The sequence below is a fragment of the Scyliorhinus canicula genome, chromosome 8 (assembly GCF_902713615.1).
Source record: "Scyliorhinus canicula chromosome 8, sScyCan1.1, whole genome shotgun sequence".
NCBI lineage: Eukaryota > Metazoa > Chordata > Chondrichthyes > Carcharhiniformes > Scyliorhinidae > Scyliorhinus > Scyliorhinus canicula.
Genome location: NC_052153.1, coordinates 81,560,268 through 81,687,385, shown reverse-complemented (window position 1 = coordinate 81,687,385; position 127,118 = coordinate 81,560,268). Strand labels below are relative to the sequence as shown.

At 46.0% G+C, this 127,118-nt stretch overlaps 1 protein-coding gene across 6 annotated transcripts; it reads right to left on the bottom strand.

Annotated features, from left to right (window-relative positions):
* Nucleotides 1–8,808: 8,808 nt before the first annotated feature.
* Nucleotides 8,809–123,333, bottom strand: LOC119970352 (terminal uridylyltransferase 7-like). Of its 6 annotated transcripts, XM_038804822.1 has the most exons (30): nucleotides 123,176–123,333; nucleotides 96,005–96,535; nucleotides 86,792–86,946; nucleotides 81,186–81,302; nucleotides 72,609–72,786; nucleotides 66,642–66,730; nucleotides 64,793–64,844; nucleotides 62,222–62,291; nucleotides 59,568–59,694; nucleotides 53,374–53,493; nucleotides 52,864–52,983; nucleotides 52,595–52,775; nucleotides 43,758–45,016; nucleotides 43,085–43,235; nucleotides 40,114–40,200; nucleotides 39,509–39,612; nucleotides 31,957–32,014; nucleotides 27,608–27,711; nucleotides 27,207–27,296; nucleotides 25,148–25,261; nucleotides 24,713–24,790; nucleotides 24,359–24,536; nucleotides 21,196–21,243; nucleotides 21,017–21,108; nucleotides 17,209–17,324; nucleotides 13,762–14,123; nucleotides 13,429–13,499; nucleotides 12,973–13,015; nucleotides 11,422–11,430; nucleotides 8,809–9,967 (listed from the first exon to the last, which is right to left on the bottom strand). In XM_038804822.1, exons 2-29 carry the CDS (start codon nucleotides 96,510–96,512, stop codon nucleotides 11,426–11,428), a joined length of 4,677 nt encoding a protein of 1,558 aa, XP_038660750.1. In that variant the 5' UTR covers nucleotides 96,513–96,535; nucleotides 123,176–123,333; the 3' UTR covers nucleotides 8,809–9,967; nucleotides 11,422–11,425. The 6 variants fall into 6 exon arrangements, 4 of the variants coding, with proteins under 4 accessions (XP_038660750.1, XP_038660747.1, XP_038660749.1 ...); XM_038804819.1 differs by lacking the exon at nucleotides 11,422–11,430; XM_038804821.1 differs by lacking the exon at nucleotides 11,422–11,430 and having other exon boundaries at nucleotides 13,762–14,120.
* Nucleotides 123,334–127,118: the final 3,785 nt, after the last annotated feature.

The window sequence follows — 127,118 nt, the reverse complement described above, 5'->3', positions numbered from 1 at the left end:
TCTTAATCACTGATATTAACCCCAATCCCACCCCAATCCAATTTGCCCTAACCCCGAAGGAGATATGCTGAATTTGCGCAGGACACTAGTTGGGGTATTGTGTACAGTTCTGTGTGCCCCATTATAGGAAGGATATGAACACAATGGAGCCAGTGCAGAAGATATTTACAAGCATGGTTCCAGGGATGTGAGACTTTAGTTATGAGGATAGATTGGAGAGGTTGGAATCCTTGAAGAGAAGAAAGCTAAGAGGAGATTTGATCGAGATGTTCAAAATCATGAGGGGTCTGGACAGAGTCGATAAGGAGAAACTTCCCACTTTCAAAAGGATCAAGAACAAGAGGGCTCATATTTAAAGTAATTTGCAGAAGAAGCAAATGCGATGCAAGGACAAACTAGGAGCCCATCAAACCTCCTCTGCCATTCAATACGATCATGGCTGATGGGACACTTCAATGCCTTTTACACACTATCTCCATAACCCTTTCCGTTATTGTTAATCAGGAATTTATCAATTTTTGCTTTAAACATACTCAATGACTGAGCTTCCATGGCCCTCAATGGAGGATAATTCCAAAGATTCACAACCCTCTGTGTCAATAGATTTCTCCTAAGTGGCATCCCCCTTATTTTGAAATTGTGCCCCCTCGTTATAGGCTCCCCAAATCTTACAATTTACCTGCATCTACTTTGTCTATTCCTTTTAAGTATTTTGTACGTTTCATTGAAATCCTCTCTCATTTTTCAAAACTCTAGAGATAACAGGCACAGTTTGCCCAATCTCTCTTCATAAGACAGTTCCGCCATCCCCAAACAAGTCTGGTGAACCTTCATTGCACTCACTCTATGGCAATAATATCCTTTCTGAGGTAAGGGGACTAAAACTGCACAAAGTACTTCAGGTGCAGTCTTACCAAGCTTCTATACGATTGAAGCAAGAACTCACTATTTCTGTAGACAAATCCTCTTGTGATAAAGGCCAACATTCTATTAGCCTTCCTAAAAGTTTGCTGAGCAGAGGAGTGTGCCCCCGGTCGAGGGCTAGCTGTACTCTGTTTCCGCACCCGTGGTTGACAGATCGAAAATCCAGTAGTTCCCCTTGGGGGATGAGGGGCGACTTGGTGTCGGGCACAAAGGAGTCTATCGCCTCACTACAGATGGACTCAAAATCATCCCCTGTACCCCCCACCGAGCAGCTGTCCTCCTCCGGCCTTCTGAGACTGAGTCCCTTGCCACATTGAGTGTGATGGATGGCATGGACCCACCAACTAGCCCTGGGTCTGCCTCGTTCACATCCCCCAGATGGGCGACAGGGTTCATTGTGGGCTCCTCTTGGGGAACTGGTAGAGAGGGAGGTGGTGGCTCAGACCTCCGTTCCTCTTGCGATGCCAGGCCATCAGACGGATCCGGGAAAAGCTTCAGAATGGAGATGGAAGTGCCTGGCATCAGAGATTGGGGCAGAGAGGGGGAGTCCTCCACGCCACCACTGCCCAATTGCCCTGAGGTCAGGGAGCTGCCGCAGCCCTCTGGCTGAGTCATTGGGGGCTATGCTCGCACCCGGCCAAGAGGCATCCGGCTCCCTGGGGGTGGGGGGGGGGGGGGGGGGGGGGGCGGCAGCTGCGACAGCTCAGGGGTGTTTTCAGTTTTCTTGTGGGAGTCAAGGGTCGGGGCACCAACCTCTGGGGGGAGGGGATCGTGATGTTTTACTTCCCCCCCCCTTCCAAGGAGTAGCACCGCTTACTTAGGGGTGACTTAGGCAGAGGAACCCTCCATCCTCACCTCCCCCTGCCCCCCTTTCCCTCAAAAATCTGCCCCAGGCAACGCGGTTCTGCTGATCTATCCACTGGCTCGGACTTGTGCTCATCACTTATTTTCACAAGTAGGGAATTAGCTAATAGGGAATTACGTAGATTCCAACCAGAATGGGGAGATCTCGCCTTGTACATTCTGGGACGTGTTGAAGGCAGTGATCAGAGGAGAATTAATATCGTACAGGGGCGACTTCCGGTTGCGGCTATGCGGAGCTAAGCCGCACGTTCGGCAGCTCCCGCTATTTAAGGATTTTTGGGCCGATTTGAGGGCCCCAAACGGCGCTGTTTCGACGAATCCCGGTGGGGGAAGGTGTCTAGAGGAGCATTCCCCATAATTTATGGTGCTCACCTGGAGTGGGGCAAAGGAAAAAGCTGCAGCAGCTCCCAAGAAAAGCGGGGGAAGAAGGACAAAATGGCAGCCGGCGGAACACCCGAGGACTGGTGGAAGTGGGCGCAGGAGCAGCAGGCCTCTCTTCTGCGCTGTTTTGCGGAGCTGAAGGCTGAGCTGCTGGACTCCCTGAATGCGACTACCAACAAGCTGCTTGGGACCCAGGCGGCCCAGGAGGCTTCCATTCAGGAGTTGCAGCAGCAAGCCGCTGAGAGGGAGGAGGCGGCCGCGGACCTCGTGGGGAAAGTGGAGTTGCACGAAGCACTTCACAAAAAGTGGCAAGACCGCTTGGAGGAGCTGGACGTTCGCACGAGGCGAAAGAACTTGAGGATCCTGGGCCTGGCGGAGGGGCTGGAGGGGTCGGATCTCCTGGCGTATGCGACCACGATGTTGAGCTCGTTGATGGGGGCGGGGTCCTTCCATTTGCCCCTGGAGCTCGAGGGAGCTCACAGAGTGCTGGCCAGGAGGCCTAAGGCAAATGAGCCCCCGAGGGCGGTGCTGTTCCATCGATTCAGCGACCGGGAGTGTGCGCTGCGCTGGGCCAAGAAAGAGAGGAGCAGCAAGTGGGAGAACTCGGTCGTGAGAATCTACCAGGACTGGAGTGCGGAGGTGGCAAAGCGGCGGGCCGGGTTCAACTGGACGAAGGCGGTGCTGCATGCCAAGCAGGTCAGATTTGGAATGCAGCAGCCTGCGCGCCTGTGGGTGACATACAAGGACCGGCACCACTACTTCGAGTCCCCGGAGGAGGCGTGGGCCTTTGTACAGGCGGTGAAGCTGGACTCGAACTAGGGCCTGGGGACACACTATGGCCGTTGCTGTTTTCGCTGTTGCTGTTCTTTAACTTTGACATGTGCGTTTTTTATGCTGGTTTTCTTTTTGCTCTGTTTCCGGGTGGGTCTGTTTGTTGGGTATGGGTGTGGGGTATGTGGGGGTTTGTATTTTATATGTTCTCTTCTGTACGGGGCTTGGGTGAAACTGGATTTTGGGGAGCTGCGTCAGAAGGGTGGGGTGTGGCAGTGTGAAAGCGCGGGCTTTCCTCTGGTTTCCCGCGCCGCGGGGCAGGGGGGGCGGAGCAGGCGTGGCCTCTACTGGTTTTCTTTCCCGCGCTGAAGCGGTGCCAAGGAGGTGTGGCAAGAGGGGGATGACCCCTTGCCGGGAGGAGATAGGTTTTGGCGGGAGCTGCCGGGGTCAGCAGAAGTCAGCTGACTCACGGAAGTACCATGGAGGGTGCGTCGCGGCTAGGAGGGGTCCTAGCCTTGGAGGGGGGGGGGGGGGGGTGGGGGGGATACCGGGTTGCTGCTGGAATGGTCAGGAAGGAGCTGGTGTGGGCCGGGGGGGGGGGGGGGGGGGGGTAGAGGAGAGGCACTATCGCCATGGGGAACGGGTCGGGCGGGGCGAGCAGTCGACAAGCTATGGCTAGCCGGCGGGGGAGGGGGGCCGGTTGCCCTCTGATCCGGCTGATTACCTGGAACGTGAGGGGGCTGAATAGGCCGGTTAAGAGAACTAGGGTATTTTCTCATCTGAAGGGGTTGAAGGCGGACGTGGCTATGCTCCAGGAGACCCACCTGAAGGTGGCGGACCAGGTTCGTCTGAGGAAAGGGTGGGTGGGGCAGGTTTTTCACTCAGGATTGGACGCGAAGAACCGAGGGGTGGCGATTCTGGTGGGGAAGAGTGTGGCATTCGAGGCGGCTGAGGTGGTGTCAGACAAGTAGGGCAGATATATTATGGTGAAGGGTAGGCTGCAGGGAGAGAAGGTGGTGCTGGTTAATGTATATGCCCCGAATTGGGATGATGCTGGCTTCATGAGGCGCTTGTTGGGCCGCATTCCGGACCTGGAGGCAGGGGGCCTGATCATGGGGGGAGACTTTAACACAGTGCTGGATCCCCCACTGGACCGGTCCAGTTCAAGGACGGGTAGGAGACCGGCGGCGGCCAAAGTACTGAGGGGATTCATGGACCAGATGGGAGGGGTGGATCCCTGGAGGTTTGGGAGACCGAGAGCGCAGGAGTATTCCTTTTTCTCCCATGTCCATAAGGTTTATTCACAAATAGATTTTTTCGTCCTGAGCAGGGGATTGATCCCGAGGGTGCAGGATGCCGAGTATTCGGCCATAGCGATTTCAGACCATGCTCCGCACTGGGTTGATCTGGAGATGGGGGAGGTGCGGGACCAGTGCCCGCTCTGGCGCCTGGATGTGGGGATGCTGGCTGATGAGGTGGTGTGTAGGAGGGTCCGGAGAAGTATTGAGGGGTATCTTGATACCAATGACACAGGGGGAGGTCCGGGTGGGGATGGTCTGGGAGGCTCTGAAAGCAGTGATCCAGGGGGAGCTGATCTCCATCCGGGCCCATAGGGAAAGGGGGGAGAGGGAGAGACTGGTGGCGGAGCTCCTGGATGTGGACAGGAGATACGCGGAGGCACCGGAGGAGGGGTTGCTGGGGGAACGGCGTAGTTTTCAGGCCAAATTTGACTTGTTGACCACCAGAAAGGCGGAGACACAGTGGAGGAGGGCGCAGGGCGCGGTATAGGAGTATGGGAGAAGGCGAGCAGGATGTTGGCGCATCAGCTCCGTAGGCGAGATGCTGCTAGGGAAATTGGTGGAGTGACGGATGGGAATGTAGTGCAGAAGGGGACAGAAGTAAATGGGGTCTTTAGGGACTTCTACGAGGAACTGTACCGGTCGGAACCTCCGATGGGGAGAGGGGGGATGGAGAGCTTCATGAACATGCTATGTTTCCCCAAGGGTTCAAGAGGAGCTGGTAGAGGGGCTGGGGGTGCCGATAGAGTTGGAGGAGCTAGTCAGGGGGATTGGACAAATGCAGGCAGGTAAGGCCCCGGGGCCGGGCGGGTTCCCGGTGGAATTTTATAAAAAGTATGCAATCTGGTGGGCCCCCTGTTGGTGCGAGCCTTCAATGAGGCATGGGAGGGGGGGCTTTGCCCCCGACGATGTCGCGGGCACTGATCTCTCTGATCCTAAAGCGGGATAAGGACCCCTTGCAGTGTGGATCATACAGGCCTATCTCGCCCCTCAATGTTGACGCTAAGTTGCTGGTGAAGATCCTGGCAACCAGGATAGAGGATTGTGTGCCAGGAGTGATACACGAGGATCAGACAGGATTTGTCAAGGGACGGCAGCTCAACACGAATGTGCGGAGACTGCTAAACGTTATCACGATGCCGGCAGTGGAGGGGGAGGCGGAGATAATGGTGGCGCTGGACGCAGAGAAAGCGTTTGATAGAGTTGAGTGGGGGTACCTATGGGAGGTGCTGGAGCGGTTTGGATTTGGGGAGGGATTCATCAAATGGGTGAGGCTGATCTACGCGGCTCCGATGGCGAGTGTAGTTACAAATGGAAGGAGATCAGAGTACTTTTGGCTCTACCGTGGGACCAGGCAGGGGTGCCCCCTGTCCCCCTTGCTCTTTGCACTGGCGATTGAACCTCTGGCTATGGCGTTGAGGGAGTCAGGGAGATGGAGGGGTCTGGTGCGGGGTGGGGAGGAACATCGGGTATCGCTGTATGTGGACGACCTGCTGTTGTATGTGGCGGACCCAGAAGGGGGAATGCCGGGGGTGATGGAGCTGTTAGCGGAATCTGGGGGCTTCTCGGGCTAAAAGTTAAATTTAGGCAAGAGCGAGGTATTTGTAGTACACCCGGGGGACCAGGAGGAGGGAATTGGGAGGCTCCCGTTTAAGAGGGCAGTGAAGAGTTTCAGATATCTGGGGGTGCAGGTGGCCAGGAGTTGGGGGACTCTCCCTAAGCTTAATTTTACCAGGCTGGTGGAGCAGATGGAGGAGGAATTTAAAAGGTGGGACATGTGCCGCTATCGTTGGCGGGTAGAGTGCAGTCCGTCGAAATGACGGTTCTCCCGAGGTTCTTGTTCCTCTTCCAGTGTTTGCCCATCTTTATCCCTAGGGCCTCTTTTGGAAGGATGACCAGCAGCATCATGAGCTTTGTTTGGGCGCATGGGACCCCGAGGGTGAAGAGGGTCTTCTTGGAGCGGGGTAGATATGGGGGGGGCTGGCGTTACCCAATCTCTCGGGGTACTACTGGGCAGCCAATGTGTCGATGGTGTGCAAGTGGGTGATGGAGGGGGAGGGGGCAGCATGGAAACGGATGGAGAGGGCGTTCTGTGGAGTTACAAGCCTGGGGGCCCTAGTAACGGCGCCGTGGCCGCTCCCTCCTACGAGGTTTACGAGTCCGGTGGTGGCGGCTACCCTCAAGATTTGGGGGCAGTGGAGGCGACATAGGGGAGAAGTGGGGGGCTCGATGGAGGCTCCGTTAAGGGGGAACCATAGGTTCGTCCCGGGGAACATTGATGGGGGATTTCAGAGTTGGCACAGAGCGGGCATCAGACAGCTGAGGGACCTGTTTATTGATGGGAGGTTTGCGAGCCTGGGGGAGTTGGAGGAGAAATTTGGGCTCCCCCGGGAAACATGTTCAGGTATCTGCAGGTAAAGGCATTTGCTAGACGGCAGGTGGAGGGATTCCCTTCGCTTCCCACGAGGGGGGTGAGTGACAGGGTGCTTTCGGGGGTCTGGGTCGGAGAGGGGAAGATATCTGATATCTACAAGGTTATGCAGGAGGTGGAGGAGGCGTCAGTAGAGGAGCTGAAATCTAAGTGGGAGGGGCAACTGGGGGAACAGATCGAAGACGGGACATGGGCTGATGCCCTGGAGAGGGTTAATTCTTCCTCCTCGTGTGCGCGGCTTAGCCTCACCGAATTCAAGGTGCTGCACCGGGCCCACATGACTGGGACGAGGATGAGTAGGTTCTTTGGGGGTGAAGACAGGTGTGTCAGGTGCTCGGGGAGTCCAGCGAACCATGCCCATATGTTCTGGGCATGCCCGGCACTGGAGGAGTTCTGGAAGGGGGTGGCGAGGACGGTGTTGAGGGTGGTAGGATCCAGGGTCAAGCCAGGCTGGGGACTTGCGATTTTTGGGGTTGGGGTGGAGCCGGGAGTGCAGGAGGCGAAAGAGGCCGGTGTTCTGGCCTTTGCGTCCCTAATAGCCCGGCGAAGGATTTTGCTACAATGGAAGGATGCGAGGCCCCCAAGCGTGGAGACCTGGATCAATGACATGGCGGGTTTTATTAAGCTAGAGAAGGTCAAATTCGCCCTGAGAGGATCGGTACAAGGGTTCTTTAGGCGGTGGCAACCTTTCCTCAACTTTCTGGCTCAACGATAGGGTACTGGGACAGTAGCAGCAGCAACCCGGGGAGGAGGGGGGGAAGGGGGAGGGAAAAGGGGGGGGGTAGACGATGACTATGTTTGTTCTTTTAATTTTAATTTATTTTTAAGTTCTTTTGTTGGGGTGGGGGGGGGGGGGGGGGGGGGGGTGGGGTGGGGGGGATATGATACATGCGTTGAGGCGGTCTGGGAGGTGTTACAGTTGTTATGGGTTATTTTGTTGCATTTCATTGTTTGTTGTTATATTTTATATTTTCTGTAAAAAATTCCAATAAAAATTATTTAAAAAAAAAAAAAATATCGTACAGGGGCGACAAGGTTAAGGTTGGCAGAGCTGAAAGGCAGAGGCTGTTAGACTTAAATTTTGGAGTTGGATCAGCCGTACACCACGGCCCTTACGGCAAAGAGAAAGAGGCTATAAATGATGTTTTGAGCATGAATCGACAGAGAATACGGTGAGCCAGCTTCGCCGTTCACGAGGGACATTTTATGAGCACGGGGATCAAGCCAGTCGATTATTGTCTCACCAATCGAGATAGCAGGCAGCAACACGGGAAATAGCTCAGGTTAAAGATCGTGGGGGGGGGGGGGGGGGGGGGGAAGCTGGTTACTGTCCCGGATAAGAGTAATGGAGCTTTTGAGGATTTTTATTGCGGGCTATACAAGTCTGAACCGCCAGAGGATGGCTCGGAGATGGGAGTGATACTTTGGGCAGATTGGACTTCCCAGTGGTAGAAAGGGTGAAGAGGGAGGGACACTTTTGGGGTTGGAGGAAGTTAGACTGTGTTGGTTCCATGAAAGCGGGGAAAGCACAGGGGCTGGATGGTTTTCTGGCCGAAATGTACGAACAATTTGTGGCCTTGTTGCCGCCACACATACTGGGAATGTTCAACGACTCTCTGCTGAGAGCCACGCTGAAGTAGGCCTCAATTTCTCTAATCCCGAAAAAGATCCCCTTGAGTGTGGGTCTTATGGGCCTATTTCACTTTTAAATACTGGCGCAAAAATACTAGCTGAGGTTCTGGCAAAATGTGTGGAGGGGTGCCTGCCAGAATTGATTTCTGAGGACCAGGCAGGATTTGTCAGGGGCCGACCGTTGTCATCCAACATCAGTAGGCTTTTGAATGTGGTCATGTCGCCCTCATGTATTATAGACTAATTACGCTTTCAGAAATTTTGGTCTCTTGCTTTTTAAGAGCGTTTCTAAATTTGATAAAAACAAATTGTATAGACATTAGATTGAAATACTTCATTCACAATCTTTAGAAAATTTGGTTATAATATTTTAACTAGGTAATACTCATTTCAGTACAAGTTGTTTATAATTATAGGTTAGATACTTAAATGTTTATGACAAATAAAAAGTGATTATACAATTCAAAATTGCCAGACTTCACCTTTTTTGCATAATTAGAAACTCAGTAACTTTTTCTATGAATTTTATTTGTGTTGCCACGAGACTTTACATACAGTAGTTGAGAGATTTTGAATGTATATTTACCACATATGTACAAACACAAGGTATCTGTCAACTTTTTTTTTTACAAGCATCATTGTTTTAAACAGTGGGCAACTTGAGTAGCAAATCCTCAAAAACATACATTTATTCAAAAGCAACGTAACACAATCATACAGTATCAAGCATATTCAAGATTCCCTTCTCCTGATGTGTGACTTCTGTGGATTACATAAAACATGTTTCTCAGTTGTATTTATTTTTCAAAACCAACATTTTAAAATATCACTGGTACAATAATTCAATTCATTAACATTTTGGATGTAATTTGCAGTTCAAGGCAAATTAATGGAAAATTCAAGATACGAATGTCAATAAATAGAATCCATCCACTTAGCTTTGCCAAATCACCAATGTCTAAGATTGATTTTATTGTTTAGAAACAATGATACATTTCTTCTATTGTTCACATCCACAGTAATTAAATAACTTTTGAATCACTGTTGTGATATTTCCTGTGACAAGTTTTTCTACAAACTTTCCCTCCCGATAAATACACAAGAATGGCACTGTGAAATAAAACAAAATAAAATTCTGGAAATTGAACAGAAATGTTTAATTGCTTTAAAGCAATTTAATTGCTTTAAAATAATTTAACAGTTAAGGTGTCACCTTCTGATCTATTTCATTTGCATAATAATAAGGAAAATTATCAAGTTATAATTTGGTTCACAGGGAAAAAAAATGCCAGATTGGCCAAAAAATTAAAATAAGGCTTGAAATTTACGCTTGATATCACAACACAAGAAACATTTCAAACAAAGAATGTGATCTAATTAAAAACATTACTAATTTAACTCAATAAGAACAGGGATCCAACCCACTGTGGCGACATTTCGATATAACATAAAATCACTCTATTCTTTCAAGAACAAGCATAAAACATTTACTGGATTGCCTTAATTGTGTCAAAACTGCAGAGGATTTGCACAAAGGTGATAATTTACAAACATCAAACTGAAATGCAAATGTTTTCAGCCTCCTTTGAAATTCATTCTGGTTGGGTCCTTTTATGTGGAGAGCTTCCCAGAGTTGAAGAACTTGTTGAGAATTTACTGGTAAGGCCTGTAAACAGATTTATTTTAACGAACTGTGAGACTTTAAATAAACCATTAAAACGTACTAATGAATATTACATTACAATGATTACTCAATTATGCGGAAAATCTAGTGGAGTGCTGTCTTTAAATACAGCCCCCAGCATCTATGAAATGGTGAGGGAAAAAGATTTAAAAAATTAACTTTCTACTCAAAATAACTTGGGTGAGCTGCTGGCTGGAAGGAATAATTTCATACATACAATTTAGATAGATAGATAGAACAGTACAGCACAGAACAGGCCCTTCGGCCCTCGATGTTGTGCCGAGCAATGATCACCCTACTCAAACCCACGTATCCACTCTATACCCGTAACCCAACAACCCCCCCCATACCTTACTTTTAGCACACTATGGGCAATTTAGCATGGCCAATCCACCTAACCCGCACATCTTTGGACTCTGGGATGAAACCGGAGTACCCGGAGGAAACCCACGCACACACGGGGAGGACGTGCAGACTCCGCACAGACAGTGACCCAGCCGGGAACTGAACCTGGGACCCTGGAGCTGTGAAGCATTTATGCTAACCACCATGCTATTTACAATGCAGGAGGCCGCCATTCGGCCCATCGAGCCTGCACTGGCCCTTGGAAACAGCACCCTACTTAAGCCCATGCCTGCACCTTATCCCCGTAACCCCACCTAACCTTTTTGAACACTAAGGACAATTTAGCATGGTTGTCGGAGAGTGGCCCCATTTGAGTGGAGTTCCAGCACAAGGAGAATCAAAGTCTAGTTCTGCCGAACTGGAGAAGCTGGCACAGAAATCGACCATGTCAAACGTTGTTGAGGAGGATGAGAAGGAATAACATACTACAACTACAGTCACATAGGAAGGAATGTCTAACTTTGGTGAGGGTCATTTGATCATACGGCAGGAATGGAAACCTTATTGGAAAGGTTCAAACAAAGAGATGCAGAAAAAATGGATACGAATTTGTGAAGCAACAATACATTTAAGAACTTTGGAGAAGAAACTGATGTTAAAGTGGGACAGAACTTTCCCAGAGTGGAGGAGTTGATTCCTGCTTTAAAATGAGGAGGGGAAAGATGACAATAGTTTTGATGAGGGGCCGGGTCATTGCAAGAGAAGAGAGAGCAACTTCCAATATCAGATAGTCTGGGCGATTGGTAAAGAACTTGGCATCGGTTTGATTGGAATGGAGTCGAGGGAGAAGGATATGTGTCTCGGGGTGAGATGAGCTTGGAGGTATTGTAGTTAGATGGGAGAAAAATAGAGGCTGGGATGTGGGTTCATGTCAATGGCAAGGGTAGCTTGATGGGAGGTTTTGGTCCCTGGACAAAAAGGGTGGGAGAACATAAGAAATAGGAGCAAGTGTAGGCCTTTTCGCCCATCAAGCCTGCTCCCCTAATAAGATCATGGCTGATGTGATTGTGACTTAAATTCCACTTTCCTACCTTTTCATCCTGGTATATTTGGAAGTTTTGAAAGAGATGATAGCAATAACAATATATATATAAATAAAATATATTAAATTTTTTATTGGAAACATTTTCATTTCTAACAATATAATATAATACAGATGTTACAAATTACAATATAAAAAGGAACACAATCAACAGTTAAGAACACAACCAAACCTAACCCCCCAACAATAAACTACCCCCCCCACAAAAAAACAAGTGACTATGATTAACTCTTTAAAAAAGGAAATGAATGGCTGCAATCTCAGGTGGAACCCCTCTACCGACTCCTGATGCTATACTTGACCTTCTCCATATGTAAAAATTCCATGAGGTCACCCAACCAGGCCAAGGCACTGGGCAGAGTACGGGGTCTCCAGCCAAGCACAAAGGGGCTATTAACGAGGCAAAGGTGAGGATATCCAACTTCGCCCCCGTCTGCAGCACTGGAGAGTCCGATACCCCAAAAATGGCCACCAACAGACAAAGCTCCAGTTCGACATTAAGAATCACTTACATGGTGTTTTAGAAACAGACACATAACTTGGTACACGACACATAACATAGGAACATGATTAACTGGCCACCGAGAACACCGCACACTCCTGTATTTTATGATGTATGTATACGCTGAGTTATGTTAAATATCAAGGTTTATCCTTTAGACATTAACATTAGGGGGAGATGGTGGCGTAGTGGTCAGGTCACACGACGAGTAATCCAGAGGCCCAAGTTAATGCTTAAGGGACACGGGTACAAATCCCACCACGGCAATTGGGGAATTTATTTTTTTCTAAAATAAATTTAGAGTACCCAATTATTTTTTTTCTAATTAAGGGGCAATTTAGTGTGGGCAATCCAACCAACTCTGCACATCTTTGGGCTGTGGGGTGAAACCCACGCAGATACGGGGAGAAGGTGCAAACTCCACACAGTAACCCGGGGCTGGAATAGAACCCGGGTCCTCAGCGCCGTAGGCAGAAGTGCTAATCACTGGGCTCCAGTGCTGCCCTCAATTGGGGAATTTATATAAAGAACAATACAGCGCAGGAACAGGTCCTTCGGCCCTCCAATCCTGCGCCGACCATGGTGCCCGCCTAAACTAAAACCGTATGCACTTACGGAGTCCGTATCCTTCCATTCCCACCCTATTCATATCTTTGTCCAGATGCCCCTTAAATACTGCTATCGTACCTGCTCCCCCCACCTCTCAGACAGCACGTTCCATATATTTACCAATAATTATATAATCAATAATTCTAATTAGTTTGAAATTGAAAGATGGCCATAAAATAATCATTGATTTTCATAAAATTCCATCTTGTCACTAATGTCCTTTGGGGAAAGAAATTTGCCACCTGTACCCATTCTGGTCTACATGCGACTCCAGACACACAGCAATGTGGTTGACTCTTAACATAAATAGCCAAGCAAGCCATTCCTTCTCAAGGGCATTAGAGATGGGTAATAAATGCTGGCCGTGCCATCAATGTGCACATCCTATGAAAGAATAAAATTAATAATAAAAGATTAAAGTTTCCAAACCTGGTTGGGAATTTAAGAGTCCCTTTTGTTTTCTCTTCTCCTTCTGCGATGAAGAGAAAAATGTATGAATTAACAGGCAACTAAATTAAGCTCAAGCATAGCTCCTCTTTCCTCCCCTCATCCTCCAAAATCCCTTTTTGCTGTGTTTGAGAAGTTCACAATGTTGAACACCCAACTATTCAATATCAGATATCTGACACTAAAGGTTGTCAATACAAATTTCTAAAATAAAAGCTGGATAGACTCAGAAGGTTTGGCAGCATCTGTCAAGAGAGAAACAAAGTTAATGTTGAGTCTATATGACTATTCTATAGAACTGAAGAGGGATAGTTCTGTATGCTGAGATTATCCAGCATTTTTTGTTTTCAATTTAGATTTTGAGCATCCGTAGTATTTTGCTTTTGTTACTATAATGCAAATTTTAGTCTGTTACACATCATTTATTCTCTTCCTTACCACATTTACTTTGGCGTACTCATTTCCAATACTGGGTGCTGAGGATGCAGAAAATTCAGCACTAATTATACCTGAAGCAAAGCAGAAAAAAACAAAACTCATCAGGTATACATTAGGTACAAAATAAATTCTGGAAATGGCATTATAATTAAAAGTAGGTCTTCAATATAAATTTTCCTTGCAGATGAATTACTACTCAAAACAAAGAAAATATTCCCCTGAATTTTACTGCATCTTTGGACAGATGTTACGAAACAACAACGTAAGACAATCAATTAGAATTATGCCCCTAATTACCAACAGCTTAATTCAAAAACACTAACCAATCACTACCTTTATGACGAGGACATTCCTTCCTGATGTGACCTTCCTTCCCACAAATAAAGCAACATTTATCTTTGTCCTCCTGCTTCCTCCTTTGTTCTGGATATTGTCTGGAAGTTCTGTCCCTGAGAATTTCATTTGCTGCTCGGTCTTCCTTAGATTTCCTTGGTAGTCGAATTTCGGGGTATGCCTCTCCTTCTTTTACTGGAATATCCATGAAATTTAGTGCAAGCAGCTTTGGCAGGTCCTTGTTTGGGAATTCTTTGTCTTCAGGTTTTCTTTTTGTTTTGATTTCAAAGGGTCTTTGAAATTTATCATTGAACCCCGATTTGGATCTAATATCATCAAGATTTTGTCGTCTTGCTTTGCTGCTAACAAATGTTTTGAAAAGAGTTGTTAGGAAAAAAATGACTTGTAACTGTTGAATTGAATGTATTCAGAGCAAGAGATTTAGTAGTATTGGGTCAGATATTCAATGGGTTTGCTCAAGACAAACTCCTTTGTGGGCAAACACCACTAGCAACATTTATATCTCAATAACCTATGATGGTTGGCCAGGGTGACAGGATGGGACAAGTGTATGGAGATTGTTATAGAGTGTTATTATTGTGCACGTTCTTATTTAAATCCAATGCTGAAGTAACATAAGTGCTGTCATATCTTAGTTGTTGTTACCTGTGCTTTTTCTTATTTAACTGATGTTAATTATGATAGGAGCCAAATATAATACCATTAAGTTTCAATTTGCTTCTGTCCAATTCTGGTCACCATAATTTAAGAGATGTCAAGTCACTGAAGAGGGTATAGAGGTGATTTACTAGAATGATACTCGGGAGAGAAACTGGAGTTTTATGAAGAGACCAGAGAAGCTGCGATTGTTCTTTTCAGAGATAGATTTCGGGAGAGTTGACAGATGTGTTCAAAATTTTGAAGGGTTTTGATAGAATTAGGGGGTCCCCTATTTACATAGGTCCCTGTGGGTCTGGCCGGGGGGGGGGGGGGGGGGGTGGGTGCAGGTCTCCTCTGTATTTGGGGTGGGGGGGGGGGGAACACCCAGACAATCCAGGGGTTGGGAGCTATGCAGTGAGGGGGCAAGGGAGGATTTGGGATTGGAGAGGATGGGCTCGGATGGTCGCTACCATTGTGGCCCAGGGGTGGTGGACCTCCAAGAGTGCGATTGCACCGCACTTACCTCTCTTTGAGTGGTCAATCTGTGCCAACATTGGGGTTTCACCACTTGGGTCACTGCACCGTGAAGGGAAATGAATGAATCAAAGCTGCAGATGGTTTGTAGAAGCTGTCAATCACAGACCACAACCAGCAAGCTATGAATGGCTTGCAGCCACTGGATCTGTGGGAACCAGATGCAGGTCACAGCTATTCTCTTTCAAGGAATGGACACATGGAGCTTCAAGGTAAGTGTTACAGCTGTAATTATTCTCACTGAACCGGTATGCATGCTCTCAAGCTTCCAGGGTTTCCCTTCTTTTGTGTGTGTGTGGGGGGTGGGGGGGGGGAGTCTCTTTGGTCACAGGGTCCCTATGGGGGTGTTCCCCTATTACAAGGTTCCATGTGGGGTGTTTCCCTACTACACAGGTCCTTGGGGGGGGGGGGGGGGGGGGGGGCTTGGATGGTCTCTACCAGCGTGGCCCTGGCATGGTGGACCTCGTGGAGGGACAAGGCATAACTCCTTTGGAGGATTACCCTATTGGCCCATTGCGAGGTCCACCACGGCCACGCAGGTAGAGACCACAAGGGATCAGTGCCCATGTGATTCCCGGCTGCGGGGGCAGGAGAATCGCGGAGGGCCAGAACATAAGGTGCCGGACCTGCGGAATGGATTCAAATGGGTCAATAAGACACATATGCATTAATTTACATGCTCCCGCCGGCGTGTAGCGTGGACCTCGATTCTGGGGGTCAGAGCTTTCCATTTGGGTCGGTGCCTGGCATCGATGCCGATTTTCCCCCAATGCCCGATTCTGCATCCCACTGGAGAATGCAATCCGGGTGTCCCGGGACAGAGAATCTCGCCCACTGTACCTCCTGATGTCAATGTGAAGGTATCTTTGCACATGCATACATTTGTGCATGTGCATCACCTTGTGTCTGCCCATGCATGCAGTTTTCCCTGTCTTTTAAGTATATGATTTAGCATGCGTGTCTCTAGTTGTAATCAGAAGCCAGACTTTAAAAAAAAAAAATAGATTTAGAGTACCCAATTCATTTTTTCCAATTAAGGGTCAATTTAGCATGGCCAATCCACCTAGCCTGCACATCTTTTGGGTTGTGGGGGCGAAACCCATGCAAACACGGGGAGAATGTGCAAACTCCACACGGACAGTGACCCAGAGCCGGGATCGAACCTGGGACCTCAGCGCCGTGAGGCTACAGGGCTAACCCACTGAGCCACCATGCTGCCCCCAGCCAGACTTGATCAATATTTAGGGATTAATCAATTACAGCATCTCAAAATGTATAAAATATGCCATCAAATAGCAGGAAGTGGGTTTATTACCAGCCTGCATAAGTAACAGTTATGACAGTTAATTGAGAAAAATAATAGGAAATGATTTCTAGCTTAATGAGGATTAAGAAGAGAATACAATAATATTGTGAAGAGGAGGGCAGAGATAGATTTTAAGAGGACACAAACAGCTGGTGGAATGGAAGACATTGGCAGATAAAATTTAATGCAGAATAATGGGAAGTGATATATTTTGGTAGGGAGAACAAGGAAAGGCAATATTGAATACTTAGTTTAAAATCATCATCAGAAAAATTGAGAATTAAAAAAAAAATTCAAGATGGTCGTTCAAAGCTAAAATACCCATTAGAATTACATAGAATTTACAGTGCAGAAGGAGGCCATTCGGCCCATCGAGTCTGCACCGGCTCTTGGAAAGAGCACCCTACCCCCTACCCAAGGTCAACACCTCCACCCTATCCCCATAACTCAGTAACCCCACCAACACTAAGGGCAATTTTGGACACTAAGGGCAATTTATCATGGCTAATCCACCTAACCCGCACATTTTTGGACTGTGGGAGGAAACCGGAGCAAACCCACGCGCACACGGGGAGGGTGTGCAGACTCCGCACAGACAGTGACCCAAGCCGGAATCGAACCTGGGACCCTGGAGCTGTGAAGCGATTGTGCTAATTATTGATAGTAGAAGAATTAAAATGGAAAGTTAATAATTATTTCATGTTATGATATGGGGAAAAACCAGGGAATATGACTAAGTTCCAGCAAAGGCACAATAGGACAAGTGACCCCCCCCCCCCCCCCGGCCTTATTTGCTGCCAAATTCTTACATTTATAAATATACGATAAACCAGAAGTTCTAAAAATGAGCTAATGAGAGGATTCTGAAAAAAAAGTACTTTGTAAACCTATGTGCAAATAAATAATTTCTATTATAGAGGAAGCAAGATGTTTTGTCTGTTACTCACCCTCTCCGCATCGGGCAATCTTTCATAAAATGACCGATTTTCCCACAAATTCTACAGCACCTGTCATTTGGAGCCAACTGCCCCTCAGTCAGGATTTCTGGATCAAAGAAATACTCCTTCAATTAAGAAAAAAACAAAAGTTAAATACAATAACAGTTATTGCACCTGCAAAACTGGCAGTATTTTTGGTTACACTTTCTTGTTCAATCCAAGATGAATTATTATAATAATTATTATAATTTTACACAATGAACTGAAAATTATCCTGTTATCATGCTGTCTGGCATTACTGATGCATCAGACAGGTTTTTCTGTGCCAAAAATACTTCCTATCAACAATGTTCTATAAAGCCTGTGCACGACTTGAATAGTACACCCACATCTGGGAAGACGCCTAACTATTCTCTTGCAATGTTCAAGTGATACAATATGAAAAAAAGGTTTTGTCCAATAGGTGATTCTTTGTTGACCCATGCTTTTTATTCTGTCACTTGTTTAATATTGGTGACGCTGGTCAAAGTCATGAATGCAGGAGAGTTGAGCCAAACCTGCCCAACTTGAACAAGAGCAGAAAATCCCGGCCAAGGTCTTAAAAATAATTTGTGATCTGGTATGTAATAAAATGGAAAAATGTAACTTGTTAAAGGACAGTCAGTTTGGACTTAGCTAACCTGTGACGTTTCTCCTGAAATTTATTGCACTTCCTTTATCCACATAACAACATATTCTCAATTTTGCAAAGGTTTTAGCTATTACTAAGGTGGAACTTTATCCACGGTATAATGTCATGTCATTAGAGCTTAGTACTGGTTTCAGAAGTGGGAACAGAAAAAAAGCACAAACGGGGCATTTCAAGCTACAAAGAATTTATGAGCAGGGTTCAATTGAAGGGATGATTTTACTGTTATTAATATCAATGGTCCAAATTTTGTGGTGGTAACAATGACACAACAGTCAGCATTCGCCATCACTATAGCTGACAATAAATGTCTGGAGTATCTTGGGTCTCTTGTCGAGGACTGCCGTCTATGCTGCTCTCCTCATCGCTCATCATGGCGGAGGGGGGTGCTCACGGCAGAGGTCCGGCAGCATGGCAGCATAGTGGATACCACTGTTGCTTCACAGCGCCGGGGTCCCAGTTTCGATTCCCGGCTTGGGTCACTGTGTGTGCGGAGTCTGCACATTCTCCCAGTGTCTGAGTGGGTTTCCTCTGGGTGTTCCGGTTTCCTCCCACAAGTCCCGAAGGATATGCTGTTGGGTGAATTGGACATTCTGAATTCTCTCTCTGTGCACCCAAACAGGCGCTGGAATGTGGCGACTCGGGGCTTTTCACAGTAACTTCATTGCAGTGTTAATGTAAGTCCACTTGCACCAATAAAGATTATTATTAATTCTTGTTGCTTTTATGTTAATTTAATTTCCACCTTAATCCTAAATGTGTACATCAGAATCTGCATTTCTCCCTGTAAAAATATTAAAACGTAAGGAGATAATAATTTTACAAAACTTCCGGGTTTGCTGTCTATGAACTCCAATAGGATTGCTTATCTTGCTCAATGACATCATTATAACTGAACACATGGAGACACCATTGACTTGGCAATGGATTCAAATTAATGTTGATGAAAATGAGATTTACACCACAGAGTGCTGGATATTTTAGGGCAGCTTCGTTCGAGGTCTGTGATGAGTTCCATTATTTCTTGGAAAGTCTGGGCTTACGCCTGCAGCCACAGCTTCACCTTTGTCATCTTCGTATTCCTGTACTGAACAGCTTGTAGCACTGGAATAATCTCAAAATGATTATTCTAGAAGCCCTACTCTTTAATCAGTCTAATTTTACAGGATTGTAATCCTATTCCATTCATGTTCCCTTATGGACCATTTTCTTTGATTATTCTTTTGTTTTGACAAAATATTTGCAGCTGCACTATAACATTAATTAACCTGACATCGGAGATAAAACACACCATTTGGAACTCTCAGTTGAGACTAGAAAAATGCCAGTTTCTTCTAATAACGATGGTATCCCCATATTTCTTGGCCGGGATTCTCTGATCCCACGGCCAAGTTCTGCCGCCGGCATCAAAAGCGGGGCGAGGCACTCCGGCGGCAGTGGGCCGCCAGGCCCAGGTATGCATCCCATTCTATGGGGCTAGGACGTCGCCGGAGTGGTGTCCGCTGCTCGGGAGCCGGTGGGCCACAGCCGCATGAGTCCGCGCGGGTTCCCGTCTCCGCGTTGGTCCCCGGGCAATATGGCGGAGTCCTACAGGGGCCTAGCGCGGAGGAACATAGGCCCCCCCACAGAACTAGCCCACCCACCGATCGGTAGGCCCCGATCGCGGGCCAGGCCACCGTGGAGGCCCCCCCCCCCCCGGAGTCGGATCCCCCGCCACCCCACCAGGACTGCCCCCGCAACCAGAACTCCGAGATCCCGCCGGGTGGGACCATATGTAAACTACGCCAGCGGCCCGTCGAGTTCTGGAGAATCGCCGGGGGGGGGGGCGCTTTCAACAGCCCCCGACTTGCGCGGCGTGATCCCATGGGCGCCTGGGAATCAGCGGACTGGGGCACAATTCTCTGACCCAGCTCGGGGTTGGAGAATCCCGGCCCTTGGGTTTTCACAGTTCATTCCCGATCTCTTTGGAAATCACTTGCTATACAGCACTATGGTTTTCTCATGGTTGCCTTCCTCACAGTGGTCATGACCACAGGTATTTCGTACCATACACCTATTTGTCATAGTTATTTCTACATTGCCTCTCATCTCCTCTTTCTACATGATCACCATTTGCATGGTGGCAATTTCCAGGAATTTTTAAGCCACCAGTAAGTGATGGGGCAATGAGAAACCTTGGGCGTGGTTCTCCACTGGCGTGATTCCCCATTTTGCTAGCGCCAGGGGGTTTCCCGATGGCGTGGGCTGCCCCACAATGGGTAGCCCCATGGATCATCCGGCGCAATGGAGAATGCCGGCGGTGGGCCGGAGCAGAAATGTGGCGTGGTGGGGCAGAGAATCCAGCCCTTTAAACATCAGTGAAAATAGTAAAGGACAGTTCTGGCATGCATGCTCATCATGGGTACACAAAGTCTCCAGCATTGTGCAGAGACTGCTTAATTTGTTCCCACATATAGAACTAAACAGTTTTCTCTGAAAAGTTTGTGAGAATTAAACACAATGACTTAAATGATTTCTGTACCTCAAGTCTCTTGCTAAGGTTTAACGCATGTTGGCAGCACAGTGGTTAGCACTGCTGCCTCACAGCGCCAGGGACCTCGGTGCGATTCTGGCCTTGGATGACTATCTGTGTGGAGTTTGCATGTTTTCCCCATTACTACGTCGGTTTCCTCCAGATGCTCCAGTTTCCCTCCACAGTCCAAAGATGTGCAGGTTCAGTGGGTAAGCTATGATCAATCCGCAGGGTAATGGGGATAGGGCGGAGGAGTGGGCCTAGGTGGAGCGCTCTTTCAGGGTTGGTGCAGATTCGATGGGCTGAATGTCTCCTCTGGACAGCAGGGATTCTATGTTCTTTCTGAGGCTAAATTCTATACACTCTTGGCCTTTTACACATTACCGGTCTCTCACTGCTCAAATCGTGAAAGGACTGGTGGCAAACAGATGACACTAATTAAAAGTTTACGTGAGAAATAATTATGGAGGCGGAATGTTTTCTTTAAATGTCTAAAGGGTTTGCCTATGCCAGATGAAGATGTCACAGTCAAGTAAATTATTTCAATGTAACAAGCATAATTGATGTTGAGAATGTCATGTAGATATGTGAATTTCCAGACAAAATACACAACATACCATAATTGTGGGATATTGCATTGGGATGAATTTAATTGGAGTTCCAAAAACCTTTCTCCCATTGATGAAAGCTTTCATGATAAAATTTGTCACTGGAAAAACAAAGAGCAATCATCTATATATTAGACCAACATACCTTATGCTGAAAACTATTTAATAGGAGACAAAATGCAACTTACTCTTTCGGGACAATCCAGCTCCAAGGTTATGATTGAGGTCAAATGGATCTATTTAAACAAATTTTTTGATTACATCTTGAGAAAACTACTTTTTGTTTATACATAAAATAATAGAGATTTAAAAATTCCATGTGCATCTGGCAATGACAAAAGATGGTCAAAAAAGAAATGACACAATCAAAAGTAGTCGCCACCATGAGATCATGTAAAGACTACGCAGCCTGTCCATCCAGGTGTAGTGCAACACGTGTACTTTTACCCTACTGCCAGGCCATGCAATATTCTGAGAGGCAGAAGCTAAAAAAGAATATAGGCCAATTTGGGAAATAATTCTGAAAAATATCTCTCCAATCCCCGCAATTCCATGATACTGCCATGTCCAATTTATTAATCACTGTTGGTCCACTTGGTTCCTGAACTCAAAAGTTCCCTTCTACTTAAAATCCGGATCCCTTTTAAAAGCCTATAGTGAGTGAATACTCACTGCACATTCTAGCAATCTATTCGCGAGGTCAATTAATATCTGAAAAAGTACTTTCCAATATCTAATCTAACTTTTTATTAATCCTAGGCCTCACCACACCTTTTAGACATCATCTGAAAGCCTAAATTTATGCAACTAAGTAAGCTCCAGTTTCCCCAGGTCCGGCGTCAATTTGGAGCTCTCCTTTAGATTTTCTCTTGGGTATCGACATCCACTCCATTTGAGAGCAATATTGCACACAGTATTCACGACATAGCCATAAAGTGTCTGTTAAACACCAAGTACTGTATTTCAGTGTCTTTAATAAACATCCCAACATCAAATTCATCCGCTCTGCAATTGTGCAACACTGGCCAAAACCAGTCAAAAAATTATGTTGAAAGAATAAGCTGCAGACAGTCAAAACAAGACACTTTTGAGGGAAAGGTAGTGCACGTGGAAAAGCACAAGGCATTTAAAGATCATAGTTCATGAAACATTGCAAGTCTCTCTCCTATTCCACCATCTTCAGAGTGTAACCCCACATATCTGCACTATGGAACAGCGGCGCAGAGGACCCGGTTTTGAATCCCGGCCCTGGGTCACTGTCCGTGTGAAGTTGTACATTCTCCCTGTGTCTGTGTGGGTTTCCCCCCCACAACCCAAAAGATGTACAGGTTAGGTGGATTGGCCATGCTAAATTGCCCCTTAATTGGTAAAAAATTAATAATTTAAAAAAAACTATCTGCATTGGTAGCTTGCCTAATTGACTCTAATCTTATATCATGGTCACTGTCAGTCCATGTGTTCCACCACATGAAAGCCTAGTACCATTGCCAGATGACTGCTAAAAAAACTCAAGTCTAGTAACTAATTATTTTCCTAGTATGCTTGCTTAAATGCTGCATGATATAAGACCATAAGACATAGGAGAAGAGTTACTCGGCCCATCGAGTCTGCTCCGCCATTCAATCATGGCTGATATTTTCTCATCCCCATTCTCCTGCCTTCTCCCCATAACGCCGATCCCCTTATTAATCAAGAACCTATCTCTGTCAAGTAGGCTTCAATGATGCTACTGTGAAACGCCCCTAGTCGCCCCATTCCGGCGCCTGTTCGGGGAGGCCGGTACAGGAATTGCGCTGCTGGCCTTGTTCTGCATTACAAGCCAGCTATTTAGCCCACTGTGCTAAACCAGCCCCATGACACTCCGTGATTTGGCCTCCACAGCCTTCTGCGGCAAAGAGTTCCACAGATTCACCACCGTCTGGCTGAAGAAATTCCTCCTCATCTGTTTTAAAGGATCGTCCCTTTAGTCTGAGGTGGTGTCCTCTGGTTCTAATTTTTCCTACCAGTGGAAACATCCTCTCGCAGTCCAATCTATCCAGGCCTCGCAGTATCCTGTAAGTTTCAATAACATCCCCCCATAATCCTTCTAAACTACAACGATCCAGAATCCTCAACCGTTCCTTATACGACAAGTATATGATTGATGAGTGCAGTATTTTAGATATATTGGATTACAAAATGTCAATTTAAGGTTTAAAAACCTGGGTTAGCGTGTGTTTGACTACAGTGGTCATATTTTTTAAATAATCTTGTTTTGCAAGACCAGAAAGCTTTTAGGAGCCAGAAATGAAATTGACAATAGTAAAAACCGAGGCTAATGCACTGCTTTTTGACTAGGGGGAGCCTGGGGTGTTCATTTGAATCCTGCTTGGGGAGATGTGTCATTGCTGGGCGGATTGAAGGCATTTATTAAGGTATTCAGACATTTTGAGAAAGATTCTCAAAATGTTGAGTTGAGTTCCGATCTGGCTACCCTTTAGACCTCAAGAAGAGTATTTTGCTCTCAAAGTAGGATAGTTAAAAAAGATTAATAGCATTGAAAGCAGTGCACACTTCTTTGAGAACAATGGGGGAATCTGAAACAAATCAGTTGAAACAGCTTTTTGAAGACATTCAGCCAGAGTCTGCAGGGATTCTAACAAGAGCCAAATCTGTTCTGTAAAGCAAGCATTACTCTGTGCCATTGGGATGTAGGATGGATTGAAAGCTGTATGCATTTTTTCTTTCTTGTTTAATTGGGAATAGAGATAGAAATTAAAGGTATTGTATTTGCTGTATTGAGTAATATTGTTTAAGGGGTAATTGTAAGCTATTTTGGGGTGTAATGTTAAAGAGTTTAATATTGTGGTAATACTAAAGGTTTGCTTTAAAATACTAAATCCCCATTTCTTTGTGCAATCACTCCTGGAGCAAAGTATTTGGAATGTGGCGACTAGGGGCTTTTCACAGTAACTTCATTGACGTCTACTTGTGACAATAAGCGAATATTATTATGTATTATTTCCGCGCTGTTTTATAAAATAAACAAAAATATTGGGGTTTCGGTCCAGTATCCTAGCCACCGTTTGGGTCTGGTCTGGGATCTTAATAATGAGAAAACCAATTAATAATATCCACAACTATTGGCACTGCCCCCTCAACAATTTTCTATCCATGATCAATTGGGTAATTAAAATCCCAATTACACGTGCACTACTTAATTCTGTAGACCCGAGGGTAAGGACATTTATTGTGCTCCTCATTGCTCTTAGACATAGACTCACATGTTTAGAAAACACAATTGCACGGTTTTAAAAAATATTTTAAAATTCGATCATGTAAGTGACACAAAATCATTTTTACAAGACTTACCTTCTATAACAATATATTTAGAAGTCCACTGCTTCTTGAAGGTTGTGAGTAGAGCCTTTCTCCGGATGCTGATAACATGTTCTTTGAAATCAAACTCCTCTGTGTAGAACCTGAGAAGCCCCAGCCACAACTCTCCAACAGACTCTTTATTTTTTCCATAGTCTGGCCATTTGCTTTTCTACAATACATTTTCAAAGGACTGCATTAGTTTTCAGGCAAACAATGGTTTATTTGAGGATGAACTGAGGCTGAACTCGCCAAAAAATGAAGTTATTCTGGAATAAAAAAACGATTGAAGTGAAGGAACTAAAGTTGCTTGGTTTAAAAATAACCTCGCTGTTTAAGTGAACTTACCAATTCATCCAATTTATCAAAGTAATAGACATTCCAACCATCAATGAACAATTCTGGCTTTTTTGTTGCATCGTATATCTGAAAGTCAGTGAATGTTAAATTGTGATAATTCTGGAAAACAAACTTAATTCTCATACAAACCACGAAGTAATTATAAACTGAGTGGTTAGTCTTTATGAATAGTGAATTTGGTAAATCTTTTATCCAATGTAGAAAATATAAACTGTATATATTATCTCCATTTTCAACACTCTGGAATAAACCCAGAGATTTGTGCAGTTTCCTATATAAATCCTAATTTTAAAAATAATAGTAGATATTGAAAACATTGAAATATTACTGACACTTTTCTTTCAAAAAACAATTTCCTATTTAAGAGTATGAAGTTTATCAAGAATGTATTTTGGATGAGGATCTTGGTTAGTTCTTGCGTACCTCTTGAAGGACAGGAATTACCGGTGGTTTCCTTTGCTGTAGGAAGTAAAGTGCCATTAGGGTATATGCATATGATGAAAGGCTGCCTCTGGATGCATCTCCAATATCGCACACCTGTTGAAATACATGAAATGTATGAAATACATTTCTAGTATCTGATATGTGCGGTTTGTTGACTCCAAAAAAAGACTTCAAGACAAAATTTAGTCAAGCATGATAGCTCTGAGATCTTGATCCATTCCGATCTACATCCCCAAGGCCTTTTTCAAAGCGCTGGACAAACTCATCATGGCGTTCGTATGGGGGGGTAAAAATGCTAGGATCCCAAAGAAGGTCTTACAAAAAACAAAAACCAGGGGAGGGTTAGCCCTCCCGAATCTACAACTCTACCACTGGGCAGCAACAGCCGAGCGAGTAAGGGGATGGATCCAGGAGCCAGAAGCTGAGTGGGTGCGTGCGGAGGAGGCCTCCTGCATGGGAACCTCCCTCCGGGCCCTCGCCACGGCAGCACTCCCATCCCCACCCAAAAAACACTCCAGCAGCCCAGTGGTGACAGCCACCCTCCAATCCTGGAACCAACTGCGGCAGCAACTTGGCCTGACCAAAATGTCGAACAGGGCTCCCATCTGCAACAACCATAGGTTCAAACCAGCACTGACCGACGCCACCTTCAAAAGGTGGAGGCAGGACGGGGGGACACTGACAGTCAGGGACCTGTACACGGACGACAGGATCGCAACACTGGACGAACTGACAGAGAAATTTCAGCTAGCTGGGGGGAACGAGCTACGGTACCTGCAGCTCAAAAACTTCCTACGAAAGGAGACAAGGACGTACCCACAACCGCCACGACAGACACTACTGGAAGACCTACTGGACGCAAGTATCCTAGAGAAAGGGAACTGTAGTGACATGTATGACCGACTGGTAGATAGGGACGACACCGTACTGGACGCAACAAGGAGGAAATGGGAGGACGACCTGGGGATGGAGATCGGGTGGGGACTCTGGAGCGAAGCACTGCATAGGGTCAACTCCACCTCCACGTGCGCAAGGCTCAGCCTGACGCAACTAAAAGTGGTACATAGAGCCCACTTAACAAGAACCCGTATGAGTAGGTTCTTCCCGGAGGTGGAAGACAGATGTGAACGGTGCCAAAGAGGCCCGGCCAACCACGCCCACATGTTCTGGTCCTGCCCCAGACTCGTGGAGTACTGGACAGCCTTCTTCGAGGTAATGTCCAAAGTGGTGGGAGTGAGGGTGGAGCCATGCCCGATAGTGGCGGTCTTCGGGGTTTCAGAACAGCCAGATCTATTCCTGGGGAGGAGGGCGGATGCCCTTGCCTTTGCCTCCCTGATCGCCCGCCGTAGAATCCTGTTTGGCTGGCGGTCAGCAGCACCGCCCAGAGCTGCGGACTGGCTGTCCGACCTCTCGGAATCTCTCCAAATGGAGAAAATCAAATTTGCCATCCGAGGGTCGGACGACGGCTTCCACAGAACGTGGGAGCCATTCATGCGACTGTTCCGGGACCTATTTGTGGCCAATGTACAAGAGGAAGAATAGTCGGGGGAAGGTAGCGGGAGGGGGGGGGGGGGGCTACAGGTTCGTTACGGGGGTTCGATGGCTAGCTAAGGCCCAAAACCAAGCTAAATAAACATGTTGAGGGGGGGGGGGGGGGGGGGGGGGGGCGCAGTTACTACTACGAAGATGCTTACCTGTAAATATGTGTGTTAATTTTTGCGTGTTTGTTTTTGTTTGTTTTTTTTCTCTCTCTTAACAATTTGTAATTTGTTCAATATAAAATACGAAAACTGAATAAAAACATTTATAAAAAAAAAAGCTCTGAGATCTTGTTCCAAAATTGTCCCAAAGCTCGAACTGCCATGTTTTAACTCAATATTGTATTAAAACAGAGATTTGGACCATGATTAAATGAACACATTAAGCCTTCAAAGCCTACATATAATGGCTATGACAAACAGTCTCAACATTGAATATCTAAAAGCGTACATGAAACATTTTAACAAATTCTGATATACAAGAACAAAAGTAAAGTTACCTTGGCAAAAACCTTCATTGTATATCCTAAGTATTTCACTCTGGGGTCAATTGCTGCATAAGAGGCCAACAGTCCAGTGTTGTGGAAGGCCTGCAGAAAGAACATAGATTTTGCTTTGTTTAATCCAATCCACCAAATTACGATCAAATAAAAATATACACTCATATTTACGTAGAAGCAATTATGCAAAGTTGGTTTGTCTTTAAAAGTACCCAAATACAATGGTGAAATTAGTCAAAATCAAAATTCAGCCCATCATTTTCATTGCCATTGGTTAATAACAAAGATCAGATGCACAAAAAAACCACAATTGGCCATGAAACAAAAAACTAATTTTTTTAAGAGGTCTATTGAATAGTATTTATCAATATTACATCTAATTAAAATGTTGTGTTTCTTACCAGAGTGTTATATAAACTAATGTCTCCCTCAAGGCCACTTCTTATGTGGAAAAATTTTACGATTGGTACTTTTGCTGTTGTAATGGGCAGAATGCTCTTTAAGCCTAGGAGATTACAATTTTAAAACAGCAAACAGGAAATTGTCATTCATAATAAAAAAAGACAGATAATTACAAATACTCAAAATATGAAAGAAAATCATACAGCAACATGGAAAAATGCAGCAAGTTAGTCAGTATGTGGAGGGAACAGACAAGTTAATATTTTTGGAAAGGACCTTCACTCGCTCATTTGGCAACTAATGCAATCGGTGGCCGGAGGTGGTTTGGGGGTGAGAAGGCAGTATTGGAAGCAGAAGAATAGGTTGGGTTGGGATTTTAAAAATATACATTTAACGTATCCAATTATTTTTTCCAATTAAGGGGTAATTTAGCATGGCCAATCCACTACCCTGCACATTTTTGGGTAGTGGGGGTGAGACCCACATAAAAATGGGGAGAATGTGCAAACTCCACATGGACAGTGACACAGGGCCGGGATTGAACCCAGGTCCTTGGTGCCGTGAGACTTCATTCACCTAAGGAAGGAGCAGTGCTCCGAAAGCTAGTGATTCGAAACAAACCAGTTGGACTTTAACTTGGAGTTGTAATAGGGCAGCACGGTGGTGCAGTGGCTAGCACAGCCGCCTCACGGCACTGAGGTCCCAGGTTCGATCCCAGCCCTGGGTCACTGTCCGTGTGGAGTTTGCACATTCTCCCCGTGTTTGCGTGGGTTTCGCCCCCACAACCCAAAGATGTGCAGGGTAGGTGGATTGGCCATGCTAAATTACCCCTTAATTGGAAAAATGAATTGGGTACTCTAAATTTATTTTTAAAAACTTGGTGTTGTAAGACTTCTTACTAAATTCTTAATGTAAGAGCTTGAGGGCAATATAACATTTGAGGGAAAGCAATGGAATTAAAGTTTATCTTGGAGCCAGTACAAGGTTAGGAGTTGTTGGAACGTCATTGTTAGATTAAGGAACCATCACAGAATTGAGATGATGGTCCAAAGTCTGGAGGAGCAGAGCAAAGACCAGTCAGCAAATGAGTGGATATGGATCCAGAAGAGAGTGCAAGAGAGCAGTTGATCTGGAAGCCTGCCCCAGACGAATGGAAAGCAGTTTGAACTAAGCGACCAGCAAAGTGAAGCTCAGGAATCCTGGAGCAGGTTCTATCTGAGAACTCAATAGCGGAACAAAGCACAATCTTTGGGCCTGGGCAATAATATAATAGTCGTGGGGAAAGAAGTGGCATTCAGCCCGAGAAAGCTTACGGGGGATCTGATGTCCTCTAAGTTGCTATGAGGCAGGAAGAGCAGCAAAGGCCGAATAATTTGTCCTGTTAGGTGACTATGTTAGTTAACAGGGAATCGCAATGTCAAGAATTCGAGTTGATAGCTGATGTAGTGAACCACTAGGTGTGCGAAGATCCCGGAAAGGGCTGTAAGGCACAAGATGAAATATATTTGATTCATATCACAGAATATATCATAGAATTTGCAGTGCAGGAGGCTATTCGACCCATCGAGTCTACACCGGCCCCTGAAGGAGCACTTTACCTCCACCCTATCCCGGTAACCAGCAACCCCACCTAACGTTTGATCATTACGGGGCAATTTAGTGAGACCAATCCACCTAATCTGCACCTCTTTGGACTGCGGGAGAAAACCAGAGCACCCGGAGGAAATACACACAGACACGGAAAGTGCAGACTACGCACAGACAGTGACCCAAGCCGGAAATCAAACCCGGGTCCCTGGCTCTGTGAAGCAATAGTGCTAACTACTGTGCTACCGTGCCAACCCAAGTACAGATGCAAGGGGAAGCAGCAATAGCCCGAGTGAGTGGAGCCACTAAAGATACTATTCCAATTGTGGAGTGAGTGGAGCAACATGTTCATTTTAAAATGAAAATGCCTGTCTTTTGTATTAAGGCAGCATTTGACTGAATGTGGTGAGCCTGAGCAAAATTGAAGTCAACGATAATTTGTAGGAAAACTCTCCAATGGTTGGAGTCACATCCAACACAGAAGGTAGTTGTGCTTGTTGAAAGCCAATCACCTCAGCCTTTGGTTATCACATGCAAGTGACTCAGGTCTTGGACCCAACCACCTTCTGCTGCCTCATCAATGACTTTTCCATAAGGTCAGTAGTGGGGATGTTCACTGACGATTATACAACATTCAGTTCCATTCTCAACTTTCCAGGTAATGAAGCTTGCTGTGCAGCAAAGACCGAAAACAGCATTCAGGCTTGGGCTTTAAAGTTGCAAATAAACATTTGTGCTACGGAGGTGCCAGACATTGACCAGCTTTCAAGAGTCTAATCACATCCCCATGACATTCAATGGTATTAGCATCAGAGAATCCTCCACCATTAACATCCCAGGGCTACCCATTGACCAGAAACTGCAAGAGCTGATCAGAGGCTGGGAATTCTGTGATGAGTAACTCATTTCCTGACTCCACAAAGTCTGCCCATCATCTATAAGGCACAATTAATGTTCACACTTGCCTGGATAAATGCAACTTCAGCAAGACTCAAGAAGCTTGACACCAACAATGAAGAAACATCTTGCTTGTTTGGCAGCCTATGGTAGCAGTGTGTACCATTTATAAGATGCACTGCAGCAACTCAACAAGGGTCTTTTAACAGCACCGTTGAAACCTGAAACCTCTCATCACCAAAAAGGACAAGGGCAGCAGGTGCATGTGAATACCGTCATCAACTGCAAGTTCTCGTCAAAGGCACACATCTTGACTTGGAAACATCAATGTTCCTTCCATATAACTGGGTCAAATCCTGGAAGGCCCTCTCTAACATGACTGTGGCTGTACCTACTCCAGAGGGACTGCAGCAATTCTAGATGGTAATTCATCATTCGCATCTAAAAACAATTAGAATTGTTGGAGTTTCCTTCTGTTGTAACTTTGTGCACATCCAAGTGGTTTTGGGAGGGCAAGGGACCACACAATGTCCACAATTTGAGGTCTTCTTTGGCTACTGGACACTAATTGTATTATTAATGATATGTTTTATTTAACCGGAGGTTAGCCCAATGCCACTTTATTTTCCTACTCTAAACTAACAGATTAGGGTTAATGTACTTTTGGGGTCAGAATGAAGGTCGTTTCGCTTTCCAGATGGCTGTGCTATATTTGAACTTGAGTACTTGGTCCTGTTAGGGAAACAAAGGTAGCTTTGAGGGATTTATATTTTCATTGATAAACATTAAAAATAAGGTATGGTTTTAAGTGGGCTCAATGTAAAGTTTCTGTACAAGGAAGGGTAAAACCTATAGTTAGAGTCATGCTGGACAAAGGTGTTTGTATGTGTAGGGGTTGTTTCAGTTCCAACTGTGCTTCTATTGTGCTTAGAGAGGGTTATGGTGTAAAGAGTAAATAGAGGCTGGCAGAAGTAGCACTGGTTGTTTAGGAACTGGGGGGGCTTTTAAGGTCAAAAGATTTTTAAGTTTTAGTTTTTAGTTGAATCTGTTTGTAGTTGGAGACAGGATACCGTGGAGTGAACATCTCTCAAATCTGCCAGGAGAAGCTGGACAAGACAAGGGAGCTGCAAAGTGGCAGACTTCCCAAAGAACTGGATACAATCCAGATAACTAGTGAATTGCGACAGAAACACTGTCATAAGACTGAAGTTAAGAGAACAGGGACCAAGGTTTTGTTCAGAGGAGAATTCAGGGAAAAAGCAGACAAAATGGTGTGAGTGAAAGTGACAGCTGCAGTAATCAGAGCTAAGTTGGAAAAGCAGACTTCAAAAGGCAAATCAAAAGTTTAATGCCATTATAATAGTCTGGGAGTTGAGAGTTAAAGCAATTGGGTGTGCACAACAGTCAAGACAAAGAAATCTTGAAGGGGGAGTTATAAAACCAAGATACTGTAGTTAATGTTAAAAGTGGAGCGGAAGCATTGTTTGGAAGAGTAATTTGTAAAACCTGGACTGGATTTCGGATTGCAAGCCAATGATGGAAAGCATTGCTGTGAAAGAAGATTTGAGTGTTTTTTGGGAATGGAGTTTGGAAACTCTCATGTGACAATCGCCTGGGGAGACTTTGAAGAGTAATCAACAGACATTCACTTGGGTTCAGAGTGGAGTGTATCTGACCACATCCAATCTGTGAGCTTAAAGGGACATTGTGTTCCATTCTGGAATCTTCCAGTCCAGTTATGATATCAACTGGCATCATAACAGTCCTGAAAGATTTTTCAGCACTGACCTCTTTCACCTCAATGAGTAAAGTATCCTTTCTGAAAACAGGAATGTTAATTGCCATTAACTGAGCTGTGCAGTACCTGGATGTTTTCTGAGCACTCTTGCCAAATCCTCAATAATCTTGATGCAGTTTAATCCCTGCAACAGGTGTAAAGAAAAATGTGTTAATTTTGTTTACTTTCCATCCATTCCTGCTGTTTCTCAAATATTAGCAGGCTGGTAGAAAGGATTGATAGATTTTCAACCCAGTGCCATTTAGGGATCACCTGGAGTCACATAATGGGTGTAAAATATAATGTTCAATAAACAATAATCCTTAAGAATGGCAGGGACTTACATCTGCCTTTAATGCAAATTACTCGTCTAGTTAAGGAATAGGCCATGCCATGCTGGTTGCATGATACTAGAGCTCTGTGAAAAATATCCTTCATCCTTTCTTTCCATCCGTACGCTTATAATGGATATATGTTTTCTATCTCCTTTGATCTGATCATGATGAAAATGAATAGTGCCACTTCTGGGAGGTGACTGTGTGGATTAAGTCTTAATAGGAAGGGTTAGAATGTAGAAAGGAAATTCTATGTTCGTTCATTTTGTGGCATATGTTGTCTCCACTCTTTTCAGGAGATAGACATCTTGGTGTAATTATGAAAGGTTTGTAGGTATAAACCTACAGGGCTTCACATTTGGTGGATAACCCCCGAGGAGCTTTGGGTGTTTAAAAAAAATATTTTGGGATGAAAGAATCATGAATTAGTTTGTGTACGGGTACAGACAAGTCTCATGTCTGAGAAAAATACTTTGTAATGTGTCATTGGTGCTTCCTGCATGTTTGGAGATGGGGAAGTATGTTTTGATGCTCATTCGAGCGGGCTGGGAAAATTCTTGGCTAATAAGCCATTTTCTTTGTTTCAATATCCTATGCTCTCTTTGGCTGAATAAGCAATAGCAGTTGCTACTTTGAAACTCTTCTCCAGGAAGGTATGGGGGATACACCAACCTATTACAAGAAAAAAGATTCTGGGCTATATCTCTGTTTGCGAGACTATGTGCTGACTGGTGCATGGGAACAGTGGCATTTTTACGCCCAAAAAAAAGTGCAAAACCTCCACCGATCCTCTGTCTGGTGGGGGGCTAGCAGGCACGCAGCATAGAGCCCCCGGCTCTAGCTGTGGATATGGCCGGAGAACTGCCAGGTCTGTGACCGCACATGCACAGAGTGGCGGCCTGCAGCGGCCACACCATGCAACATGGCGCTGGCTGCGGACCCGGCCTGCCAAATAGTGTCCCCCTTTGGCCAGGCTCGCCACCCCCGGTTCACCCCCACCAGTCCCCCCCCCCCCCCCCCAACCACCACCACCACCAGACTGTGGCGGCGCTAGACTCAGTCCACAGCGCCACGTCGGGTTCCTGGACAAAAATAGCACACACGTCCCATGCTGTCGGGAACTCGTACCATCGCAGGCGGAGCATTAGGGGAGGGCCTCAGGTAATGGCCCGAGGCCATCTCGACGGCGTAGCCGTTTTGGAGGCAGCAGAGCTTCGCAAAAGCGGCACTGTCTCGATTTCGACGCCAACGGGATTCACCGGCCATCGCGATTTCGGTATCAGAGACCGGAGAATCAGGCCCTCTGTCTTTCCTAAAAATGGAGAAAGTTTGACATATCGTTTTTTGCAGGAAACTCATTTAAATGACAAGGAGCACCAAAAATTGAAACAGGACTTGGTAGGGCAGGTAATTTTTGCCTCATTCTTAACTAGGAGGGTTGCGATTTTAATGGAAGTTCAGGGGGGTATGTAATTGTTAAGGGGGTGCAGCATGGGGAATGTATTTAGAAAATGAATGTCACCGCCCTCCAAATTAATCTCCTTATTTTGTGACTAAAGTCTTTTTTAAAAACATGTTAGAGGTCCCAATTACTTTTTTCCAATTAAGGAGCAATTTTGCGTGGCCAATCCACCTAACGTGCACATCTTTTTTAGGTTGTGGGGGTGAGATCCACGCAAACATGGGGAGAATGTGCAAACTCCACAGGGACAGTGATGCAGAGCCAGGATCGAACATGGGTCCTCAGCACCGTGATGCAGCAGTGCTAACCACTGTGCAATCGTGCCATCCTTGTTACTAAAGACTTTATGCATTTTGCTGAATTAGCTTCAATAAATTCCGACTTCAACTGCCATGTTAATCCTTTGATAGACAAACTTCCCATAACTAAGGACCCTCCCACTCAACAAGCAATGGCATTAGCATTGGTATGTGAGGATATGGGATGTTTGGAGAACATTGCACCCCAAAAGACTTCACCTACTTCTCCACTCTGTCCCACGCCCCCCAAAGATATTAGAATAGATTATTTTTTCATGCCCAAAACAATATTACACTCAGTGGCCTCCGAAAGGTAGTTTCCGATCATGTTTTGGTCTTCTTGGAATTTTTATTCATGGAGATTTATCCTCAGTCTAGATCTCGGAGATTTAATGCATATAGATCGTGGAGATTTAATGCATATAGATCGTGGAGATTTAATGCATATAGATCGTGGAGATTTAAGGCATACAGATCATGGAGATTTAATGTATATCTATTCCAGAATCATAACTTTGTCTCATACTTCAAGGACGAATTTGATCTCTTCGATTCAGTGAATTCTCTCTCTGAAGTAAGCCCTTCAATCCTGTGGGAAACCTACAAGACCTTTTGGTCATTTTATAAATGGCCAGCAAAAAGCATAAAATGCTGAACGACAGCACCAGCTTGAAATAAAATTGGCCGATCCAGAGATGGAATATAGGGGATATCGTAGCCATTCAATGCTGAAAGAGATTAATGCAATCTGAACTTCACTGGACTCCTTGCTGATTCAATGTACTGAGAGGAGTATAAAGGTTTCCAAACAAAGGTTTTGAGTTTGTAAATAAACCGAGCACAGGTTGAACATCCCTTATCTGAAATTGCGAACAATTCCCAAATCTGCACTTTTTTTGAGCGCTGATGTGACATCATGAATGGGAAGTGTCCAGTTCCCAACGCGCACCATACATGCGCAGTTCCTAATGTGCACCACAGATGCTCAGTTCCTAATGTTCCATATATGCGCAGTTCCCAACGTGCGACGCACATGCGTAGTTCCCAATGTTCCGCACACGCTCACCTGCCCAGTATATTCAGAAATTCCAAAATCTGATAACACTTGGCCCGAAGCATTTTGGATAAGGGAATTTCAAACTGTAGGTATTTGGCATTCCTTACTATGAAGTTGGACATTAGGGCAATTTCCTCTGTGCTAGATTCCAAGAGTAATGGGATGATTAAGACAGAGGATATTAACAGGGCATTTGAAAGCTTCTATGCCAAATTCTATAAATCAGGGGGATGCCCTCATATGTATGGAACATTTGTTTTCTTCCTTTAAACTCCCAACAATTTCTGAGGACCAACAGTCGACCTTAAATGGTCCCATTCCTCAGGAGATAGTGGTATTGTCTTGAGGGATCTTCAGTCTGGTAAGACTCCAGGACCTGATGATTCTGGGAGTGAATTTTAGAAGAAATTTAAAGCATGCTAATAGGTCCTGTGGTTGGCATATATAATCGTGCATTTGAAGCAGGTCTGCTGCCTCAGTCGCCTAGAGAAGCAAATGTTTCCTTAATTTTGTAGACAGGCAAGGATCCTGGGAATGTGACCATTTAAGGTCGACTAAAGGCTAATTATACTGTTCAATGTAGATTTGAAACTGTCATCTAAAATTATTATTATTCATTAATTATTATTCAGGTCTTCCAAAAGCAGGTGAGTCAGTTTAGTGACCACATTAGTTGCAAATAAAGCTTTTGACCGGGTGGAGTGGAATGATTTATTCTACAAGTTGCAGAACCATAGACTAGAAGGGACGTTTGTTAAGTGGATACAGGTGCTTCATAAAAAACCTTGGGCGGCAGCTCTTACTAACAGTTATATATCTGATAAGGCAGGGCTGCCCGTTATTGTTTTAAATAGCTATGGAGTCGCTAGCAGAGACAATTGGACAGAATCCTTCAGTGATTGGGTTGTCTAGTGGTAGGATGCAACGTCAGATCACGTTATACGTGGATAATGTGTTGCTATTTGTGTCTAAGCCGGACGTCTGTTGTTCCTGCTATCATTGATATTATGGGTAAACTTGGCTACTTCTTGGGCTATAAAATTAATTTTGCAGAACCTTTGACTGGGAGGGAAGCAGCTGCCTCTAGGAAGGTTTAGGGGGAGGCCTCCCCACCTCGCTCCCTTTCCCTTTAGATGGTCTCCCTCGGGGTTTATTTACTTGGCTATGTGTATTGCCCCTTCATTTGGCAGCTATTTAAGGCAACTCCCCCCCCCCCCCCCCCCCCCCCCCCACTCGCTTCTATAAAATAGGAGCTACATCTTTGATCCCCCTTACCGATATGGTGTATGGCTAGGATAGCACTGAGCAAGAGGAATGTGTTGCCTAGGTTATTATACCCTTGCAGATGCTAATGATTTTGATTTCTGCTAAGGTCTTAAAAGGAAATTAATGGGGTGGTTTAGCTGCTTTATATGAAAGAAAAAGAGACCTTGCTTAAAATTGGCCAAATTGTAGCTTCCTAGTTCCCAATATTAAGATGGACCAATTAGCCTCACATCTCAGATTTATATGAGAATGGGCAAGAGTGGATCACACCTCCATTTGGCTTGATATTGAAGCTGGCCAGTCTGAATATTCCTCACAAGCTCTGTTGTTTCTTAGAGATTCTAGGACTGTGCCAAACAAGTGTGAGAATCCAATGATCATCAACACTCTGAGCGTAGAGGATGGTCCACAAGTTGGAAGGTAGATCTAATTTCACATCTGACTTTGCCACATTTTCATGCTTTCTCCCCCACTCCCGCAGGCCAGCCCACACCAGTCCACCCTTCATATCCATCTGCCAGAACACCAAGATAGGTTGTAACAATGCTAACCGATGTTTAATATTTACAGATAGGTCCCTAGCTCCGATAACTAAACTGTGCCCTGCACCTGTGCCAACTGGTGACTAACTTTCTGGCCTTATAGGCCCTAACACTATGTCTGGGTGGTTCTCCAGATGGTACAGCAAGAGTGGAGGCGGCCTGCTGTGATATCTGCCCTGTGACCTGTGATATCTGCCCTGCGACCTGTGTCCCAGTTGGCGGGTGTCTTCTGGAGCGACCAGGCCTGGATGCGCCCTGCTGCTGCTCAGGTGTTCCAGGTGGATTGGTGCCGCTGGTTCCGCCTGCTGCCCACCTGATGCACCAGGGGGGGGGGGAAGAGAGCGAGAGAGTCCGAGGCGCTGCGGTGTTCCGACACTTCCCCTGTGGGAATCACTGGCACCGGCCCTATCACCTCCTCCTCCCTCAGGGTGCCTGATGGCCCCTGGGCCACTCCATGGGACAAGGGTGTGAGCGCACCGATCCCCTGAGGCTTCCACACTACATGGCGCTGTTGGTCCTGCTCTGGCCTTGACCACGGACTTTCCCAGCCATGGCCTGCTGTGACTGGGCCAAGCTCAGGAGCGTCGCTGCAATGTCCAGGTCCCTGTGAAACGACAACCCTGTCCTGGGCCTCAGTCAGTGCCTGCACAAAATGCCCCAGGCCTTGGACATGCTGATCCACAGCCAAAACCGTTGCCCTGAATGCCTCTCTGCGCATGTCACCGCCACAGGGACCCCTGCAATAGGAAGACCCTCACAGGAACCCCTGTGACAGGGAGATCGCCCCCAGGGACCCCTGTAAAAGGGAGATCGCCTCCAGGGTCCCCCGTGATTGGGAGACTCTCTCATGGGGACCCATATAAAAGGGAGACCCTGCAACAAGGACCCCTGAAATAGGGAACAATCCTACAGGGATCCCTGTGATAGGGGCCCCTGTAATAGAAATCTCCATAATAGGGAGACCCCCACAGGGACTCCTGTAATACAGAGACCCCACTGGGACCCCTGTAAAAGGGAGACCCCCCGCACAGGGACCCCAAGGAAGAATTCCTAAGGACCTCCTCACCAAAGGGATCCACAGCAGAGACCCCTGTAAAAGGGTGAACCCCCCCCCCCCCTCATAAGGACCCCAGTCATAGCAAGGCTCCCCCTGCTGGGACCCCTGACTAAAGGGGTCCCCCACAGGGACCCCTGTAATAGAGGAACACCCCCCTTACAGAAACTCCCTATAGTAGGGGGACCCCTGTAGTAGGGAGACCCACGCCCAGGACCCCTGTGATAGGGAGATCCCCCCTCCTACAGGGCTACCCTGACCAAAGGGATCCCCACAGGGATCCCCGCAATAGGGGGACCCCACACAGGGACCAGTGTAAAATTACACGCTTGTGATTGTGATGTACTTAGTGCTTGGAATGCACGTACCTCTCTTTTACAAACATTGGGGTTTCATCACTCAGGCAACTGATCCATGAAGGGAGATGAATGAATAAAGCTGCTGATGGAAAGCAGAAGCTGTCAATCACAGACCACTACTAAAAAGCTATGAATGGCTTGAAGCCACTGGATCTATTACAGGGTTTCCATTGGGGGTCCCAGCAGGGCATCCCCCTATTACAGGGGTCCCAATGGAAGGTCCCCCTATCACAGGGCTCCCAGTGGGGGGTCCCCATATCACGGGGGTCCCCCTATCACAGGGGCCTACGCCCAGCTGATTTCCAGCTAAAGGGATTGGAAAATCACTGGAGGCGAGAGCATTTGGCGCCCAGTCTGCTATATAGATGCAAGTCAGCATGGACCTCGTTCCCGCCGCCAGCAGGGGGTTGGAACATCATGTTAGGATCGGCGCCTTGCACCAATCCCGATTTACCCCCGTTTCTCCATCCCATCGGGGAGTGCATTCCGGGCATCCCGGGAAGGAGAATCCCGTCTATAGACTTTAAGGATTTGTTTTTAAATACAGAATTTTAAAATTATGACGAAATTTGATATTCCGCAAACATACGATTCACTTTTCAGGGTTCCCAGTAAGGCACTTTCACAGTAATTATCATACACTATTGAAATTCTAGTTACACCTCATTCATCAAAGTGCAACAGTTTCCAGGTTTTCTTTTAAACAGCGAGACGAGGAACAGGAGTAGGCCATTCAGCCTGCTCTACCATTTAATACAATCATGGCTGTTAGAATTGAAATGCGCATCATTTCAGGACTGCAAGAGGGATAGCAGTCTGTGGGAACCTCACCAACAGCAACTTCTAGATTCAGCATTATTCTGTGCTTGTCCAAATTCCTAAAGTTGCTGTCAGTTTCAGTGTATTAAGATACTGAATACTGACAACAGCAAAGTTCCCCGCGAAGGCACATTGCTGAAAATGATTATTCCAGGTATCAGGAGTCAATTTTGAGGAAAGATTGAAAAAAAAAGAGATCCAGATCTCTTTGAGAAAAAGGAACATTCAGAAATATGTCTTGAAGTTTTCAAAATTATGCAGGAAATTGGATACGGTTAAATTTGAAGAGTGGGTGGAGTTAAACATTATGGTTAATTAGATGGAACTTTTTATGCAGGCATTCCACGTCCAGTATGTATACATTTGCATAGTAGTAAAGTAATTTTTTTAACTTATCCAAATACGATTAGAAGAAAACTACTAAAAGCCAGAATTACTGAACATACCTCTGCTGTTTCCTGATCTTCAAACGTCATACAGATATCAAGATCACTTTGTCTAAAGCCAAACCCATTCTTCGAGGACCCAAACAAGCAGAGTTTTGCTTTCGCTGTAAAATAATAAACTGCACTGAATTTTACAAATAGTGTTTCTTCAACTGAAAAACAACACAAGGAATTCTAACTTTCTCCTATATGCAGTTCATCATGGTTAGAATGAAACTACTAGCTTGTGTTATGAAAAAAAACTTTGGGAATATGCTACATATTAGTAGTAAAATAAATTGAGCAAATCTGAGTGTGGATTGTAATAGATTTCTTCCAACAGTGAAACAAGTGTATTAAAATTATAATTTCTCCACAATACTTCGTCAAGATTACTTAGCTAAGGATTTTGTTTGTAAGCAAACTCATCAAGCGGGATTTTCCGTTCCCTGCCGCTAAGACTGGGAATCCCGAGCGGGCAGAGAATTTCGTGTTGGGCCATTGTTTGCTATTTTCAGTAATGGTGTGTAGCAAGATCAACTGAAAAAATCAAATTGATTAAGCTGTCTTTATTATATGCACATTTAGCAAATTAATAACCGAAGATATACAAATATTATTCATACCATCAAGATCTCTCCTGATAAATGCCTCCAATCTTATCAATATATGTTCACGTGCTTGAACTTCCAGAAGATCTGGGGCAAAGTCACCTGGGTTGGAAAGGTAAGATGTTTAGTTTCCACAATTTATTTGATGTTCTGACAGAATCTTTGAGCTTCCACGGTCAACATTTGACCACACACCTTCCACCCCACTTTCTGTAAGTTTTCTATTTTATTCTTCCAGTTTTTCCAACACTGTTGGAACTGTTCTGATGATGCCACCTTTCATACCAGTGCTTCTGATTTTCAATCGCTTTTCCACAACAGAGGATTCCTCTCCACCATAGAAAACAGGGCTCGACTGCATCAATCTCATTCCCTGCATTTCTGTTCTACATTTTCCCCTTCCCTCCCAGAGCCGTGAGTTGTCCTCATCGATTATCAGAATCAACTGATCATTCCTTCACCATTGTCATCCCCTCCACGATCAAACACAATTCTACTCTTCTTTTAGCAATCCAAATGGACAGTTTCATAATATATAGGTGCACGAGAAGTCCTATTATTTCCTCTATGCATCAGTCACACCTAACACCACCTTGCTGTGCAAATGAAGGAGATGCAATACTTTCCCTTTTAACTCCTCCCTTCCTAACATCCAGGACCACAGATACTCCTTCCAGTGGAAACAATGATTTACTTCTGCTTCTCAGTGTGGTTTTCGAACCAGAAGATCCACAATTTGGACATGATCTTCTCAGTCTAGCAGCTGCAACTGAAATGCAACGAACAGAGAGCACCATATACTGCCTTTGTCAATTTTACTAAGACCATCGACCATGTGAGCAGAGGTAGTCTAATTAAGTTACTGGAGAAAATTGGCTACCCTTCAAAGTTGCTCAATGTGATCATCTCTTTCCATGGAAGCATGATGGCTAAGGTCAGCGATGATAGGGTAACATCGGAACCCTTTGAGATCCGTAGTGAGGTCAAACAGGGTTGCATTCCGGCACCAGCCCTTTTTGGCGTATTGTTCGCTATGCTATTGTCATTGGCCTTCAGTTCATCTACTTGGATATCTACTCAGATATGGGAACTGATGAAAAATTGTTCAGCATTGTCACTGTGGGGCGGCATGTAGCACAGTGGTTAGCACTGGGACTGCGGCGCTGAGGACCCAGGCTCGAATCCCGGCCCTGGGTTACTGTCCGTGTGGAGTCTGCACATTCTCCCCATGTCTGTGTGGGTTTGAACCCCCACAACCCAAAGGTGTGCAGGTTAGGTGGATTGGCCATGCTAAATTGCCCCTTAATTGAAAATAAAATAATTGGGGACTCAATTTATAAAAAAGAAAGAAAATAAAAAGTATTGGCACTGTGGGATCAAAGGCAGAAATGTTTGACGTTATCGAGTTTGACCATCAGCATCAGGAAAACAAATATCATGGTCCAGGACGTTGCCATGCCTCCATCTATCAGTATTGTGATGCTGGAGGTCATTGAAAGCTTCACACATCTAGTCTCCACAATCATCAGCAATCTTGTACTTGGATGTTGAAATTATGATGATCCTGGACCAGACTACTGGGTGTTTTGGAGCGATCCAAATAGGAAACAATGGGCGGGATTCTCCAATAATGGGGCTATGCCCATGAAAAAACATGCGCAAATCATTCTGGACTTACTTGGAGTAAGTCCAGGATAATTCTGTGATTTGCAGGGGGCTGGCAGGGCCCCGGAGTGCTCCTCGCAGCTCCGGCTGCCAATACGGGGCCCTACACTTCCGGTCGGGGGCTGCGAATGTGCACGGCGGTGGCCTCTGTTGGCTGCCCCGCCCCGCGCAACATCGCCGACCCACACCAAGGAGATAGGCCCCCCCTCCAGATCGCGCGCCCGTGGATCGGTGGCTCCCGATTGGAACCCTGGGTGCCTTGAAGCCCCCGCACCCCCCGATGAATGATCCCCCCACCAAGGTTGCCGCGGACTGAGTCTGCAACCGCCATGCCGAGTGCCCGCCAGGTGGAACCATGAGAGAACTACGTCGGCGGGAATTCGGCCAGCTGTAATTGGAGAATTGCTGCAAGAGCTTCTTTCAATGGCCCCCGACTGGCGGCGTGTGACCACGCGCCCCCGATTGGAGGCAAAACATTCTGCTTCATATCATCTTGCCAAACAAAATAAAGATGTGTGAATTAGAATATAGAGATAAAATTCGATGATTTTTTAATCCATATAATTAACAATATGATGATACAGCACTACGCTAATAACCTATTATTGGTGTTTATTTTATTCATTTACGGAATGTGGGCTTCGCTGGTTAGGCCTGCATTTATTGCCCATCCCTAGTTGCCTTTCAGAGGTTGGCGGTGAGTTCCCTTCTTGAATCATTGCCATCCTTGCGGTGTAGGTACACCCGCTGCGCTGTTAGGGAGGGAGTACCAGGATGTTGCCCCAGCGACAGTGAAGGAGCGGTGATATATTTCCAAGTCAGGGTGGTGAGTGACAGAGTGGAACCGCCAGCTGGTGGGGTTCCCAGGTATCTGCTGCTCTTGTCCTTCTAGATGGCAGTGGTCGTTGGTTTGGAAGATGATGGGCGCGATTCTCCGCACCCCATGCCGGGTGGGAGAATCGTGGGAGGGCTGGGCGAATCACCCCCCGCGATTCCCCCCCCCCCCCCAAAATGGCGTGTTGCGTTAAGGCCCGGCACGTGGAATTCACGTGCCGGTGTTCCTAGCCCCCCGGGAGGGGTGAGGGGGCAGAGAGAGAGAGAGAGAATAGGGGGCGAGGTGCGGCCTCTGACGCCGGAGTGAAACACTCCGGGTTTCACTCCGGCATCGGCTGTTTGTCTCCCTTTGGGAGAATTGCGCCCAATGTTCTGGTTTAAACCAGAGAAAAACACCTAATTTCTTATGAAAACTTAAGATTCCTCATTCTTTTAAGTATTAAATATGTTGTTTAAAAAAAAAACATAAAACAAGGCATGTACTTACACAAACACTGAGGAGAAACTTTATCCAGGACACTCAGAAACCTTGGAGTCAATTGTGGCAATGGATCAAGGTCAACTTTTTTGAAATCCTCTGGACAATCAGGCTTTAAGTGTCCTTCTCGCTTACACAAGCTGCATACTATTATGGAAGCCTATTTTAGAGAGACGGTGATAGTAATTCTTTTCCAGAAAAATTAATGCAATCAAAGCAGTTGCTGAATGCAGTAACCTTAGCAAAATCGTGAAAGTTTATGCAAATATTTTTTTCTGTACTTTAACCATTCTGAACAACAGACTCAAAATATTCAAGCAACTAATCAAAACGCAGCACCAGTTTATACGATAAGACGTAGGAACAGAAATAAGCCACTCAGCCCATCAAGTCTGCTCTGCCATTCAATGAGATCATGGTTGATCAACTCCACTTTCCTACCTTATCCCAATCATCCTTGATTTCCTACTGATTAAAAATTTGTCTATCTCAGCCTCGAACATACTTAATGACCCAACCTCTACAGCTCTCTGTGGTAAAGAATTCCACAGATTTACCACCCCCAAAGAAGAAATTCCCCCTCATCTCTGTCTTAAATGGACGACCTCTTATTCTGAGATTATGCCCTCTGGTCCTAGGCTCTCTCACAAGAGAATAAAATGTTTTTGAAGGTGGGTATTACCTTGCCCCTTGTAAAAACAGCTTTACTGAACATATAAAACATGTCATCACTGCTCTGCGATTCATTTCCATGTAAAGCCGTTCCAATTTCCACAAGAAGAGTTTCCTTATTTATTTTGTGTTTCTGCTTCGTAGCTATTTCATTTGCAGTAGTACATCTGACTGGCTGAGGTGGTACATCATTTCCACACTTTATTGGTGTATGTCCCTTCCAGTTCAGAAATTCATGATCAATTACTCCATCTTCGTCAGACTGATTAGCATCTTCACTAGACTCAGTGTATACATGCTCAATTTCGTCTTCAGCTGTAAGACCATCCAGATGAACCCATGAAGTGAATTTCAGTTCCACCTCATCATCATCATCATCCTCTTCCTCCCCCTCTTCATTCCTGCTTAATGTCCCTCTGTGATGCTGCATTGGCTTTTTAGAGAAATTATGTAATTCATCGGCACTGGAGTTTTCTTTAGCTTCATTATTCAGTTTTGTTCCCTCATGTTTTGCTTCCAGTAGGCTGGAGTCTTCCGCACCAAAACCATCACTTTCCAGGTTCCAAGGACTCAGAAAACACTCAGAATTTGAAAGGTTTTTGGAATGAAAGTGATCTCTGTAACAATTTGTATGCTTCACATCCATTTCTTCATCACTAGAGGTCTCATTATCTGCTTCTGTAGATTGTTCGAAATTTCGTATCCCATCAGTAACAGTTGAATTGCCTTTCTGCTCTCCAGATATATCAAACAGTTCTTCATCATTTCCACTCTCTAAAAGTTCATCACTGTGTTTATCTTCACCTTCTGGTTGATTTAGATCATCCTCATGAACATTATCTCCAGTAATTCTCATTTTTTGTAAATCAGATATCAGCTCTTCCTCTGTATAGCTCTCGCTCCCACACTCTTGTGCTATTTGTAGGTTTCTACAGGAATCTTCAGAAGGCTGATTTTCACCATCTTTACATATAGCATTATCATGCAACTGTGGGCATTTTCCATTGGAGCTCTCTGCTGAGATGGCAGATGCCATACTACTTAGCGGTGTCTTCGAGGGGTGAAGTTCAAGCAATTTCTGTTGATCTGCCACAACATTAGATGCCCCTTTAGAATTAATTTTTGCATTGTCTATTTTCTTGAACTTTGATGACTTGTATTTGGGCAGTGCGAAATACATGTAAGTTGCTCTTAAACAATGAATGATATAGTCATATACCATTTGGCTATTGAGTGTTCGTGCAACATTTCTCTTTACAGAGTATGGATCTGGAGGAAAACAAATACACGATTAATGATGGTCGGTAACTACATTTCACAGCCAACACCTTATTTATTCAATTCTCTAGTTTGTTCACAAGTCAATTTCACGGGCATTTGAGTATTTTAGAGCAAGAGTATATCTAGGACTACCAAGATTACATTTTGCGGCACCTGAAATAATAAAAAGCAGCAAATCATGTAAGAGACCTTTTTGCATATTAACAATGTAGAACGATAAGCAAATAGGCTAGGAGCTCTTGTTCAAGTTATGAATTATTACATTTCAGAGAAAAATGTGAAACTCGATAATTTTCACTAGGTCAAAATATTTAACCCTGGACAGATCAAACATTTCAACCACTTTCTTTGCAAGAGATTGGTCAGTATCCATACATATTCTTAGTTCCCAAACGTTTTATTCTATTTGTACACTATAAGAAGTCTCACAACACCAGGTTAAAGTCCAACAGGTTTGTTTTGAATCACCAGCTTTCGGAGCACAGCTCCTTCCTCAGGTGAAAGCTAGTGATTCGAAACAAACCAGTTGGACTTTAACCTGGTGTTGTAAGACTTCTTACTGTGCTCACCCTAGGCCAACGCCAGCATCTCCACATCATTCTATTTGAAGTTGTCTTTTATGCTCGTTAGTGTAAATGCAAGACTACATTCATAAGAACAGAAGGCTTTCTTTCCTTATCGCACATTTTAAGTAGTTTATCAAACCTTTGAACCCACTCTCAAATTATGTAGGGACAGACAAATTATAAAGAAGGTGATGATGAAAAATTAATAAGACAATGACTGTTATAAGCAATGTCAACCAAAGATGGATAGGCAGCTCCATTATTTTTAAAGTATTGTGTCAACATGCTCCAACTTGGACAATTAAGAGAAAGCCCAGCCATCTCCCAAAAGGCTCAATGGAACCACTACCGTCAAGTTCCCCAAAATCAAATCTGAAAATTCACGCTGTAATCTGATCTTAAATGGATCAACCATATAAACAACTAGGCTATAAAAGCAAGGCGGAGGTTTGTTACAAACATCAGCAATACAATAGTATATTTTCCACTATCCAGGATGAATATAGCCACTACAATGTTCATGAAGCTGGAGCTATCTAATTTAGTCAATGTAGTCAATGTCCTTACTGCTGGAAGCGAGATCCCACTGTCACAGGAAAATACAGATGCCAAGCCAAAGGAGGAGTTATTAGGAATGGTGACCAAAAGTTCCATCAAGAGGTATATATCAAGGAACATCTCAAAATTAAGTGAGAAGGATAGAGGTGTAGGAATTCAGGGTGAAATTCAAGATGGTAGGATCTAGATGACTGAAGGCATGGCCACTGATGGTGAGGCAAAAAGGTGGAAGAAATGTATAAAGTCAGAGTTAAACAACTGGGGAACATTTAAACACCAGAATGAACATTTTAAATGTGTTGTTTGAGGACCAATAAGGGCAGGAGTGATGGGTGATAATTACTTGGTAGAAGAAAGGCAGCAGTGTTTTGGATGAACTGGTTTCTGTGGAAAGTGGTGTCTGGCAGGCTGGGCGAAGAGAATATTTGAATTGTCGAGTTTGAAGTGAATAAAACACAAATGTGCGTTTGTCTAGCAAATACGCTAAAATAGTCACACGAGTGGGTGCTGTTGTGGAGGTAAAATAGGCAATCTTTATGATGGACTGGATATGGGTTCAGAAGTTCAGCTTGGGGTTGAATATGAAGTCAAAGTTATGAATAGTTTGGTACAACCCAAGAGAGAAGGAATTCAATAGTCAAGGAAAGGAGTTTGCGATGGGGACCAAAGACAATGGGGTGAATTCTCCATTTAGGAGACTATGGGCAGGATTCTCTGTTGGTTGACGCCGAAATCCCGAAACGTGATTGGGAAGCGAATAAGTTCCAATGCCAAAATTGCAGTGGGCGGCGATTCAACGCCAAATTGCAATTCTCCATCACCTCGACAGCGGCATCAATGCGGTCCGGAATGCATGTACAGTAAACACCATTTGCATATCATTCGTGGTCCTGACTCGGTAATCTCTGGGACCTCCGCAATCCTGCGCCTCAAATGATGGGCCGAGTTCCCGACAGCGCGGTTCACTTATGCTTTTAAAAATTGTGAAACTGGCGTCATGGCTGCTGAGGGAGGCAGAGGGCATACTGAAAATATCCAACATCACCATAGTTTTCTGCTGACAGTTGTGCCGCTGGCCGGGGAACTAACGGTGGTTGGCCAGGAGGTGGGCTGTGGGGTCAGGGTGAACGGGCATGGAGCACCATTGCCGCTTCTGGAAAGCAGCCATGCAGTGCGCTTTGCCGACAGCCCACTGTGAACTTAGGGCCATGGGCCATATAGGTGCCCCCTGGCCATCTCCTTTGGCCCCAGTCAAACCATCAGCTGTATGGGCACACTCCAGCACAACCAGTGCCGTCTTGTTAGCTGGGATGAGCGTGTGTAGGGATTGTAACGTGTATATGGGGCTGCAGCTTGTCAGCCTCCCGAGTGCCAATCAGGACCTGACAAATCCCACACGTTTTTTTATTGGAATTGATTGTGTTCCACGTGGCGCCGGTGCTAGACCACACCCCTGGATTCCTTGGGTGCATCTTGTAGGTGGTCCACACAGCTGCTACTGTTCGTTGGTGGTGGAGGGTTTGAATGTTTGTGGAAGGAGGAGCAATCAAGCGGGCTGCTTTGTCATGGATGGTGTTGAGCTTCTTGAGTGTTGCTGGAGCTGCACGCATCCAAGCAATTGGAGAGTATTCCATTACACTCCTGACTTGTGCCTTGTAGATGGTGTACAGCTGGGGAGGGGGGTTCAGGAAGTGAGTTACTCACTGCAGGATTTCCAGCCTTTGACCTGCTCTGGTAGCCACATTATTAATGTGGCTAGTCCAGTTCAGTTTCTGATGAATGGTAGCCCCTAGGATGTTGATTGTGGGGGATTTAGCAATGGTAATGTCAAGGGTCGGTGGTTAGACCCTCTCTTGTAGGAGATGGTCATTGTTTGGCACTTGTGCGGCGCGAATGTAACTTGTCACCCCAAGCCTGGATATTGTCCAGGTCCTGCAGCATTTGGATATGGACTGCTTCATTATCTAAGGAGTTATGAATGGTGCTGAACATTGTGCAGTCGTCCACAAACTTCCCCACTTTCGACCTTATGATGGAAGGGAGGTCATTGATGAAGCAGCTGAAGATGGTTCGGCCTAGGACTACCCTGAGGAACTCCTGTAGTGATGTCCTGGAGCTGAGATGATTGACCTCCAACCACCGCAACCATCTTCATTTGTGCAAGGTATGATTCAAACCTGCCGAGAGTTTTCCCCCTTATTCCGATTGACTCCAGTTTAGCTAGGGCTCCTTAATGCTATACTCCATCAAATACTGCCTTGATGTCAAGGGCAGTCACTCTCGCCTCACCTCTGTATTCAGCTCTTTTGTCCATGTTTGAACCAAGGCAGTAATGAGGTCAGGAGCCGAGTGTCCCTGGCGGAACCCAAACTGAGCATCCATGAGCAGGTTATTGCTGAGTAAGTGCCCCTTGATAGCACTGTTGATGACTCCTTCCATCACTTTGCTGATGATGGAGAGTAGACTGATGGGGCAGTAATTGACTGGGTTGGATTTGTCATGTTTCTCGTGCACAGGACACACCTGGGCAATTTTCCACATTGCAGGGTAGATGTTGGTGCTGGAGCTGTACTGGAACAGTTTGGCTAAGGATGCAACAAGTTCTGGAGCACAAGTATTCAGTACTATTGCCAATATATTGTGAGGGCCAATAGCCTTTGCAGTATCCAGTGCCTTCAGCCGTTTCTTGATATCATGTGGAGTGGGTTGTTTTGGCAGAAGAATTACATCTGTATTGCTGGGGTCTTCCGGAGGTGACCGAGATGGATCATCCATTCGGCACTTCTGGCTGAAGATTGTTACGAATGTCTCAGCCTTGTCTTTTGCACTTATGTGTTGGGTTCATCCATCATTGAGGTTGGGGATATTTGTGGAGCCTCCTCCTCCAGCGAGTTGTTTAATTGCCTCCATTCACGACTGGATGTGGCAGGACTACAAAGCTTAGATCTGATGCGTCCGTTCTGGAATCACTTAGCTCTGTCTATTACTTGCTGCTTATGCTGTTTGGCACACAAGTAGTCCTATGTTGTAGCGTTATCAGGTCGACACGGTATGGGGCCTCACGGTAGCATGGTGGTTAGCATCAATGCTTCACAGCTCCAGGGTCCCAGGTTCGATTCCCGGCTGGGTCACTGTCTGTGTGGAGTCTGCACGTCCTCCCCCTGTGTGCGTGGGTTTCCTCCGGGTGCTCCGGTTTCCTCCCACAGTCCAAAGATGTGCGGGTTAGGTGGATTGGCCATGCTAAATTGCCCGTAGTGTAAGGTTAATGGGGGGATTGTTGGGTTACGGGTATACGTGGGTTTAGGTAGGGTGATCATTGCTCGGCACAACATCGAGGGCCGAAGGACCTGTTCTGTGCTGTACTGTTCTATGTTCTATGACACCTCACTTTTCGGTAATCCTAATCATAGAATTTTACAGTGCAGAAGGAAGCCATTCAGCCCATCGAGTCTGCACTGGCTCTTGGAAAGAGCGCCCCACACCTCCACCCTATCCCCTTTATCCCCGTAACCTAACCTAACCTTTTTGGACACTAAAGGGCAATTTAGAATGGCCAATCCACCTAACCTGCACATCTTTGAACTGTAGGAAGAAACCGCAGCACCCGGAGGAAACCAACGCACAAACGGGAAGAACCTGCAGACTCCACAGTGACCCAAGCTAGGAATCGAACCTGTGACCCTCGAGCTGTGAAGCAACTGTATTAACCACTATGCTACCGTGCTGCCCAATGTTGCTCCTGGCATGCTCTCCAGCACTCTTCATTGAACCAGGCTTGATCACCTGGCTTGGTGATATGCAGGGCCATGAGCTGGCAGATTGTGGTTGAATACTACAGATGTCCAGTCTTGAGTTGCTAGTCTTGTGTTGCGAGCTCTGTTTGAAGTCTATCCCATTTAGCACGGTGGTAGTGCCACACAACACGATGGAGGGTATCCTCAATGTGAAGACAGGACTGTGTCTCCACAAGGACTGTGCGGTGGTCACTTCTACCGATACTGTCATGGACAGATGCATCTGCAGCAGGCAGGTTGTGAGGTTGAGGTCAAGTATGTTTTTCGCTCTTGTTGATTCCCTCACCACCTGCTGCAGCCCCAGTCTAGCAGCTATGTCCTTTAGGATCCGGCCAGTTCAGTCTGGAGTGTACTACTGAGCTACCCTTGGTGATGGGCATTGAAGTCTCCCACCCAGAGTATATTCAGCACCGTTGCCACCCTCAGTGGTTCCTCCAAGTGGAGTTCAACATGGAGTTCTGATTCATCAGCTGATGGGGGCCGGTACATGGTAATCAGCAGGTGGTTTCCTTGCCCATGTGACTTCCTGGAGTCCAGAGTCGATGGTGAGTACGCCAAGGGCAACTCCGTCCAACAGTATACTACTGTGCTGCCATCTCTGCTGGGTCTGTCCTGCCAGTGAGACAGGACATACCTAGGAATGGTGATAGTGGTGTCTGGGACATTGTCTGTAAGGTATGATTCTGTGAGTATGACTATGTTGCTTAATTAATCTGTGAAACACCTCTCCCAACTTTGGCACAAGCCCCAGATGTTAGTGTTAGGACTTTGCACGTTCGGCAGAGTTGGGTTTGCCGTTGTCGTTTCTTTTGCCAGGTGGTCTGACTGGTTTTATTCCTTTTTTTTGTTTTCATAGCGGTTAAATAGAGTAGTGGCTTGCTAGGTCATTTCAGAGGGCATTTAAGAGTTGCCAGACCAGGCCAGGTAAGGATGGCCGGTTTCCTTCCCTGAAGGACATTAGTGAATCAGATGATTTTTTTTTACAATGGTTCACTTTTAATTCTAGATATTTTATTGAATTTAAATTCCATCAACGGGCAACATGGTGGCACAGTGGTTAGCATTGCTGTCTCACGGCGCCGAAGTTCCAGGTTCGATCCCGGCTCTGGATCACTGTCCGTGTGGTTTGCACATTCTTCCTGTGTTTGGGGAGTTTCACCCCCACAACCCAAAGATGTGCAGGGAAGATGAATTGGCCACGATAACTTGCCCCTTAATTGGAAAAAATGAATTGGGCACTCTAAATTTATTTATTTTTTTAATTCCATCACCAGCTGTGGTGGGATTCAAACCCAGGTCTCCAGATCATTTTCCTGTCACCTGTCTCTGGATTACTAGTCCACTGTGCCATCACCTTCCCCTATGATTAAATAGATCAGAATGGTACAAAGCAAGTGCAGTCCCCACCCAACTGGACAATGGAGAAGAGGGATTGGAGGGTTTCAGGCGGGTCAAGAAGGATGAGGAGGAATAGATTAGCTTGATTAGTCACATTGGATGTCGTTTGACAAGAGCAGTTTTGGTACTGGCAGGGGTGGAAATCAGATTGGAGGGGTCAAAGTAAAATTCCAGAAAGAAGGATTTGGGAGGTGACAACAGCGCAAGTGCCATCAATTTTTCAGTACAACTTGGGATGAACTTTGCTACACTACCCATATCCCAAGAATAAATTAAGACAAAATGTACCTCATCTAATTTACTCACTTTCCTACTTTAAGCAATGTATCAACCCAAGATGTCAATGCAGAATATTTAGGGACAACTTAGAATCACAAAATATTAACGTCCAATAGTATACCAAATGCATAATCTCCCTAACAACTGCAAGGAACATAGAACATTACAGAGCAGTACAGGCCCTTCGGCCCTCGATGTTGCACCGACCTGTGAAACCACTCTGAAGCCCATCTACACTATTCCCTTATCATCCATATGTTTATCCAATGACCATTTAAATGCGTGAAGGTTCAGTTAGGGCGCTCGAGAGTTACAAGTTAGCTAGGAAGGCCCTAAAGAGAGAGCTAAGAAGAGCCAGGAAGGGACACGAGAAGTCTTTGGCAGGTAGGATCAAGGATAACCCTAAAGCTTTCTATAGGTATGTCAGGAATAAAAGAATGACTAAGGTAAGAGTAGGGCCAGTCAAGGACAGTAGTGGGAAGTTGTGCGTGGAGTCCAAGGAGATAGGAGAGGTGCTAAATGAATATTTTTCATCAGTATTCACGCAGGAAAAAGATAATGTTGTCGAGGAGTATACAGAGATCCAGGCTACTAGATTAGTAGGGCTTGAGGTTCAAAAGGAGGAGGTGTTAGCGATTCTGGAAAGTGTGAAAATAGATAAATCCCCCGGCCCGGATGGGATTTATCCTAGGATTGTCTGGGAAGCTAGGGAGGAGATTGCTGAGCCTTTGGCTTTGATCTTTATGGTGTCATTGTCTACAGGAATAGTGCGAGAAAACTGGAGGATAGCAAATGTTGTCCCCTTGTTCAAGAAGAGGAGTAGAGACAACCCTGGTAACTATAGACCAGTGAGCCTTACTTCTGTTGTGGGCAAAGTCTTGGAAAGGTTTATAAGAGATAGGATTTCTAATCATCTAGAAAGATGAGTGCAGGAAGATGAAAAGAAACAGCATTTAGACTCTTTTTAATACCTTCAACAGCGATCCTCCTTTTGGGCCAGTCTTTAGCTTCCCGAGAAAGTGGTTCAATGATCCGTATACAAATTACATAATCAGCCAGTGAAAATTCCAGTGCATAAAATCGAAGCAATTCAACCCACAGCTGGCCCACTGGTACACACTTTTGTTCATCTAGTCCAAATACAAGTGGAGCCTATCAAAGGAATGTGGTTGACAAGTTATTCAATTACCATGATTGTTCAAGAAATGATTGAATCTACCCACAAGATAGAATAACATACCTCTCCTTCATTAGGATTGCCATCATCCACGCTCGCAGGTTTGAATTCCCAGATAACATGGTTATTTTCCACACCTTTAAGATTAAAGTAGGGTAGGTTTGGCACCATAAAATCTTTAAGCTTTAAAAAAAAATAAAAGTTTTAATAAAACAGTTAAGATATTGTATTTATATATTCCAATGAGCATACATACAATTACTATGAAAGCCCCAATTGTAACATGCCTTTAGATTAACAATTCAACTCTTTTTACATCGGTTGTGTTGTCCTGATACAATGTCCAATTGTTAGTGTTTATTCAGATGACATTCTTCATTCATCAAAGTATGCCTATGGTACTCTTTACAATTTCTTCTTTTCAACAGATTGAGGATAAAACAAAGAAAATTAGGATTTGAAGTATATAAATATTTTCACATTTCAAATGTTACTTGCAATTAAGAAAAACCTAGATAGCTAATAAGTAACAAGATAATTAAAATTTGAGATGCTATTAATCAGACATCTTACCCATAATCCGAGATACACAGGCAGAATAGGTTCCTTCCTTTGCTGCAGAAAATAGATTACCATCAAAGCAAACGCATAGGGTGGCAGTCCGCCTTCGTCTGGGCTATCAACATGACAAAGCTGAAAACAGTAAGAAATTTCTTTCAGTTAAAAGAAAATCACATATTTACAATTATAGGAACATACAGCACAGGAAAAAAGCCATTTGGTTTGTTGTGAAAGGTGAAACCTGGGTCTAGTTTACTTAATTAATAAATTTTTAATATAAATTTAGAGTACCCAATTACTTTTTCCCCAATTAGGGGGCAATTTAGCATGGCCAATCCACATAACCTGCACATCTTTGGGTTGAGGGGGTGAAACCCAGGCAGACATGGGGGGGAATGTGCAAACTCCACGCAGAGGTCTAGTTAATTTAGAGTTTTTTGAGCTGGCTGCCAGCAAGTCTGAGGCTCTGTTTGTATACATGCATTTTTAAATGAGTTTTCACAGCTCTTGAAGTGAAGAGATGGGTGACCAAAAGATTTGTCGTTTAGCAAAGTTAAAACAAAAACAAAGTCAAACAATCAGGCCTCGCAACAGATATCAAGAGACAGAGGAAAAGAAAGAAGGGTAGTTCAGTCACTCAGTGTGTGGATACTTGAGAATGCAGGCAGAAAGTCTAAAACTCTTGAGGAAGAAATACTGCAGATATCTGGGGAATTAAGTTTGGGGAACTCCTGTTTTCACTTTAAAGTTAAGGTACTAGTGAGTCCAGGAGCCTTCTGGTGGCGGCCATGGTGTGAGTGGTCGCACATTTGGCAGCTTCTGCTCGAGGCTGTTTTTTGGGACCTTTTCCCCCGTTTGTTGGTTGGATATTTGCAGAAAAAAGATGCAGAGGTGAATGGAGAAAAGTTTAACTCCACTGGTAGCGCTGCTTGATGGAGCCACAGAGCAGAAGCGGGTCGAGAAGAAGGGAGCAGTCGGAACAGGAGAATCTTTGTGTGGCACAGGTCAAGATGGTGTAGGGTAAAGGGTCCACCTTGCCTGCCCAGTGGTCGACGGAGCAACTGGTGAACCAGTTTAGCCAACAGAGGAGGGAGGCCCAGGAGGGCCTAGCCAAGGTGGAGGAAACGTTGAAAGGGGGAATTGATCGTGTGGAGGAAAGGCTGGAGTCGCAGGCTCAGGCTATTCGGAAAGTGGAGGAGGTGGTGGGGGAGCACGAGGAGCTGCTTGCCTTGTTGACGACCGAAATAGGTGTGATGCGGGAGACCCAGAAGTGGTTAAATGAGAAGGTGGAGAACTTGGAGAACCACTCCCAGAGACAGAATCTAAGAATCGTGGAGATGCCTGAAGGCATCAAGGGAGCAGACACTGCTACATATGTAGCCAAGATGTTGGAGAAGTTGATGGGGAGGGGGCCTATGACCGGCCTCTGGAGATCAATCAAGCACACAGGGTGCTGACGGGGAAGCCGCAAACAAATGAGCCACTGAGGGCGATGGTGGTGCGTCTTTACCGGTTCCTGGACAAGAAGATACTGAGATAGGCGAGGCAGAGAGGGGAGCGAGGTTCGGGTATACCAGGGTCTGGGCATGGACTTGGCAAAGAGGAGAGCCCCGTTTAATTGGGTGAAGGCTGCCCTCTTAGGGGGTGAAATTTGGGATGCCTCTAGGTGACCTTTAATAGCCAAGAACATTAGTTTGGAACACCAGAGGAGGTGAACAAGTTTTGAAGAGACAATGGACTGGCAGGAGAAGGAGGACGTTGAACTGTGGGGGAGGTGTGAGATGGGTGTTTTTTCAATCGTTTTTTTCCTGCATCTTTTTTTTGTTGATTGTTGGAGAACTTTTTGTTGTGATTGAGGGCGAGTGCACCTTTTAAAAAAAATTGTTGTTTGTGAGCTGTGCGAGTGGGGCGGGGCTTAGGTGCCTTGTGCGGGGGCTGCCAGGCTAGCTGGTTGAGCTAGTTAACGTGAGCGGGTGATCAGGTGGTTACTGTAGCAGAGAGGGGTGTGGTAGCTGTTTTGTTTAAGGGAAGGAAGGGAGGGCTGCTAACAAAAGTGTTGTTGCTGTGGCATAGCATGGGAGAGAGTGGTGACGGTGAACATCCGAGGGTGAGCCTGGAGGGTCGCATGGCCGGTGGCTGGCCTAAGAAGGCGTATGGTTGATCGGCAGGGGAGGGGGGCAGGGTGCCTCCGACCAGGTTGGTCACATGGAACGCGAGGGGGCTGAATGCGGCAGTAAAACGGTCGGGTGTCTTCACACAGCCGAGGATCTGGAAGACACGGCCTTTTTACAAGAAACACACTTGAAGATCGGGAATCAGTCAAGGCTGAGGAAAGGGTGGGTAGGGAAAGTCTTTCATTCGGGATTAGACATAAAAACGCGGAGTTGCGGTGCCGGTGCATTTGGGTGGACTTGCAACTGGACCCAGTGTCCGCATTCGAAGCTGGACGCAAGATTGTTAGCGGATGAGGAGGTGTGTGAACGGGTGAGGGCCTCCATCCGGGGGTACGTGGAACTAAATGATACAGGTGAGGCCTAGGCCACCACGCTGTGGGAGGCACTCAAGCCAGTAATTAGGGGGAAGTTCATTTCGATCCAGGCGCATCGGGGGAAGGAGTAGTGAGCAGAGATGGCAAGGCTGGTGGGCAAGATTCTGCGGGTGGACAGGAGGTATTCGGAGAACCCAGGGGCAGGATTGTTGAAGCAGATGGAGTTCGGGCTGGTGTTCACGGGGAAGGCAGGCGGGCAGTAGCGGAGGGTCAGTTCAGTGGGGCGGTGTAAGAGTGGGGGGGGGGGGGGGGAAAGACTAGTAGGATGCTGGCTCACCAACTCAGGAAGCAGCGACGGAGATTGGAGGGTGAAGGACAGTAGGGGTGGAGTGGTATTGGACCCGGTGGGGGTAAAGTGGCGATTCCTGGGCAGGTTGGAGTTCCCAAAGATGGAAGAGGACCGGTTAGAGGGTTTGGGAGCATCCATTGAACTGGTGGTGGTGATGGAGGGTATGGGGGCAATGCAGTCAGGGAAGGCCCCGGGCCCAGATGGTTTTCCGGTAGAATTCTAGAAAATGTTTTTGGGTGACCTGGGACCCCTGCTGGTAAGGGCATTTAGTGAGGCGAGGGACAAGGGGGAGCTTCTCCCTACATTATCGCAGGCCTCAATATGATCCTGAGCAGTGTGGGTCCTACCACCTGATATCGCTGCTAAATGTAGACGCCAAGTTGTTGGCAAAGACCTTGGCCTCGAGGATTGAGGACTGTGTTCCGGGGGTGATAGGAGAAGACTAGACGGGGTTTGTAAAGGGGAAGCTAACGCTAGGTGTCAGTTGAACATTATAATGAGGCCCTTGGAGGGACGGAATGTGGAGGTGGCGGTCGCTATGGACGTGGAAAAAGCCTTTGATTGGGAATATTAGTGAGAAGTACTGGGGCAGTTTGGGACAGGCAGGGGTTTGTGGACTAGGTCCGGTTCCGGGGATGGTTGTGGGCGGGGATCGAGCGGTTTGGAGACCTGTTCGTGTGTGGCAGCTTTAGAACTTAGAGGGCTTAGTAGAGGAGTATGTGCTGTCCAGCGGGAATGGGTTCCGGTACTTACAGATTCGGGATTATGTGAGGAAACAGGTGCCATCCTTTCCTGAACTGCCACTTCCGGGGGAACAGGACAAAGTGGTGTCGAAATTAGGGGTTGGTGTTGGAGATTAACAAAGAATTAATGGACTGGCAGGGCACCTCAATAGGACAAGTTAAGTGAAAGTGAGAGGAAGAGCTGGGGAGGCTGCTAGAGGCTGGGTTATAGGAGGAGGCTCCGAGAAGGGTGAATGCATCCTCTTTGTGCGCTCGGCTTAGCCTCATTCATCTTAAAGTAGTCCACAGGACACATATGACGGTGGCCAGAATGATCAGGTTTTTTGAGGGGGGTGGAGGATAGATGTGGGTGGGGGGCCCTGTGAACCATGTCCACATGTTTTGGGCCGGTCCGAAGCGGGAGGGATTTTGGCGGGGGCTCGCTTACATGATGTCTGGGGGGGAAGGAATTCCCGAGTCCAGAAGTGTTGGAAGACCTGGGATCCAGAGGGCGAGAGAGGGAAATAAAATCAAGTTCGCCTTGAGAGGGTGTGTGGAGGGATTTGCCCCGGAGATGGAAACCCTTTATCGATTTCTTCACGGATAGTTAAGTCAGCAGAGGGAGTTGGGACGATGGGACTTCGGGATTAAAAAAGGAGGCAGAGATGGAGGGGCGGGGGTTGGTTATTTATTTGTTAAGAGATTTCCTATTTGTTCTCTTTTTGCTTTTGGTTGTGTTTGATGCCTTAATAAAAACATTTAAAAAAAATAGTGAGCCATGAGTGTGGTTTTGGGTGTCTCAGGGAAGGATACCAATTAAGGGGTAGCATTGAGTGAATGCTCAGAAGTCATAGAATTTACAGTGCAGAAGGAGGCCATTCAGCCCATCGAGTCTGCACCGGCCCTGGGAAAGAGCACCCTACTTAAGCCCACGCCTCTACCCTATCTCCATAACCCAGTAACTCCAGCTAACCATTTGGACACTAAGGGGCAATTTAGCATGGCCAATCCACCTAACCCACAAAGGGTAACAAAGAACGTTAACAATGAGAGTCAGTGTGTAGTCAACAAATCTACCCCTATTAAGTACAGAGGTTGGTGATGATGGTGCAGTGCAAAAGGGTAGTAAAATTTGCTAACAGTAAATATACACACCAGATTTTTCTTAGTTATATATGAAAAAAGTCAACCTGAAGCACCTGAGAGAAGAAATTCTCATTCTTCTTGCTGTAAGGATATGCTTAAATTTGCTGTAAAGGTGCTATGGAATTGACCTGACAGTTCTTGTAACAAGTTACAATTCTTAGAAAATGCTGTGCGTGCAAAACAGGTTTTTCTAAAGAATTGCTACAGTTGTTTTCTCAAAGAATCTTTGATACAAACAATAACTCAAGACTCTCAGGCAGTTGCATGGCCACCTGTGAGATGGTTGAATTTGAAAGAGACAGGCAAGTACACCAGACGACCTGTGGTTAGGCAATTATGTGCAACAGCAATATGCAAGGCAAATCACATACCCCTGAAACTAACCAAGGGGCAGAGAAGGATCAGACACTAGGACAGTTTTTGCACAGCCAAAGGATAAAAGGGGGGGCAAGAAACCCTCTTTGGCACAGCAACATCGGAACAAGACCATCAAGGATTCTGGAAACGTCCGAGTCAGACCAGATCAAATCGGCATGCAGCCAACCTAGACTGACTACCTGGAAGGTAACAATATGTTTTTAAAAAATGCTTGTAAGTCAAGTTGTCAGCTTTTTGTTAATAAAGCGGTAGTGGATGCAGTAAAATTCTGTCAGGTATAATTCTCAATCTCGTAGATGTTATACTGTCAACATCAAACTACATGTTATTATCTTTTCCACAAAATTAGTGGACAAGAACATCTTCCTCTAGTTGCAGCAGAAGTGTAACCTATACCCTACAACAGGAAGTACCTTTAGTTTTTAACTCTCTCATTCTACAAACCTGTACTCAGGAATTCTCCTCATAAACCTCTTTGCTATGTTACTTCTTTCATTTTCAAAATCACTTCAAAATTAACTGCACCTTCTTGTCTAGTATTTTCCTTCCTTCTGTTCACGTCCAAGTAAAGTACATGGGATGTTTCACTGCATGAAAGGTACTAAATACAAATAAGATGTTGTTCTGAACAATGGACAGCACTCAATTTAAAAAAAAATTAAAGTACCCAATTCGGTTTTTTTCCAATTAAGAGGCAATTTCGTGTGGCAAATCTACCTATCCTGCACATCTTTGGGTTGCGAGACCCACGCAGACACTGGGAGAATGTGCAAACTCCACACGGACAGTGACTTGGGGCCAGGATTGAACCACTGCACTCCCACCCTATCAATTCTACCATAAGCTTGCTCCAAACGTGTTTGGGATTTGGATGCAATGATGCAATCATTTCCTATTCAGGAAGGGTAAGAAAAGTTAAAATCTACCAGTGCCTAAAAATTCTCATCCTGAGGCAAACCAAGCAAAAATAAAGTCAAAAGCAAATTAAATACAACTAAACAAAAAGGAAAAGCATTTATTTAAATTTAAAATGTGGAGAAACAGTGTAGCATAAAATAATCTAAAGTCAAACGTGTTAACTTTAGTTACCAAACCACTTTTTAAAAAGTAATGAATTTCTTACCTTTCCCCAAGATCTAAAGGCAACAACCAGCGGAATTAGATAAGGTTCCAACTTCGCCAAGGCAGCTAAGTGACATGTTGTGAGCCATGCATTTTCATTGCCTGCACTCACTTTACATAAAAGGCCACTGAAGGGAATAGAGAGAAAATTTTATATAAAATAATCATAACATATTACAACAAAAGAGGCCATTCAAATCTGTCATGTTTGTGCCAGCTCTCTACAAGAACAACTTAGCTAGCCCCATTCCCCCACCCTGTCCCTGTTGCCCTGCAAATATTTTCTTGTCGGGTCTTTAGTCAATTCCCTTTTGAAAGTCCTTGGTGTATCAGCTTCCATCACACTCTCAGGTAATGCATTCCAGGTCATAACGACTCGCAAAATAAATGTTTTCACATCAATGATGGTTCCTTTGCCAATCATCATGATTCAATGTCCTCTGGTTCTCGGCCCTTCCACCAATGGGAACAGTCACACTATCCACGCTGTCTAGACCCCTCAAAGTTTGATCACTTGGTCAAATCTCCTTTTGACCATCTCTTCTCTAAGGTGAACAACCCCAACTTCTCCAATCCATGGACGTGATGAAGTCCCTCATTCCTGGAAACATTCTCATAAATCTTTTCTGCACCCTCACTAATGCCTTCACATTGTTCCTAAGGTATGGTGACCAGAATTGGATACAATGCTTATTCTAGTTGAGGCTGAATCAAAGTTTTATCAAGGTGCATCATAAGTTCCTTTCTTTTTCACTTTTATGCCTCCATTTACAAAATGAGGGCTTACGGTCAATTTCTGTGAACTATATCTGCACAGAATATATCTTATAGTCTAAATAATTCTCACACCCAAGAGCAAGGGTGGAATTATGCATATTTCAAGATGACCTTGGTTTGCATGATTTTATTGCCACTCTTAGATTTAGATGGGGATCTGTCTGATAGGTCATTCAAATAATAAGGCACATATCCACAAATCACATAGCAGTCTGTCCATTATACCAAGCATGCTGTTCTTGAAGTACTCAGGGGGGTATGGTTGGTCTTACTAGGGTAATGTAATGCCTGTGATTGAGTAAAAACATGGGTGCAAGAGTCAGGACTATTTTGTAATACCTTTGATGGACAGGAGCTTCAATTTGAGCACCCAGTGAGTTTAAGGCAGTCAGAGGCCCTTGAATTACACAGGCCAATTTTATTTGCTCAGCGCAAGACAAGTATCTTTTCTGTGTGGGCATTGAGAACAGTAAAGGTTGTAATTACCATAAATATACGGTATGCACTGAATTCTATTAATTTACCTCTTTAACAATATTATCTAAGGTTGTTGGATTTTAGCCCGAGTCTTGGTTAGGAAAATGTATATTCTTCTGAATACCAAAGGTAAGGTCACATGGTGCTACATGCAATACTGTAGCAAGTCAGAGAACAGTGATAAGAATTCTCTGTTTGACCTCTGGGTGTCACTGCAGTGAGCATTGGGCACACAGAGGCATACACTCATTCATAAGATCCACTTCTAAACATGGGCAGTAAAGCTGAATCTAAGGAGAATATGTACAATGGCATTTCACCAAAGATTTACCAACTTTATATTTGCATTTTCGGTACAACTAATGAAAGACAGGCAATTTTCTACAGTCTTACTGTGTCTATAGCTATCACGACATTTCAAAACAACTTATTGATTCAGGCACTTAACTTTTTAAAAATAAATTTAGAGTGCCCACTTCATTTTTTCCAGTTACGGGACAATATAGTGTGGCCAATCCACCTACCCTGCACATCTTTGAGTTGTGGGGGCAAAACCCACGCAAACACGGGGAGAATGTGCAAACTCCACATGGACAGTGACCCAGAGCCGGGATCGAACCTGGGACCTCGGCGCCATGAGGTAGCAGTGCTAACCACTGTGCCACCATGCTGTCCTCTTATTTTTAAGGTATCAAAAGCTTACATAATATGCAAAACTGAAAAAATCCACAATCGGTGTTTCTAATATGCTGAATCTACGGTCAGTTAAATTGCTTTTGAAAAAGCAAACATTTTTGAAACATGGGGGGAAAAAAGGTCATCAGCCCGACAAGCCTGATAAAATTTGTATGAATACAGAAAATGACTGAATTATCAAAAGACCATAACTAAAAATGGATCTAAGAATCATCCGTGCAAAGGCTTTTTGCAAACAGATCATAGGTGGCAAGTAATCAACATGAGAATGTAGTAAGAAAAAAGGTCTTCCGCCACGCTGCCCCCCACCCCACTTTTTATAAAATATATATTATTTACAAGTATAGAAATAGAAGCGTTTATTGAAGAAATAGGGAAAATCTTAAAACACCAGGTTTTACTCATTTTCTAACTAGCTGTACACAGTTTCTGCTGTGAAATTAAGAAAACTGTGAATAGGGAAGAAAGCCTTATAAATGGGATTGATAGGGTTCAACAGCAAGCCATCCTCCCAGCTTTTTAATCAGGGAATGGCAAAGTCTGCAAGCCTCCAGAGGACACAGAAAGTGAAAAAGATCATCTTTATGCACATTATTAAATTAGTTTCATTTGTGCTCAGTTAGTGTTTTACAAATGGCTCAGTTCCCATTACACATTATAGTACAGTAATTACATTCAGATTAAGAAAAGTAAGTCCCGACAAACCTTTGCGTGTCTCTGCACAGTACGACAGGCACTCTGGCATGGAACTCCGCCTCAACATCAATGAAAGAAACTGAATAAATTTGGGAAGAGCAAAAAAAATCTATTTAACAATTCTTCTACAGAGGGCTCAAGGCCAACAGAGTACTTCGCTAAGGCAAAGATGCACAAAGAGGAAAGGTTGGAGCGGCAGAGGTTAATAGATGAGATGCTGGAGGTAGATAGGAGTTATGCAGAAGATGGAGACCCAGCGAAGTTGAAAAAGAGGAAGGAACCACAGGTGAGCTCTGACCGACTATCCACCAGGAAGGTGGTGCGCCAACTGAGGCGAGCAAGGCATGCAGTTTACGAGCATGGAGAGAACATAGAACAGTACAGCACAGAACAGGCCCTTCGGCCCTCGATGTTGTGCCGAGCAATGATTACCCTACTCAAACCCACGTATCCACCCTATGCCCGTAACCCAACAACCCCCCCCCCCTTAACCTTATTTTTAGGACACTACGGGCAATTTAGCATGGCCAATCCACCTAACCCGCACATCTTTGGACTGTGGGAGGAAACCGGAGTACCAGGAGGAAACCCACGCACACACGGGGAGGACGTGCAGACTCCGCACAGACAGTGACCCAGCCGGGAACCAAACCTGGGACCCTGGAGCTGTGAAGCATTTATGCTAACCACCATGCTACCGTGCTGCCCACGGGTATGTTACTTGATGGCAGTATGTTAGCGGGTCAGCTTCGGAGGGAGGTAGCGGCAAGGGAAATTGTTCGGGTGAGGGACAGGGCAGGGAAGTTGGTGGTGGTTCCGGATCTGATTAACAAGGTCTTTGAGGAATTCTATGAGAGGTTGTACAGGTCAGAGCCACCTGGGGACACCAGGAAGATGCAGGAATTTCTAGATGGGCTGGAGTACCCGAGGTTAAGAGAGAGGGGCAGGGCTACATTAGAAAGGAGCGATAGTGGAGCAGGAGATAAAAGATGCAATTGGGAAGATGCAGTCGGGGAAGGTGGCAGGGCCGGATGGGTTTCCGGTGGAATATCATAAAAAATTCAAGGATAAGCTGGCACCCCTGATGGTGGGGATGTTTGAGGAGGCAATAGGGAAGGGGGTGTTACCACAAACTTTGGGGCAGGCATCGATTTCCCTATTATTAAAAAAGATAAGGATCCGATCGAGTGTGGGTCGTATAGGCCCATATCACTTTTAAACATGGACTCAAAAGTATTGGCGAAGGTACTGGCAGGGAGGCTGGAGGAGCGCCTCCCGAAGGTGAAAGGTGAAGATCAGACGGGGTTTGTGAGAGGGAGGCAGCTCTTTTCAAACGTTAGAAGGGTATCGAACGTCATTATGGCACCGGCGGAGGGGAAGGAAACAGAGGTGGTTGTGGCATTGGTCGTTGAGAAGGCGTTTGACCGGGTAGAATGGGGGTACTTGATGGCAGTTCTGGAGCAGTTTGGGATTGGGCCAAGATTTGTGAACTCGGTAAAGCTACTGTATAAAGAGCCGAGGGCGAGTGACCGCACAAATAAGATCAGCTCAAGATACTTTTCTCTCCACCGTGGGACTAGGCAGGGATGTCCTATGTCCCCCCTGCTGTTTGCACTTGCGATTGAGCTATTGGCCATCGCATTAAGAAGTTCGGTGTTGTGGAAAGGGATAGTGCAGAGGGGGAATAGAGCATAGGGTGTCCTTATATGCCGATGACTTGTTGTTATACAATTCTTCTGACTGTTAAACTGTTCTTTCTGCTCATCATTGGGTGATTTAATATTTATAAACTGAGCTAGTCCTAACCTAACCCGAACTGGGGACTATGTCGACATTCAAAATGTAGATCCTTCAAAGGGCCATTTGCTCAGGCCCAGTTACAAATCCTCGAGGTAGAACTTGATAAACAATTAAAAGGCACACAATACTAGTCACTGTATAAACTTGGTGACTCAGTTTTAGTGGGCCACAGTCTTCTAGAAAATTTTGACGAAGAACCCCAATTCTGATTTACTGGAGCTCTAATGATTAATTTTAGTCTTTGTAAATTAGCTCCTGGGATAGGACCTGGGGTCTTCTAGTTTTGACCTATTGGAAAATGACAAAATATTACAAAATGTGGCTAACTTTTAATTTGCTGATAGCATTTGGTTCAAAACATTGCATATGTCTATACAGTCCATATGTTAATTTGGGGCTTGTTTAGCACAGTGGGCTGAACAGCTGGCTTGCAATGCAGAACAATGCCAGCAGCGCGGGTTCAATTCCCGTACCGGCCTCCCCGAACAGGTGTTGAAATGTGGCAACTAGAGGTTTTTCACAGTAACTTCATTGAAGCCTACTTGTGACAATAAGCGATTATTATTATTAATTTCTAAAGTGTGCCATGGGTGAGATAAATTTCTATAGTTCTCATGTCTGTTTTTAACTCCAGTCAGAAGATAGACAAATACAATTCAAAATATATTACATAATCAATAAATCTATATATTACTCTATAATACGTACTCGTTTCTAAAAACAGGGCAAGATGAATGCAATAGTTGAAAAATATATTTGCTTAACATTTGAAACACTTACTATTGTTCTCGAGGCTTTCCTGAACCAGCAATAGCACATCTGGTTGATTCATCTGAGAGAGCAACAAAACGGATAGGTCTACTTATTTAAAAAATAAATTCTTAACTTAATACTTTCACATAAAACTTGTTTCCTCCTTTCCCCATCTCAAAAATATCAAAATATCACTTGTGAGATAGGATACTAACATAATATTGATTGTTAAATTCTAACTTCCCATGTAAGAAACTAACTTCATTAGAAACTCACACAACTTTATTAGATACTCTTTTTGTAGGATCGCTAATTGGGAAAACTTGACTTCCATTAGGGGCCATGGAGTGAGTGGTCGCACACAAGGCGGCTCCGGCTCGAAGGTGTTGGTTTTGGCCCTTTTCACCCGTGTTTTGGGTAAATCCTGCAGAAAAGTGGAGCGGAAAGTGTAAGGGAAGAAGTTCTCCCCTGATTGGCCCGTTTGCTAGCAGAAGAAAGTGCGGAGCAGGAGAACAGGTCCAGACGGCAGAACCTGTTGAATGTGGGTATGTTGGAGGGAGTGGAGGGAATGGGCACTACAGAGTATGTTTTGAGGATATTGACCAGGTTGGAGAAGGAGAAGGTGTTGGACAAGGCCCTACCTACCCTGCACAACTTTGGGTTGTGACAGTGAGTCCCATGCAGACATGAGGAGAATATGCAAGATCCACACGGACAGGGCAGCATAGTGGCACAGTGGTTAGCACTGCTGTCTCACAGCACCGGAGGTCCCAGGTTCAATCCCGGCTCTGGGTCACTGGCCATGTGGAGTTTGCACATTCTTCCTGTGTTTGCGTGGATTTTGCCCCAACAACACAATGATGTACAGGGTAGGTGGATTGGCCAGGCTAAATTACCCCTCAATTGGAAAAAATGAATTGGGTACTCTAAATTTATTTTTAAAAATAAATTAAAAAAAGATCCACACGGACATTTATCAGGGGTCGGGATCAAACCTAGATCCTCGGGACCGCGAAGCAGTAGTGCTAACCACTGTGCCATTGTGCTGCCCTGGAGTTGGAAAAGATATGTAAATGTTCAGGGAGTTTTATGAGAAGTTGTACAAGGCTGAGCCGGTTGGAAAATGGGGGGGGGGGGGGGAGGAGAATTATTATTGGGCAGTTTCTGGATGGGTTGGAGTCCCCCATTTTACTTAATTCAGAAGTAGCCTCTGTTACATATTTTTGATGATATAGAGTATGGTGTAACTTAGTTATGTGACTATGGGTTTGAGACCTGGGAGAATTCATTCCAAGATGGATAAAATGAATTGACATTTTAGCAGGCCATGGGGAGGAGGTTAAAAGTACACAAGACGGTAGGAAAAGCAAGAAGTGCCCAACAATTATCAGATATTTAATCTAGACTGTTAGCAACTGTACAGAGATCAGAAATACCAGATGGCTACAGAGACATGCCTCTCTTATTGTTATCAGAATTCACAAAACACTGGAATCTGACAGATTGCAGGGCAGATATTGTATGCTGGTTTTAAAAGTAATCTGGAAATTCAGTATTCAGGAGGTTAAAGAATTAAGTTCATGACCAAATTTAACACCAGACTTATTGGGTGGGTTTCTCCATCCAGCCAGCCCCGTTTGCTGGTGCAGCGCGCCCCTGCCGGCAGCCGGATTCTCCGTTCCCGCAGCCGGTCAATGGGGTTCCCCATTATGGCCACCCTCACGCCGTCGCAAAACCCGCGGGCATGGGTGCGCTGCCGGCGAAGTGGAGGATCCCGCCAACAGAGGATCCCGCAGATTATCTCATAGTGTACTCAAAAGCTGACTGTGTACACAGTTGATGTACAGAGTTCTTCTTTCAGTCTGTAGAAACTTACATGAGCTGGAAACTGTATATCAATGTTCAGGTCAGAATCTTTAAAGCCAAATCTTGTACAAGAGGAGCCATACAGTCTAAGTGAGCAGTCTGAGTTATAAAAGAAAACCATTATATAAATATATATTTCAACAATAATTTATTGTAGTGAAATAAAACTACTACACCATTATAATACCAAAAGTACTTAAATTTAGACCTATTGTACACCAGAAATGTTTTTGTAAAACAGACCAACAAGTGTATAACAGAAATGCATCTTACTTGTGTAACAATTTATATCAGAAATAAAATAATACTGCAATAAAAAAACAAAATGCTGGAAATACTCAGCACGTCACACAGCATTTGTGGGAAGAAACAGAGAGTTAACATTTTACGTTGATGACTTTTCATCAGAACTGAAGAGAGACAGACATTTTAAATGTTTTTAAGCCAGTAGATGGGGAGGGGGGTGTTAGAAACAACAAAAAGGTCTGTGATAAGGTGGAAGGCAGGTGAGATTAAATAAAATATTTCATGTCGTATAAGCAAAGCAGAGGGGTAAAAATATACTTTAAAGAAATAAAGGTTATGTCTCGATGGATGGTTATATAGCAACCATCTAAATGCAACATTAAGGGATAAAATAAAAAAAAGAGAACAAGATAGAGGCAGAGGATGTGATCTAAAATGTTGAACTAGTTCAGAATGCTCTAGTGTGCCCAGGTGAAAGATGAGGGCTGGATTCTCTGAAATCCCGGCCAAGTGTTGACGCCGGCGTCAAAACCGGCGCGAGCGACTCCGCCGTCAATGAGCCTCTGGCCCAGGCATTCACCCCTTCCTAGGGGGCTAGTACGGCGCAGGATCTACACCACGGCCGGCGCGGGTCCGCACATGCGCATGGGTTGCAGTCTCCGCACCGGCCCCCGGGCAATATGGCGGAGCCCTACAGGGGCTGGGCACGGAGGAATATAGGACCCCACCGGAATTAGTCTGCCCGCCAATCGGTAGGCCCCAATCGCGGGCTTGGCCACTGTGGAGGCCTCCCCTGGAGTAGGATACCCCCCCCACTCCAACCAACCAGGACAGACCTGCAGCCAGAAGTTTGTCGTCCTGCTGGGTACGACCATACGTAACCCACGCTAGTGGGTCTCGGCCGAACTGGTGGGCACCCGGCCATCGAGGTGCGGAGAAACGTCGGGGGCGCTTTCAACGGCCCCCAACCGGTGCGGATGTGACCCCGCGGGTGCGGTTGCTGCCAATTCTCTAACCCGGCGCGGGATCGGAGAATCCCGGCACAGATGTTGTTCTTCGAGCTTGCTGCAGCAGGTGGTACCAGGTGAAGAATTAAAATGACCGGTGACAGGAAACTCAGGGTCATGCTTGCGGACTGGGTGGAGATGTTATGCGAAATGGTCACCTAGCCAAGGTTTGGTCTGCCTACATTATGAACAGCGAATACAATATACTAAATTGAAAGAAGTAAAATTAAATCGCTGCTTCACTTAGAAGGACTGGTGGGGCCTTGGATAGTGAGAAGGGGATAAAGGAACAGGAATTGCATCTCCCACACTTGCACAGAAAGGGAGGGATGATAGGGGGGACTAAGGACTGAACCAACGTTTAGCAGCAGAAATGGTCCCTTCAGAATGCTGAAAAGGAAGGGCAGAGGAGGATGTGTTTAGCGGTGGCATCACGTTGGAACTGATGAAATAGGTGTAGAATGATCCATTGAACACAGGCTGGTGGGGTGAGGATATGGTGAACCCTATCATGGTTCTGGGAGGGAGAGGGGATGGGTGAGAGCACAAGTGCACAAAATGGATCAGACATGGTGGAAAGTCCGGTCAACTACTCTGAATGGGAATTGTCAATTGAGGAAAAAAGAAGACATGGTGTGAATGCTAGTATTATCAGTACAGAAGTAATGGAGACGGAAAAATTGGGAGAATGGTGTCCTTACAGAAGCAGGGCGTGAGGATGTAGTCAAGGGAGCTGTGGGAGTCTGTGGGTTTGTAGTGAATATCAGTTGATAGCCTATCTCCAGAAAGGAGGGAGCAATGGGGCTAGATATAGGGCCAGCCAAGTGCAGATTGACAAAGATGTGGTGGACAGAAAGACAAAGGAAATGTAAATGGAGGTAAGAAGGGTGCTGATTGTGGTGCATTAAGAGATTAGAATGTGTAAATGACAGAACAAAGGCAGGCAGCGTATCAAAGGGGAACTAGGAACAGATGACCCAAGTGGGGTGAGGGGGAGATCGATGGAAGAAATGAAAATAAATTTATAGAAATAAAATGGGGTGAAGGTGGAGGGGAGAGTTCACAGTCTGAACTCAAATGTTAAGTCCGTAAACTGTAACGTGCCTAATCGGAAGATGAGGTGCTGTTCCTCCAGTTTGCGCTGGGTTTCACTGGAACATTGCAGCAGGCCTGGGATGGACATGTGGACTTGAGAGCAGGACGCTAAGTTGAAATGGCATGCGCCAGGAAGGTCTGAGTCCTGATTGCAGACAGCCGAAGGAGTTCTGCAAAGCAGTCACCCAGTCTGCGTTTAGTCTCCAATGTAGAGTAGACCACACTGGGAGCAGCAAATGCAATAGATCAGATTGAAGGAGGTGCACGTGACGCGCTGACTCACTTAAAAAGTGTTTAGGCCCTTGGATGGTGAGCAGGGAGGAGGTAAAGTGTTACAATTTCTCAGATTGCATGGGAAGGTGCCACGGGAAGAGGGTGAGGTGTTGGGGGTGATGGAGGAGTGGACTAAGGTATCCCGGAGGAAATACTCCCTGCTAAATGCTGACAGAGGGAAGTGAGGGGAAGATGTGTTTGGTGGTGGCAGCATGCTGGAGTTGGCGGAGCTAGCGGATAATGTTTTTTTAAATGCGGAGGCTGGTGGGGTGAAGTGAGGACAAGGAGGTGCCAACCCTGGTTCTGGGAGCGAAGGGGAAGGGGTGACAGCAGAGGTGCAGGAGATGGGTCGGACACAATTGAGAGCCCTGTCGAGCACAATGAGTGGGTAACCGCTGTTGAGGAAGAATGAAGACAAGTTGGCAGCACCATTTGTGATTGGAGTTTGGTCTTGTAGCCATCTGGAATGGCCACTTCCAGAATACGAAATAGACACTCGCAAAGAATGTAGGGAGCCGTGGACAATGTTAGGAAAACAAGCAGGCACAGAGTCTGTATGCATATTGGAGAGACAGCTCCCAGACGGAACTGAAACTATAGGTCAATTAGCATATTTATGGCCCATCTCCAGGAACAAAGGAAAGACACTCAAGCAACCGATACTGTTTCAGACATCCCAGCGCCAGTTCCCCAAACTGAAAGCACAAACAAAGCCAGGCTAACGGCCACCTAAGACACGCCCAGCCATCAAGGCACCCACCCCTTTATTGGTCAAGATCGATAGCAATGATCGGGAAGTGGCCCAATTAATTGGGGCCAAGTTTAAGGCCCGCCTAAAAGTGTGCGAAGCCCCTCCAGGTATAAGAAGGAACCCCCACGAGAGATTCGCTCTCTTGGACTTGGCTCTCAAAGCGGAGAGACCCTTCCACCAACTGCACCAGAAGCAAGTAAGTTCAACGTTCGCTACCAGATGGAAGACCTTAGCTGTTCTCCTGTAACTCTTTGAATCCAACAACCTCCGATCTGAACAGCGGCCATTGTTCCTCTGACCGAGTGGGCACCCAAAGTTAAGTATAGGCGTTAGCGTTAGAGATAGTTTAGTTTGTAGTACTTTGTGCATGAGTAGATATTACTGTGTGTGTAAATAAATAGTATTGACTTTGAACTAACTAACTGTAGTTCGGGTTTGAACCTTGTGGTGGTATTGAGAGATACCTGGCGACTCTAAAGCAAATATAATTAGGATTAAGGAAGGCGTCCATACCGACCGTCATATTTATAACCAAATAAATATAGCAACAGCCTCTTCAAGGTAGAGGTTAGTATGCCAGACTAATTAATAAGATAAGAGCCTATGGCATTGGGGGTAGAATATTAGGATGGAGAGAGGATTGGATAACTAATATAAGACAGAGTTGGAATCAGAGGGGCATTTTCAGAATGGCAACCTGTAACTAGTGGAGTGCCACAGGAATCAGTGCTGGGGCCACAATGATTTACAATATATATTAATGACTTGGACGAGGGAAGTGGATGTACTATTGCCAGGTTTACAGATGACACAAAAATAGGTGGGAAGGCAAGTGGTGAGGATGACAGAGGGATAGAGACAGGTTAAATGAGCAGAAAAAAAAAATGGCAGATGGAACAGAATGCAGGAAAATGTTATGTTATGCACTTTGGTAGGAAGAAAAAAGGAACTGAATATTATTTATATAGAGGAATACTGTAGAAAGCTCCAGGACAGAAAGATTTTGGGGTCCCCATGCATAAATCACAAAAAGCTAGCATGCAAATTCAGCAGGCAATAGAGAAGGTAAATGGAACGATGGCCTTTATTTCATGCTGAGGACCAGGGTTTGATCCCAGCCCTGGTTCACTGTCTGTGTGGGGTTTGCGCATTCCCCCCGTGTTTGTGTGGGTTTCTCCTCCACAACTCAAGAGATGTTCAGGGTAGGTGGATTGCCCCTTAATTGGAAAACAAATATTTGGGAACGAGAGTAAAAGTAGATAAGTCTTGCTAAAACAAAGTACTAGTTAAATCACACCTGGAATACTGTGAACAGTTTTGGTCCCCTTATCTAAGGAAAGGTACAGTAACACTGGAGACCATCCAGAGAAAATTCACTCGGTTTATTCACTAGGAGGGATTTTCTTGAGGAGAGGTTCAGCATGTTGGGCCTGTACTCATTGGCGTTTGGAAGAATGAGGAGCGACTTTATTGAGACATACAGGATACTCGGGGAGCTTAATAGGTAGATGCTGACTGGTTATTTCCCCTTGTGAGAGAGTCTACAACCAGAGGGCAGAAGCTCAGAGTAAGGTGTCACCCATTAAGGCAGAAATTAGGAGTTTCTTCTCTAAGAGGGTAATGAATCTGTGGAATTCTTTACCGCAGAGGGCTGCAAATTAGTTAATTATATTTAAGGCTGAGATAGACATATTTTTAATCAGTAAGGCAGTCAAGAGTTATAGGGATAAGCAGGAAAACTGGAGTTGAGGATCATCACATCAGATCAGTCATGAGTTCACTGGAGTGAAAATATTGGAAACAGATGAAGCAGACTCGATGGATCAAATGGCCTACTTCTGCTCCTCTGTCTTATGGTTTCACAACCCATGTCAGTAGGTTTGATGATGATGTTAGTTTTGGATCTGAGTAAACAGAGTGCAGTAAGTTCAGAGGGAGACAGGTTAAAGTGAACGGAATAGCAGAGAAATTGAGATGGCCGATGTTATGCCGGAAGTTCTGAATGAAAAGAAGACAAGAAGCTAGAAAGAAGAGTCCAGGTGGAATGAGAGTATTGGAAACAGGTGAAGGGATCATTAAGTGAGGCAAGACTCCTGGTCAAAGAAGTGGTTATGGAAGAAGAGTTCATCGTCATGCTGAATTAGAAAATCATTGAAGCAGGAACTTCAGGGGATGATACTGAGGCCTTTGCTGAGGACAGAGTGTTCAGAGTCTGAGAGGGGAAGGTCAGATATTTTAAAACAGGGAAAGGGGTGAGATTCGAGAAAGAGATGTGGTCAGTGGGAAGGGAATTGGAGGAAAGATCTGGAGGGGTGTCAGTACCCTAGCTTGGGATCCTTCATACCTGAAAGGAAGATAAAAATCTTTCTCTTAAACCACTGAATGAAGTAAAGAGGAAATTAAATCGAACCAGAACAGTGTTGTGATTGAAAGAGTCAGTGTTGCTTAAGGGAGAGATTGAGTGTGTGTATGTTGTGGTGTATCTTGAGTTCAGCATGTCTTGGACATATCTGTGATCATAACACGAAGAGGAGACTTTCAGTTGGAATCTATATGGAGTAAGTTGAAGCTGGAGACTGTTGCCAAAGAAGCAGATAATTTGTACCTGGTAATAAAATCTGCAAGATCTTTTCCATTCTTCTTGTAATTTCATGCCTTTCGTTGAGATCTTCTTCAGTTATGCCACACTCCTCTACTTTCTTGTTAATGGCAGCATCAATTGCTCTTACTTGAGTGAGATTCGGAGGAGGAAGCTTTGTGAGCATTTCTTCTTCTTGTTTTTCCTAATAGCACAGACCAAGTTAGCTAACCAAACATTTCAAGTGTTGCAAACATAATCTTATGGAGAAGCCTCCTAAATATTTAACACTTTACACACTTTTTCATTTCCAATCAGTTCAGAGTTTTAAGCTGAAAGATTTGAATAGAATAACTGATGTTGTTTAATGCTAAAGATAGAAAGGTAAACTGAAGAAATTTGCACAAAACATAAAAATTCTATCATAATGCAATCCCGTAAAACAGTTATTTAACCGGATGTTACAAATGAGGATTTAAAATAAATTGGCAATGTTTTAGAATGGGACAAAATGGTACATTTGAATAAAGGCTACTGGATCAAAACCAGCAACCTTTTTCAACTGTTGTATATTAGAAGAAATGAAGCACTGTGAGCTTTTAAACATTGTGCATGTGATGTTTGAAAGTATTTCTGTGGTTTTGTTCCTCCAAATGCAGCAACTACCTATTCCCCATGACATCAAAGAAAGGTCAACAGCATTTTAAGCTTAAGTAACACATTTAAAAAAAAATAAAATTACGTAAATTGGTAAAGCAAAACTGAGCTTGAGGTAATAAATGCTTAGGAGGGACGTTAGCACTGCTGCCTCACGGCGCTGAGGACCCGGGTTAGCACGGTAGCATTGTGGATAGCGCAATCGCTTCACAGCTCCAGGGTCCCAGGTTCGATTCCGGCTTGGGTCACTGTCTGTGCGGAGTCTGCACATCCTCCCTGTGTGCGTGGGTTTCCTCCGGGTGCTCCGGTTTCCTCCCACAGTCACAAAGATGTGCAGGTTAGGTGGATTGGCCATGATAAATTGCCCTTAGTGTCCAAAATTTCCCTTAGTATTGGGTGGGGTTACGGGTATAGGGTGGAGGTGTTGACCTTGGGTAGGGTGCTCTTTCCAAGAGCCGGTGCAGACTCGGTGGGCCGAATAGCCTCCTTCTGCACTGTAAATTCCATTATAATCTATTATAAATAGCAGGCCCAGGTCACTGACAGTGTGGAGTTTGCACATTCTCCCCATAGTGCGTGGGTCTCATCCCCACAACTCAAAATTGTGCAGAGTAGGTGGATTGGCCACGTTAAATTGCCCCTTAATTGGAAGAAAATAATTGGGTACTTTAAATTTAAAGAAAAATATATAAATGTTTAGGAGCCAATTACATCATCAATTAAAAAGTGTTCCAGACTTAGGCCTTCAACACAAGTTTGCATCGGCAAAGTTGACTGGTTTTGGTTTTCATGTCAACTCACCAGTGATTGGGAGGGGTGTGACCTTCCTGCTGCGTATCTGCCCACCCCTGACCTGCATGAAACTTTACAGGCAATTAATGGCCACTTAAGGGCCTCATTCCACTGCTGCCAGCATATTACGCATAGAAGGGTGACACACATGCCACGTGGAAATCTCTTTTAGAGGCCCATTGGCCCATCAATGGCATTCTTCCTTTCTCCTCTCCTCCCTCTTCCACACAAGGTCGGCCCCCTACTTTAACCTCACCTCTTCTTTCACCTACCCCCTTGAATCTGGTCCCCAATCCATTTCAACCAGACCCCTAAACCTGAAATCACCTGGGCTCCTCGGCTTGGCAAGTGCTCCCACTGGCAATGTTGGTACTCCAGAGCTGAACAAAGAAAAGTACAGCACAGGAACAGGCCCTTCGGCCCTCCAAGCCTGTGCCGACCATGCTGCCCGTCTAAACTAAAATCTTCTACAATTCCAGGGTCTGTATCCCTCTATTCCCAACCTATTCATGTATTTGCTGCTGGCCACCTGATAAGCCAAGTTCTCCAAGACACGACTTCCTCCCAAGATAAGGGCAGAAGTCTCTCCTTAAAGGAATTAAAGCTGCTCCCAGTGCAAAATTGCTATGCAGCAACCATTGAGAATTTGAGTGGACTCCCCACTGACCTTTTAGCTGGGGCGGGTACTATGGAGCCCTTTAAAATTCAGCCCAGTGATACCAAAGAAGTTCTCTGCATTTCCACTCCTTTCCCTTTACTCACAGCGCACCGTTCCATCATGAATATGTTGTAGTTAGCAGTTACCCTCTGCCATCTCCAAGCCAACATGAAATTTTAAATAAATCTTGCAAATGTTAAACATGCGGATTATGAAGCAGAAATATTTCACAGTAATATTGAAAGAAAAACACATCTTCAATACTTAAACTCTTAAGCTCTTAAAATTATTAAAGATAACCACTGCCAGCAATATAGAGCCACACATCAAAGAACTGATTTTAAATACAGGCTGTACTCGAAACTTAACTTATTATACCAACAATATCATACTTGCGACAGCAAGTCTTCAAATGAATTACAACATCTCATCACTGGGTTTCATAAGCACTGACATCCTGCATAGAAAATAATTCCAAGGCTATCATATGTTAATTAAAAGTTAACTGTCTTCAGGATTTCCGGTGGTGGCCAATGAGTGAGTGGTTGCACATTTGGTGGCTCCTGTTCAAGGTGGACTGGTCCTTCCCCACCCGTATGTTTTTTTTTTAGGGCAAAAGTTGTGCGAGTGCCCAGGGATGGTGATACTCCTCTGGTGAGGCTGTGTATGAATCAGCAGACGAGAAGTGCCATGGGAAAGAGTGAGCAGCTGGAGCAAGAAGGTTTTCATGGTATGCCACAGGTGAAGATGGCGGAGGGAAAGGGGGTAGTGCTGCCCGCACAGTAGTCGACCGAGCAGCTGGTGGAGTTTTTGAACAACAATTCCAGCAGCATAGGAAAGAGGCTTTGGTGGATTTGGCCATGGTGGTGCAGCCGCTCAGAACTACGATTGAGAGTGGAGCAGAGGCAGGAGGCTCAGGGCCTGCCGATACAGAAGGTGGAGGAGGCGGAGCATGAGGAGCGGCTGGCCTTGCTGGAGATGAATTGTGTTGGTGCTGGACAACCAGAAAAGACTAAGGAGAGAAATTGGAGGACCTTGAGACACACTCCAGGAGGCAGAACCAGAGGATTGTTGGGATGCCTGAGGGCATTGAGGAAGCAGAGGCACCAAGTATTTGGTGAGCATGCTGGAAACGTTGATGGGGGATGGGGCCTTCAACCATCTTCTTGAAGTGGATCGGGTGCACAGGGCGCTGAGGGAGAGGCCGCAGGTGGGGGAACAGCCAAGTGCGATGGTGGCGAGGCTGCATCTATTTTTGGACAAGGAGAAAATTTGGAATGGGTGAGGCATACCAAAAAATGAGCTACGGGTCTATCAGGGCCTGGTTGTAGAGCTGCCGAAGTGAAATGAAATGAAAATCGCTTATTGTCACGAGTAGGCTTCAATGAAGTTACTGTGAAAAGCCCCTAGTCGCCACATTCCGGCGCCTGTCCGGGGAGGCTGGTACGGGAAACGAACCGTGCTGCTGGCCTGCTTGGTCTGCTTTATAAGCCAGCGATTTAACTGAGAGAGCTAAACCAGCCCCAGGGCCGGGTTCAACCAGATAAAGGCTACCCTCTTTAAGAAGGTGGTGAAGTTCGGGTTCTTGTACCCTGTGGGTGACACATTAGAAGCAGGGGTTTTATTTTGACTCGTCAGAGGAGGCGATGGACTTTATGCGAGACCATGGACCAGGTGGAGTGTGAGGACATTGAACTTTGGGGAAGAGTTTTGCACTTTCAAGTGTATGGAGTAGGCAGTTTGGGGTGGGTTTCGCCGGGAGAGCAGTGGATGACGAGTGTGCCTTTTGTTTCTCTTTGTTTGATAGTGGTTGGGAAGATCGGGGTGGGGGAAGGGTGAACCGGAGGGGTGAGTGTAAATCAGAAGCCTCGGGCAGGGGCCACCATGTTGGCTGGGCAGGCTAGTCAACAGGAGTGAGAGAGAAGTTGTTTGAGGGGTGGGGTGCGGTGGAAGAGGGGGTGGGGTTGCTGGCGTGGGTGTGGTTGGTGTGGCGCAGTTGGGAAGGGACAGATGGCGACGGACATCAGAGTGTGGGCCTGGAGGGGCGCGTGACATGGGCCGGGGCTTTCTTAAAAAGGGGTATGGCTAATCGGCAGGACAGCAGGGGTCGGCTGGTGACGTGGAACATGCGAGGGTTGAATGGGCTAGTTAAACAATTGCGTGTGATCACGCATTTGAGGATTCTGAAGGCGGATGCTGTGTTCTTGTAGGAGATGCACCTGAAGTTGGGGAATCAGATGGGGCTGATGAAGGGATGGATGGACAGATATTCCACTCAGGGCTGGATATAAAGATAAGGTGGGTGTCAGTGTTGGTTAATAAGAGGGTGGCGTTTTAGGTGGGGAGCATTGTGGCCAATACGGGGGGGCATTGTGGCCAATCCAGGGGATAGGTATGTGATGGTCAGTGGGACGTTTGGAGGGGATGCCGCTAGTCCTGGTCAATGTTTATACCTTGAATTGGGACGATGTGGACTTTATGAGGCGGACGTCGGGGAAGATTCTGGACCTGGACACTCATCAGCTGATCTTGAGGGGGGGGGGATTTCAATAAGGTCTGGACTGGTCGAGCACTAAGTCATCGAGGGTGTCGGCGGTGGCTAGGGATTTGAGGGGGTGCATGGAGGGCATGGGGAGGGCAGACCCATGGACGTTTGGGAGGCCAAGGGCAAAGAAGTTTTCATACTTCTCCCATGCACACTTGGTGTACTCCCGGATTGATTTTTTTCAGAATGGAGGTTACATCATGGAGCGAGACAGGGGTGCCCACTCTGCGCACTGCTCATCACCTTGACGATAGAGCTATTGGCAATGGTACTTAGCGTGACGAGGGATTTGGTAAGGGATTGAATGGGGTGCCGAGCATAGGGTTTCGCTATACGTGGATGATTTGCTATTGTACATCTCGGACCCGATGGGTGGCATTAAGAGAGATCATAGGGGAATTTGGCTGGTTTTCGGGATATAAATTGAACATGTGAAAATATGAAATGTTCCCGCTCAATGCCAAGGGGCAAGGAGATTAGGGAAGTTGTCGTTTCGGGTGGTGGGGGGAAGTTCAGATATATAGGCATTCAGGTGGCATGGAGCTGAACCCAGCAAAATAGATTGAATTTGGCTTGTTGGTGGAGGGAATGAAGGCGGATTTTAAGAGGTGGGATATGTTGCCGCTATCGCTGGCTGGATGTGTGCAGACAGTGAAAATGACAGTGCTGCCAGGTTTCTGTTCGTGTTCCAGAACCTCCCTATCTTTGTCTCGAAGGGGTGCGGGTGTTGCCGAATTTGATAAATTATTATTGGGCGGTGAGGATTGCGATGGTGAGGAAATGTATTGTGGAGGAGGAGTCAGTCGGGGAGGTGGGGGGGGGGGGGGGGGGGGGGGGGGGGTGGAGTCGGCGTAGTGTAGGGAAACAGGTTTGAGGGCTTTGTTGTTGGCACTCTGCTGTTCTCGCCGGCCAGGTACTCTGTGAGCCCAGTGGTGGTACCGATGTTAAAGATGTTTGGGCAGTGCAGGCAATATTTTGGGCTGGAGAGTATGTCACTGTGGGCACCGATTTGCAACATTTTGGGCTGGAGGGTATGTCACTGTGGACACAGATTTGCAACAACCAGAGGTTTGTGCCAGCAATGCTCGACACGAGGTTTCGGGGATGGCGGCAAGTGGGGATTGAGTATTTCAGGAATTGTTTATAGGGGCAAATTCACGGGGCTGGAGGAGTTCGAGGAATTGTACGAGTTGCCCAAGAGGAATGGCTTTAGATATCTGCAGGTAAGGGATTTCGTGAGGCGAAAAATGACGTCACTCCTGGGGCTGCTGCCCCTGGTGTTCATCGAAAATCATAGAACCCTACAGTGCAGATTGGTCATTTGACCCATCGGGTCTGCACCAACCGTTCACATGAGTATTCCACCCATGACCACTCGCCACACCCTGCCTTATCCCTGCAACCCCATAACCTAACCTGAACATCCCTGGACACTAAGGGGCAATTTATCATGGCCAATCCACCTACCCCGTACATCTTTGGACTGTGGGAGGAAAGTTGAGCACCCGGAAGAAATCCACGCAGATTTGAGGAGAAAGTACAAACTCCACACAGACAGTGACCCAATTCCTGGAATTGAACCCAGGTCCCTGGTGTTATGAGGCAGCAGTGCTAACCACTGTGCAACAGTGCCACACCAGGGTGAGCTGTTATCGGCAGACAAAATAGGGAAGATGTTCGATATTGATAAGGAATTGACGGGAGCTGGAGGGGTGGAGGGGGCCCGGTAGAGGATATTAAGCACAAGTGGGAGGAGGAACTGGGTGGGGAGTTGCGGGCCGGGACGTGGACAGAAGCCTTGCGGAGGGTGAACGTGTCCTCATCATGTATGAGGTTAAGTCTCATCCAATTTAGAGTGGTGCATACGGCCCACATCGTGATGGCGAAGATAGGTGTCGGTGGTGCGCGGAGGGGCCTGCGAATCATAGCCACATGTTTTGAAAATGAAAATCGCTTATTGTCACGAGTAGGCTTCAATGAAGTTACTGTGAAAAGCCCCTAGTCGCCACATTCTGGCGCCTGTCCGGGGAGGCTGATATGGGAATAGAACCGTGCCGCTGGCCTGCTTGGTCTGCTGCAAAAGCCAGCGATTTAGCCGAGTGAGCTAAACCAGCCCCTGTTTTGGACGTGTCCCAAGATTGAGGAGGTTCTGGCAGGGGTTCTCGAACGTGATGTCTGCGGTGTTGGGTGTGGGTCAGATTCTGGAGGTGGTGACATTTGGTGTGTCAGAAGACGCGGGAGTCTTTGGGGGGGGGGGGGGGGGGGGGGTGGAGGAGAAAGAGAGGCCGACGTATTGGCCTTTGCTTCCCTGATAACCCGCAGACGGGTTTGTTGGGTTGGAGGGACTCGGAGCCGCCGAAGGCAGGGGTGTGGGTGAGTGACCTGGCAGAATTCCTGAGGTTGTAGAAGGTCAAGTTTACTCTGCGGGTGTTTGGTAAAAGGGTTCACCCGGAGATAGAAACCGTTCATTGGTTTCTTCAAGGGGGATTAAAATGGAGAAGACAGGACATGGCGTGGTGTTGGTGTCGGGGATTGTGGTTTTTTTGGTCGGTTGATGTGTTGTTCTGCTGATATTCTGTGCACGTCTGTAAAAAGTCTTGAATAAAAATATTTTCAAAAACAAAAGTTAACTGTCTTCAGTTTAGAATGCATATTGCTTGTGTAGGGCAAGTATGATCCAAGTCTAATATATTATTAAATATTAACAATTAAGCATCGCAAGTACTTTTTGAATTTTTAGGTTGTAGCCAGTTTATATGTTCTGGGATAAAGAATATCCCTAGAAGATGGTGCTCATCTTCCACAAACATCTTAAGATATCGAGGAAAAAATATAACAATTCTCTTTGTCTTTTTTTCTGCCTTATCCATAGTTCTATTCACCTTGTTTCCTAATTTTTCTTTAACCATAATGTTTTACCTGACAGCGTTACACATTCCGTGTTCACCAGGGCCACCACATGAAACTTACTGACAAGTCAGAGAGCTACAGAAGGAGGCCATTCAGCCTGGTGTGGCTGCGCTGGCTCTCTGAATGAGCAATGCACTTGGTGCCATTCCCCATTCTCCCCATAACCCTTCACGTTCTTCATTTTCAGATAACAATCCAATTTCCTCTTGAATCCTCAATTGAACCTGCCTCCAGCACATTCTCAGGCACTGCAGTTCAAAGCTTAACCGCTCACTGCGGAAAGACGTTTCTCCTCATGACTCCATTGTTCTTTTGCCAATAACCTTCAATCTGTACCCTATCATCCGCGATCCTTCCACCACAGGGAACAGTTTTTTCACGTCTACTCTTTCCAGACACTTCATGATTTTGGACACTTCTAAAATATCTCCTCTTAACCTTTTCTTCTGCAAGAAAAACAGTTCCAACTTTTATTTGTCTACGTAACTGAAGTTCCTCAGCCCTGTCACCATTCTCATGAATCTTATCTGCAATGTTTCTAATACCTTCACATTTTGCCTAAAGTGTGGTGCCTGCAACGGGATGCAACATACGAGGTTAACATAATCTCCTTGCTCTTTTACATTGTGCCCCCATTGATAAATCCCAATTAAAAAATATTCGGACACTCAATTACTTTGAATAGCAACTATTAAGCATTACATTGTAATAATAATTCTACAATAATGCACATCATGAATATGGTGTCTTCTTTCAAAAATATGGTGTGATGGTGAGCTTGAACATAACATTAAAACATAAGAAATAGGAAGAGGCGGCGGCATTTGGGCCCTTGAGCCTATTCCACCATTTAAGATGATCATGGTTAATCTGATTTGCGGTCTTAACTCTACTTTCTTACCTGCCCAATGCCAGCCCTTGAATTGTACAGTCATAATTCATGAAAATAGCACTGTAACTCACTCCCAATTTAATTTTGGAAGCAACAGATTTCAAAGTATGCGGCTGATATAAATATTAAAAAACTTTACAACAAACTTACCGTTAAACACTTTTTGTGTCGTTTCTCCTTAATGTGCTTAAAGGCAGATGACACAGTTTGAAGCAGCACATCACAAAGTTTACAGGTGTACTTTGCAGAAGGGCAGCTTCGGGCACGCTGAAATAAAATGGAGCACAAATTAGAAACAGTGGCAATTTAGAAGTATTTAAGAATGTTAATCTGTTACATCAAAGTTAAATGTGAAAACCAGTATAGTCAGCACTACTTAATATTAATGCAGATATTTCAACATAATTCTGTGCCATAAATTCCATGAATCTTTTGCCCATATTGTATTGTGCCAATACCCCAACACTGTAACATCTTAAAAGGGTGGCCAAGTGTGATTATGTGGTGTACTCAAACAATTTGAGAGACCGTAAGACATAAGACATGGGAGCAAAATTAGGCCACTCGGCCAATCGAGCCTGCTCCGCCATTCAATCATGGCTGATATCTTTCTCATCCCCATTCTCCTGCCTTTTCTCCATAACCCCTGATCCCCTTATTAATCAAGAACCTATCTTTCTCGGTCTTAAAGACACTCAGTAATTTGGCCTCCACAGCCTTCTGCGGCAAAGAGTTCCACAGATTCACTACCCTCTGGCTGAAGAAATTCCTCCTCGCCTCTGTTTTTAAAGGATCGCCCTTTTAGAGCTCTGGAAAGAACTTCTTTCATTGTTTGACATGCAAGTAGTCTTGTGTTGTAGCTTCACCGGGTTGAAACCTGACATTTAGACATGCCTGGAATGCCCTCCGGCACTCTTCATTGAACCAGAGTTCATCTCTCAGCTTGATGTAATGGTTTTGTGAAGGATATGCTGGGCCAGAAGGTTACAGTTGTTTGTTGTTTACAATTCTCCTACTGCTGATGGCCCACAGTGCCTCATGGATGCCAGGCTTAAGTCACTAGATCTGTTTGAAACTATCCTAGATAGCATAATGGTAATGCCACACAACTCAATGTGAAGTTCATCTGTGACAGAAAGATCGCCGAGGACAAGATCAAGTAAGTTTTTTCCTCTTGTTGGTTCCCTCACCACCTGCCACAGACCTGGTCTAGTAGCTACGTCCTTTAGATCAGTAGTGGTGTTATCATACCAGTCCTGGCAATGGACACAAGTCCCCATCTAGAGTACATTCTGTGCTTTTGACCCCCCTCAGTGTTTCCTCCAAGTGGTGTTCAACATGGAGAGCTACTGATTCATCAGTTGAGGAAGGCAATGGATGGTAACCATCTATTGTGAAGTTTCCTTGTCCATTTCTGAGTTAATGGCATGAGGCTTCACAGAGTAGATGTTGAGGACTCCCTCCTGACTATATTCCACTGTGCCGCCATCTCTGGTGGATCTATCCAGTTGTGGGACAGACATAACCCTGGGATGGTGATGGTGTCTGGGACATACCTGTAAGGCATTACTCAAGTGAGTATGGCCATGTCAGGTTGTTGCTTGAATAATCTGTGGGACAGCTCTCCCAACCTTGTCCTCAGATATACGGAAGCCCCCATAATACGCATGAAAACCTAATGTGGTTTACTTACCAAGCACTCCTGTGTTAGCTTCAACCTATTGTCAATTAGGACTTCCAGATATCTTTAATTTCCCATACATGAATGGAAAAGAGTGTGATTTTTATTCTCGCCTCAAGTCTCCCTACATCTGAAAACCTTAACATTGGAGATATTAGGGGCAAATTTCACACGCCCTTTTAAATGGCATTGGGGACTGCGATGCAAGATTAACCCATTCCTGTCCCCTCCAAAGCAGCACACTCTTCTGGTGCCTATATGCAGCAGTAGGCTTATTTGTAGGAGGTTACTACCACTTAAAGCCAGCCTGCACCTCCTAAAAAGAGCCAGAGCTGTGCCAGATTGTCCTGTAAAATTGCCTGCCGTTTCCCCCCAATGAAAGTCTTCCATCAGGTCTTTTGCAGCAATGGTGAAAAGCATTAAACGAGGCAAAGGCACATGCTAAACAGGCACAAGAGGAATGCACAAGGGTGCATTAGTTAGTTTAGATGTGGGATATTGGATAGTTTGTTCGATAAAGTTGGATTGGAGTGTTAGCTTTGTGGCAAAGGATACATACATAGAAGATAGGAGCAGGAGGAGGCCTTTTGGCCCTTCGAGCCTGCTCCACCATTCATCACGATCATGGCCTCTTGAATATATTCAAAGTTTTTGCATCAACTACTTCCTGTGGTAATGAATTCCACAGGCTCACCACTCTGTGTGAAGAAATGTCTCCTTATCTCTGTCCGAAATGGTTTACCCTGATACTTTGATGGTTCTTAATAAATGGTTGCCCAGGCATGAACTGTTGCTTTTGTCCTGTTCATGTGTAACAAATAACAATATATGCATGTCTAACAGAGAAACAGAAGAAAGGCCACAGATTTCCAAACAAATTGAAACAATACAAAATCACTTGAGCAAATAGTAAATGCACACATCACTACTAAAATACGAAATTCTCCGCAACAGAATCTAAATGTTTTAAGCATGCTATATAATTTATCTCATCAACTGTGGCCCTAACCAAAAGCCTGCTGGGAAAAGTGGACAAATAAAAGGGATACTAAGCCTGCTGGGAAACATGGCCAAGTGAAAGAGACATCAAGAGTGGAGAGTGAGAATCTGAAACAGTTCAGCAGATGGTGGTCCCTGTAACGAATGCTGGATTTCAGATATATTGGATTGTGACATTTGTCAATTTAAGGGTTGAAAGCCTGGGATAGAGTGTGCTCGACTGCAGTAGTCATGTTTTTAAAATAATCTTGTTTTGCAAGACCAGACAGCTTTTAGGTGCCAGAGATGAAATTGACCAAAGCCAAAACAGCCTGAACTAATCCAATGTTGATTAGGAGGGTGTTTCTGTGGAGCTAATGTGTTTTCAGCCTGCGGGGTTAATTTGTTTTTCAGCTTGGAGAGATAATGTCATTGCTGGATGGAGCCAAGGTATTCAAACATTTTGAGAATGCTTTTTGAGTTGAGTTCTAATCTGGACCACAAAAAGTATTTTGTTCGCACAGTAGGTTAGTTAAAAATAAATAAATAATAGTATTTAAAGCAGAGCACACTTGTCTGAGGACAAAGCTGAAACAAACCAGTTCAAACAGTTTTTTGAAGACATCCAACCAGTACTGAAGACTTGTGTCCAGAACTTTCCGCATCCCTCGCCAAGCTGTTCCAGTACAGCTACAACACCAGCATCTACTCTGCAATGTGGAAAATTGCCCAGATGTGTCCTGTACACGAGAAACATGACAAATCCAATCCAGCCAATTGCTGCCCTATCAGTCTACTCTCCATCATCAGCAAAAAGATGGAAGGAGTCATCAACAGTGCTATCAAGTGGCACTTACTCAGCAATAACCTGCTCACGAACGCTCAGTTTGGGTTCTGGCAGGGTCACTTAGCTCCTGCCCTCATAACAACCTTGGTTCAAACATGGTCAAAAAAGCAAAATCCAAGAGGTGAGGTGAGAGTGGCTGCTCATTTGACAGAGTATGGCATCAAGGAGCCCTAGCTAATCTGGAGTCAATGAGAATCAGGGGAATAACTCTCCGCTGTTTGCTCATACCTGGCACAAAGGAAGATGGTTGTGGTGGTTGAAGGTCAATCATCTCAACTACAGGATATCACGACAGGAGTCTCTCAGGGTAGTGTTCTCGGCCCAACCATCTTCAGCTGCTTCATCGATGACCTCCCTTCCATCATAAGGACAGAAGTGGGAATGTTCGCAGATGACCGCACAATGTTCAGCACCATTCGAGACTCCTCAGATAATGAAGCAGTCCATGTCCATGTGCAGCAAGACCTGGACAATATCCAGGCTTGGGCTGACAAGTGCCATGTTACATGCACGGCGCACAAGTACCAGGAAATGACCATCTCCTACAAGAAAGGATCTAACCACCGCCCCATGACGTTCAATCACTGAATCCCCAACAATCAACATCCTGAGGGTTACCATTGATCAGAAACTGCACTGGACTAGCCACATTAATATTGTGGCTACCAGGGCAGGTCAAACGCTAGGAATCCTACAGTGAGTAACTCACCTCATGACCCACCAAAGCCTGTCCACCATCTACAAGGTACAAGTCAGGAGTGTAATGGAATACTCTCCACGTGCCTGAATGAATGCAGCTCCAACACTCAAGAAGCTCAACACCATCCAAGACAAAGCAGCCCGCTTGATTGCTCCCCCTTCCACAAACATTCAAACCCTCCACCACTGATGAACAGTGGCATCTACAAGATACATTGCAGTAACTCACCAAAGTTCCTTAGACAGCACCTGCCAAACCGACGACCAGTGCCTTCTAGAGAACAAGAGCAGCAGATACCTGGGAACTTCACCACCTTGAAGTTCCCCTCCAAGTCACTCACTACCCTGACTTGGGAATATATCGCTATTCCTTCACTGTCGCAACATCCTGGAACCCCCTCCCTAATAGCACAGTGAGGCTACATACACCTCAAGGACTGCAGCAGTTCAAGAAGGCAACTCACCACTGCCTTCTGAAGGCCAATTAGGGATGGGCAATAAATGATGGCCTAAGCAGCAAGCCCACATCCCATAAATGAATTTTTAAAAAGTCTGCAGGGGTTGTAACTGGAGCCAAATTTGTTGTTCTATGCCACTGGAGTGTAAGCTGTATGTTCTTTTCTTTTCTTGGTGTTTATTTGGCAATGGAGATAGTCATTAAGGGTATTGCATTTACAGTATTTAGTATTGCTCAAGGGGTAATTGTAAGCTATTTACGGGTGTGACGTTAAAGAATTTAATATTGTGTTAGTAATAAACTTTTGTTTTAAAATACCAAATTTATATTTCTTCGTGCAATTACTCCTGGGACAAAGTATTCTTTCTGCACAATCTTATGAGATAAAATTAAAATATTGGGGTTTCAGTCCAGTATCCTAGTCACTGTTGGGATCTGGTCTGGGATCATAATATCCCCAATTGTGATATCGATCGTTATCCACAAATGGAAGCCAGAGGCGAGAGATGGAAATAAGGTCCGGGAATGAACACCTTGGAAGAGGAAGGATGAGACATAAGTGGGTGTGAAATATAGCAGGCCATGAACGTCAGCATTTGCTGGGTCTGTCCGATGAAAGGGGAGGCGGTCATCAGTTACATGTAGGATTGCATGTCGGCAATCGGACACACAATCCCCAAGATATAAACATAATGCAGAAGTGACTATGGCATGAGAAACCTCGAGGAAGAACAATTGCAGAAGAAGAACAAGAGCCTCCAGCTTGAAGACGGAGTCGGATCCCTGCTGTGTCTGGCCAGTGCGATTGGGTGGAGATGTCTCCACAGGTCCACTAAAAGTTATTAGATAAGTATTAACAGGTCAACCCATGCTTATGAACTAATAGTGGTAATACAGGAATGTAAAATAATTTGTGCGCTTTTGATAAAGTGTATGACAGACCCTCTCTTGTAGTAGTGATAAGTATTGGGATTTTTATATTGTATTTAAAAAAGAAGTGATTTGATTGAAAGTTAAAGGTGTTGTGTCTATCAATCGACTCGAGTGAGGGTCCTGGTCAACACAATGTAACAAAACAATGTAAACTACTTTACTTTTTTGAGTCTGAAGATAAATTCTTGGCGTAGTCTTTCTTCAGCTTGATGTAATCCAGCGCATTGTTCTGCTGTTAATTTGGATTCATCAATAACAGGTGCATTGAAGTCTTGCATGTGTTCAATTCTTTTCATTTTCTTGGACATCTTTGGACCTTCAAAATAAATTAACCTCAAATTACAACCACCACACACAGGTAATACCATAGCTGCAAAAAGGAGTCTGTCATTAGACAATTTGAAAAGCTAAACAAAATATTTCAGTGTCATAATCACAATGGCATGAGGCCATTTGGCCCATCAAGTATATGCTGGTTCTTGTAGAGCAATTCAATCAATCCCAGTCCCCTACTCTATCCCCAAGTTTATTTCCCTCAAGTATCTATCCAATTTCCTTTCAAATTCATTGATCCACCACCCTCGGAGACGGCAAGTCCCAGGCCTTCACCCCTCGCTGCATAAACGTTCATCCTCACATGCCCCTGATATCTTAACCAAAACCTTAAATCCCTGTCTTTATAACGAAATGAAATGAAATGAAAGTCGCCATAGTCTCCAAGGACCATAGGTTGCTCTCCGCTTTCGAGAGAGCTGACTGGTGGTGGTTTAACCATATTCAGGCGAGGGGCAAGATTGAGCAAGGAGGGCCTTCATGGATAACCTCAGCTGATACGAGAGTTGAACCCATCGTTCTGCATCATGAACCAGCCGTCCAATCAACTGAGCTGACAAACCCCCGAATCTCTTTCATGTAAGTGAAACAGAGTTTCTTCATCTGGTTTATCGATACCTGTCATAATCTTACACTCTTATCAATAACCCTCTCTCAACCACCTATGTTCCAAGAACAGTCTCAGCTTCTACAACTTAGTCATGTAGCCAAAATCCCTCATCACTGGAACCATTGTGGTCAACCTCCTCAACAGCCTCTCAAGGATCCTCACATTCATCCTCGAGTGTGGTGACCAGAACTAGATGCAATATTCCACTTTATGTTTTATGAAGTTTCAGCAAAACTTCCCAGCATTTGTACTCAAAGTCTTTATTTATGAAGCCCAAGATCCCATATGCTTTCTAACTACTCCATGTCCTGCCACCTTTGAGGCTTAATGCACATGAACACTCAGATCTTGCTGTCACGGCACACTCCTTACAACTGCGCCATTTAGTTTATGTTGTTTCCCCTTCTCCCTTCTGTCACAACAACTCACCTCACATTTCTATGTATCATATGGCATTGGTCCACCCACTCTGCTAGCCTATCTACATTCTGTTGTAGTCGATTGGTATCATCCTCAGTCAGCAACACCTTGTTCGACATAGTCAGCAAATTTTGAAATTTTACTCAGTATTCCAATATCCAAGTCATTTCTTTACAAAAAAAGCAATGATCCTCGCACTGACCATCACCTTCCAATCTGACAGACAATCAATTACCATAACCCGTTGTTTTCTATCCTTAAATCAAAGTTTGAACCACATGGATGCTGGCTTTCTTATTCCATGAGCCTCAGTTTTGTTAACCAGCCTTTTTCATAGAATTTACAGTGCAGAAGGAGACCATTCGGCCCATCGAGTCTGCACCAGCTCTTGGAAAGAGCACCCTATCCAAGCTCACACTTCCAACCTATCCCCATAACCCAACAGCCCCACCCAACACGAAGGGCAATTTTGGACACTAAGTGCAATTTAGCATGGCCAATCCACCTAACCTGCACATCTTTGGACCTTGGGAGGAAACCGGAGCACACGGTGGAAACCCACGCACACATGGGGAGAACGTGCAGACTCTGCACAGACAGTGACCCAAGCCGGGAATTGAACCTGGGACCCTGGAGCTGCAAAGCAATTGTGATAACCACTATGCTACCGTGCTCAAACTGATTGGTCAAGTGTACTAATGATGCCAGTTCCCTGTTAGCACGGTGTTTATTGTATCTTACAGTGTGACAATAAGCCATTTGGATCTCTTGGGTTCAGTGAGTCACTGAGCTAACTGATCACAAGTGGTTCTCAGTGACAATACTCGGAGGGGGGAAAGGTTAGCCCGGAACCAAGCTCTTGATCACTGGCCAGCATTGACTGCAGTATGCATTTGTGTGATGGCAGTAATGTATTCCACTGATCATACAGTCTACCAACACGTACCAAGGTGCACACATGAAGGATGGTTGTAGGATGAGGATATGAAATACTAATTATACCCAAAAAAGACTACACCTTTTGGTGAAATGGAAAGAAAAAAGGAGTTGGAGGTCATCAATGTACCCTCAGATTTAAAAAAAATTCTAATGGAATGTAAATTGAATGCTAATCTTTAAGCAGTATATGTGATAATTGGGTTCTTGGCTTGAGAGCCAATAATCAGTCTCTGATATTGATGCGATGGTAGAAATTCTATCTGGATAGGATTTATCCAGAGCTTTGTGTAGACACCAGACTAGAGTCTGCCCCAAGCCAGTCATGCTGATCACACTATAGCCAATTATCTCCAGTTTGTCCAGCACCATCCGTGGAGGGTGCTGATCAGCATGACTGGCTTGGGGCAGACTCTAGTTGATGTCCAGCCAGAGTGAGACTTTTAGGTGGTATTTTGTCAAACACATTCTTAAAATCCATATAAAGAACATCTACTGCATTCCCTTCATTAGTCTTCTATGTTTCTTCATCAAAAGAATCAATTAAATTGTGAAGCAAACTGTCTTTTACAAATTCTTGTTGGCTCTCCTTAATTAACTCAAACTCTCCAACTTACTGTTGGTTCTCCAACCGCATCCCCCCATTATTGTTTCCAAACTTTGACCCACCACTGGTGTTAAACTGACCAGCCTGTAGTTACTAAGAAATGATCTTACACCCTCTCAAGCAAGGATGTCACATTCACTACCCTTCAATCCTTTGGCACCTCCCCAATAGCTAGGAAAAATTGGAAGATTAGGGCAAACTCTTCTGCTATTTTTATGCCCACTTCCCTTAGCAACCAGGCTGCAAGTCATGTGGACCAGGTGATTTATCTACACTCACTATAGACAGTCTTTCAAATACATCATGCCCATCAATTTTCACTCCATCTGTGACACCCAACACCTCTGTTTCTACTGATATGTTGTCAGCATCATCTTCTTTAGTTAATGCCTTCCGGAATAAATTAAACTAATTAACGATCTCCTGTCAACTATTTCAATTCAGCTGGTTAGACATGATTTACCATGTACAAATCCATGTTGACTATAATTCGTTCGCTTTTTCTCTCTCTTGCCGGCCTCAAATAATGCAGCGGCAGTTGCAATTAAGGAATGTTCAAGGAAATGTTCCCTTAGACTGGAAGTTACTCATGTATTTCCTAATTTCCATAAAGAGATGGACAAATTTGAGCAAGGTACTTGAGGCCCAACAGCTGGAACTCATTATGCCTAATGGATTTCATATTTTTTCAGGATCTCAATAAGTTAATGGAGGAGGGAAATCCGTTGAGGAAAGTAGTCCTTGCTTTCCTTGGCTTTTCAAAAGCCTTTGACAAGGTACTTCAATCCTGTGGTTTTCAGAAGAAATTTGAAATATTGGATTAGGAGTTGGCTTTTACCACACAGTCAACAGGTTGTTGTTAAAAGTGCAGTTCAGTTCGGCAGCACGGTGGTGAAGTGGTTAGCACTGCTGTGTCATGGCACCGAGGACCCGGGTTCGATCACAGCCCCGGGTCATTGTCCGTGTGCAGTTTGCACATTTTCCCCGAGTCTCACCCCCAGAACTCAAAGATGTGCAGGGTTGGTTAATTGCCATGCTAAATTGCCCCTTAATTGGAAAAAAATAATTGGGTATTCTAAATTTTGTTTAAAAAACCGTGCAGTTCGAATAGGAAACATGTCATTTGTAGCGTCTTTCAGAGATTGGTCCTAAGCCCATACTTTTCACACTATTTGCTAATGACTTGACAGCAGTGCTGAGAGAATGAAGTAAATTTCCTCAGGATGCCAAAATCTGTGCAAGAATCAAGGGAGTAGATGCCTGGCATCAAATCCAAAGGGATTTAATCTCTCCGGGTAGTGGACCACACACTGACAAATGACGATTAATTTAGATAAATGTGATGTCGTGCATGTAGATAGGGCCAACTCAGACTATGTACATCACTTTTAAGGTACAATACTGAAAGATTGAAGGAGAAAATCGAGGTACTGCTGTGTGTTGATTGCTAAAGGTTAATAAACAATTAAGGAAACAGTAGCTAAAGCTAACAAGATATGGTAGCACAGTGGTTAGTACTGTTGCTTCACAGCTCCAGGGTCCCAGGTTCGATTCCTGGCTTGGGTCACTGTCTGTGCGGAGTCTGCATGTTCTCCGTGTCTGCGTGGGTTTCCACCGGGTGCTCCGGTTTCCTCCCACAACTCGTGCTGTTAGGTAATTTGGACATTCTGAATTCTCCCTCCATGTACCCGAACAGGCGCCGGAATGTGGCGACTAGGGGCTTTTCATGGTAACTTCATTGCAGTGTTAATGTAAGCCTACTTGTGTCAATAAAGATTATTAATTAATTAATTGAGTTGCATTAACAAAACCATTCGGCATAAATCAAAAACAGTATTTTGACACTGCAGAGGTCGCTACTCAGACCACATCTAGAAACTGTGGCCAAATTGTGGCATTCCCAAATGGTGGGTGATATAATGGCCTTGTAGAAGTTGCAGAGAACAACAACATTGATACCTAGCTTAAAGAACCTCAGTTACACAAGGATCTTAATCATTTATTTTAGAAAAGCATTGATAAACATTGTTAGTGGTCTATAAAATAATTAAAAGGCTGGCTAACACCCCTACTGATTATTTCCATTGAACAGATTGGGAAAAGAGTTTAAACAACTTAAGAGTAGGAATAAGACTGGACATAAGATTATTTTTCCAAAGAGTCATGAACCACTGGAAAACATTGCTGGTTGATTGGGTGTGTTGTGAAACTCTGCCTGTCTTCAAAAGGGAACAGGACTAGTTCCTGTCTTTATAGGTTGACCCTTGTCTGGGCAGCAGGGTAGCATGGTGGTTAGCATAAATGCTTCACAGCTCCAGGGTCCCAGGTTCGATTCCAGGTTCGATTCCCGGCTGGGTCACTGTCTGTGTGGAGTCTGCACGTCCTCCCCCTGTGTGCGTGGGTTTCCTCCGGGTGCTCCGGTTTCCTCCCACAGTCCAAAGATGTGCGGGTTAGGTGGATTGGCCATGCTAAATTGCCCGTAGTGTCCTAATAAAAAAAGTAAGGTTAAGGGTGGATACGTGGGTTTGAGTAGGGTGATCATGGCTCGGCACAACATTGAGGGCCGAAGGGCCTGTTCTGTGCTGTACTGTTCTACGTTCTATGTGCTATGTGATCTTGTGGACTAGTTTAACCATCTTAGTGATATGGAGAGGAATTTTAGAGAGTACCTTTTTCCTTACTGGCCCTGGTGCCAGACTGGTGTATTACACTGAGATTCCTACCCCAGAGATTTTGTACTATCCTAAAATGCACAAATTGCTTCTGGCCGACCCTAACCTAATGGGTCATTGATTCCTTCTTGAGTGACACTTTTGGTGTTCCCTTGCCAAACATTTTATTATCCACTACATTGTATCCCTTAAAATGGCACCAGTTAAATAATGTAGCATTCAGCTCAAGTCAAAAATAAAGATGCTTATTGCTCAATTGTGGAATTGCATCCTATTAGAATGCACCTGTCCTTTCATATAGACATATGCAAAACTAGCGGACAGGAAAACACCAGCTGGTCCATCGCACCTAACCAAAACCATGATGGCTGGGCCATCGTGGCTAAACATCAACTTCTCTCTGTCCATCCACCCACACAGCTATGTAATTTCAAGGTTAGGTGAAAACTTCCAGGACTATATCAGGAAAAAGGTACTCTGTAAAATTCCTCTCCAAAGCCCTCGGATGATTAAACCAGTCCCGGAGATCTAATGGGCCAAGGGTCAACCTAAAAAGACATTTACCTTCTGTATGATGCAATCCTAGCAGTCAGGAACCGGTCCAGCTAATGATTGTTGAAAGCATTTACAATTAAATGATTTGAATGTTATGAAATTGAATTTGTGCAGGATGAATCATAAATACAATTAAATACCAACAATTGAAAAAAGTGCAACAACATTCCTGAACTCCGTGTTCAAAAACAACAGACCGAATAAGAAAGTAATCAGAATAGATGGTATATAGAACTAAAGTAAAGGTAATAGGCGCATTGATACAAAATAAAATTTTCCAATAAGATAGTCTGTCTGGAGCTCTGCCTGACAAAAACAACAAAGAATTCAAGGGTTCTTTGGAAATACTCAGCAGGTCAGGCAGCACATGGAGTGAGCATAACGGAATGAATCATCAGAAAGGCCATTGATCTGAAAAACGTGCCTTTTTAACTTCCTCCCTTCACACCTTCCTGGGCCCCAAATACTCTTCCAGATGAGGCAGTTATTTACTTGTACATGATTCAGTTTAGCATACTATATTTGCTCCTCACTACGTGGTCTTCTCTACATTGGAGAGAACAAGCTTAGGTCATATAACCACTTTACATTCAACAGCTACATTTAATCCACAAATGTGACCCCGGCCTCTCACTTTAATTCTCTGCTCCACTCCCATTCTGATCTCTCGGTCATCAACTTTACATTGTTCCAATGAAGTTCAATGTAAGCTCAATAGTTAGCAACATCATCTTTCAGTGAGACGCTTGCAGCCTTCCAGACTCAACACCAAGTTCAACAATTTCTGATCCGAGGGGCTGCCCTCTTTTTCCAGAGGTAGCTCTTGGTAATTTTGCCATTCCCATAACTCTAGGCCGATCTAGCGTTCATTCTCATTTTGCCATGCACCTTTATCTAATTTAATTTCTCCTGCCCTGTGCCCTATCACTGTTGTTCTTTATCCTTGCTTAAAACCTGCTACATTTAGGGCAGCAGGGTAGTATGGTGGTTAGCATAAATGCTTCACAGCTCCAGGGTCCCAGGTTCGATTCCCGGCTGGGTCACTGTCTGTGTGGAGTCTGCACGTCCTCCCCCTGTGTGCGTGGATTTCCTCCGGGTGCTCCGGTTTCCTCCCACAGTCCAAAGATGTGCAGGTTAGGTGGATTGGCCATGCTAAATTGCCCATAGTGTCCTAATAAAAAAAAGTACGGTTGGGGGGGGTTGTTGGGTTACGGGTACAGGGTGGATATGTGGTCTTGAGTAGGGTGATCATGGCTCGGCACAACATTGAGGGCCGAAGGGCCTGTTCTGTGCTGTACTGTTCTATGTCTATGTCTATTTCTAGCTTTGTGCAGCTCTGATAAAAAATCATGTCACAGGGAAATAACCAAGCCTTGTAAGTGGCACAGAGAAAGACAGTGAAGCTTATCAAGAGATGATGTCAAGAGATTTAAGACTTTGATTTTTATCATTGAAAGGGGGTGAATACTAGTATATCTTGGAGATATACACTGGAGTGGCATTACAAGATCAGGAACATGGATAAAAGAAGAGCACCTCGCACTGAAAAGAAAACATGTTTTATCATGCTCAGTTAGTGATCAGCACTTTGAATAGTCTTGAAATTTCAGGAGTCCAAATTCACTGAGGCAGCACAGGGTTCCCACCCATTAATTTGAAATGTCCCCAAACCTGCGCCTAGTCCTGAAGATAGGGACATACGTATAATTGCATTCATGGTATTACTGGGAACCTGCCTCACAAGAACAATGGGAAATAGAATAGCCTGTTGCTGCTCTGCTGGAGAGTCATGAGTCAGTCTGACCTGTGTATATTACAAACTTTGACATTTTTAAAAAATAATTTAAAGTACCCGAACTCTTCCCCCTCCCCCCTTCCCCTCAAGTGTTTAGCCCAGAATTGGCCACAATATTCCAGCTGAGGCCTAGCCAATGATTTAGTCCATTTTTAGCAAGATCTCTGCTTTTATATTTTATGCCTCTATCTAGCAATCCGAGCAAAACCATATGCTTTTTATTCTTTTTAAAATTTATTTTAGAGTACCCAATTATTTTTTTTCCCCAATTAAGGGGTAATTTAGCATGGCCAATTCACCTACCCTGCACATCTTTAGGCTGCGGGGGTGGACTGCACGCAGACACGGGAAGAATATGCAAATTCCACACAGACAGTGACCTCTCCCTTGCGGTTACTGCAGTCACACTCCAAATTCTTACCCTGACTGTCATTTAGCTATGGCACTGTGGGGTCCACAGTCAGTTACCAAACTACAAGTATACCGTATTTGTGTCAAGTGCTTACTGCTAATTATATACTGCACTGAATTGGTGGGATTTCAGAGGAAGCCTGGAATTTTAAATAGAGCTTGCCTATTTTTCATGGCCTCCCAAAACACTTAACAGTCAACAAAATAGTTTTGAAACATAGTGTGGTGACCAATTTCTACACAGAAAATGACCAAAAACATCAAGCAATGAGGTACATGGCCTGGAGGTTTGTTTTGGTGGCATTTGTTGAAATGACCAGAATATATATTTTGGTAGTAGATTTGCAGCCAAGTTCCTCCCATCTTACATTATAATGCTCAGAGTTTTCTTTAAATAAAGGATGACATACAATTAGTTGTTAGTTTTCAATCACAGTGTTAAGTAAGGAAATCTGTCAACAATCGGAAGATTAGTACTCTGAAAGCGAGATCTAGAACGATGGTATAAAGTTTTTTTTGGCCTTTTTGGCCATGTTGGTGCATGGAACATTTGGGACAACTTTAAAGTTTAAATTTGTATTTCCATTCATTTGCAGATATTGCAAATTTCCAATATTAACAGGTCTTTGGATTTTTGGTTTCAGATTTTCTAACATATGAAATTGCCATATTGCTCTTGTTCATCATATTATATTGATAAAATCTCATTAAAAATGTAGAAAATGCATTACATCCCAAAACTTAGTTAATAAATATTTCTTCAAACATCACCCTGCTCACGGTTTTATTTAGGCAAACAGTTATTAACACTTCAGAGTGTCATGCATGTGGCATTTCTGCAGTTCGGCATATTGCTAAATCTTTGGTAACCTCTTCATTAGAGCTATTCAATGGGCTTCAAAGGAAGGATTCGGTTATAGTATGGTTTTAAAATTCTGGAAACCAAGACTACTAAACGTGAATCGAGAGGGAAGGAGTGGGTACTTTTCTAAAGGACAAAATAATTAATATAAATGATCTAAAAAAGAAACATACCTTCTGTTTGTTTTCCAGATAGTTCATCATTTACATATTCCTTATGAAGCTGTTTTCTAACATTCTTCACTTTATCACCACTACTTTGAGTCTTGTAGTTCTGTTCTGATTTATTGTACTCAAGGTCCTTTACTGGAGATTTATACTTCAACTCAAAAGCATTGTCCCTCCATTTCCTCTCTGTATTCTGAACTGGAGAACCCTGCTTCTCACCCGAGAGCCATTTTCTACCTTTTTCCTTGCGTCCATCATTGGACCGTGTCCCTGGGTTATAACTTGTTCTTATGAGTGCATTTGGACTGCTCATGATCAGTTGAGTGCCTTTCCTTGGGCTAGTACCATAGTTCTCTTGCACTTCTCTTTGCTTTGGGGTTTCTGTTTTTTTATTAAAACCTTTTGAGTAACTTCCAGGTGCAAAGTGATTTTCTTGGCTCCTCCAAGAGTTAGTTTCTTCCTTGTTGATGGCCACCTCTTTGCTCCTTCTGGAAAAACTTGTCCTTTCCTCCATTTCAGTTCACCAAATACAGGAGCCTGTAATTATGAACAAAATGATTAATTTTAATCTTTCTCTAAAATAATTTTTTAAAATTTCTTACCATACCTCGCACCACGGAAACCTGGTGCAATACAGGCCATCCTTTGTTAGCTCGCCAAATTGTATTCTTATAGTGAGCCTGTACAGTGAGTGTTATCAGAGTTTTTGATCATGGGAATTATCACAACTGAACCAATTCTTTACTCGCCTAAACATGTTCTTTCCAGAGAACAAAAAGTGGAAATGTGCCTGAGCTTTTTCAACTCTAATCAAGGTCTGACACCAAATATGGAGCAAAGCTTTTTGACTATTTAAAACGATCAGCCCAAGATGTTTTTCTTAAATACAGAGAAAACAAAATCAGCAAATCTTTTGTAATATACTTCAAACATAAGAAAAGGAGTAGGTCATTCAACCCCTCAAGCCTGTTCCACCATTCAATTATGTCATGGCTGTTCTATATCTTAACTCCATCTAGTTGCCTTAATTTCATAATCCTTTGAACCCTTGCCTAACAGAAATTTATCAATCTCTGTTTTGAAATTTCCAGTTAACAGAGCCTCAACAACCTTTTGGGAAAGGAGTGCTGGATTTCCATAGTGTTATCACACTAATGGCCTAAATCTAAATTTAAGATTATGCACACTTTATCTGGACTTCCTCACCAGAGGAAATAATTTATCTTTACCCGATAAATACTTAAGCACCTCAAGTAGGTCACCCCTTAATCTTCTGCACTCAACAAAATACAAGCCTTGTCTTTGCAACCAATCCAAATAACTGAACCCTATTAACTCAGTATCACACTGGTGAATATCTGCTACACTCCCTCCAAGACCAATAGATCCTTCCTGAAGTTTTGTGCTCAGAATTGATGACAGCATTTCAACCCTTTTTGTGATGAAGATCAATACTCCACTAGCCTTTATTTTATGTACCTGCCACTCACTAGCCTTTAGTGATTTTTGTAGTTGGATTCCTAGTTTTCTCTGCACCCCCATAGTTCCTAGCTTCTCATCATTTAGAAAATACTTGCATCAATCTTTCTATCTTGTGGAACCAAAAATTGTTTAAAGCTACAAGTGTGGTGAAGAGAAGGTCCTATCAGCATTAAGTTTGAAGAAAGCCATGAGCTGGTAACATTTTTGCTTGCATCAAAAGGTATTCATCAGTATGAGCTTCTATCGAAGTGGATTATACAGCACAAACATTTACCTGAAAGGAGTCAGCACATGCCACAAATTTGGAAAAATTAAATTTTTACTTCAAAAACGATTTGACCAAATACTCAGATATAAAGGTATAATTTGTTCACACTTTTTCACATCAGTCAGCATGTGTAAAAAAGTTAAAAGTGAAAGTTATATAGTATGATCAATAACACAAATAGTGAGTAATTATCAGCGTTCTTTAGTTTGAAATTTATTTTGTTACAGCAACAGCTCACTTCATGCTCTCAAATCATTCAGCTCTGGAACCATCCCTGAAAATTTCCAGGGCTGTGTTATTAGATGTTAAAGAAGAATATTTTAGTTAGCACTGTATCACCTGTCAACACAAGATGGCTGCTGATACCCGTCTGCGCACATGGACTAGTCACCACACATGCATAGAATCCACAGATGTAATTTGTAGGAAACCAAAATCCACCCTCAACTTCCGTTTGGAATCTTCAAGCTTTTAATAATGAGTCTTACTTCATTGCCCATGAATCCCTAAAATGAAATATACCACAAAAAAGATGCAACTAGGTTGATGATCCTTCTGAACCAATTATATCGATGGTCTGAAATTTTAAGCAATTGCAAACTTTGAGTCCCGTGGTGGATGAGCGCTCGGGGTCCCACCATTTCCCTGCCTATGTCTCTCCAGCTTTTACACTCGCTACCAAGCCATTTATTTAGATATTCCATCTTTTAATAAATTTCCAAAAAGACACCAATATGATGGGTCATTTTAATTTGGAGTGGTGAGGTGAAGATGGGCGGATAGAGTGGGTCCTATTTGTCACATTTTCCAAACCTGTTTGAGGTTTGGGGTGAGCTGTGGATTTGGATTGGATTTTGTTTATTGTCACTGTACTAAGGTACAGTGAAAAGTATTTTTCTGCGAGCAGCTCAACAGATCATTAAGTACATGAAAAGAAAAGGAAATAAAAGAAAATGGATCATGCGGATTGTTAACTTGAGGCAAATGGCACTGCAGTATTTGCAATTCCTGGACCAGTGATAACCGTGCATGCACCCTGTTGCACATTGCCCCCTATAAAGATGGCAGCCACGCTTGCAATTGCACATGTTCAGCCTTGGCAGCAAACGCAGCCTTTAGCTAGAACGACAGGACAACAGTCGTTAGCACTTCTGCCTCACCAGCACCAGGGACCCAGGTTCAATTTCGGACTTGGGTAACTTTATGGAGTTTGCACTTTCTCCCCGTGTCTGTTTGGGTTTCCTCCGGATGCTCCAGTTTCCTTCCACAGTCCAAAGAAGTGCAGGCTAGGTGGATTAGTCTGGTAAATTGTCCTTTAGTGTCCAAAGATGTGCACCTTAGGTGGGGTATTGGGGATAAGGTGGAGAGTGGGCCTGGATAGGGTGCTCTTTTGGAGGGTTGGTGCAGACTCGATGGGCTGAACAATAATAATAATAATCTTTATTGTCACAATTAGGCTTACATTAAAACTGCAATGAAGTTACTGAAAAGCCCCTAGTCGCCACATTCTGGCGCCTGTTCGGGTACACCGAGGGGAAATTCAGAATGTCCAATTCACCTAACAGCACTTCTTTCGGGACTTGTAGGAGGAAACTGGAGCACCCGGAGGAAACTCACGTAGACACGAGGAGAGTGTGCAGCCTCCGCAAACCTGGGACCCTGACACTGTGAAGCCATAGTGCTAACCACTATGCTACCATGCTGCTTAGAGCTTCGAGGGATTGGCGAGGGACTGAGCGGGGTGTGCCGACATGGTAGTTTGCTATATGCAGACAATTTGTTATTGCATATTTTGGACCCAATGGGCAACATTGGGTTTTTTTTTAAGTTTTGGGGGGAATTTGGCCATTTTGGATATAATTGAACATGAGAAAGAGTGAGGTGATCCCAATCAATGCCAGATGGCAAGAAAGGAGATTAGGGCGGATGCCGTTTAGGGACGAGTTTCAGGTTCTTAGGTATCCATGTGGCGTGGAGCTGGGCCCGGCTGCATAGATTGAACTTGGCTCAACTGGTGGAGGAGATGAAGGCGGATTTTATGAGTATAATAATAATAATAATAATAATAGTCGCTATTGTCACAAGTAGGCTTCAACGAAGTTACTGTGAAAAGCCCCTAGTTTCCACATTCCAGCACCTGTTCGGGAAGGCTGGTACAGGAATTGAATCTGCGCTGCTGGCCTTGTTCTGCTTTACAAGCCAGCTGTTTAGCCCACTGTGCTAAACCAGCCCACTGTGCTAAACCAGAGTTGGATGTATGCTACTATCGCTGGCTAGGCGTGTGCAGACAGTGAAAATGACAGTGCCACCTAGGTTTCTGTTTGCGTTTTAGAACCTCCCTGTCTTTGTCTACAAGTCTTTTTTTAAGGAAAGTCAATGGGACCTGAAGTTCGGCTGGCCGGCGTGGGACCCGAAGATTGGCCGGATGGTAAAAATGGGTCCCCAGAAAAAAAGATTGAAAAACACTGGTATACAGGATCCGCTGACAGATAAGCCAAACCCAAAGTGGGAAAAACGACGAATATGGCTGGAGATCTAGGGACATTTATGGAGCAGTTAGGGGAGGTGGACCATGGGTATTTCATGCACCCGGATGAGAGTTCTTATTCATTTCACAAGTATACAGGATCAACGGGGGACCTTCTATGAACACGGAGGCAAAGCCAGCCGCCTCCAGTTCACCAGTTGAGAAAGCAGGTAGCTGTAAGGGAGATAGCACAGATGAAGGATAGCAAAGGTGGACTGATGGCCGAACCTAAAAAGGTCAACGAAGCATTCAAGGCCTTCTACGAAGGGCTGTAGACCTCCGAACCCCCGACAGGGACTCGGGGCTGAAATGGCTGCTCTATGGACTGGACATGCCAGTCATGGGGGGTGATAGGAAGAGGCGGCTGGAAGCACCACTGGAACTGGGTACGTCATGGAAAGCATCAGCTCCATGCAGGCGGAGAAGAAGCCGTGACCAGATGGGTTCCCGGCAAACATCTACAAACATTTGTGGCAGAACTGGTGCCACATTTGCGGGAGATGCTTGCAGACTCACTAGAGAGGGGCACCCTGCCTCCATGCTGGCATAAACCACTATATCGCTGATGCCCAAGACAGACAAAGACCCAACCAAATGCGGATCCTACAAACCCATTTTGCAGCTCTATATGGATGTGAAAAGAACCCAAGGATCCCTAAAAAGGTCCTATAAAGAAACAGTATGGGATCCTGGCTCTCCCAAAGCTACAATGCCACCACTGGGCAGCCACAGCAGAAAGAGTGAGGGGATGGGTGAAAGAAACAGAAACAGAATGGAGAGCTCACAGGGAATCCTCGCCACGGCAGCACTCCCACCATCACCAGCCAAATACACAACAAGCCCAGTGGTGGTAGCCACATTCCGAACCTGGAATGAAATGAGACAGCACTTCGACCAATCCAAAATGTTTACTATGGTCCCATCTGCAGCAACCACAGGATTGTGCCACCTTTAAGAGGTGGAGATAACATTGGGGGGGGGGGGGGGGGGGGGGGGGGGGGGGGGGGGAGACGACGACACACACAACTGCAGGGACCTGTATGGACAACTATTAGAAAGGGCACGCTCTCCACTGGACGAGGCATGGGAAAATTTGGAGGAAGAACTAGGGATTGAAATAGTCTGGGGACTCTAGAGCGAAGCACTGAGCAGGACCAACTTCACCTCCAATTGCGCAAGGCTAAGCCTCGTGCATCAGAAAGTGGTGCACATAGTACACCTAACCAGAACCCACATCAGCAGGCCGTTCTTAGAGATGGAGGACAAGTGTGAATGGTGCCAAGGAGGCCCAGCCAATCACACCCACATGTTCTGGGCATGCCCCAGACTGGTCAGGTACCAGACTGCCTTCTTTGAAGCGTCCAAGGTTGTGGAGGAGAGGGTGGAGTCAAGCCCAAAACTGGCAGTCTTCGGGGTATCAGACCAGCCAGAACTATTTATGGAGAAGAAGGCCATTGCTTCCCTCATCGCCCGCCAAAGGATCCTGCTAGGCTGCCGATCAGCAGCACCACCCAAAGCTGCAGACAGGCTAGCTGACCTGTCGGAATTTCTCCACCTGGAGAAAATGAAACTCTCCATTCGAGAGGATGAATAGGTCTTCCACAAGATATGGAAGCCATTCACCAACTTGTTCCAGGACCTGTTTGAAGCCAACAGGCAATGGGGGGGGGGGGTTCGCCGCATAGGGGCCACTGAGACACCAAAGAACAGGAAGAGGTTGGAAAGGAGAGGGGGGGGGGGAACAGCTGGATTAGACAACAGGTAGCCAAGAACAAGGCCGCAAAGGCAGGGTCCTGCGGCAGGGACAAAATGGGGCGCCTCCCCCCCCGGCGGAAAATTCCATTCTAACTAGCAAACAAACAGAACCAATTACAGGGCCGAGGGCCCTATCGGGGCCGGCACAAGCAAACAAGTAAAACTCTACCAAAATGTAAATAGACGAAGACGCCAAGGAAACACCTAAACAGGGGCATGGGGAGGAGGGGGAAGTCTCTACATATGTAAATACACAGTGATCACTTTTTGTAAACTATGTATAAACTGCAAAATTCCAATAAAGATATTTCAAATGCTAAAAACAAGGGTGGCGATGGGTCCAAGGGTGGCAATTTTTGGGGTTTCGGAAGACCCGGGAGTCCAGGGTGAGAAAGAGGCCGATGTTTTGGCCTTCGAGTCCCTGGTATCCCAGCGACGAATATTATTGGCATGGAGGGACTCAAAGCCCCCGGAGACTGGGTTGTGGCTTTCGGACATGTCGAGTTTTCTGGGTATGGAAAAAATTAAGTTCGCCTTGAGGGGATCTGTACAGGGGTTCACCCGAAGGTGGCAACTTCTTTGCGGGAGAGTGAGCGTCGGGGGTCGGGGTTAGAGTAGAGTAGGGTAGGAGGGATCAATTGGCGGGTAGTGCCGATGGGAGAGGAGCGGGCTTGTGCAGTATGTTACGATTGAAGTATTGAATGTATGTGGATGTTTGCACATTTTTACTTTTTTTTGCTTTCTTTCTGTTGATGTCCGTAACTGTTTACAAAGCCGCAAAACTACCTCAATAAAATTGTTTGTTAAAAAAAAAAGATATTTCAAACAAAAAACCAATAACTTTATTCATTACTGCAGGATTTGGGTGTTACCATTTCATGAACTACTCCATTATCAACTTACGGCACCCAAACTAAAATACAAAAGTATTTCACGCAATTAAAAACTCCTTTAATTAGTGCCTGTTTGACTCTGACAAATGCTGTCCAACCTATGAGTATTTTCAGTATTCTCTGATTTTTTTTTCAAATTTCCAATCTTTTATTTTTGTTCAAACAAATGACCATAAACTGGGGATCAAATCCAAGATGAGGCAGAACTACCCACAGGATAAATATCCTCTCTCAGTTCACAATACTTCCAAGTTTCCAAGTTTGGTGTCATCTGCAAATATTAAGCTGTGCCTACATCCCCCAAGTTTAGGTCATTGCTCTGGCTGCACACCCCAAAGGAACCATCACTCTCACAGAACTGAATATTAGTTGGAGAGTTGGATGCACTCAATCCTGCACTACCTGCCTTTTCTTCCTTAATTGTCTGGTGGCCACCCATCCCTTAATCTGTGTGGTGGCTACATCCAGAATGAACAATTTGCATAGCTCTCAGCCTCACCGATGCAGCACAGTGATGCCAGCTGCTTCTCGAGCTCAGAAAACTGGAATTCGAATTGCTTCAGCTGATGACAAATCTGCACTTGTCGCTGTCCAAGGCATGAGGAGCATTCCGGAGTTTCCACATGTTACAGGATATGCATTCCATGGGATTGAGGACACCTGCTGTGTCTCTAAGTAGACTAACTAAACTTAACAGGAGTAAACTAAGGATTTACGAAAGACAGCCTAGGACTTTCGGTGGCGGCCATGGAGAGAGTGTTTGCACACAGGGCAGGTCTGGCTCAAAGGCGTAGATCTGAGTTCTTTTTAACCCGAAAACGGGAGAATTTTGAAAGTGTAGTTGAAGGTGTGGAGGAGAAGTTCCCCCGGGAGTGGCATGTCTGCTGGTTATCAGACACGGCAGAAGGTGAAAGACTTGGCCAAGAAACTGGAAGAGACCTGTGGCGCCGTAGCAATTGGAAAGATGGCCGGGGGAGAACCTGCGCAGGTTAGAGAGGAGTTTTGCCAACAAAGAAAGGAAATGCAGGAAGACCGATGGAAGGCCATCGAAGGAGCGGTTGCACCTCTGAAAGGCTCGATGGAGAGGGTCCAGAAGTGTTTGGAGGCGCAGGGGTCGCAGATCCGGGAGATGGAGAGGGTGATGTCTGACCACGGTGATCGGGTGAAAGCATTGGAGGTGGAGGTGGGGCTCCTGGGGTCCTTTGCAAGTCGTTGAGAGCGAAGATAGAAGAACAGGAGAACAGATCGAGAAGGCAGAACCCGTGTATCGTCAGCCTGCTTGAAGGAATGAAAGGCACAAGTGCTACGAGATACATCTCGAGCATGCTGGCAGGGCTGGTGGCGGATGGGGTGCTGGACAAGGCCAGAGAAGTGAAAAGAGCGTACGGGTCCCTAAGACAGAAGCCAAGAGCGGAGGAGCCGCCGCGGGTGGTGACTGTAAGGGTCCACATGTTTGTGGAGAAGGAAAGGATCCTGTGGTGGGCCAGGGAGAAACGGAACTGTGAATGGGAGGTGAACAAGGTACGAATATACTAGGACATCGGAACGGAGCTGGCAAAGAGGCGTGATGGGTTTATCAGGGCCAAAGCAGCCCTCCATCGACGACATGTCAGCTTTGGGGTGTTGTACCCAGCGAAACAGTGGGTGATGTTCGAAGGCCAGGAGTATTATTTTGAAACTCCAGAAGAAGCCAATGATTTCATTAAAGAGCACAAACTAGGGGAGAACTAAACTTTGATGGGAGACGGAGGAGTTGACACAGCGGAATTCGGAGGTCACGGGTAGTGTGGGGGGGGGGGGGGGCTCTTCTTTATTTCTGGGCTAGGGGGTTTCGTTGGGATGACAATTTGTTAAGGAGTAATAAGTTTGTCAGGGGGCAATTGCCCTCCACCTGCCTGTGGTGGTGTTTATTTTTTGGAGGGGATGACCTCTGAGTGGGAGAGGTCCACAGGGAGCCATTTGCACAGATCAAGGAGGGGGTGGGGATGGGGTAGATCGGAGGAACCTTCGGGCAGGAGCTGCCACACTGGTGAACAGAAGTGAGGTGGGGAAGAAGGGCGTGAGGGATGGTCGAGGGGGGAGGGGGAGTTGGAGGAGGGAGATGCGACATGGCAGTGTTGGAAAAGCGTGGTCATTGACGTTTGACTTGAAGACATGAGGGGTGGCCATTTTGCTGAGTAAAAAGATGGGGTTTGTGAATGCGAAGGAAGTGAGGATACTAGGATGGCGAGTGTGATGTTGGAGGGGACGCCTGCAGTGATTGTGAATATATACGCTCTGAATTGGGACGATGTGGGGTTCGTGAGGGGGCTGCTGGGAGCGTTTCCAGACTTGGCCATGCAAGTCAAGCCCCAGGTCAATGGGAAGGCTGCAGATGGTGAAGGAGCTGGGAGGGTTATGGAAAGGATGGGTATGGTGGACCCGTGGGGATTTAAGAACCCGGGGGAGAGGGTGTACTCATTCTTCGCGCATGTGTATAAAGTATACTCCAGAATCGATTTCTTTGTGGTGAGCTGTGAGGTGTTGGTGGGGACCATACGCCATATTGATTGGAGGTTTGATTATTTCGGGACAGGAGGAGAGACTGAGATGGAGGTTAGACTCTGGGCTGTTTGCGGACAGGGGATTTTGAGATAAGATGCGGTCTGTGATTAAGGACTACGTGGAGTTGAACCAAAATGGGAAGGTATCAGCAGCCACATTCTGGGAGGCATTGAAGGCGGTGGTTTGGGGGGCAGATTATCTTGTTCAAGGCGCATGGACAATTATTGGGCGAGATAGACAGGGAGAATTCAAAAGGCCCCCACCGTGGAGGGGTTGGCGAAGAGAAAGAAGTTACGGGGCAGCGACAGGGTGACGATGGGAAGGGCTGTTGGGCAGCTGTGCTGGGCGGGTGCAGTATGAATCTAGAGAGAAGGCGAGCCGCATGTTAGCCCATGAGCTACGGAGGCAGGCCGTGTCCAGAGAAATCCTGTAGGTACGGATAGGGAAGGGGGAGGTAGCATTGGAGCCGGGGAGGATAAATGAGGCATTAAGGGAATATTGTGAGGAATTGTACAGGGCGGATCTGGGGGATGAGGAGGTGGATATCGGGGGTTCTTGGATGGGCTGGAATTTCCATGGCTGGATGAGGCGAGGAGGCAGGTGCTAGAGCGTCCAGGGCTGAAGGAGGTAATGGAAAGCATAAGAGGAATGAAGTCGGGGAAGGCCTCGGGGCTGGATGGCTACCCGGCAGAAGTTTACAAGGAGTTTGTGGCGGAACTGGCACATCTACTGGGGTGTTTAGCGAGGCATTGGAGAAGGGGACCTGTCGGAGACAATGAAACAGGCGACGATAACACTAATACCAAAGGGAAGAACCCATTAGAATGTGGGTCATACAGGTCCATATCACTGTTAAAAATACAGGAATAAAGTACTGGCTACGTTAGTGGTGGTGAGGATGAAAGGATGCATTCCATGGTTGTTGCAGACGATCAAATGGGCTTTCTGAAGGTCGACAACTCTCGAGAAATGTAAGCCGATTATTGAATGCATTCATGACCCCGTCGAGAGGTGGAGGCGCCTATGGACGCAGAAAGGACGTTTAATCGAGTGGAGTGCGGTACAGAAGTCCTGGGAAGGCTTGGGCCAAAGTTTGTGGCATGGGTATGTGTGCTGTATGTGGCCTCAGTGGCGACTGTATGCATCAATGAGATGAGCTCATGGAGTTTCCGGTTGCATAGGGGAACAAGGCAGAGGTGTCCATTGTCGCTGCTGCTGTTTGCACTTGCGAGAGAGCCTTGGCGATGGCCCTTAGGGGGTCAGCAGATTGGAAAGGGTTTAGGAAGGGGAGTAGGGAGCACTGGGTGCCGCTGTATGTAGACAACCTGCTGTTATGTGTGTCAGAACCACTGGAGAGTTTGGGCAGGATTATGAGCCTATTAGAGAAGTTTTTTTTTCAGGTTATAAGTTGAAAGTGTGGTGTTCCCGGTGAATGAGTCGGGTCGAGAAGCAAATTTAGGGGGGGTTACCATTTAGGGTAGCCAGGGATAAGTTTAGGTATCTGGGGATCCGGTTTGGGGGGGGGGAGGGGTGCGACATTGCATAAGTGGAACTTAACAAAGTTGGTGAGGAGATAAAAGAAGATTTTAGGAGGTGGGATACAAGGCACCTGACACTGATGCAGAGGGTCCAAGTGGTGAAAATGAATGTCCTGCCAAGGTTCCTATTTATATTCCAGAAGATCCCGATTTTATTGCAAATACCTTTTTTCAGAAATGGTCAGTCATTTCAGAGTTTATATGGGTGGGGACGGTGCCACGGGTGAAGAGGGCCCTGCTGCAGAGGCAGAAAGGGGGGTTGGCATTACCGAACCTTGTGCACTACTATTGGGCAGCGAATGTTGGGAGAGTGAGGAGGTGGTGGGAAGGAGAGGGGGTTCGAATGGGTTAGGATGGAGGAAGAGTCCTGTAGGGAGTCCAGCCTGAAGACCATGGTGACGCCGACGCTGTCGCTGGCACCGAGGATGTATACTGACAGCCCGGTTGTACAGTCCACAATAAAGGTTTGGAACCAGCTAACATGACACTTTAGGATGGAGGGGATGTCGGTGTTAACGCCGTTGTGCGAGAACCACAGGTTTAAGCCGGGGGACAGATGGTATGTGCAGGAGAGAGATGGGGCTGGTGAGATTTGTATCTGGAAGAGAGGTTCGCAAGTCTGGAGGAGGTGCGGGAGTAGAGCTCACGAAGGGGAGTGAACTTAGTTATTTACAAGTAAGAGACTTTGCACGGAAGGTGTGGTAAGGTTTTCCAAGGCTGCTGAAATATGCCCTTTTCGAACGGTTGCTGCTTCTGGACGTGGAAGAGGAGGGTAGGATTGGTGACATATGCGGGTGGCTGGGAGAGCAGGGGGGTAAGCAAGTGGTGAGGATCAAGGAGAAATGGGAGGAGGAGTTGGGACGTGGAAATGAGCTTGATACAGTTTAAGGTGGCACAAAGAGTGCATATAGGGCAGCACGGTGGCGCAGTGGTTAGCACCACAGACTCACGGCGCCAAGGTTCCAGGTTCGATCCCGACTCTGGGTAACTGTCCGTGTGGAGTTTACACATTCTCCCTGTGTTTGCTTGGGTTTCACCCCCACAAAACAAAGATGTGCAAGATAGGTGGATTGAACATGCTAAATTGCCCCTTAACCCATAGTTGGAAAAATTTAATTGGGTACTCTGAACTTATTTTAAAAAACAAAGGGTGCACATGACTCAGGCGAGGACGAATGGGTTCTTACAAGGGGTGGCGGACGAGTGTGAGAAGTGTGGGCAAGGGCCATCAAACCACATACATGTTCTTGGGTTATGAGAAGTTATAGAGATACTGGGCGGGAGTGTTCAGGACGCTAGCAAAGATTGTAGGGGTGGACGTCGGGCCGGGTGTTGGCGATATTTTAGATATCGGAAAAGTCGGAACTGATGGAGGGGAGGAAGGCTAATGTCGTGGCCTTCACTCTCTGGTTACCTGCCGAAGAATTTTGCTGGAATGGCGGTCGACTACGCTGCCGGGGGTGGCGGCCTTCCTGGGGGACCTTTACGACTTCCTCCGGTTGGAGAAAATCAAGTTTGAGTTGAGGGGTTCAGCGGAGGATTATAAGGCACGGTGGGGACTGTTTATGGCCATGTTCGAGGAATTGTTCGTCACGGGAGGGTGAAAAAGGGGAGAAACATGTAGACTGTAAAACTAGGAGTTGGGGAGTGTGTTCCCCAGATTATTTATGTTTTTGTATTATTTGGATAAGTTTGGAATAAAATACATTTTTAAAAAAAAGTGAAAGACAGCCTCACCAGACAGCACCCTCTCTTGTGCCCACCATACCCGAGTTTTTCTTAACCTTTCTCCTCGATGCTAATGTTCACTCTGCTCTGTCCTTGAACTCTTTTGGCTATGCGCTCACCTCAGGGTTATCCAAACAACCAATCACCTTCTCGCTTTTCTCAGATATCACTTGTTAATTTTTATTGTTTATTGCTCTCCCAATACTCTCCGACTCTGACTGACCCCTGCTGCTTTTGTCTGTGGTCTTTGGCTTTTGTCTGCTGGTTTCCATTTCCCTCAAGCTCGTTCTATCTGACTCACGGCACATATGTGGCAGGCAATGACCATATCCGACAAGAGAGAACCCAGCCATCTATTTTTACCATTCAATGGAATTGCCATCAATTCCACTCAACATCAATATCCTGAGGGGTTATTGCCCCCCAAAATTAACTGGACCAGACACATATGGGGAGATTCTCTGGCCTCCCTGCAGCGTGTTTCTCGGCAGCGGGAAGCAGCCCATCGTTGGTCGGCAGCGGGATATTCTGGTCCCGTCGCTGCCCATGGGATTTCCCATTGATTCTACCCCACATCATTGGGAAACGGCAGGGAAGGTGTTGTTGGTGGTACCAGATGATCCTGCCGGCTGAAGAGCTGGAAGATCTTGCCCATAGATTCTGTGACTATAAAAGTAGGTCAGTGGTTGGAAATTTTGCAGTGAGTATTTTTTAAAAATTAATTTACAGGATGTGGCATCGCTGGGAGGCCAGCATTTATTGTCCATCCCTAGTTGCCCTTCAGAAGGTGGTTGTGAGTTGCCTTCTTGAATCGTTGCAGGTACACCCACTGTGCTGTTCAGGATGTTGCCCCAGCGACAGTGAAGGAACATCGCTATATTTCTAAGTCAGAATGGTGAGTGACTTAGAGGGAAACCTCCAGGTGGTGGGGTTCCCAGGTATCTGCTGCTCTTATCCTTCTAGATGGTACTGGTCGTGGGTTTGGAAGGTGTTGTCTAAGGAACATTGGTGAGTTCCTGCAGGGCATCCTATAGATGGTACACACGGCTGCCACAGTTCATCGGTGGTGGAGGGTTTGAATATTTGTGGAAGGGGGAGCAATTAAGCAGCCTGCTTTTTTTTGGGATGGTGTCGAGCTTCTGGAGTTGGAGCTGCACTCATCCAGGCAAGTGGACAGTTGGCCATTACACTCCTGATTTGTGCCTTGTAGATGGTGGATTGAATATTACTTGTTGACTTGCCAAAGCCTGTCCACCGTCTACAAAACACAAATTATGAGTGTAATGGAATACTCCCAAGTTGCTTAGATGAGTGCAGTCCAACATCCTCAAGAAGCTGGGCATCATCCAGAACAAATCAGCCCACTTGATCAACATCCCATCCATCACCTCAAACATTCATTCCCCCCACCACAGGATACAGTGGCAGCAATGTGTGCCATCCATAAGACGCACTGCAATGATTCACCAACATTTCTTCGACAGAACTGCTGAAATCCAGAAGCCCTCCTAAAGTATTGTTGAAAGTAAGGGACTTTAAAAAAATCTAAGCTTACTGTCTTGCATTCATCAGGACATTCGCAAGAAAGCATTGCACGGAAAATTAACAAATCTATACTGTGTGAGAAGTGAATTCTGATTAGTTGTGTTAGTGGATTCTGAATGGTGGAGGCATGCAATTGAGAATGTACCAGTTGATGGTGACTGACAGTTAACTGTCAAGCATTGTTTGAAATTTAAAAAAGGCGGCTTGACTCTGATTGGTCAAGACACTGCCCTGAGGAATGAACCTGCAAATGGCGTCATTTTATTTTGCTAAAACAGGCACAAGATGTGTACATATTATTTCTGTCTGCAAAGAACAAGACTCTGTATTGCGAAGACCATACAGGACTTGCATAATGACAACAATTCTGTTTCAGTTGACATTGCAAGCCTATTCACCAATGTTCCACTTAAGAAAGCCATAGATAGGGCAGCAGGCGGGGCAGTGGTTAGCACTGCTGCCTGGACTTCCGGTTGCGGCTATGACTAGCTAAGCCGCACATTTGGAAGCTCCTGCAACAAAGGTGTTTTTGGGCCAATTGGAGGGCCCCAACGGCGCTGAAAAAACGAATCCCGGTGGGGGAAGGTCCCCTGAGGAGAACTAGACCGATTTTATGGTCGGTACCCGGAGTGGAGCGGCAAGAAAAACGGCAGCAGCTCCCCAAAAAAAGCGGGGGAAGAAAATCAAAATGGCGGCCGGCGGTGCACCGGAGGAGTGGAAGAAATGGGCGGAGGAGCAGCAGGCCGCTCTCCTCCGTTTTTTCACGGAGATGAAAGTGGAACTCTTAGAGTCCATGAACGCGACGGCCACCAGGTTGGTGGGAGCCCAGGCGATCCAAGAGGCGTCGATTAAAGATCTGCAGCAGGAGATGGCCGCGAGGGAGGAGGAGGCCACAGTCATCGGGGCAAAGGTGGAGGTGCACGAGGCACTCCACATGAAGTGGCAGAGCCGCTTCGAGGAGCTGGACACTCGGATGAGGAGGAAAAATTTGAGGATCCTGGGCCTGGAAGAAGGCCTGGAGGGGTCGGATCTCCCGGGATATGTGGCGGAGATGTTGAGCTCCCTGATGGGGGAAGGGGCCGGTCCGGCGCCCCTGGAATTGGAAGAGGCATACCGGGTCATGGCCAGGAGGCCTAGGGCAAACGAGCCCCCGAGGGCGGTGCTGGTGCGGTTCCAGCGGCTAAGTGATCGAGAGAAAGTCCTGAGGTGGGCTAAAAGGGAGAAAAGCAGCAAGTGGCAGAACTCGACGGTAAGGGTGTACCAGGACTGGAGTGCGGAGGTGGCAAAGCGGCGGGCCCGGTACAACCGGACAAAGGCGGTGCTACACGCGAAAAAGATCAAATTTGGAATGTTGCAACCGGCGCGCTTGTGGGTCACCTACAAGGACCAACATCATTATTTCGAGTCCCCAGAGGAGGCCTGGACCTTTGTACAAGAGGAAAAGTTGGACACGAACTAAAACCTGGGAGCACCGGCGGTCGTAGCCGCCGGGGGACTCTGGATTGTGCAAGTGGCCCTTTTCTTTTTCAGGCCAGGTCGGAACTGGGTAACAGTTTCGTGGAGTGTTTGGGGTGTTTTTTCTCGAACGGTTGACTTTTCTGAATATTTTGAAGGTTTCGAGTTGTTGGGTGTTTCTGTATATTTGTACTGTTGAAATCTCTATTGTGGGTCGTTGGCTTCTTATGGGGTGTTTTTTCCCGTTTCCAATTTCCCTTAGTTATTTACCCCTCTTACCCTTTTTCTTTGGGTGCTTGGGGGGGTTTTTTGTTCTTTTTTTTCTTTTCGGGTTATGGTTATCTGCGGTTATTTATACTGTTTGATGGAGGGGGATGGTTGGGCACACTGTTAGTTGATAGTTAGTTAATTATTTTGTTATTTAAGTATGTAGTTAAGTATTTATGTATTTAGTTGCCATTGGGTATTTGTATTTATATCGTTAAGTTGGGGAGACGGGACGGGGGGGAGCGGGTTGACTATGCGGGTCTTTCTCGGGGGTTTTAAGGGGATCTTTCACGGGCGCAGATGGGGTGAACCGGGAGGAGTCGGAATGTGGCAGGAGCAGCCGGGTCAGCGGAGACCAGCTGACTCTCGGGAGTACGATGTGGGGTACATCGCGGCTAGGAGGGGTCCTAGCCGGGGGGGGGGGGGGGGGGGGGGGGGGGGGGGGGAAGGGGGGGGGACTGGGGGGGACACCGGGTTGCTGCTAGAAAGACCAGGGACGAGAAGGGGAGAGCGGGGGGGGTGGGGGGGGGGGGGGGCCATCGCTATGGGAAGCGGGGCAGAAAAGAAGGGATGACCCGGGGCGAGCAAGGGACAAGACATGGCTAATCGACAGGGAGTAGGGACGGGTCGCTCTGCGACCCGATTGATCACGTGGAACGTAAGGGGGCTGAATGGGCCGGTCAAAAGATCAAGGGTCTTCTCACACCTGAAGGGACTGAAGGCTGATGTAGCAATGCTGCAGGAGACTCATTTGAGGGTAGCAGATCAGGTCCGCCTGAGAAGGGGGTGGGTGGGACAGGTGTTCCACTCAGGCTTGGATATCAAGAACCGGGGGGGTGGCGATTTTGGTGGGAAAGAGAGTGTCGTTTGTGGCGGCAGAGGTGGTGGCAGACAAGGAGGGCAGGTACGTGATGGTGAGGGGTAGGCTGCAGGGAGAGAGTGTGGTACTGGTAAATGTGTATGCCCCGAACTGGGACGACGCGGGTTTTATGAGGCGCCTGCTGGGCCTCATCCCGGGACTGGAGGCAGGGGGCCTGATCATGGGAGGGGACTTTAATACGGTGTTAGACCCTGGGCTGGATAGATCGAGTTCCAGGACGAATAGGAGGCCGGCAGCGGCAGAGGTGTTAAGGGGGTTCATGGAGCAGATGGGAGGGGTAGACCCATGGAGATTTGGTAGGCCTAGGGCGAGGGAGTATTCTTTTTTCTCCCACGTCCACAGAGTGTACTCTAGGATCGATTTTTTCGTATTGAACAGGGGGCTGATACCGAGAGTGCAGGACACGGAGTACTCGGCCATTGCGATATCGGACCATGCACCACATTGGGTGGACGTGGACATGGGGGAGGCGCGGGACCAACGCCTGTTGTGGCGCCTGGATGTAGGGCTGTTGGCGGACGAAGAGGTGTGCAGAAGGGTGAGAACGGGCATTGAGAACTATCTGGGTACGAATGACACAGGTGAGGTGCAGGTGGGGACGGTCTGGGAGGCCTTGAAAGCAGTGATTAGAGGAGAGCTGATCTCCATAAGGGCACACAGAGAGAGGAAGGAGAGGCAGGAAAGGGAGAGGCTGGTGGGGGAGCTCCTAGAAGTAGATAGGAAATATGCGGCGGCGCCAGAGGAGGGGCTATTAAGGGAGCGGCGTAGCTTGCAGGCCAGGTTCGACCTACTGACCACTAGGAAGGCGGAAATGCAGTGGAGAAGGGCGCAGGGTGCGGCGTATGAGTACGGGGAAAAGGCGAGCAGGATGCTGGCGCACCAGCTTCGTAAGCGAGATGCAGCCAGAGAGATTGGGGGAGTGAGAGAGAGGGGTGGGGATGTAGTGCAGAAGGGGCAAGAGGTGAATAGGGTCTTTAGGGACTTCTATAGGGAATTGTATAGGTCTGAACCGCCGAAGAGGAGAGGGGGAATGAAGAACTTTCTCGACAAATTGGGGTTCCCAAAGGTACAGGAGGAGCTGGTGGAAGGGTTGGGGGCGCCGATAGAGCTGCAGGAGCTAATTAAAGGGATAGGCCAGATGCAGGCGGGGAAGGCGCCGGGGCCGGATGGGTTCCCGGTGGAGTTTTACAGGAAATTTGTGGACTTGGTGGGTCCAGTGCTGGTGCGAGCCTTCAATGAGGCGCGCGAGGGGGGGGTTCTGCCTCCAACAATGTCGCAGGCCCTGATCTCCTTGATTTTGAAGCGGGACAAGGACCCGGTCCAGTGCGGGTCCTACAGGCCTATCTCCCTCTTAAATGTAGATGCCAAGCTGTTAGCAAAGGTCCTGGCAACCAGGATAGAGGACTGTGTGCCAGGGGTAGTCCATGAAGACCAGACGGGGTTCGTGAAGGGACGCCAACTTAACACAAATGTCCGGAGATTGTTAAATGTGATTATGATGCCAGCAGTGGAAGGGGAGGCGGAGATAGTGGTAGCGCTGGACGCGGAGAAGGCATTTGACAGGGTGGAGTGGGAATACTTGTGGGAGACGTTGGAAAGGTTTGGGTTTGGGGAGGGATTTATCAAGTGGGTAAAACTGCTCTATTCAGCTCCGATGGCAAGTGTGGTAACAAACGGGAGGAGGTCAGAATATTTTGGGCTCCATCGAGGTACTAGGCAGGGATGTCCCCTATCTCCCTTACTCTTTGCATTAGCGATTGAGCCGTTGGCGATGGCACTGAGGGGTTCAGGGGGGTGGAGAGGACTGACAAGGGGAGGGGAGGAACATCGGGTCTCGCTCTATGCGGATGATTTGTTGTTGTATGTGGCAGACCCGGAGGGGGGAATGCCGGAGGTAATGGGGATACTAGCGGAGTTCGGGGACTTTTCGGGATATAAATTAAATCTGGGGAAAAGTGAGGTCTTTGTAATACACCCGGGAGACCAAGGGGAGGGAATTGGGAGGCTCCCCTTCAAAAGAGCAGTTAAAAGTTTTAGGTATTTGGGGGTGCAGGTGGCAAAGAACTGGGGGACCCTACACAAGTTGAACTTTTCCAGACTGGTGGAGCAGATGGAGGAGGAGTTTAAGAGGTGGGACATGGTGCCGCTGTCGCTGGCAGGGAGGGTGCAGTCAGTTAAAATGACGGTCCTCCCGAGGTTCTTGTTTTTGTTCCAGTGTCTGCCCATCTTCCTCCCCAGGGCCTTTTTCAAGAAGGTAACGAGTAGTATCATGGGGTATGTGTGGGCACATGGCACCCCGAGAGTTAGAAGGGTCTTTTTGGAGCGGAGTAGGGATAGTGGAGGGCTGGCGTTACCCAACCTTTCAGGATATTACTGGGCGGCAAATACATCGATGGTACGAAAGTGGATGATGGAAGGGGAGGGGGCAGCCTGGAAGCGCATGGAGAGGGCGTCCTGCGGCAACATAAGCTTAGGGGCACTGGTAACGGCACCATGGCCGCTCCCTCCCACGAGGTATACCACGAGCCCGGTGGTGGCGGCCACCCTCAAGATCTGGGGGCAGTGGAGGCGACACAGGGGGGAAGTGGGAGGTCTGATAGGGGCACCACTAAGAGGGAACCACAGATTTGCGCCGGGAAACACAGGAGGGGGATTCCAGAGCTGGCAGAGGGCGGGTATTAGACAACTGAGGGACTTGTTTATAGAGGGGAGGTTTGCGAGCCTGGGAGAGCTGGAGGAGAAATTTGGGCTCCCCCCGGGGAACACGTTCAGGTACCTCCAAGTGAAGGCATTTGCCAGACGACAGGTAGCGGGGTTCCCCGCGCTCCCCGACAGGGGGGTGAGTGATAGGGTGCTATCAGGGGTCTGGGTCGGGGAGGGGAAGATCTCGGACATCTATAAGATTATGCAGGAGGTGGAGGAGGTACCAGTAGAGGAGCTGAAAGATAAGTGGGAGTTAGAGCTGGGGGAACAGATAGAGGACGGGACATGGGCAGACGCCCTGGAGAGGGTCAACTCGTCGTCGTCATGTGCGAGACTAAGTCTCATTCAATTTAAGGTACTGCATAGAGCCCACATGACGGGGACAAGGATGAGTCGGTTTTTCGGGGGTGAAGACAGGTGTATTAGATGTTCGGGAAGCCCTGCGAATCATGCACATATGTTTTGGGCATGTCCGGCACTGGAGGAGTTCTGGAAGGGGGTGGCAGGGACGGTGTCGAGAGTGGTGGGGTCCAGGGTCAAGCCAGGATGGGGACTTGCGATCTTCGGGGTTGGGGTGGAACCGGGGGTACAGGAGGCGAGGGAAGCTGGAATATTAGCCTTTGCGTCCTTGGTGGCTCGGAGGAGGATTCTGATTCAGTGGAGGGACGAAAGGCCTCCGAGTGTTAACACCTGGTTAAACGACATGGCAAACTTCATCCAACTGGAAAGGATCAAATTCGCCCTGAGAGGGTCGGTGCAGGGGTTTTCCAGGCGATGGCAACCCTTCCTAGACCTCTTGGATCAGAGATAGAAACTGAGGCCATGACAGCAGCAACCCGGGAGGGGAGGGGAGGGCGGGAGGGGGGGGGGGGGGAGGGGGGACAACGACGAAGGAAGTACGGTAGCGGCGGTGGCACGGGCAAGGCCTGCCCGAGGACGCTGCTAGAAATGATAAGTTGGTCTGACTGTCGGTTCGCCGGCGGGGGGGGGGGGGGGGGGGGGGGGGGGGGGGCGCGCGGGTAGGGGGGGGGGGATATTTTTTTTTTTTTCTTTTTCTTGTTAAGTAGGGGGGTTTGACTTTGTTTTGTTATAATTGAAATGTAAATGTAGGGGGGGTTAAAATGTTTGTATTTTGAAAAATTCAATAAAAATTATTTAAAAAAAAAAAAAAAAGCACTGCTGCCTCACGGCGCCGAGGTCCCAGGTTTGATCCCAGCTCTGGGTCACTGTCCGTGTGTTTGCGTGGGTTTCACCCCCACAACCCAAAGATTTGCAGGATAGCTGGATTGGCCACGCTAAAGTGACCCTTAATTGGAAAAAATGAATTGGGTACTCTAAATTTATTTAAAACTTATAGATATTGAACTGCAACACTATATAATGGCAGTCAAGACTTGCCACCATTGCGTGAATTAGTATGCATCAAACTTATGAAATTGTCAGCTCGTGCAGTTGAGATCAGTTTCAACACCATAAATACCCAAATGCGTTTTCCTCTAGGCCGAGCTCTCGCAAACGTAATTTCTGGCTTCCATGAGAAACGCGACCTCAATGAAATGACCTCTTACCCCTTGCATATTTACATGTGGATACTATATTTGCTATATTTAAATCTGCAGCTGCATGTAAGAATTTCCTTATACGTTTTAATGGGTTACATCCTACTCTCAAATTTACCTTTGCAATGGAGCAGTCAAATGAGCTACCTTTCCTTGAAATAATAAGAGAAATCTGCAAGACTTCCGGTGGCGGCCATTGAGGAATAGGTTGCACATTTGATAGCTCCCGCCTGTGACGGACATTTGGACCTTTCTCCCCCGTTTTTTCCCCGGATTTTATGGGATAAATTGGTGAAGAGTGAGACAGTGAGGGGAAATCGCTCTCCGGTGTATAGAGAATTGGACCAGAAGTGGCCGTGTGAGAAGACAAAGTCCTACAAGAAAGACGCGAGCAGAGCTGGTAACACGGGAAAGCATGGCAGGGAGCAAGGGCCGCAGGGAGACGGCACAGTGGTCGACGGAACAGCTGGTGAAGTTTTTCGAAGATTGCTTTGCCAAGCTGAAGGAGGACACGCTGGACTCCATTGAAAGCCTTGGAGGATAAATTGGAATTGCCAGCAGGGAACGGGTTTAGGTATTTGCAGGTGCGAGACTTCCTGAGAAAGCAGGTTCCGGCCTTTCCGTGGCTGCTGCCACGGCGGGAATACAGGATAGAGTTGTCTCCTGAACCTGGGTGGGAGAGGGGAAGGTTTCAGATATTTACCAGGAGCTTTCGGAGGCGGAGGAAACTCCGGTGGAGGAGCTTATGGGCAAGTGGGAGGACGAGCTAGGAGGAGATAGAGGCGGGTATATGGGCGGATGCCCTAAGTGGGGTTAATACCTCCTCATCATGTGCAAGGCTTAGCTTGATACAATTTAAGGTAGTCCACAGAGCACACATGACAGTGGCTACACATGAGCAAATTTGTCGGGGTAGAAGATATTTGTGCGAAGTGTGTGGGAAGCCCAGCAAATCATGTCCACATGTTTTGGGCATGCCCGAAGCTTAGAGGGTTTAGGCAGGGTTTTGCTGAGGCAATGTCCACGGTACTAAAAACACGAGTGGTGCCGAGTCCGGAGGTAGCGATCTTTGGAGTGTCAGAAGAGCCGGAGTTCAGGGGGCGAAAGAGGCTGACGTCTTGGCCTTTGCCTCCCTGGTAGCCCGGAGGCGGATCTTGCTAATGTGGAGGGACTCGAATTGGATTGGATTGGATTTGTTTATTGTCACGTGTACCGAGGTACAGTGAAAAGTATTTTTCTGCAAGCAGCTCAACAGATCATTCAGTACATGGGAAGAAAAGGGAATTGAACAGAATTCAAGAAAATACATGAGAATACATAATAGGGCAACACAAGATATACAATGTAACTACATAAGCATTGGCATCGGATGAAGCAGACAGGGTGTAGTGTTAATGAGGACAGTCCATAAAAGGGTCATTTAGGAATCTGGTGACAGTGGGGAAGAAGCTGTTTTTGAGTCTGTTCGTCCGTGTTCTCAGACTTCTGAATCTCCTGCCCGATGGAAGAAGTTGGAAAAGTGAGTAAGCCGGGTGGGAGGGATCCTTGATTATGCTGCCTGCTTTCCCCCGGCAGCGGGAGGTGTAGATGGAATCAATGGATGGGAGGCAGGTTCGTGTGATGGACTGGGCGGTATTCACGACTCTCTGAAGTTCCTTGCGGTCCTGGGCCGAGCAGTTGCCATACCAGGCTGTGATGCAGCCCGAGAGGATGCTCTCTATAGTGCATCTGTAAAAGTTGGTAAGGGTTAATGTGGACATGCCAAATTTCCCCCGAAGCCCCCGAGTGTATAGACCTGGGTTAGTGACATGGCTGGGTTTCTCAGTCTCGAGAAGATAAAGTTCGCCTTAAGAGGGTCAATGGTCGGGTTCACCCAGAGGTGGCAACCGTTCGTCGACTTTCTCGGGGAAAATTAAAATGTCAGCAGAAGCAGTATTCCAAGAGGGGGGGAAAAGAGGGCCGGATTGTTGTTTTATGGTTGGGGTGTGAAGATTGGGTTGAGGGTGGTAATGTTTATTATACTATGTTTATATCATTGTTATTGTTATAAAAATTTTCAAATACCTTCATAAAAATATTTTTTTTAAAAAGAGAAATCTGCAGGGGGATCTCAACCACGGTCTACCGCAAGAATGGTCAACATACGTGTTGGGATTCTAATAGTTCCACACACAAAATCGGCCTTATCGGCAACTGTAAATAGGACCCAAAAAGCCATGTGCTCACCAAGCAAGCTTGATGATGAAATAGGGCACATCAAAGTCTACCCGGATCAGATCATTCTGAGCCGTTATGAACGGGTCCAAGGTAGTTACTTTCAGCCCAATCTACTTCATATTACCTGAAGAGCAAGTTATCTCAAAGATTTGAACAATAGGTGAAGAACATTTGCAAAATAATCCTGAAGTGTACTAAGAATTATGTGGACAACCAATTTAAGGTTGCCAGTCAGACTTGCAGTGTGATGCATTTGCGTGTACTGGAAGCTACATATTAATATACAGGACCCTGTTTGTTGCAGACAGAAAGAACATGTACACAAGGTACAGCTATTTTAGCTAAACAAAATAAGCGACAGCCATTTTCTGGTTCATTCCTCAGGGCAATACCTTGACCCATCAGAGTCAAGCTGCCTGCTTTAAATTTCAAACAATGCTTGACAGTTACCTGTCAGTCACCATCAACTGATGTATTCTTGATGGCACGCCTCTACTTGCCAACCAAACATTACTCTCCTCTCTTTTTAAAAAATAAATTTAGAGTATCCAATTTCTTTTCCAATTAAGAGGCAATTTAGGGTGGCCAATCCACCTGCCCTGCACATCTTTGGGCTGTGGGGGTGAAACCCACGCAAACACGGGAAGAATGTGCAAACTCCACACGGACAGTGACCCGGGGCCAGGATTGAGCCCAGATTCTCAGCGCCATGAGGCAGCAGTGCTAACCACTGCACCACCGTGCCACCCTATCACTTTCCTCTCACACAATAGAAATTTGTTGATTTCCCTCACATTATATTCTTGTGAATACCCTGATGAGGGCAAGACAAAAAAATTAAACAAAAATAAAAGTATCTTTCGTCAGCAATACTGAAATTTGCACCACTTAGAAGAGTAGGGGGAGCAAGGGGAGCAGGTGCGTGGGAACACCAACACCTGCATGTATCCCTTCAAGCCACATAGCATCCTGACTTGGAAATATGTTGCCACAGCTTTATTGTTGCTGTGTCCTAAGATCAAGATGTATGATCAGTTTGGATGGAGACAAGAAACAGCTGGAGAAATAGGTCACTGGTGGGAGTAGTCGATAGGCATCATTGCAATAGCCACACCATAGGACAAAGTAAAAATCAAGAAATAGTGGGGGTATGTAAGAAAGATACTGCAATAATCATGGCAATTGTAACCTCCATATAGATTGGACAAATCAAATTGGCAGAAATAACCTTGAGGACAAGTTCATACAGTGTATTCAGGACAGGAGAATAATAGTGTGAAACCAACAGGAGAGCAGGCTATTTCAAACCTGGTAAACTGTACTGAGCTAGGATTAATCAATAATCTCATAGGGATGAATCATACAGGGCACCACGATCCTCACTACCAACCCCCCCTTCCCCCTAAATCCAAGGGAAGAATGGCTGGCCGCAGGCATTAGCAGGCCCGCCTCAGAGAGCTGCTGGCCAGGTGTCTAGAGGTTGACACGAGGCCGGAGGGAGGGATGGTTACACCTTGGGGTCCCTCCAAAGGGCCTAGGGGGGTCCCTCCTGCCCATGCAGGTTAATTGCTCACTTAAGAGCCTCAATTGGCCCACTGACATCAGGCTGTTATAACAACATTTGCAGTTGGTATAATTGTGGTGGGAGTATAGTAGGCAGGGGTGAACATGTAAAAGGTGGGTGAATGTCCCACTGAATTTAATATGCTCTCCATCTCCAAACCTGTCCGCAGATTACTTATAAACAAAGGGAGAAATTAGAATGAAAGTAAACTAGCAAGAATTATAAAAACAGACCTCAAGTCTTTCTATAAGTATATAAAAAGGAAGAGATAAGCTAAAGGAAACATTGGCCCCTTAGAGGATGAGTCTGGGGAATTAACTGAAAATGAATATTTAACAACAAAGTGGCAGTGACTTTGAACAAATATTGTACATCAACCTTCATGATCGAAGATAATGAAGGCATCCCAAGATCAGCAGAAAATCAAGAAACAAAAATAAGAGCGGAATTTAAAACAACCACTCTCATTGAGAAAATGTAGAGACTAAAGAATGACAACCCCCTGCACCTGATGGCCTGCATATTACGGCCTTAAAATAAGTAGCTGCAGAGGTAGTGGATGCATAGGCTGTAATCTTCGAAAACTCCCAAAATTTGAACGGTTCCAACGGATTGTAAATCCACAAATGTAACACCTCTATTTAAGAAAGGAGAGAAGTCTTGTTACAACTTCACATGGTGTTGCTGGGATCACACTTCAAGTACTGCATTCAGTTTTGGTCTCCTTATTTAAGGAGGAATATGCTTGTATTGGAAGCAGTTCAATTAAGTTCCCTAGGTTGATTCCTGGGATGAAAAGGTAATCTCAGGAAAAGGTGAGCCAATTGGGCCTATAATCACTGGATTTTAGAAGGAGTGATCTTATTGAAATATATAAGATTGAAGGGTTTGACAGGGAATAAACAGAGAGAGTGTTTCACTTTATGGGGGAATCTAGAACTTGGGGCATGTAGGTTCAGAATGAAGCGTCTCCCATTTAAGACAGAGATGAGGAGAAATGGCTTCTTTTCAGGGTTGTTAAAATCTTTGAATTCTCTATCCCAGACAGCAGTGGAGACTAAGTCACTGAATTTATTTAAGCATGAGTGGCCTAATTTTTGAACTACAATGGAGTCAAGGTTATGTGAGGTAGACAGGAATGTGGAGTTGAGGCCATGATCAGATCAGCCATGATGATCTTATCAAATGGAAGTGCAGGCTCAAGGGACTGAAAGGCCTACTCCTTGCTCCTATTTTTTTATGTTATGTTCAAAATCTTGGAACTCCATAACACTGGCTGTACTTACATGGACTGCAGTGGTGCACGAAGGTAGTCCACAACCACCTTCTCAAGGCCAATTAAGGACAAGTGGTAAATGCTGGCCTTGCCATCAATGCCCACATTGCATGACCAAATTTTTAAAACTTGTAGAAATGCTGAATTTCTTCTAGCACATTCAGTAAGGAGGGAATCTAGCAGGGTTCAGTGAGATCGGTCAGAAATCACCTTTGTGTGGACACCGTTGAGGCGAGAATTAGGTTTGGATGTGATGATACTCAATCAAGCCAGCAACCACATAGTCAAAGTGCTTGAGGGCACTAATGCCCATGGCACTGCGCCACTGAACAAATATCAGAGACAATTGGCCAAAAATAAAATAACAGTAAGAAACACAGTAATCCTGACGTCCTGTACCTAGTTTCAAATCTATGGTGACTATCATAGAACACTTCTAAAAGCACAGGAGGAACAAATTACCGCATAAAAAATAAGACGTAAAAATGTGACGAGATCTTCCTCTTCCTTGTTGATCTATTTTACTGATGATCAGTTTTAAGAGTGGGGCATCGATTGAAGCAATATTCGGAAATAACCTGACCTCTGTTACCCCATTAACTTCAGCACTCACTCCCTGTCAACCCCTCTGTCTGTGGTTTTATCCAAAAGTGAAAACAACTCTCATCATACAGTATTCTCCTCGATACACCCCTTGAATCGCATCATTTCAAGTTAAGCTTTTAGAGAGAGAAGAAAAAACATGAACTCGTGTTTCAAGGAGGAACGGGCCGAGAATATTGCAAAAGGTGCGGGATGGATGGCTGGTTGCAGCATCAGGGTCCTGGGGCCTACCCGCTCAGGCAGCCGTTGCCGACCGACCGCAGACACTTTAAAAGCAGCCGCCCCCTCACCCCCACGGCTTCCCCTTGCACAAGGCACCGCTTCACCGAGGATGAGACCGAGCCCGAGAAGTGAGGGGAGGCGAGAAACTAACCTGTGGCTCCGCTCCCTATCCGCTCGCCGCCCGCCTTCCTTCCTTCCTTCCTGTCGCTGCGCATTCCCCTCAGACAAACACAGAGAAACTCAGACACAAAACCGCTGCACAGTCTCCGGAGGAGCACAGCTTCCTCCAGTCACAACCTCCAGAAAAACTGTCCCTGCAGGCCACCAACCAAACTGCAAGCACTGAAACAGAAAAATAAAGGCACAGCCATCGAAAGAAACGAACTGGAAGATTTGACCTGCCAGATTCTAATGTACCCCTGTTCCTCAGTGACAAGGGGGTAATTTTTGTTTGAAGGTGTTGCACTAATATTTTGTTGGGGGCTATTTTTGCATTTCAAATTCAGCTTGGATTCATGAGTACACACACGCTTGAATCAGGAGATTCTAGTCCCATTCCAGGATTTGATGGAATGAAGTTTGCTGGATATTTGGGCGAGACTGAGGTCACAATTCCAAGAGCTTGAAATATTTTGATGAAAAGTAATAAGGTGAGTTTATTAGTGTGATAGCCAAAGGTAAGGACTTCATACGACCCCAGATGGCAGGATAATAACTAGGTTTATTTACTCCACCCACAGTAAGGTTGGTCGGGAGGCATGTAGCACACCGGTGACCATCGTTTTTGTGAAGAGCACCAAGGTGGGAGTGGCTCGGCTTGCAAAGGTGTCAGGCCGGTGTCCATGTTGGGGCGATCGTCATTGTCGTCGTCATCGTTGGATGGCCCCGTGGGTGCATTGGGTACGTCGGCTCCTGAAAGGCGGCGGTGATGGCAAGCGGTACTCTGGCCCCGGTGGTGCCTTCTATTGAACTGGAGTAACCATATAAATATTTGTCGGCACGGAAGCACAGTGGCTAGCACTTGCTTCACTGCGCCAGGGTCCCAGGTTCGATTCTCGGCTTGGGTCACTGTGTGGTCTGCATGGTCTCCCCATGTCCGCGTGGGTTTCCTCCAGGTGCTCCAGTTTCTTTCCACAAATCCTGAAAGACGTGCTGTCAGGTAATTTGGACATTCTGAATTCTCCCTCAGTGTACCCGAACAGGCGCCGGAGTGTGGCGACTAGGGCCTTTTCACAGTAACTTCATTGCAGTGTTAATATAAGCCTACTTGTGACAATAAAGATTATTATTACCTCCAGACCATGATTGGGGGCTGTAGGAGTGCCTTTCGACCAAGTTAACCAGCATTGTGAACAACAGCGTGTCTGGCCTGTCCAGGTAGGTAAGGCTTTTAATTAAAGCATAGATTGGGCTGTCGACAGCAGTTAGCAATGTGACTGTCTGCCTTTCATCACCCATGATGGCTTTTGTCTGAAAATAATTTGTACCCGCTCACTGTATTGGATCCAATCGTGGGTGTTAGCGTCAAATGGTTCCAGCTTACCAACGAAAACCATCACTCTGCTCTGGGCAGAGGCCTCTCCAAGCTAGATGAAGATGGTCATTGGCGAAAAGTCCAGTGGCTGCGGCAGTTCCACTTTATTCTCATTGGCAGTGTGATAGCTGAAGGTAAGGACTTCATACAACACTAGCAGGCAGGATAACAACTAGGTTTATTTACTCTATTCACAATACCAGAATTACATTACTCCTCACCCAGCAGGGTCACCCTCTCTATCCTGTAATGTTCCTCCTAAATAGGGGGGAGTCTCCAGCTCAATGAGGAGTGCTGTGGGAGGAAAGATGGCGGGGGGCAAGCACACCCATTATGGTGGACACCCTGGCCGAGGGGATGGCGGTGGGGTTTGAGCGATGGAATTTGAGCAACAGTTTGCCAAGCATTTTGAGCGGCATGGAAAGGAGATGATGGGAACGCTCAAACTGTTGATGGATGATACGTTGGCGCCAATAAAGGAGGCTCTTGGAAAGATGTTGACAGTGGTGCAGGAGCAGAGAGTTGTTGAAGGGGGTGGAGGAGGCATTGTCGCAGTACAGTGACCAGCTCACCTCGATGGGAGATGAGCTGTAAAAGGGGGAGGAAAGTAATAAAGGAGGCTGACAGCCAAAGTGGAGGACTTGGAGGAGCAGGCCAAGGTAACAGAAACTTCGGATCATGGGACTGCTTGAGGGGTTGGAGGGCTGGAGGCTGAGGTGTTTACAATGTTGTTACGGGAGGAGGAGAACACCTCCCGTTTTGAACTGGATAGGGCTCATCGGTTGCTCTGGCCGGAGCCAAAGGCTAATCCACCAAGAGCAGTGATCGTCTGTTTCCACAGCTATCCGATGAAGGAGAAGGTTTTGCGATGGGCCAAGCAGAATCAGGAGGTGAGGTCGGAAGGCAGTAGAATTCGTACATACCAGGATGTCACAGTGGAATTGGCAAGACAATGGGCAGCCTGTAACAGAGGGAAGGCAACACTTTATAAGAGTGATGTGTGGTTTAGGGATATTACTCGGCAAAGTTGAGAGTCATGCATAACTCCGGGGACTATTATTTTGAGATGGCGGAGGAGCCAGAGGTGTTCGTGAGGACTGAAGGACTGGGACTGAACTGAGTTTGGACTTTTTACTTATGTTGTGGTTGAGAGGGATTGGTTTGGGGATGGTGGAATAAGGTGTTGGGTGGATTTTTTTCTTTCCCCTTTTGTTTAGTGTTTGGCTGCTTTAGGGTGGGGAGGGTTGTTTCTGCTGGTTTTTATACTAGGTATGTGGGGGAGAGGCTCTGGAGGGGGCCACCTTGCTGGCAAAGTTGGCTGGTGAACGGAAGGGGCTGCGGCAGGCTGAGCCTGCATGGACAGGTTGCGATGGGCCTGGGACATGTGAATGGTGGGAGATAGGGCGTTTGCAGAGAGGAGCGGTTCGAGAGGAAGTTATTGGGGAGTTTCTGGGAAGAGGAGGAGGGGAGGTGTGGCTGACTGACGAGGTCTAGGGGTAGGGCTTAGGCCCACTTGTGGGATGGGGCAAGGCAATGGTCATGGCTTCTCGGAGGGGGAGGGGGTGAGAGACCCCCCCGCCCCCCAGTCCGCTTGGTAACTTGGAACTAATGGCTGGTTAGGTGGACCGGTGAAGTGGGCGAGAGTCTTCTCGCATTTGAAGAACTTGAGAGCCGTTGTGGTGCTGCTGCAGGAGACGCATTGGAGGGTGAAGGACCAGGGTAAGGCTTCAGAAAGGTTAAGTGCGTCAGGTGTTCCACCTGGGCTTTGATAGCAGGGCCTGGGGGGTAGTGGTATTAGTGGGTAAGAGAGTTAGGTTTCAGATTTAGACATTGGTGGCAGATCATTGAGGAATTTAAATTGTAGTAATGGGTGCTTTGGAGGGGAGTTTGGTGGTGTTGGTCACCGTGTATGCCCCGAATCAGGAGGATGTAAGGTTTATGAATAGGATGTTGGTGGCCTTATCAAGGCTGGACATGCATCAGTTAATTTTAAGAGGGGATTTAAATGCAGTGTTGCATCGGAAGATGGATCAATATAAGCTGCGCCTGTGACCACTTCGGGGCGGGGGGGGGTCAAGGGTTTTGGCAGCATTTATGGAGGAGGTGGGAGGGGGACGTCCTCTGGTGAAATGGTTTGCACTGTTGCCTCACAATGCTGAGGACCTGGGTTCGATCCCGGCCCCGGATTACTATTTGTGTGGAGTTTGCACATTCTCCTTGTGTCTGCATGTGTCTCACCCTCAGAACCCAAAGATGTGCAGGGTAGGTTAATTGACCACGCTAAATTGCCCCTTAATTGGAAACAATGAATTGGGCACTCTAAAGGTTTTTTTTTAAATGAAGGAGATGGGGGGTGGGGGGCGGGAGCGGACCCGTGGCAGTTCTTACATCCAGAGGGCAAAGAAAATTCCTTTTTTTTTCGCCAGTGCACAATGTATAGTCAAGGACTGACTTCTTTATTATGGGGAGGTCGTTGTTGTCGGAGGTGGGGAAAGTGGAATACTTGCCGATTGTCATTTTGGATCATGATTGGTGGATCTCACAGAATAGCCCCTCCACC

Bases quoted from the DNA above. Each gene is read 5' to 3' on its own strand.
- LOC119970352 (XM_038804819.1), bottom strand. From the start codon at position 96,512: ATGGAGGAAAGGACAAGTTTTTCCAGAAGGAGCAAAGAGGTGGCCATC. The intron at 64,845-66,641 runs GTAAGTTTCTAC...TTGCTCTCTCAG, and splicing joins ATATACAGTTTCCAGCTCAT to ATGAATCAACCAGATGTGCT. The intron at 24,791-25,147 runs GTACGCAAGAAC...ACTGACTTTCAG, and splicing joins TAATTCCTGTCCTTCAAGAG to ATATACGATGCAACAAAAAA.